A 144,179-nucleotide genomic window follows, 5' to 3' on the forward strand; every position below is an offset into this window, starting at 1 on the left:
TCACTTGATCGCACACAAATCTCTCTCTAATAATACTGACACAATACTGACACCCAAACTACATGAATAATTCACCTATATCTACAATTCATCAACCTTGATAACAAGGTCAATTAAACTGTCAACCCTCAATTACAAAAATTAAATCACACGATACAAAGATCGACCACTGAACCAATATAATGGTTTACATAGCATAGCAAGGTCCTAATTCAAATTCCCAAATGATCAACTCCACCAAAAATCATGCTAAGATCAGCTGCAGCACGCTACACCACCAGAAATACCGCATAGCACACAAATCAATACCAGTTGATGAAAACCACCAAGAACTCACACAACGATCAATGTGGATCACCAAAAAAAATAAGACATGACTAGGAAATACCAACAAGCATATTAGAATCATCTAAAATAGTTGCACCAACACCATTTTTCAAATCTTCATTGTTCAATGTGATGCATGAGCATCCCCGGTTCATAGCAATCTTGTATCAACCAAAAAAGCATTTTCTTTTCTGTTTGTAGTTTCAATTTTTCTTTTTGTGTCCTAGTTCTGGCACACTGGTTTCCTGTGGAGTTGGATTCTTCTTGAAGACTTGATCACCCTACTTGCTTTCTAACCACATCTCATTTGGATCACTTTCTGGCAAGATTTCGCTACCGATTTTCCTTGACAGTTTCTTGTTACTGGATTGTTCTGTTGTTTTTGGTTTCCTGAGACCTATTCTAGTGATCTACCAGAACCCATTTCGATGCTTGCGGAGCCTTGGACGTTGATCTCGATGTTTCTTGACATGTGGCTAACCTTCAACATTTCATCCTTTGCGATTTTCTGGAGGCCAACCTCGTTCATTTCTGCATGTTAGGGTTTTGATCCTTTTGGGCCGACCTGATCCTTTGGATCAATATAAATATTTGTAATCATGCTTTGCAATATAAGGAATCAACTCGGAGATAAGGAGTATCAGATAGATAGTACTTAGAAGATCAAGGTCCCTATGAGACCTATTCTACCAGGCCTGTGTGCTGGTATGTTATAACCCGGTTGTTGCCGGTTGGATGTATTTAACTTTCATGCAATAAAATAATTTGTTCTGCATTTGCCTCCATCATATCTATGTGTTTCTATTGTGTTAACTCTTGCTAACAGGTTTGGACTGATCTCTTCGAGGTCCCTCCTCGCTGGTGACTACTTCACAATGTCTATAAGCTCAAGAACACAACCAATCAACAACTGTCATGAAGAAAGATAACTTGTGGAGAATCAAATAATGAGCCATATTTAATAAAGATACACAAGACCAACCAAAACAATATCCCAAAGTCTCATCACTGGATCAAAAAATATTCCCAATCACACAAGAATAAATCTCAAGAATATGTTGACATCAATGACAACAACATATCCTAGCAGCAAAAATGATCAATCATATCCAACACTTGCATAGTTAGAGGCTCTTGTGAACGAACTTGAGTTTAGACCAAGTTGTCTTCCGATCTTGTTCTGCAGAGGCCAATATGTTTTACTGATTTTCAATCTTCAAAAGAAGATCCTTTGCCTCACTACATTTATTTAGAACCTTAATTACTTGATCCAACTTTTGAGAGTCTTCAAGAAGTCTCTCCATGTTGGTGAGCTACAAGTCTACAACATCTCTTAGATGATTGAAGTATTTACTAATTTTATCCTTTTGATAAGTCAAAAGATTTAGCTGGTTATACATTTTTTCAATATAAAGCCTTCTATTTTTATCTACATCCTTCTTTAAGTCTATAGTATTGGATAATTGTATAATTTTTTATTTTATAATATCTATCTTACCCTTAACATCCTTAGTAAATTTAAGTCACTGGTGACAAAACCTGTATGTTGCCACTACATCCTTTACACTCTTCTCAAAAAAATTTATGATTTCTTGTAGATTGATATGTACAATTGCAGATCTATCTACTAACTCTTCTAATCTATTCTCTTGTGCCTTCTTCTCTACATACTTCAAAACTTTGGCTTCCAATTTGGAATCGTGTTCCTTAAATCCATTAAGCAATAACTGTAGTTGCTCCTCACTTAACAAAGTCTCATCCAAAACTACTTTCCAAATTCCCTCATGAAGGACTTTCACTGCATCATCAATAACTTTTGTGCCTTTTATCTACGACTTAATGAACTTTTTGTGATCTAAATGGTGAATTACATCACTCAGATGAAGCATATGAAAGGAAGAAAACCAGTTAAGGTCCATCTTACCTTGAGACATAGGTACCTGAATTACCTCAAAGGTAATCAACAGTTCAAACTACATATGTAGATTTAACAAATCTAAAATAGATTCTTTGAAACGTCCAAAAGATTATCCACTAGGATCCACATTCTTCTCTACTTCATTCACCTTCTCCTTTTCTTGTTTCTTCTTCAAACTCTTCTCCTTCTTTCAAATCTTCCTTACCACTATCTCCACACCCTTGTTTGTGTCCATTTTATTGTCTAGACTATTTTTTGGATCATTATTACCATCTTTTTGCTCATCAATCTTCTTCTCTTAATTACCTTCAAAATTACCATCATTGGGAGCACCAACTTCAGCCACCACCGAACCAATACCAATATTTGTCTTCTCCACATGAGAATCGCAATATTCTTCAATTCTTCTGCCACATATATTGCTACCTCTTCTATCTATCTAACTAACCTTTGGTAGTCATTTGGATCCTCACCCATGATGAGGTTGACCCTCTCTTTTGTTAAAAGTCTAGATAATGTTTGCCTTGTCGTCCTAAGATTAGGAATTGCATACCATTTCTAGTGCATGTATCCTAATGTTAGACTCTTTCCTTATGACATCCTTTCTTCTATTGGTTAAGGCCTCCAAAAACTCCACTGGTAGTTTATCAACAATATCATTAACAGTCTTATTGAAAGCGATCAAGTACCGAACAATGACCTTCTCTATTATCACCTTATCTATTGGAGGGACATCCTTATACAATCATGCAAACACCTCTAAAGAATCATGCTAATAGATAACATTCACCAAATTGTTAAGATCAAGAGGTTGATAATCAGTATCAACCAAAAGAATATCTAACTTCTTCTTTCCCTTTTCCTTTTTTGTCTTCTTATCTTTTATATTTTCAACTACTATCTCCTTCTTCTTAGCAGAGGTCTTAGCTAGTGAGACCATTGTTCTCTTTCTCCGAATGAGAGGAACATAATCCTCCACATCCACATCATCCTTCCTTTCATCTATTGTCCTTTTGGACCTCTCTCTCTCTCTCTCTCTCTCTCTCTCTCTCTCTCTCTCTCTCTCTCTCTCTCTCTCTCTCTCTCTCTCTCTCTCTCTCTCTCTCTCTCTCTCTCTCTCTCTCTCTCTCTCTCTCTCTCTCTCTCTCTCTCTCTCTCTCTCTCTCTTTCTCTCTCTCTCACACACACACACAATGCTACTGTTACTGTCCAATTCCTCAAAAATAGTTTTTGGACCTAATTTATCCCTTGTGGCCTTTTGTTTGGGTCTTTGACCCTTCTTCTCACTTGTCATAGCTCTCGTAGGGGTTCTAGAAGAACCAATCTCCACCAAAGAAGAGGAAAATGTAGACCTAGTTCTCTTTTGAGATTTCTTACCAAAATCCTCAAATACCATGGGTAGGTCAATCTTCTTATAAAAAATTTCCATTCTTTTAGCATGATTTTTCTTAGACTTTTTTTGGATCATCTTGTTTAGAATCTTAGCAATTGTCCAAAACCTTTCTACCTGTAAATCTACCAGCAATTTCAATTATGTCTCAATATTCTTCTCAACATACTCCTTAGATATCCCATATGGTAGCTTTGATAGCCAAGCAGTCCTTGGTTGAATAGCTTCTATATCTGATCAATGGTCCTTGCTAACCAGAAAAGTGACTTTATTTTTATATTTTTGGACCAATCCACTAAGGATTGTTTATATTTCTTCCATCTTCTCCTAAAATTTCTTGAACCAACCCAAATATACGTTGTTGTATGCCTTTGTGTCCTTATTAAAAAATCCTAATGTGTTGTTTTATTTGTATTTATATAGGAGACAACTTGTTCCAGACTTTACTCTTAACTCCCGGAAGCTCATTCATGAACATAAATGCTAAACAATTTATCAGTGATCCATGTGTGAATAGATACTTGGTATTCTTCATCCTATCCAAATTATCTAAATGTTATTGTCTTAGAAGCTCACAGAGATGAAACTTCTCTCCTTCAACCACTATTTGATAGGCAGAGTGTATTGCAATGGTGGTGGTAGAAGCCTCGCAGTTCTAATAGTATATCTTGTATGCCAAACCCTTGATCACATAGTGAACACCTAGATCAATGATGTCCTTAACAATCATAGCCCTCATTTCAGACTTAACATTGGTTAATTGAGTCACCATATCATTCTTCACCATTTTTAGGACATGAAGAGTGTCAGAGGTACACAACCATGTCAAAGCCCTGATTGCATTCTTTGTGATTTTGTGCAAGTGATGTAAAAAACATAGTATCTCCATGGATTTAGCTCAGAATGATTTGAACAATGCATGCTCATAGTTGAAATCATGAAACTCCTTTCAAATGTTTAAACCCGTCTTCATTATATGCTTGTATTGTTGTTTGAAAGTCATCAGGTCATCCTCCATCAGCTTTATCCACAAATCATTGAACTTCACATAGCTAGCTTTAGTTAGTGTCGCATGAATATAAGCCAGAACATTCTTCATGTATAATACATCCAATGACACCTTTGAAAAATTTCATTCCTTATCTTTCTTTGTTTCCACAAATGGGTAAGGCTTGAACTGGAGTTGTGGCTTCAAGGACAAGTCGATGACAATTAGTGTAGCCATTGAATCAACAAGTAGAACTGATAACACGAGATTTATAAAATACCTTTGAACGTATTGTTGCTAGGGTTTGCACAAGAGATCTTCTTTCACACACTGTAGCTCTTGAATTCACAAGATCACAAGTGACCAAAATGAATTCAAAAACTCAATTTATATGTTACCTTCAACTACTTAGGGTTTTGCATTGAATGTACATGAACATTAGAACACCAAAAACTTGCTACTTTGTATTGATAGAGATCACATATACCACCACAAATCACCACAAAGATTTGGAAAGCTCAAACAAAACCCTCATAACATCTGCCATGCTGAAACCAATCCAACATCCAAACAATGAGAGGGTTCTTAAGTTTTCAATCAAATCTCCCTCATATAATGCATTTTATCTAACTTATGAAGGAATCATCTACACCACCAGTAGGTACAGACCCATCCACTGTCTTGCTAATTACATTCTCATTAGATTTCTTCACCCACATCTTTTGCATCTTCTCCTTTATATCATTAATATCAATCTTCTTTTTCAGAGTAGAGGTCTTCCCATTCTTTCCTCAGCAGAACCTTGCAATATGTCCTAATTTTTTGCAATTTTAACAAGTAGGACCTTGTTGAGGACCACTTCCATTCCTTCTAACATTAGATATGCACTCAACAACCTTGTGCCCATAATTTTTGCATGCATAACAATATCCATTGAAATATTACATGTTTCTAGCATAATTTGTATTCGCATATCCATTCCATAACATTCTACTTCTACAATCATTTGTCTTATGTCCAAACTTATTGCAAGTGCAACATTGACCATTAAATAATTGAGATATGATTTTACTTCTACATTCACTAGCTCTATGTCTAAACTCATTGCATGTAAAATATTTACCATTGAAAGATGGAGAATACCTAGTTCAAGCAGGAGGAGGCTTCTTAAAGTTCTTGTTTTGGACATGATTGGAACCTTTTTGATCTTTATTAGTCTTCCTGGATTCATCCTTGAACTTTTCCTTTCCCTTGTCATCTTTTTGGAGAGTTCTAGAATATTCTCCTTTTTCAAAACCAAGACTGCCTTTGTCCTTAGATGGTTTTTGAGCACTTAGCATCTCATTAAGTATATCACTACTACCTTTGAGCTTTAAGTTCTTATCAATTTGTTCTTTTGCCTCTTTGAATTATTTCCTCAACATGGAACTTCTATGGATTTGTTATGTAGCTTTGTTTTAAGATCATCAATGGTCTTCTTTCCTTCATCGATTTGTTGTTTGAGATAGACAACATGTTCTTCTTCTTTCTTGAACTTTTTCTGATAATCTTCCAAATTAGATAGAGCTAGTCTTAATTCTCCTTCAAGATCCACTACTATATCAATATTCCATTCATGTGATTCTATAGCATCCAAATCTTTGGATTCATTGTGTTCAAATCCTGGATCTACCTCAGTTGTTAGACTATTTCTTGAGGAACCTTGCTTTGATACCAATTGTTGAACACCTTTGGATGCTAAGAGCAAAGGTGAATAAGGATATTTTAAAACTTAACCATCCATTCATCATTCATTCCAATTATCATATGTGTAGAAGTAAACAATAGAAAATAAAAAGCAATCACAAAATGACACCAAGGTTTTACGTGGAAAATCCATAATGGGAAAGACCACAGTGAGAACTATCTTACTATATGAAAACCTATTACAAAGTTTTAAGCTCTAGGTCAAGAAAGCCTACTACTCTTGATTTGGGCTTGTAGGCTAAGGTGCACAACTTTAGAGAAAGATACAATGGACTTGGAAAAAACTAAAGATCACTTCTCTAGGCAAAGATACAATAGATTTGATTACAAAAAACTAATATTGTTGAACTAAGTAGAAGCACATCCTCTAAAATATTGATTACAATTCATTGTTCTAAACATATGAAACTGACTTCATCACTTCTTATTTGTAATTGAATGCCTTTGCACTTACACCACACACCATTCACTACTTCTCATACAACTCATACCATCTACCAAAATATTTTATCCTCTATATATCATCCTCACAAAGAAGATACATGAATTAAGATGGCCTAATTAGATGTAACATGTAGAGTATAAACAATCCAACACAAATAATTTCTCCAAAGAAATGTGGAAGGGAAAAAAGATGTGTGAAGCATCACACCATGTCAACAAACCTTCCAATCACTCTCAAATCATCATCTTAAACTCTGCACATTACCACATGAAGCAAAAATACTCAAGTTGGTTCTAGTAGATAGAACCAGTAATGCAAAATAGTCGGACATACTCAAAATACAATTTGTACCTCCACAACACTTGTAGATGCATAACATAGCATCACCTAACACTAAGAATACTATATCAAAGAGATGCAACACCAGAAACATCATAAGGTGAAGAAATGCAAAACATTCCTGCAAATAGGTATAATGTCGTTGTAGAACCAACACTTAGACTAACACCAAATTAGCTATGAATAAAATGAGAACATGAAACCTTAGATATAACATTATGTTGCATCCATCAACATCATACTACAACTACAAGAAAAGATGAATCAATGTAGCGCAATGAAGACTAGTACACTAAACCTTGTTTGACAGACTGTTCATCGTAACAATCACACTTAGTCGAGATCTGTTGTGGACATCTGGATACATATTTCATGCTCTGGAATAGACATGAGCCAACCATATATACCATCTAAATTTATCTCCACCAATATCAATATATCAATGTGAACATATGAGTAGACTCCAAATACAGCACCACTAATCAGATGCTTTCAAACAAACTTCTGGACCTTGGTTTACATTAATGACAACAAGTTTGACATTAATGACAACACAAGAACATATTTGCAACAAGTCCTTGATTATATTGAATTTCTCAAGTTATCTTATTATATTGTTTGTTACATTCCCTTTCAAGCTAGTTGGCCTGCTAGGATATTATTTCTTTGACATTGGATCAGCCTCCTATTAATTTCTATAGCCTAATTTTACAATTTTAGAGAGGTTGTGATTATTAAAGTTAGGATTTATTTTATAAAGGCTATGGTCCAATGTGTTTATAGAAAGGGTCATAATATATGTAATAATCATAATCTATACTACTGATATCATTAACAAATTATATCTATCTAACTGAATGAGAATAATCAACTAATCTTTTAAAGTAATGAACAACTTAGCCAATGTTAATTTAACAATCTAATTATAAAGACGATTACACTACCTCAAGTGGCCCTCTCTTGAGGCTTGCAACCTTTGATCACAAAGTAGTCTTAACTCAAGATATCATTAATCAACAGGGTTTACTTTAGTGGCGAATATTTGCCAATTGTGAATATTTCACGTTGGCGACCTGGAAAATGGCGAATATATTGTACTGATCTAGGGTGGCCATATCGCCCGAACTTTATAAATATTCATCAAATGCACGAACCAATCACCCATTTTTTTATGTAATTAATTGTGTATCAATATTTCACCAATAGAATCAACGTTTTCCGCATGATAAAATCAATATTTTTGCATACACTTTCTGAGGTTGTCTTAATAGATGGACATAATTCGCCAATAGCCATATAAAGATTTATTGGCATGGAGGACCCAATTCACCTAGCATTTTATGAAAGTGTGTCTCAATTCACCCCAATTTTTGCCAACTCTATTATAATTGCCAATTAATTGGATGGCCCATAATCGCCTCGAAAATTACATAAGACGTGTTATAGTTAAGCGTGATTCGCCAAATATTTGTATACCATATAAAATTCCTGCCGAAATTGCCAAATAAGGATTGGTGTAAATACATTCAAAGACCATATTTATCTCTACACAATTTGGTTGGTTATGAGCTCTCAATTCGGATCACTAGCAAAGTTTCAGATCAGGAACAACCATTGTTGCTGACTGCATTGGCGACTGCTAGTGAGCTAAAGGTCAGTGATCATATTTTTTAAGTGTTATAATATTATTCTGAATTCATCTCTATCTATTTGCATTGTTGAGTTCATTTTGTATCTCTCGGGAACTTACCCAAAAAATTGAATTTGAAACAAGTTTCTTGCACCCTCGAATCTGGATTCTAATTTTTGAATCTCCCCAATTAATTGGTTACTCCAAAGTCCAATCTCCCTTAATTTCAATAGCTTCCTCAAAGGGAAAAACCGTGGTTAAAATTCATTTCTTTTTCTTTCTTTATTTTATTAAAAACATTCATTTATTAAAGTCGTTCATTCCTGACAATGTTCACACATGTCTCTAAGTCTATTCCGAGGACTTTTGAAGAAACCTGTGTCCTTCACAACTTCGGCCCGAAATAGAGCTTATGTCATCGGTTAAAATTAATTAAGTATAGAATTAGAGTTAATTAAGTATACAATTTATAATAGTTAATTAATTATTAGACAATGCTCAGACATGTCTCTATTTCGATGGCTTTCTGTAGAAACCTTTGTCCTTCAAAACTTCAGGTCGAAATAGAACTTATGTCGTTGATCTGTGATCATCCAACGGTCATTAAGTTGATTGATTAATCTAATATTTAAATCTAAGTAATGAATAAATTTATAAACTAAAATATAATAAAAATTAATGACTCATTTTACCCCGTCGTGCACTTCCTTTGATAACAACGGTCCAAATCTATGCGCGACTATGCATTTAGATCAAGATGCTCGTTCACCTCAAGGAATTCTCGGGTTATGCATTCAAGCTTTCATAGATTCACTGTCAAAATAATGGTGAAGCAAAGCCTAACTTAATCCCGTTCTGTCAATTAATTTAGAAAAGAACCAAATTTTTCTGCATGATAGAAGGAAACTCTAGCATGCAAGGGTGGTTGGTACTTCTTGTATGACAAATAAACATATTCTTCAATAGTCTAATGTTGATCCTTGTGCTCCTCATGTGGTCTTATCTGATCCCTTTTCTAAATGTGTTTCAGTTCTCTACAAGGATGTAGATTTGCCACCAAACTCTACCTTCTTCCATCAAGAGATAACACCCAATCCACTAAACCTCATCCTTATGCCTTTGGCACTCCAAGAAAACAATGTTCATGACCTAGATAGGAATTAAAAGAGACGCTATAGGTTGTTTGAGCCTATTATTATCAAGTGATTTTGTAATAAGTTTGTCATTCATGGTATCTCCCTATAGTTTATACGGAGGATTCATGAACTATAATGCCTTGTTTGCAGGACCATGACAAAAACCAGGCTAATGTTTGTTTTTGAAATACTACATTTGCATACCACATTATCAAAGATAAAAGAGTAATTAATCTCATTTGTGAGGGAACCATAAGTAACAACTTTACATAAAGATACAATGCCATCATGATTATGTTAAGAGAGAAGTCCTCATCGTTGCATAAGCAAGGTGGTACTAGCAAAAGACTAATATTTTCCAGAGCAAGCTCAACCACAAGGGAGCATTAAGAAAGTGCATAAGAACACCCTTGAACTCTTGATGTCATCCCAAGAAAGATTCTTCATCAAGGAGATATGGATTAACAAATTTTAATTTCCTAGGTATTGTCTGTCTCAAAGAAATACATTTTTAGAGGCATTCGGAGTGGGATTTGGGGTCTAAACTTCCATTAGTCTCTTAGAATTATATAGGAAAGGTTCAAAGAGATTGATTCTAGAACTCTTCGATCTCTTTCCAACAAGGTATGGAAGTTCAATTTTTTATCATCGGGCTAGAAGATATTACCTTTCAAAGTTAGGGTAAAAATAAACACTAGACTCGATAACATAAGATTTCCTATCGAGGTACGAGGGTCGAGGATTTAGCATACCTAATACTGAACACAAACAAACACGATAATGTGGAGGTCCGACATTTGAAGTTTGACGAACATGGAACCTCCAACATTTGACATCCAAAAGGTCTTCATCAGGGATTGGAGGTTGAGGGTTCGACTTACCAAGTTCATCAATTGGTCGAAGTTGAATAGTAAAGGCCCGATGCTCGATATCCAAAAAATGTCAGGGTTGCAAGTCCAAAGGTTTCTTTTCAAGGGTCAAGGATTGGGGGTACACCTTCCACTTTCTACAAAAAACTTAAAGTGAAGGGCAAACATCTGATGTTTAATGCCTAACACCCTTACGAAATTTAGCATTAGGGAAGTAGATTTCGGAGTTCAGTGGCCAAGGTTATGCCTTCCTTTATCTAGACAAAAAGAACTTCGAAGGGGGAAGGTACGATCCTCAAAACCCAAAACACTTAAAAACTTTTAACAATGAAGACAAGACTTTCTGTAATAACCGACCATAATTAACTCAACAAAATTGACCATTCTTTTTTATTTGTGTTTAATTTAATCATTATGTTTGATTCAATTGCATACTCTGGGCATCCATCCATTTGGATTAGGCATTCATCCATTCGGGATTAGCATCTAACCATACGGGTTAGGCATTTGTCCATACGGGACATAAGATTTCATCTATCCAATATGGGATAGGCATCTACCCATACGGGGTAGGCATCTATCCAATTGAGATAGGAGGTGCTCTGGCCAAAGACTTAGACTCATCGGGACCATTCGGGTCCTGAGCCACTCACTAAGTACTACACTCTTCTAACAGAAGTGCACCGAGGTCATCATCCTTAAGAGTAATTAAATAACATAATACAAGCTTGAATTCCGCCTCGAAATTTGGCTTAAAGCCTCGGGAAGTCAAGCGAATCCATACGGGATTCCTTCAGAGTATGCATTGAATTACTTTTTCCAATTTAATTATATTTATCTTTCAAAATAGGATTCTTACTCAATCCTTCCTTTACCAAGCCTAGACCCCACCCACGAATGCCTAAGTACGAGGGACAACTCCGTCCCAAGATTGCCTACATACCCGCTTCGACACGGGATCAAGGCATAAAGTATGTAGTTCTATTTTCTACTCTATGGTTTGATGTAAACTGATTAGTGGGTACGCAACCCTTTCTAGGGTCAATGTCCCAGACAGTTTCTTTGCGATTGCTACCCACGGTGGTAGCACTTAAACAAAGGCTCAATATGGCCTATTGTTTGTGGCCTAACAACTACATCCTAACACCTATCATGAGCACCACCTTTGACCAAATTGTCAATCACCAAAATCTCTTTAAAAATCAATTTCATAAAACCATTTTACTTAACCAACCCTAAAGGGGGTTTACTATGGTTTATCTCAACGGATGTAAAATCATTTAAAAATTATCTTATTAGATTATTGATCCAAGAGGGATTACCCGCCCCTTGGATTTTAACTTCCAAGTGTCCCTTATTACTCCCCGATAATTTATAGGGACGATGCCACAGATGTCATTGATGTAGCTTTATTAGGCGTTAAGTGCAGTAGTTCAACATAACGGCATTACCCATAAGCGTGACCCAAAGGCACCGTATATACCGAACGCTACTATGTTTTGGTTTCCATCTTCCTTTATTTAGTTTTCTAACTACGAGCTATGAAAACATCATACTTGAAAACAACAACTAATTGAACACGCAAAATTTAATTAATTGAAATAACTACTTGAAATATAACTTGCATAACAATGACCCTCATGAAACTTGCATATATATAAGTAATTTGCATGTTATAAGAACAATGCATCTTGCATGAAAACATCAATAAATGTAATTAATCTATAAGTAATTTGCATGTTATAAGAATAGGGTACTTGCATGCATGATTAAGTAATGCATGATTCCTTATGGTCCTAGATTCCAAAAATAGAGATTAATTCAGTCATTAGATTCAAATCATGATAATGTGTCATAATTGCTTTTCCAAGAGTCCAAATACCAACTAAGTAACCCAACGAAATTTAAGTAGTTTTCCAAATATAAAATTTAATACAATTACAATTTGAAAATTGCAAAAAGAATTTAAATTATTATTATAAATTTTCCTAAAGCAATTATACAATTTAATTTGCAATTGGAAAAGGAAATCTAATATATATATATATATATATATATATATATATATATATATATATATATATATATATATATATTTATACTTTCTGAAAATTACCTAAAACCTTTTTTTTTTTATTAACAAAAAAATATAACAATAACCGCGTTTAAAAATAGTATTTTTTTTGTTTTGAAAAAAAAGTAAAGAGAGGGAAGTACGTGGGAATGGGACCCACAGGTCCCGTCACCACTGCGGGCCTACGGAAGCAAGCCCGCAGTGGTGAGGGGACCCCGTGGTCCCCTCCACTTCCCTGCGGCCACTGTCGTGACAATGACCGCAGGGGAAGTGGAGGGTACCACCCCCCCCCCCCCCCCCGGGCGATTACAATAACCGTCGGCACTACCCCGCACACTGCCCGATACCATAAAAAAAGATTTTCAAGAATATGGCCTTTGCAAAATTTAATACATTCATCATTTGAATTAAATTTAATGTATTTTATCGTTCGAAATAATTTTAATATATATATATATGGTTTATATCTCCAATTATTTAATGATATATATATATATCTATATATATATATATATATATATATATATATATATATATATATATATATATATATATATATATATATATATATATATATATATATATATATATATGTAAACAATAAAAGAGTATTTATTTATGAAAATAAGAGCATGAGTGAAATAGATAAATCAACAATTGTTTTAGATGGATTTTATAGTAAACAGGGGGTTATTATTTCCAGTATTCACAGGGGGATAGAGAGTTTATTTCCAGCACTCATAAGAAGATTGCTTATCTCCAGTATTCACAGAGAGATCTTATTCAACTCACAGGGAGGTTTATCTAATTAACAATCATAGAAAGATTTAAAATAATCACAGAGAGAGTTTTTAAAATAATCACAGAGAGAGATTTAAAATAATCATAGAGGAAATAATCACAAAGATTTAAAATAATCACAGAAAGAGATTTAAAATAATCATAGAAGAAATAATCACAGAGATTTAAAATAATCACAGAGGAAATAATCACAGAGATTTAAAATAATCATAGAGATCACAGAGAGAGAGATTTAAAACAAATAAGAGAATATGATTTTCTTTTTGCTAAAATCTTTGGAAAAGGAAAAAACAAAAAGTAAGATCTTGTGCATATTTTCTTGAGGGAAATAAAATAAATAAATAACTATCCTTTACGTGCACTATAGGAAAGCATCATCATTATCATTTATCCCCAAATAAAAGATTAACAATCAACTAAAAGAATTTCTTTATATGAAGGAAGATCTATAACTATTGATAATACAAATTTCTCATAAGCGAATGTGAAATAACAAGGAGAGAACCTAGTTTATCGAGCTTGATGTTGGATCCACTGGTTATCCTTTTGATCCTTCCTTGCCACTTGAGAGAAATCCTTCATCAACAACTTAGAATTCCTACAACGAAAAAAGAGACTACCAAAGAAAAGATCTATTTCTAAAACTTAGGAAATTTTCCTTCAAAACAAAATCAACTCCCTTCTTTGAAACTTGCATATAATTTTATAAGAAAATTCCCTCTACTCCACTATCTAGATAATTTAATTAAAAAGGAGATTCTTTCCCAATTTTGGACTTCATGCAAATTGATTAGACTTAGTGGAGGAGTTACATGCAAAGTGGTGGAGAATCCTCTAGAAGCTTCTTATTCTTCCTACAACATGTGCCATAATTGGAAGTGGAAATTAGATAAATAAAAATAATGAATATTTTCCATGTGTGTATGTGTGTGTGTGTATTATTATTTTCATTCTTTTATAATATTCATTCAATCATTTAAATAGCTTATCCAAAAATATAATAGAGTTGTATTTAAAATCAAAAAGTGATAAAGGAGGGTTGTGACATCCTCCCCCCCTTAGTTTGTGCATCGTCCCACTGCACTTATTGAATGCATCCAAAAGAGTCTATAGTTCATGATTAAAACAAAAAAGGAAACAACTGCTGCATTTCCTTAGTATCTTCCCACGTGGCATTCTTTTCATCATACTGGTCCCATTACACTTTGCACTGATCAACCTCTCTGTTGTGCAACTGGCACTGGCACCTCTCCAAGATTTTGAATGGCTCTATCATTATTCCTCCCATTTCCTAGACTTGTAAAGCATCCCAATTCAAAATGTGTTTCTCATCCGATACATACTTCTTAAGAAGAGATACATGGAAGACATCAGGGATTCGGCTCAACTGGGGAGGTAAGGCCAACCGATATGCAACTGGATTAATCCTTCTCAATATTTCAAAGGGTCCAACATAACGAGGTGCAAGCTTAGTCTTTTTCCCAAATCTTATGGAACTCTTGTGTGGCCTAACCCTTAGGAAGACTTTCTCTCCCACCTCAAACTCCCTTGGTGTCCTGTTTTTGTTTGCATAACTTTTTTGCCTATCTGAGGCTTCCTTCAATCTTTGCCTAATTTCCTTAGTTTTCCTTTCCATCTCCTTCAACATATCTGGTCCAACAATTACTCTTATCTTCAAGACTATCCCAACTCAAAGGTGTTCGACATGGTCTACCATACAATGCTTCGAAAGGTGTCATTCCCAAAGATGTTTGATATGTATTATTGTAAGAAAATTCTACTAGAGGTAGGTATTCTTCCCATTTCCTCTGTTGGTCCATGCAATACATGCGAAGTAGGTCTTCCATAATCTGATTTGTCCTTTCTGTCTGACCGTCGGTTTCAGGATGGTATGCGGTGCTAAAATTTAGTTGAGTTCTTAGAGCTGATTGAAGAGTGGTCCAAAACCTTGAAGTGAATCTAGCATCTCTATCCGATATGATTTTATCTGGTATTTCATGCAACCTAAATATTTCCTTAACAAAGCGCCTAGCCAAGGTAGGTGCATCATCCGTTAGGTTCCCTGGTATAAAGTGTGCCACCTTAGTGAGTTTGTCAACTACCACCATTATTGCATCATGCCTAGAAGGTGACATGGGTAACCCTTGTACAAAATCCATGCTAATAACTTGCCACTTGTGTTAAGGTACATCGTGCAGTTGTAACAATCCAGCTGGATATCTATGTTCTACCTTTACCCTTTGACACTCCAAACATTTAGCCACATACTTGACAATGTCATTCTTCATCCCTTGCCAAAAGTATAACTTCTTTAGATCTACATAAAGTTTGTTAACTCCTGGGTGCCCTGAATAAGGGGCATTGTGAGCCTCCGACAAGACTACTTCCCTTAAGTTCCCTGAATTAGGAATATAGATTCTATTATTGTATCTGAGCAACCCATCTTCATCTAATTTATACCCTCCAATCTTAGGATCAGTTGGATCATATTCTAAATTCAATTTGACTTGCTCATACCATGGGTCATGTCCTTATTCATCCATTACTTGCCTTTTGAAAGAAGTTTTGAATGTTGTTATAGTCATCAAGTGTCTCCTCCTACTTAAGGCATCTGCCACCCTATTTTCCTTCCCCTTAATATATTCAATTTCAAAATCATATTCACTTAGAAACTCTAACCACCTTCTTTGTCTTGCATTTAAGTGGGGTTGGATAAAGATGTACTTTAGTCCTTGGTTATCTGACTTTAACTCAAAGGGCTTCCCTAGTAAGAAGTGTCTCCATTTTTGTAGGGCATGCACAATCGCTGCCAACTCTAAGTCGTGGGGCGCATAATTGACTTCATGAGTCTTTAGCTTTCTGGATTCGTAAGCTACTACCCCTTCATCTTGGACAAGTACTCCTCCTAAACCTTCAATAGAAGCATTAGTTACAACTGTGAAGTGTTCATTCGGATCTGGTACCTTTAGAATGGGTGTTGAAGTTAGTTTCCCTTTCAAAATTTGGAATGCCTTATCACTTTGTTATGTCCACACAAACCTTTTACCCTTCCTTTGTAATGAGGTGATGGGGTTTGCTATCTTAGAAAATCCTTCCACAAACCTCCTATAGTAACCTGCTAACCCCATAAAGCTTCTTACCTCTGAAACGTTTTTAAGAATCGGCCATTCTACTATTGCCTTTATTTTATCTGGATCAACTGCTATTCCTTCCTTTGATATTATATGCCCAAGGTAGTGAATCTTTTCCTTGAAGAAGACACATTTTGACAATTTCCCATATAACTTATGTTCTCTCAACCTATGCAAAACAATTTGTAGGTGTACTAAATGTTCCTCCTCATTCCTAGAGTAAATCAATATGTCATCCAGAAATACCAAAACAAATTTATCAAAGTAGTCATGGAGTACACTATTCATTAGGTTCATAAATGTAGCTGGGGCGTTGGTTACACCAAAAGGAACTACTGTGAATTCATAATGCCCATATCTAGTCTGAAAGTTGTTTTCGGAATGTCTTCCTCCTTAATTATGAGTTGATGGTACCCTGACCGGAGGTCTATCTTTGAGAAAATTGTTGCTCCTTTCATTTGGTCAAAAAGATCCTCTATGCGAGGTAAGGGATACCTATTCTTTATGGTGACCTTGTTCAACATCCTATAGTCGATGCATAGTCTTAAGGTTCCATCCTTCTTCTTAACAAATAGGATTGGCGCTCCCCATGGTGATACACTTGGCCTTATTAATCCCTTAGCTAAGAGTTCCTCTAATTGCATTTTGAGCTCTTGTAATTCAGTTGTGTTCATTCGGTAAGGTGCCCTTGATACTGGTTCAGCTCCTGGTAGTACTTCGATAGAAAAGTCAAACTTCCTTTTAGGGGGTAAGCTGGGTAATTCTTCTGGAAAAACATCCTTGAATTCTTTTAAGAAGGGGTTATTTTCAAAGGTTGGTGTATTTTCCTCTTTTCCTTCATCAATTTCAACCATATAGATTAAGCCTCCTCTTCTCCTTTACTTCTTTAATTGCATGGCTGAGATGGTTTCTATATTAATGGGTTTAAACTTTCCTTGGATTTTGACCTTTTTACCCTCATCATCCAAACATTCAACAACTTTGTTATAGCAATCTACATTGGCTTGATGGTCTGTTAACCAGCTCATTCCAATAATTACATCATATAATCCCAGGGGTGCCACATAGAGATCTACCCTTGTTTCAAACTCAAGAAATTGTACCCTTGCCCTCGGCAAACACTTAGTTACTTCCCTAGTTGCCTTATCCCCATATTGAACCATCCATGATGACTCCATTTGATTAAATTTTAATGCATATTTGCTTACTAATTCAGGTGAGATGAAACATTCAGATGATCCAGTATCAATTAGAATTAAAATTGGTTGTTCAAATAGTGTACCTGTAGTTTCCACGAGGACATTCTGGTATCTTCCTCTTCGGTTCCTAACTGTTGCATGAATCCTTTGTTGGGGCCCTTGTTGGGGTTGGTTTGCCCTAATCTATCCTTGCATCCTAGGGCACTCTCTGGAAAAATGGTTTTCCCCACACATAAAGCATCCACCTAGAGGACCCCTCCTGCCTTGATTCCTAGAGGGATCATTCCTTGTTTCATTGGCCCTGGGTGGATAAGTTATCCTGTTTTTTTGGGCATTCTTGTTATAGTTGCCTTTTTTATTATTTCCCCTGTTATTATTATTATTATTTCCATTCCTCTGATATTGATTAGGAAGTGGCCTTCTTTCGAAAGAATTATTCCTTTGACCTTTGTTGAAATTAGTGTTCCCATTGAATTCCTGCTTCCTTTTAAATGAGTGGTTCCCATTATAGTTCTGCCCTGCTAGTGTTTGAATCTTTCTCTCTTGCCTTAGGGACTTTTCAAGTACTTCGTTCATGTTTTTGGGTCCATGCATGTCCACCTCTGCCCCTATGTTGGTATTTAGCCCCAAAATGAACTTCCTTGCTTGGCATTCTTCATCTTTCTGGTACATAGGTACATATTTAAGCAACTTGGCAAACGTATCCCAATATTGTTGAACGGATAGGGGCCCTTGACGTAGATTATGGAATTTTGTCACCTTCTCATCAAAGAACAATTGAGGGAGCCACCTATCTCAGAAGTGGTGAACGAATTGATCCCATGTGATCATATCCCTGCTATACCCATTTTGTTCCTTGGTGTTGGTCCACCAACTAGCTGCCTCCCCTGTGAGTTGATAGGAACCCCATAAAGCCTTGGTTGTTTCACTAAAATCTCTTAGTTCAAAATACTTTTCCATTTCATTTAACCAATTCTCAGCTTCTTCACCAATTTGCCTCCCATCGAACTTAGGAGGGATGATTTTCTTTAAGTCCTTGGAGAGTTCCAATATGTTAGCTTCCTTTCTATTACCCACCATATTCCCTTGATTGCTACTAGGGTTTCCATTTTCGGTACCACTTCTATTTTCAAAGTCATTCTGCCTTTCCCTAAGGTCCTGCATTGATTGTTCCAAGAAGTTGATTTTATCTCTTTGTTCGGTTAGAAGGTCGATTATAGCTTGGACCCCATCTTCGTTATTTCCTCGGTTGTGTCGATCCTCTTCATGGTCTTCCTCATGGTTTTCTTCATGGTTTTCCTCATGGTTTTCTTCCCTTTGACTCCTAGTACGTCTTCCTCTTCCTCTTCCTCTTCCTCTTCCTCTTCCTCTTCCTCTTCCTCTAGCCATTCTAAGTTTTTACCTGAAAGTTAAATTATGTAGTTAGTTTTTGGTTTAGGATTTTAAAATTTAATTTCTACCATTGCAAAACATTCCCTTAGTTGAATAAATTGAAGTGAGCACAAGGCCTAGATTTGAACCTTTGCTCTGATGCCACATGTAATAACCCACCATAATTAATTCAACAAAATTGACCATTCTTTTTTTTTTTTAGTTTAATTTAATCATTATGTTTGATTCAATTGCATACTCTGGGCATCCATCCATTTGGATTAGGCATTCATCCATCCGGGATGAGCATCTAACCATACGGGTTAGGCATTTGTCCATACGGGACATAAGATTTCATCTATCCAATACGGGATAGGCATCTACCCATACGAGGTAGGCATCTATCCAATCAGGATAGGAGGTGCTCTGGCTAGAGACTTAGACTCATCGGGACCATTCGGGTCCTGAGCCACTCACTAAGTACTACAATCTTCTAACAGAAGTGCATCGAGGTCGTCGTCCTTAGGAGTAATTAAATAACATACTACAAGCTTGAATTCCGCCTCGGAATTTGGCTTAAAGCCTCAGGAAGTCAAGCAAATCCATACGGGATTCCTTCAGAGTATGCATTGAATTACTTTTTCCAATTTAATTATTTTTATCCTTCAAAATAGGATTCTTACTCAATCCTTCCTTTACCAAGCCTAGACCCCACCCACGAACGCCTAAGTACGAGGGACAACTCCGTCCCAAGACTACCTACATACCCACTTCAACACGGGATCAAGGCGTAAAGTATGTAGTTCTATTTTCTACTCTATGGTTTGATGTAAACTAATTAGTGGGTACGCAACCCTTTCTAGGGTCAATGTCCCAGACAGTTTCTCTGTGGTTGCTACCCACAGTGGTAGCACTTAAACAAAGGCTCAAGATGGCCTATTGTTTGTGGCCTAACAACTACATCCTAACACCTATCATGAGCGTCACCTTTGACCAAATTGTCAATCACCAAAATCTCTTCAAAAATCAATTTCATAAAAGCATTTTACGTAACCAACCTTAAAGGGGGTTTACTATGGTTTATCTCAACGGATGTAAAATTATTTAAAAATTATCTTATTAGATTATCAATCCAAGAGGGATTACCCGCCCCTTGGATTTTAACTTCCAAGTGTCCCTTATTACTCCCTGACGATTTATAGGGACGATGCCACAGACGTCGTTGATGTAGCTTTATTAGGCATTAAGTGCAGTAGTTCAACATGACGGCATTACCCGTAAGCGTGACCCAAAGGCACCATATATATCGAACGCTACTATGTTTTGGTTTCCATCTTCCTTTATTTAGTTTTCTAAATACGAGCTATGAAAACGTCATACTTGAAAACAACTACTAATTGAACGCGCAAAATTTAATTAATTGAAATATAACTTGCATAACAATGACCCTCATGAAACTTGCATATCTATAAGTAATTTGCATGTTATAAGAATAATGCATCTTGCATGAAAACGTCAATAAATGTAATTAATCTAAAAGTAATTTGCATGTTATAAGAATAACGTACTTGCATGCGAGATTAAATAATGCATGATTCCTTATGGTCCTAGATTCCAAAAATAGCGATTAATTCAGTCATTAGATTCAAATCATGATAATGTGCCATAATTGCTTTTCCAAGAGTCCAAATACCAACTAAGTAACCCAACGAAATTTAAGTAGTTTTCCAATTATAAAATTTAATACAATTACAATTTGAAAATTGCAAAAAGAATTTAAATTATTATTATAAATTTTCTTAAAGCAATTATACAATGTATTTGCAATTGGAAAAGGAAATCTAATATATATATATATATATATATATATATATATATATATATATATATATATATATATATATATATATATATATATACTTTCCGAAAATTACCTAAAACCTTTTTTTTTATGAACAAAAAAATATAACAATAACTGCGTTTAAAAATAGTATTTTTTTTGTTTTGAAAAAAAAGTAAAGAGGGGGAAGTACGTGGGAGTGGGACCCACGGGTCCCATCACCATTGCGGGTCTACGGAAGCAGGCCCATAGTGGTGAGGGGACCCCGTGGTCCCCTCCACTTCCCTGCGGTGATAGTGGCCGCAGGGAAGTGGAGGGTACCACTCCCCCCCCCCAGCGGTTACAATAACCATCGGCACTACCCCGCACACCACCCGATACCATAAAAAAGATTTTCGAGAATATAGCCTTTGCAAAATTGAATACATTCATCATTCGAATTAAATTTAATGTATTTTATCATTCGAAATAATATATATGTGTGTGTGTGTGTGTGTGTCTGTGTGTGTGTGTGTGTGTGTACATATATACATATACATACATATACATATACATATGTATGTATATATGTATCTATATGTATGTATATGTATATATGGTTTATATCTCCAATTATTTAATGATATATATATGTAAACAATAAAAGAGTATAATTTTTGAAAATAAGAGCATGAGTGAAATAGATAAATCAACAATTGTTTTAGATGGATTTTATAGTAAATAGGGGGTTATTATTTTCATATTCATAGGGGGATAGAGAGTTTATTTCCAGCACTCACGGGAAGATTGCTTATCTCCAATATTCACAGAGAGATCTTATTCAACTCACAGGGAGGTTTATTTAATTAATAATCATAGAAAGATTTAAAATAATCACAGAGAGAGTTTTTAAAATAATCACAGAGGAAATAGTCACAAAGATTTAAAATAATCACAGAGAGAGATTTAAAATAATCATAGATTTAAAATAATCACAGAGAGAGATTTAAAATAATCACAGAGGAAATAATCACAAATATTTAAAATAATCACAGAGATCACAGAGAGAGATTTAAAACAAATAAGAGAATATGATTTTCTTTTTGCTAAAATCTTTGGAAAAAGGAAAAAAAACAAAAAGTAAGATCCTGTGCATATTTTCTTGAGGGAAATAAAATTAATAAATAACTATCCTTTACGTGCACTATAGGAAATCATCATCATTATCATTTATCCCCAAATAAAAGATTAACAATCAACTAAAAGAATTTCTTTATATGAAGGAAGATCTATAACTATTGATAATACAAATTTCTCATAAGCGAATGTGAAATAACAGGGAGAGAACCTAGTTTATTGAGTTTGATGTTGGATCCACTGGTTATCCTTTTGATCCTTCCTTGCCACTTGAGAGAAATCCTTCATCAACAACTTAGAATTCATGCAACGAAAAAAGAGACTACCAAAGAAAAGATCCATTTCTAAAACTTAGGAAATTTTCCTTCAAAACAAAGTCAACTCCCTTCTTTGAAACTTGCATATAATTTTATAAGAAAATTCCCTCTACTCCACTATCTAGATAATTTAATTAAAAAGGAGATTCTTTTCCAATTTTGGACTTCATGCAAATTTATTAGACTTAGTGGAGGAGTTACATGCAACGTGGTGGAGAATCCTCTAGAAGCTTCTTATTCTTCCTACAACATGTGCCATAATTGGAAGTGGAAATTAGATAAATAAAAATAATGAATATTTTCCATGTGTGTGTGTGTGTGTGTATTATTAGTTTCATTCTTTTATAATATTCATTCAATCATTTAAATAGCTTATCCAAAAATATAATAGAGTTGTATTTAAAATCAAAAAGTGATAAAGGAGGGTTGTGACACTTTCAAGGGTCGGAGGTTGAGGATGCACTATACCTTGTTCACACACTTAACGACTTCGTAAGGCATAAGCCCAATCATCAAAGCTAGAAACACTTAGACATTTTTTGTCTTTTAAATTGTGAAAACAATGTTTAAAAGGATATGGAGTTACAACTAGTAGATTCAATTTAAGTCCAAATAAAGGTTCTTGTATACATTTTAACTAGCTGCAATATAATGCACAAGATCTTAATGCTCGATACCAACGACACATAGCTGAAACTAATATAATATCATTTATCCAGATTACAAATGCCTCTTCAAGAGAGTTCCAATAAATATATTTACAAGTTACATTGCTTAGGATTCATATCTCCTGAAATTACATATTCTTAAGAATGGAATTACTATTTATGCAAAAGGGAAATGATAAGAGTTGGTGTCCAATGTTGCCTTTGATCAATATATTTTGGTCCCATATGGTGGTTACTGCGCCACTCAACTATGTGGAACACGTAGGTCCACTCCATCGTGTGACGAGATAGTCACATGGCCCAAACACTCACACACATAATAGACAAGGGGAGAAAGGTTTACACCCATATTAGACATGGAGCATACACAACATCCAATGAAATAAAGTAACATCAACATAGACATGTATGATACATATTTAAGGTACTACTCATGCTACACTGGGACTAGATGCTAAAGAGACAATTAGGAAGTGTCATCACAGAGCACAATACTAGCTACCATGTGGAACAAAATGTTAGGGTTTCAAGCAGATCTGAAGCAAATATGAACTAACAATTATATGCAGATTTAAATACAAAAGATAAAGAAATAAAACAGAACACAGATAACACAGAAATTTAACGTGGTTCACCCAGAATGGGTTACGTCCACCATACACAATCGTCCAATCTTTCTTATTATCCAGCAAAAATAGTACATCAACCTTACAATGCCTTAAGCATCTCAGTCGCTTATAACATACGTTTTTAGAGCAAAAACAAAGTCGGCCTTTTTAAGGTTTTATTACAATGTCGGTTGTCATCAAAAAATACCCAAAAAAAATTTTCCAGTACTTAGCTGATCAATCGCCACATTTCAACAATCTCCCACTTGGACACTGATCAGGCTCCACACCGAATAATCTCCCACTTGGAGACTGATCAGGCTCCACACCGAATAATCTCCCACTTGAAGACTAATACTACATGACACCACTGTACATGCAACATCCGCTGGATAAAACACTAGGACTCGACTGGTATAAGTTCTACAATTATCAATCAAAAAGACCAACAGAAACTGATGAAGAAATCAGCTTCTCCTGTGGAACTGCCTTCGTGAACATATCGGCAGGATTCTCACTTGTGTCAGTCTTCTCAAGCCGTAACTAACCCTCCTCCAAAACAGTCTGGATGAAGTGGTACCTAAGCTGAATGTGTTTTGTCCTTGAATGAAAAGCAGAGTTCTTCACAAGATGAATGGCACTCTGGTTATCAGTATACAATGGGCTATCCTCTTGTGTCTGACCCAATTCCTCCAGAAAATATTGCAACCAAATCATCTCCTTGTTGGCTTCTGTAGCAGCAACATACTTAGCTTCAGTGGTTGAAAGTGCAACAACCTTTTGCAACCTAGAAATCCAACTGACTGCAGTTCCCCCTATAGTAAAAACATACCCTGTAGTACTCCTCCGTGAATCAATATCACCTGCCAGATTAGAGTCAACAAATCCACTCAGAGCAGCATTAGATCCTTTGAAACATAATGCCTTCGTAGTAGTTCCTTTCAAATATTGAAGAATCCATTTCACAGCATTCCAATGTTCCATACCCGGATTACTCATAAACCTGCTCACAACTCCCACTGCATGTGCAATATCTGGCCTTGTGCATACCATTGCATACATCAGACTGCCAACAGCTGATGAATACGAGATGTTAGACATTTTATTAACCTCTTCCTGTGCCTTTGGGCACATCTCCTTAGTCAATTTGAAATGACTAGCCAAAGGTGTACTAACTACTTTTGCATCCTGCATGTTAAATCTTTTCAACACCTTCTTTATATACTCACTTTGGGACAAATTCAAGGTTCTATTTTTCCTGTCCTGTGTAATCCTCATACCAAGAATTTGTTTAGCTGCACCCAAATCCTTCATAGCAAATGACCTGGCTAATTTCTGTTTAAGATCATTTATATGTTGCATGTTAGACCCAGCAACAAGCATGTCATCAACATAAAGCAACAGGATAATATAACTACCATTATCAAATCTCTTAAAATATACACAATGATCAGAATGACATCTATGATAACCATGTTCAGCCATGAAACTATCAAATTTTAAATACCATTGTCGGGGTGCTTGCTTTAGGCCATACAGACTTTTCTTCAACCTGCACACCAAGTTCTCCTTACCTTTGACCTCATATCCCTGTGGTTGCAACATGTAAATTTCCTCCTCCAAATCTCCATGGAGAAAAGTTGTTTTGACATCTAATTGTTCAAGATGTAAATCATCTGCAGCCACAAGACTAAGTATAGTTCTAATTGAAGTCATTTTTACAACTAGAGAAAATATTTCATCATAATCTATACCCTTTTTCTGTGCAAAACCTTTTACCACAAGTCTGGCCTTGTACCTTTTCTGACCTCCTTCCTCCTCCTTCAACCTATAAACCCATTTGTTAGGCAACGCTCTTTTTTCTGTAGGTAAAGAGACTAAGTCCCAAGTCTTATTTTTCATCAAAGATTACATCTCCTCTTTCATGCCTAGCTCCCACTATTGTTTGGCATCTACCTGCATTGCTTCTTCATATTCTTCTGGTTCACCAGAATCCATTAATAAAATAGAGTACAAAGAAGGAGAAAATCTTTTAGGGGGTCTACTTGACCTCGTAGAACGTCTAACACTTGTAGGAGTTTGTGAGACAATCTGTTGTTGCTGAGCATCAGGTACCTGTGGCATTTCATTTTTCAGGAATCTCATCTAACACCACATATTCTTGTTTGTCCTGTTCATGCTTTTTTTTCTGCATCTGTTCTTTATACATAACCTTCTCATTGAATATAACATCTCTACTTCTAATTATTTTCTTATTTTCAAAATCTCATAACTGATAGCCATATTCATCTATCGCATATCCAATGAAGGTACATTTCTGAGATTTAGCATCAAGCTTGGTTCTGTTTTCTTTATCAACATGGACAAAAGTTTCACAACCAAAGGTTTTCAGAAAAGAATAATTTACCTTTTTACCAGTCCATGCCTCCTCTGGAATATCACCATCCAAAGGGGTTGAAGGTCCTCTATTTATCAAATAGACAGCAGTATGTACAGCGTCTGCCCAAAAATGCAAGGGCAATCCAGCATGCAATCTCATGCTCCTTGCGCGTTCCATGATAGTCCTATTCATTCTCTCTGACACACCATTTTCCTGTGGAGTTCCTGGAACTGTCTTCTGCTTTCAAATCCCATTTAAGGAGCAATAATCTTCAAATGCTTTGTTGCAATACTCATCTCCATTATCCGATCTGAGACACTTCAACTTTTTCCCTGTCTCATTCTCAACCAAAGCTTTCTATTTCTTAAAAGTTTCAAAAACATCTGATTTTTGTTTTAGGAAATATACCCATGTTTTTATGGTTGAGTCATCAATAAAAATAACATAATAACAAGAGCCACCAAGAGATGATACCTGAGCTGGTCCCCATACATCTGAATGTACAAGCTCTAACTTCTCACTCTTCTTCTCTTTCCCAACCTTGAGAAATCTAACTCTTTTTTGTTTACCATAAACACAGTTTTCACAGAACTCTAAATCAATCTTCTTTAGTCCTGGCAATAGATTTTTGGAGTGAAGGGTTTTCATCCCTTTCTCAGTCATGTGCCCAAGCCTATGGTGCCATATTATCGAATTTGTTCTTGCAACATCTATTGTTGTTGTCCCTACAGTAACTTTATCTATAGCAGCTAGGGTAGAATAAGTGTTACCTGTATACAGATATAATGTGCCTACCTTCGCACCTTTAGCTATTACTAATGATCCTTTACTGACCTTCCACATATTGTCTGAGAGGGTAACTATGCAACCTTCACTACCTAGTTGTCTAGCAAAATTAAATTTCTTCTTAAATTAGGAACATGTCTTACCTCCTGCAGAAATCAGTCATTTCCATTCTGCAACTTGATCTTTATCTTTCCTTTTCCAACAATTTGACAGGGCTCATCATCACCCAAATATACCTGTCCAAAATCACCTTGAACATAATCTAGAAAATATTTTCTATGGGGTATAGCATGAAATGAAGCCCCTGAATCTATTACCCAGGAATCATTAACATTATCCAAACATAAGATTAAAGCATCTTGTAAAGTATTACTTGCAATATTAGCTTCCTTACTGTCATTTTCATTTTTGTCTCCTTCTTTGTTTTTCTGAGACCAACAGTCTTTCTTTAGATGACCAGGCTTTCCGCAGTACCAGCAATCTTTCTTTCCTCTAGATTGAGAGCGTCCTTTCTTTGACTTCCCTCGCGACTTCTCATTCCCAAGGCCTTTTCCTCTTCCCTTTGATCTTCCTCTGTTCTTCACATTCAAAACACTACCCGATGATGTTGGAGTCTCACCTGTGCTTTTCCTTTGCATTTCCTCACTTAGGATAACACCAACAATATCATCAAATACTGAAGTATTTTTACCAGAGACAGAGTTACTTACAGCCATAACCAAGCTATTCCAGTTTTCTGGCAAAGAACATAAAATCAAAAGAGCCATAACCTCTTCTGCAAAGGTAATTTTTACCGAAGACAATTGACTGGTAATTGTATTAAATTCATTTAAGTGCTCTACTACAGATCCTCCCTCACTCATTTTCAAATTAAACAAATGCTTCATAAGAAATACCTTATTCGAAGTCGAAGGTTTCTCATACAACTTTGCCAATGTCGCCATCAAATCTACAATCGTTTTTGCTTCTGTTATATTGAATGCTATAGACGGTGCAAGGCACAATCGAATGGATCCCAGTGCCTTTCTATCTAAAATGTCCCACTCTTCATCTGACATTGTGGTCGCTTTCTTTGCCTTTCCTTCCAATGGCCGCCACAAATCCTTTTGATATAGGTAATCCTCCATCTGCATTTTCATAACTGATAGTTCTGGCCGTTAAACTTTTCGACCTTGAATTTGGAATCCTCCATTGCTCCCACTTAAATCTGAGAGTCCTGCCAATTTATAGAAAACCTCGCTCTGATACCAATTGTTAAGGTTTCAAGCAGATCCGAAGCAAATATGAACTAACAATTATATGCAGATTTAAATACAAAAGATAAAGAAATAAAACAGGACACAGATAACATAGAGATTTAACGTGGTTCACCCAGAATGGGTTACGTCCACCATACACAGTCGTCCAATCTTTCTTATTATCCAGCAAAAACAGTACATCAACCTTGCAATGCCTTAAGCATCCCAACCGCTTATAACATACGTTTTTAGGGCAAAAACAAAGTCGGCCTTTTTAGGGTTTTATTACAATATCGGTTTTCATCAAAAAATACCAAAAAAAAAATTTCTCAGAGGCTCCCGCCCCCGAACCCCCACTTTCTCGAGGGCTGCCGGCCCGACTCCGGACCCCAGCAAGGATACGTGCTAAGTGTACAGTACTTGGTTAATCAGTCACCACATTTCAACACAAAATACCCTCTCATATGGATGAGGATGTTTGATCATACAAGTACCACAACTCCTAGAGCAGGTTTGTCTTCCCAAGACATTGTTAGCCTTTATGAACACTCAAGGCATGCAAGGGGCAACCATTAACTTGGTTAATTATTACCCATGTTTTTCATTAGTTTTCACTTGTTAATCAAACACACATGATTACCTTGCTCAATCACTCTGGGTCGAGGTCACATTAGAAGCCACTCCCTCAACCCTCTATAATATCTAAGTCCAAGTTCATCATGCTCACCAACAAATGCAAAATAAGAACACAACCATTGTGGATTTTACTTTTCACATCAATGTGCACTTTTCTCAATTTTCAACCAAATTGTGTGGCATGATCCAAATGGATCCACTTCCACTTTTAATAAGCTATAACAATACCCCCACATAACAATTCAATACTCAACACATTTTTGTAGCTTTCACAATTTTAACAAAAAACAATGATTTCTAGCAATTCCATGGAAATAGCTCAAAATTCATCAATATTTGAAAATCACAAAATTGAAATTTGAAGAATACCCTTTTGATTCAAATGCACCCAACACCCCTCTTTTAACATAAAACATGCATATAACTCATTCTCTGGAAGATTGGGTAGCATGAGGAAGTTTTTGTGCAAAATACATAAAATTATTCAAACGAATTAATAAACTACGCAATGCAAGATTTAAAATGGAGATGACTTTCCCAACCCATCTAACATTCTTCAAACAAGAAAAAACAAGAATGGGACAAATTAAGAGAGAAACAAATGTTTTTACCTCAAGTTTTGTGGACTATTCAAATGGTAAGTTCTTCCCAAAACACAACGAATGCATGATCCTTACAACATTATAAACTCCTTCAAATTCTTATCTTAATATAACAAATGTCATGCAAATTCACCCACTCTATCTCCCACAATCATCAAATCAAATTTGCAATTGTAGAGTTTCTCCTCTCACCATTTTCTTCCCAATAATGTCAATGCAAAAATGAGCAACTTTTCCCTATTTACCCAAAACCCACTTTCACTTTTTGAAATTAAAATTATTAAATTAATTCTTTCAATTCCTAAATACATATATTCCACCCTTAATTCCCAAAACACATTATTGACAATACTCTTAAATGACATATTAATTTAAATTATCCAATTATGCCATAAAGTCACAAATTTCATTTTATTTTTAAAATTTTACAACAATTGCATCTAATTAGAAACATTATGACACTCTTTATGGGGATTAGGGTTTCCGACATATTACCAATCATGATATCTGGGGTATACTGATAGGAAATCATATTAGTCATAATCAATAGGTATGGTCAATGTGATATCTCCTCTTAACCATCATCGATGAATAATTCAAACCTGTGAAGCTAGGTGGAAAAATCTTCAATACTTGTAACCACTCAACACACATCAAGTGTGCCTATGCATACATATATAATAGCTGAAGCACGTACACTCTCCCTAAATAGGGTGCAACATCATAATCAAGAAAATAGTTAAATAAACATATGATGTGCACGATTAACTTAGACAACACATCATCATAAACATCATATGATAATATTATCAGTTTCTCGTAAAGTGCATTCAAAACTAATACCAATACAAAAAGAATGGTGATATGAGTTTACGTATAGCTATACAAATCATTTCTCAAAATATGTGTCAGAATGCAAAGGTGAGAGGCATTACATGAACAAATATGTTGAATGTAATGGGGTTAAGCTTAAGTGCAATTGCCATGAGGGAATTTTCTTGGCATGATGTTGGGTAGTTGCTCCTTGGTCTTATTTTCTGGTAGAGTTTTGATAAAATATTAACTAGTTTGCAGGGTACAGTTGTTCGAGAAGATTTTCCATCATAAAAACTAATGTGATCTTGATTTCTGACAATGCAAGAAACCCCTCATTGTGTTTTGTTCATAATGAATAATTATATATCTTCAAATTGCCTACCAATATTCGGTATTGTTTGTTTCCTCTCGTCTTAACTTTGTCGCAGGGTACAACAATAGAAGGCAAATTAGTATCTTGCATCACATAAATATCTCATATTACAAAACCAGCCAATCTGTCCTAAGCATCATATACCAAAAAAGATTTTCAAGACAACATAAAAAGAACAAGGAGAACAAATAGAAGCTACAGTTCTAGGGTGAATCCAATGGCTTTATGATCAATGATCTTTAATAGTGAGCAACAAAACAATAATGACATTGGGCAATGTCAAACATTTGAAACCACATTCATCAACTGGAAACTTGAAATATTCCTATGGGTTCAAAGAAGGAAACCTACAATTCAGCGTTTATAAAAAAACAGTATATTAACCTATTAAGAGTCCTAAGGGCCCAAATGCAACCTAGATACAACTGTGAATAACATAAAATTTCTAGTGTATCTAGTATGTGCTCTTCACATTGCATATGTTGGATATAGATACTACAAGGGTAACCTAGGGAATCTTTTAACTCAAATGAACAATCCTCAAAAATCATTATCATATACTAAGAAAGGAAGCCAGCATTTTATTTTTACTAGATTGTTAATTTCATTGATATTGCCCACATACATGTTGGCAAATATCACAAGATGAAAAGATGCATGGAGTACACCACATGTTTATTAATGAAATAACTAATATTCTGAAAGAGCAAACTGATAATGATGTAGCCAGAACACCAGAAGACAAAAGGAACATGCAATACTTCCATATGCTTATGGTTCCAATCAATTGAATTTTCCTTTTCAACCCAGAGAGCATTGTATTTCAATCTTCCTTCTCATCATCTCCTTCAGAATCTGCACGATAGTATGCATTAATCAAATGTTCACATCCATCTATTCATACAGTTCATTGTTGAGAGATTTTTTTAATTTTAAATTCCAAAAGACACAAACCTGATCTCACATCTTCACCAACCTTCCCTTGTGACTTTATCTGTTTGACTAACATTCGATACATCAAAAGCCACCAGTAAATATTGAGAATAAATAAACAGATAAGTAACGTATTGAACACATAGTAATATATAGGCTCATTCCTGTGTTTTCTTTTGTCCAAGATCAGAAGAACTTCGTAACTGCCAAACATCAAAATGAAAAGGGTCAATAAAACAGCATCCATATTTTCCATAAATACATGTTGAAAGCTCATGTGATTGATGTAGTACCCCTACTAGTTTGAACTCATTAGACTCATATTTTATTATTGTTTGTTTTTCAGTGGATACATTACCATGATATATTATTCATATTTTTATGACATTATGCTTTATTTGGAGATGAGATGTATAATTTATTTGCAGTATTCAGTACTTGTGATTTATGGCATTTTATGTATTATTGCTATGTACTGACATTTTACTTTATTTATGCAATGTGAAATTATATGTTATGTGTTTGCGAGTATATTGGATGCAAGGGGACGATTTTCCTTCACTCATTTTGGTGAGACAGGGAACGTCGTGATTCTCCTTCTTGGGTGTGTATGTCATGTTTTCTATATTGTATATATATGCATGTGTGGTTCGGTGATGCAGGATATTGTAGGTACAAATACCGGGTAGGTACGGGGTATCGTCTCCACCTGGCTTCACAGGTCTGAGCGTGCTTTATATTTTCCGATGGAAGTGGAGGAGATAGTAGTTGACCCTATTTTACTCAGTTACACTCGTATGAGTGTCGTCAGTTGGTCGTCTTGTCAGTTAGTTCGGTCTTCGTATTTTGTCATTTTATCTTTTATGGGTAATTGCTTGAGATTTGTTTAATTTGAGTGTTTTAGTGGATTTAATTAATTAATTAATTAAGTTTATGAAATTATCTCATTATTTTATTGTTTATGCATTGAGATTATAAATTTAGTTAATTAAAAAAATTATTAAATTAAGTTGCAAGCTACATGGTATTTGAAATATATTTTTATAAATTAGATTAATTATATTTATTGTTTCCTTGAATTTTAAATAAATAAATAATTAAATAAATGAATGAATAAATAAATGAATAAAAAGATTAATTAAAATTAAAATATTGTTTTAATTCCTTATTTAGAAAATTAATTAATGTGCATGAAAAAAGTAGAGAAAGAATAATGTTTTTTTAATTATTGCATGTGATAAATTTAGAAAATAAAATATAAATTACTATTATTCTAAATTTAAGTTTTTTGTGAAAAAGCTATTGAACCTAGAATTTTAGTTTAAATAGAGGTTATGTCTTTATTTTATTTTAGGGACACACAGGAATAGGTCAAGAATTTAGGTGAAGAAATTTTATTGGAAGTTATTGAAGGGATTGGGGCTCTTCTACAAATTTCTTCCACGAAAGCTATACCAGGTTGGATGATTTTTTTTTTTGTGTGTTTTATTAAAAATATTTCTATTTGTCTCTGCTTGATATGTGTGTAAAATAATTGTCAAATCCAAAACCCTATTCTGGTGAATTCGAGTTTTTGTTTTGAAATCCATGCCTGATGTGTATTTCTAATTTATGGGAAGTATGTAATTTTTGAGAAAATTAAGAGAAATTATTATAGAAAAATTTGTCGGATTTTAGGATGCATAGAAATTTGCAAGATTTGTGAGAAAGGGTATTTACCTGAGAAATGGTTTTAATTACCTTATTTGGGTTAATTAAATTTAAAAGAAAAATATATGAAGAAGAATTGAAATTTTGTGAAAATGGAATTATTGAAAAAAAAATATTGTTTTTGTTATTATTGTTGTTAAATTTTATTCAAATGAAATTTTTGAAAAAGTATTGTTTTTTTTATTGCTCTGTTTTAAATATATATAAAAATAAAAATAAATAAATAAATAAATAATAATAAAACACTACCTACGGTAGCAGCCGCTACTCGCGGTAGTACACGGTACTACCGACGGTAGCAGTGCTACCGGACGATAGTACTAGCTATTGACGGTAGCCTAGGCTACCGTGATAGGGGCTATTTGCAATTATAAAAGTGGTTTTAATTTTAATTAATTTCTAAACCTTGTGCACTATTTCAGGTTTCGTACCCAGGGGTTAGATAAATTAAATTTATTATGTATTTTATATATATATATATATATATATATATATATATATATATATATATATATATATATATATATATATATATATATATATATATGTTTCTTTTTGTAGTTATTATAATATTTTTTTAATGTTATTTTAAATATTATTTAATTACAGTTTGGAATGGTAATTTATATAAATATGTTGAAAATACATCAGGAGAATTATTTGTATTTTATCTTTTTGGACAAATGACAAAGTGGTTGTTTTTTATGTTAAAAAGTTGTAAATTCTTATTATCTGGAAATTCGTAAATTGCATGTTATTTATGCTTATTGGTTGTTTTAAGGAAAGATTACTTGTTATAAGGTCTTGCGTATATTATGTTCTCAGTCAAGCTTTATTTCATTGCAATTTTGGGTAAATTGTCATTGTGTCCTATGCTATTATTTCTCCTAGACCGGGTGTTGTTGTATAACCTATTTGATATGAGTCATTGTGCGTTTTTGTCCAAATGGTCAATCTTGGGTTGGTATTTGTTGATCCTTCACCTGTGCTTGTCAGGATTGTTTATGGTTGCCTATTTCGCCATAGAGTTCTCATAGAGAGAAACATTTCCTACTAGTGTCCTAGGAGAGAGAGTGGCTTTCGAGCGGGGGCCGTGCCTGAAGTGGATGACAGGATAACCCGTCGAAAGTTAGTTAAAAAGTGATAACCTAATAATTGATTAGGGGGTGGGTAGATTAAATATTAATTAAGATAAATGTACTTCGTGCATAGGTGAGTGCTTGTACAGGGCTCATAATGTTACGAGAAGACCTGGAATAGCAAACTTATCACCTTGTCTTCACAAAAGGATTGGTAGGGTCCGCATGAGACTTAGTTGGAACCGGAGGCTCGGGAGAGGTTACCAGGAGAAACCCAAGTATGGGGGCCGAGACCTATGGAGGTTGTACCATGGTAACCATCAAGCTATGCGATGACACTCTCTTCTTAGAGTCACTAGTGTTTTGTGAGTTGTGTTACATGGATGGTTGCAGAGTCTTGTAATCATTTTGTACTTGTCTTACTTTGCTTGCTTGAGGATTTTCTACTATCTCCTAGCACGATGGGGTGGTTCCATTTCGGGATCACATGGTCGGGTGGTAGTGCCACTTCCCATCGGATGTTCTGGATTGTATCTTCAGGCGAGGAAAGGCTTCGCTGGTGTTCCTTGGTTTGTGGTTTATGTATCAGCTCTTGTTCGAGATCATTGTTCAGTTGAGACCGTGTGGTCATTGTATCAGACTTTTATGTAACCTTGATATTGTATCTTTGTAACCAGTGGTATTATTGGAAGTCATGTATTTATGGATATTGTAATATTATTATGTCAGTGAAATGAATGTTATTGCTTTGATCTTATGTTTAAATGATTTATGGAAATTGGATACATTGGAATACTTTTATATCTTTGTTTTGGATGTATATGTAGTTTTGAACTTAAGTTTTCAATTTATCTAATTGAATGGATTAACTGTGATGTTAATATAATCTATGAAATTATCTTCGGTGGTTACCCTTAGGAAAACATATGATAGACTTCCGTTATGTTGATAAATGTGCAATGGTTTTAGTTAGTGCACTTAGTCTTTAAACAAAAAAAAATTATTTCACCCTTTAGTTGCCTAGTTGTGTTGTTTTCCTTTAGGGTTCCTGGCGGGGCATTACAATTGATTTATACCAGAGTTCCCAGACTCGCCGCAACTCAAGCAAATTCGCCGAGTTGGCGAGTCGAGCCAAGCTCGACGAGTTTTGTTGACTCGGGACTCGGAATAGGCAGGTTTTGACCATAACTCGTCCGACTCGCGATTCAGGCGAGTTATGGCAAAACTCGCCGAGTCTGAGCTCCAGGACTCGGTCGGCAACATGTGCAAATTTTGAATTTAAAAACAAAAAATAAATAAAAGCTTCTTTTTTTTTAATCTCTCTTTCATTGAACCCTAAAAGGTCTTCTAATTGCTAGTTGTGAGTGTTAATTCTTGTAACGTCGGTCATACGATTTCATAATTTTGATGCATGGATTAATTACATGTTAACATATATGTTAATAGATAAACTATTAGTATATACGTTAACAAAAATAAAAAAATAAAATCTAAATCAAATTATGGTGTTTGCCACCGATCACACCCTTTCATGTTAACAGGCTATGATTAAGCGATTCATAATCACGTTCCTCACGATCAACGATGATCTTAATGGTGTTAACGTGTTGGGTTATCATGAGTGGTACGTAGGGGAGAGATATGTCTTCCCACGTGACACCGATCACACCCTTTCATGTTAACAGGCTATGATTAAGCGATTCATAATCACGTTCCTCACGATCAACGATGATCTTAATGGTGTTAACGTGTTGGGTTATCATGAGTGGTACGTAGGGGAGAGATGTGTCTTCCCACGTGGGAAGACATATCTCTTCACTACGTACCCCCTCATTCACATATATATAACACGCATACAATGAGGAGGAACACAATACCAAAATCGATTAGTGTTGTGCATCCTTCCAGTTACACTACAGCAATTCAAGTTTGATTTCAAATTATATATTCATCCCTTCTATCCTTTTGATCACAGAATTTGAATAAACTTAACATGGTATCAGAGCTAAGTTAAGGAAGATCAAATTAAATTTTGTAACGATCATATAGACTTTCACCCGACTCTTAGTAGATCACATTCCTATAATCCTAATGGCAACTGGAGTTAGGTTTGAAGATCGACTAGATGGAGCATCAAATTTTGTATCTTGGAAATTCAGAATCATGCTTGTTTTTAAGGAAAATAAAATTGACTCCCATGTCAAAAGTGAAATTCCTGAACACTCAGATGATACGAAGAAAATTCAATGGAGCAAGGACAGTGAGAAGGCTTTTAAGATAATTGTGGATTCAGTGAGAGACCACATTGTGCCAGTTATTTCTAAATATGAGACGGTTTTTCAGATGTTCAAAGCCCTAGCTGACATTTATGAAATCAACAACACTAGCAGGGCTCTCACCTTGAAGAATCAACTACACCATATAAAGATGAATAAAGGAGAGACAGTTACATCCTATTTTTTGCGGATCACTGAGCTTAGGGATCAACTATCCACTATTGGACATCTAGTAGATAACAAAGAACTTGCTATGATGGCCCTAAATGGACTTCCTACCTCGTGGGAATCATTCATTCAAGCAATCAGTGCTCGTTCTAAATTTCCTAAGTTTGATAGATTGAAAACCAATTGCATTCAAGAGGAATCGCGGCTTGTCACAAGAGGAATAAAACAAAACAATGGTAATGAGGACATTCAAGTTATAAACTCTAATTCTCACAAGAAAAGAAAGAAGAAGAACTTTAAGAGAAAGAGGGACAACAACTCAAATGGAAACGGGTCTTCAAAGAAAAAGAGAGACATTTTTGAAGTACAATGTTTCAGATGTGACCAATATGGGCACTATGCAATGAAGTGTCCAGACAGGATCAAGCAACAAGCTTCAATGGTAGAAGTTAAGAAAGGGAGTGATTCTAAGAAACTAGTCTTCTACTCAACCCTCTCTAGTCAAGTCACCTCCAGTTCCAACACATGGGTGATTGACAGCGGAGCATCTCGACACATCACTAGATTTCGTGAGCACCTAGATACACTTGTGGAAAATTCAAATGAAGAAGTGACAATTGGTGATGACTCAAATTATCTAGTTATGGGAATAGGAACCTACAATATCAACCTAAAGTCAAGCATATCCCTATAGCTGACTGGAGTTCTATTTGTACCTGGTATAAAGAGAAACCTTGTCTCAGTTTCTGCACTTGAAGATAAGGGTTACAGATTAACCTTTATGGAAGGAAAGGTACTTGCTTGGCCAAAGAACTCCACAATCAAGAAAGCCAACACCATTGGAGTAAGACAAGGGAGCCTCTACAGACTTTGCAACACTCCACCTCAAGCCTTGATTCATGAGACTCCAGATTCGAATAAACTTTGGCATAGAAGATTAGGGCACCTTCATTTCCTTGCCCACCTAAGATAGAGAAGATGGTAATTGGCTTACCCAAACTAAGTCACAGTTCTGAAGGAGCCTACAAGGGGTGTGCCTTGGGAAAGAATACTAAAAGGTCTTTCAATTCTAGCAACAGTAAATCCAAAAATGTATTAGAATTAGTCCATTCTGATTTATGTGGACCCATGTTTGTACCCTCCATATGGGTATTTTTATATTATGTAATATTTGTAGATGATTATTCTAGGAAGACTTGGATATATTTTATGAGGTACAAAGAGTCTAAAGAAATCTTTTCTAAATTTAAGGAATTCAAAGCTCTTGCAGAAAACATGGCAGGTAAGAAAATCATAACCTTAAGAACAGACAATGGGGGGGAATACACTTCTGATATGTTTAAAGATTATTGTATAAATATTGGGATTAAGAGGGAGTTAACTGTACCTTGTAACCCACAACAAAATGGGGTAGCTGAAAGAAAGAATATGACTATAGTAGAAGCTGTTAGGGCTATGTTGTTTGACCAAAATATAAAAACCTCATTTTGGGTTGAAGCATCTAAGACAGTTGTGTACATTCAAAATAGATGTCCTCATTCTCTTCTTGATAATAAAACCCCTGAAGAAGCCTTTACTAGTAACAAACCTGACATAAGTCATCTTCGGATCTTTGGGTGTCCAGTCTATGTTCATGTTCCCAAAGAAAAGAGATCAAAGTTAGAACCTTTTGGAAAGAAAGGGGTATTTGTTGGGTACAGCGAAACCTCTAAGGCTTACAGAGTATACATACCTGGACAAAGGCAAATTGAACTAAGCAGAGATGTCATCTTTGAAGAAGACATAGCATTCAGGAGGTCCAAAAGCTCTAATGAATTAGAACACCAAGATCTCCCTACAAGCATGGATGGATATCCAACCCCTGAGATTCAGAGGGGACTCCTGAAAATGTTGAGCATGAAGTTCAAGACTTACCTTTAGAAGAACGTTATCCCGAAACTAGGAAGAGACCACTTTGGGCTAAAAAGATGCTTCAAGAAGCTGAAAATTATGCTGCTCCAAAGGGGAACTTCAGAGAAAGTAAGAGACCTAACCTATTTTCTAGTTATACTGCCTTGATGAGTGAGACCATTGATGCAGAACCTTCCTGTGTTGGAGATGCTCTCAAACATCAAGTTTGGAAAGATGCTATGTCAGAAGAGTATCAGTCAATTCTGAAAAATGATGTCTAGGATATTGTGCCTAGGCCTAAAGGCAAATCTATGGTATCTTCTAAATGGCTCTTCAAAATCAAACATGCAGCAGATGGCAGCATTGAGAAGCACAAAGCAAGGTTTGTTGCCAGAGGTTTCTCACAGAAAGAAGGTATTGACTATGAAGAGACATTTGCTCTTGTTGCCAGATACACTTCTGTCCAAGCAGTTTTGGCTATTGCAGCATCTAAAGGATGGAAAGTCCATCAAATGGATGTTAGGACTGTTTTTCTAAATGGTAAGATTGAAGAAGAAGTTTATTTGGAACAACCTGAAGGTTTTGTGATTCATAAGGCTGAATCACATGTCTGCGGATTAAAGAAAGCCCTATATGGACTGAAATAGGCCCCTAGAGCATGGTATGAAAGAATTGATCACTATCTCTTGGAATTAGGATTTTCAAAGAATGAAGCAGATCCAAATCTCTACTACAAGGTAATCAATGGTGAATTATTAATTCTTATTCTTTATGTTGATGATCTACTAATCATAGGAGAGGATAATCGTATTTCTTCATGTAAGAAATAATTAGCCTTTGAGTTTGATATGAAGGATTTAGGAATTCTTCACTACTTCCTTGGATTGGAAGTTTGGCAATAGGCAGATGGTATAATCCTTAATCAAGGAAAATACACCATTGATATACTCAAGAGATTTGGAATGATGGATTGTAGATCCATGACCACACCTATGGAGACAAATCAGCACAAGCTAAAGGAAGCACTTGTAGAATCAGAGTGTGCAGATCTTACCCTCTATAGACAGATTATTGGATCTCTGATGTATTTGGTAAACATAAGACCTGATATATGTTATGTTGTTAATACACTAAGTCAGTTTATGTGTGAACCTAGGGAAATACATCTTGTTGTTGCAAAGCATATTATGAGATATCTTCGAGGAACTATTGGTTTTGGTCTGAAATATAAACATGTAGACCTTTACCTACATGGATTCACTAATTCTGATTGGGTTGGAAGCGTAGTTGACAAGAAAAGCACATCGAGATGTCGCTTCAGTTTAGGATCGGGAATGATCTCATGGATATGTAGAAAACAGTCTTCAATTGCTCAGAGTTCTATAGAAACTTAATACATTGCAACCTCCATGGGCGCAAGAGAAGTAGTATGGCTCCGAAAATTGCTTGTAGGACTGTTTGGTCAGCCCTTAAATCCTATTGTCATCTATTGTGACAATCAGAGTTGCATCAAGCTCTCAATAAATCTGGTGTTTCATGACAGGTCTAAACACATTAAAATTCCTTATCACTATGTTCGAGATATGGTGGAAAGGAATGTGATCCAACTGAATTATATTAATACAGGTGATCAGATTGCAGACATTCTTACCAAGCCTCTCTCCAGGATCAAGATTGAACACTTTAGAGATAAACTTGGTATGGTTGAAAATGTTATTTAATTTTGAGATAGAGTCTCATTTATTCTGATATACTAATATATTTAAGATGTTTAATGTGTAAACTCTTTTGTCATGTGTGTGACTATGACTTCATGGGCCCCCTGTGAACATTATTGAAGGGTGACGACTTTTCACTAATGAAAACTTGTTTCAAATTGGTATTGTAAGGTGGCGATTTTACAATTATCAATTTATCTATCTTGATGAATATCATGTGACTTGATATTTGTGGACATGTCATGATAGTATGTATCTCTGAGACATTATGGTAGATATCAATTGGTTGGTATCATTAAATAAACCATTATTGTGATAGAGATCTTCATGGTGAATACTATGGACATAATATTCGTGGGCATACCATGAATCATTATCAGTATGGTAGGCATCATGTGACTTGATGCCAGTGCACATACCTTACTTGATAACTATGAGTTATGGTGAGTATCATGAGACTTGATATTCATTGTTGAGCCATATCTCTAAATATCACTATGGTGTGATATCTTTTCTCTTCACAATCAATGGATGAATTGTGACGTTTTCTCTAACATGAAATGTATCCTCCCTAGCTAAGAGGGAGTGTTAATTCTTGTAACGTCGATCATACAATTTCATAATTCCGATGTGTGGATTAATTACATGTTAACATATATGTTAATAGATAAACTATTAGTATATACGCTAACAATAAATAATAAATAAAATCTAAATCGAATCATGGTGTTTGCCACCGGTCACACCCTTTCATGTTAACAGGCTATGATTAAGCGATTCATAATCGTGTTCCTCACGATCAGCGATGATCTTAATGGTGTTAACGTGTTGGGTTATCATGAGTGGTACGTAGGGGAGAGATATGTCTTCCCACGTGGGAAGACATATCTTTTCACTACGTACCCCCTCATTCACATATATATAACACGCATACAATGAGGAGGAACACAATACCGAAATCAATAAGTGTTGCGCATCCTTCCAAACACACTGCAACAGTTCAAGTTTGATTTCAGATTATATATTCATCCCTTCTATCCTCTTGATCACAGAATTTGAATACAGTGAGATGAAGAGAGGAAAAGTGAGAGAGAGGAAGGAAAACAAGAGGCCATAGATTTGCAACCAGTAGGGAAGAAGAGCATCAAGGAGACCACAAATCACATTGGGGAGGCCATAGGTTTGCATTGAGAGCATCAAGGAGTCCATCGCAAGACTTCTCAACTCATTTGAAAGAGTAAGTGTTAAACTTTGTAGATTTTGTTGGTTTTTTTTAGGTATGTTAATGGATTTTTTTCATTTGTTTGTTAAATTTTTTTAGTTTAACGGTTAACTTTACAGATCTTGAATGTTTTAATTTTTTAGCTTAACTTCAATGAGAGAAGTAGAATAATAGCAAAGTGCAAACCCTACATTTTTTTAGAGAAAATTTGTCAACATGTATTTACAATTTTTTCTTAAAAAAAAGTAGGGTTTGCTGATTTTTTCTATTAGTTTATAACTTTATAAAATTTTCTTATTGCAGCAGCCTTCACCTTTTAAAAAACACATTTTTCACAATGACTAAAAAGGATGAGGCTTGGAAATATATTGAAGACTTTATTGGTAGACAAAAAAATCAAACAAAATGATTTTTTTGTAAAGAAATTATTTTTGGTGGCATCAATAGATTTAAATACCATATTGCCGATATACCTGGCCATGATATTAAGGTATGTAAAAAACAAACTACTGAAGCAAAATGTTTATGTTATGTCCAATTAGAAACACGTGAACAAGAAAAGTTAACTAAGAAGAGGCAACTGGAAGAGTTAAGTGCTATTGGCTCCCATGCACCCACATCCGCATCCGCATCCACATCCACAAGCTATGTTGGAGAGGGTTCTTCCATGCCTCCCTTTCATCCTAGTGCTTCTGCCAGTGCTAGTGCTTCTACTTTTACTCCTCCTAGTGGCACTATTACCTTTGGCCCTAGAGTTCGGAAATCCAAGTTGGATAGTTATTTTGTGCCACACAGTACTCCTAAGGCACAACCCTCGCTTGAGAGCATGGGTTGGAACAAGGAGGTTCATGATGCTGCAAGAAAATAAATTTGCAAGTTTTGGTACTTTTGCAACATTCCATTTATTGTAGCCAGGTAATTCTTTTTTATTTGATTGCTTTAAATTTAAAAGTAAATTTATAGTTTGAAGTTGAACTCTACTATGTCTAATCATAATCTATTTGTGACAGGTCTCCTTATTGGCAAGGCATGGTAGATGCCATAATCATTTGTGGTGTGGGGTTTAAAGCCCCTACTGATCTTGAGTTAAGTGGCCCCCTCTTGTTAGAAATGGTTGAGGATATGAAAGTTGAGCTAGAGGACCACCGACAGTCTTGGAGCCAAAAGGGTTGCACCATCATGATAGATGGTTGGACGGATAGGAGGAATAGAACACTCCTAAATTTTTCTTCTTTCCTGCAGAGGTGATTGATCATGATTCATTCTAATTTGTACTTCCCTAAATGCATTGAATAAATTAAATTTTGATTTGTTGAATCTCTATTTTCGGGATCCACCATGTTCTTGAAGTCTATTGATGCTTCCTCACATGTGAAAATGTCAGATACTTATGTGAGGCTATTGAGGAAGTCATACAAGAGGTGGGGGAAGAAAATGCGGTGCAGGTGGTGACAGATAATGCAGCAAGTTATGTTGTTGCAGGTAAACTTTGAACTTTTCAAATTTTGATGGAGAGGCATCTATGATTATTTAAAATTTTCCTAACACATCAAAATTTTTAATTAAAAATTTCTAATAAATTTAAAATTGTTGCAGGTAGACTTTGGATGGAGAGGCACTCGAAAATTATTTGGTCTCCATGTGTGGCCCATTGCCTTGACCTCATGTTGGAAGATATTGGTAAGCTTGAATGGGTGAAATCAATAGTTGAAAGGGCCAAAAATATCAGCAAGTTTATCTACAATCATACATTAGTCTTTAGCATTATGAGGCAATACACGGGGCAAAAGGAGTTGGCTCGTCCTAGTATCATGAGGTCTGCCTCAAACTTCCTCACATTGAAATCTTTGATGAAATCAAAGGCGGCTTTGAGGCGTATGTTTGTTGGTGAGAAGTGGACTTCCTCATCCTATGCTACGACCACTGCAGGGATAGATGTGGTAAATTGCATTTTTTATGAGCCAGGTTTTTGGACCCCCTGTGGAGAAATCGTGCAAGTAAATTTATTACGATTTAACATTTAGTATCTAGTATCTACTATTTAGTAATTTAATTTTAATTTATTAACAATTTAACTTTGCAATTTTGCTTTTTTTTAATTTAATTTGTGACTTAATTGTTTTTGTTTAACATTATGTGTAGGTCACTGAGCCCCTCGTAGTTCTCCTACGAGTTGTTGATGGGGAGAAGCCCTCTATGGGCTATATATATGAGGGTATGGATAGGACCAAGGAGGCCATTAGGTCCATATATGCAAGAGATGAAGATAAGTATGGCCCCATTTGGGAGATTATTGATAGGAGATGGTAGAACCAGCTTCACAGGCCCATCCATGCAACAACCTATTACCTCAATCCGACATTTCGATTTCGTGATGACTTCAAGGCGGATGAAGAGGTTCTTAGTGGCTTGTATACAATGGTACAAAAGTTGTGTACTGATGGCACAGCCTCAAGTACAACGCTTCAGCTAGATAAATATAATAATCAAGAAGGGGCAATCTTCGCAAGTAGCATGTGCATAGAGGCTCGGACACAATTGCAGCCAGGTAGAAATATATGTAAACTTAAGATTCTTAAGTTTATGGCTTATGCATTTTAATTTTTTATTTTATAATCTAGCCTTAAAGTTGGAAATGAGTTTGATTTTTTTTCTTTTCATTATTTCAGATAGATGGTAGCAAATGTTTGGGCCCTCAACCCCAAACCTTCAAAAAATTGTCATTTGTATTTTGAGTCGGCCATGCAACGCTTCTGGATGTGAACGCAATTGGTCCATGTTCGAGCACATCCACTCGAAGAGGTGTAATAGATTGTCTATAGAGAGGTTGAATGATCTTGTTTTTGTTCATTACAACCTTCGTCTTAGGACCAGACAGAGTTTGGACACTGACTCCTCTCCGATCACTTTAGCGGAGATCGATCCAAAGTTTGAGTGGATCACTGAGTGTACCGATCCCATCTTCACTAAGGAGGACCATGAGTGGGTTGACCAGGCAGACAAAGAGGCTGAGGTTGTGGCTATGGCAGAGGAGGAGGATAGAGCACGATCTGGCATAGGCCCAACTGATGTTGATCATTGTGGCACCTCACAGGCGGAGACTGTGGCTACTCAGCCATCCAGGACCTACCTTAGACACATTTGTAGGAGGCAAACAGACTACTCTTAGGCTGAGGATGAGCTAGAGCCTGAGCCATAGACTTGTTTTTGTTTACAGTTACATATATGTTTGGGAACATTTGATGTCATGGATTTTATATACATTTGACAACATTTATAACTCTATATATCTATGTATTCTATTTCCTTCAGCAACAATTTACATTTCTATGCATGTGATGGATGTATGTTTATGTATGTGATCAAATTAGCTTCTATTTGATGATGTTATAGTGTATTTAAGCTTTATTCAATAATGGGTGCATGAAACAAGTTTTAAATTGTTAAAAATCTCTAAATTTCAAGGGTTTTTGAGTCATAGCCGAGTCACAAGTCGAGTCGGCCTTGCCAAGTCCGAGCTTGGGAACTTTGATTTAGACATATATCATATGCCCTTGATACAAATTACAGAAATTTTGGGTGGCAATATACGCCATTAAGAATAAATGTTGGTCTTTCTTTAGCTGATATTGGAAATGGCATGAAAAGTCTATTACATATTACAGACATTCTGAAAGAGAACAAAAACATCAAAAGTCTATAAGGCGGACATTCTGAAAGAGAAAATAAAAACTTATCATACCAATTCTCATATGTAAAAGCAAATCGATTGCCATTCACAGAAGGGATTAATATCATATCTACACGATAATCTGAAAACTTTATAACAAAATCATTTGTTCTGAATACAAAACAGGTGCAAATTCATTGGAAGCCAATTTTACCATTACTGTATAAACATGCCAGAGGTGTATTTCTCTAAACCAACTATATGAGATAGGGAAAGCACGAAAAGAAAACAAACCTTGTTATCCTTTAAAAACATTATTTTATGTAAATGTTATTGCAATTTCCAATTTAATGAACAAGTTATATGCAAGATGGTGTATTTAAGATTTTGGTATTATGACTATGACAATAATATTGTTGTCTTCAATATTGTAACAAGAATAGTAATAATATTGAAGATCTTTCTTTTGCTGCAGATATGGAGGATGAACATGTATCGATTTCAATGTCATCCCCTTTCTTTTGAATGATGCATATATAGTAAGGTAGTCACGATCAAGTGGCACCTTGATCGGACATGTCTTGTAGACATGTCCAACCAAGATGTCACTTGGTCGTGACTCTTCCAAATGTCAACCGATCTATTCGGTGTCTATGATAACTAATCGGTGTCATTGTAAATGATAACAGATCGATATAAACACACCCGATAATGAATCGGTATCAAAGCAAACAAGCCCGATAACTAATTCGGGTCAATTCTAATATAACACGATTATATATTGGTAATGTTTTGGACATGTATTTAATTGCAATTCGATAATGAAGAGGTTCGATATATAAATCATTCATTTGAAATATATATCTGCATTACCATCTTTCGTCATTTGATGTAAATAGATAGGTATACGGTTTTATCTGATCGATGCTACTTGAATCAACATTTTACATATGGATTTCATGCATTTTTTAAATGAGATTGTAGTGTTTTAAGTTAATGTATTGATTTCATGCACTTCTGAAACGAGGTTAAAGTGAATCGTTGTTTAGATAAAAATTCAAACAATGGTCTTTCAGTTTCACCTTCTAATATTGAAAACTTAATATATTAATATGATGGTCTACAATGCTATCGCGTTCTTTTAAACAAGTTGAAGGTCCTTATGGAATAACCCAAACAGAATGAAGAAAAGGATAGAAAGGGAAGAAATATGGTGTCCCTAGAGGAGCTGTTGCTGAAAACTTCACATAATTACCCTTGAGGAGAAAAATCTGAAATTCACTAGAAGAATACTTCCTGAACTGTTTTTTTTGGACAATTGTTGCTAAGGGAATTTCTTTATGCTAATAGTATAATTGTTGAATATCAAAGTAATTAACCTGCCTCTACCTGAATATTGGAATGGCAAATAAATTCACTAAGTTGATTTTGCTTGTGTAAAGCCATAGTGTATAGGTAGGTGATGCCGACACAATGCTATTTCATTTAGGTGTATCATGTGATTAACAATACGTACCTATACAACACAGTTTTACAGATTCATAAACTTGGCATTTCGGATATATATTGTTTTGCATGTATAAATATATTATGGTGAACTATAATGATGAGGTGCTATTAATTACAATAACATATTTTATTTACACAATGACAAAGCCATGACAATTGTCGTATGAGTTAGGTTGGTAATTTGATTGCCTGGTGTTGTATGGGCGAATGCATGGGTAAATGGAAGATAAACTATAGGCATAGAAATTTCTTGTATTTTGTATATTTGTTAAGTGCATGCTAAAAATGGACTAAGGTATACATGCATTACATTTGTACAAGCATATAATTAGGGATAAGGCATCTAGAATGTACATTTCAGCCGTATAGTGTATGTTAGGATTATGAATAAGAATGTAAGTGTTCTTTTAGGCTAAGCAACCATGGACAGAATTATGTAAAATCGGTCCTAATATAGATTCAATTGGCACTAAGGATAAGTGCCTATATAAATGTCATGATGTAACCTCTTTTGGATATGATGGAATGAATTTCAAAGCTCTATGAATTTTATCATTCGTTTGTCTCTTATATATGACGTTTTTTAGTATAATTTGCATCTATGCATTTGTAACAGTCCTGTACGTCATTCAATGGTTGAAGAGTTCAAGCACGCTGCAGAAATTTTGACAGTATTTGCTGACAACCCTATTTGTATTCTTTATTGATCATTAGGCATTAAAGTATTTAGCGAAGAAGACATTTTTGAATGGTCACGTGACGTAGTCTAGGCAAGGGGGTCCAATGAATGACTACCCTAACTAGGAACCTTTAGTCTTACACACAATAACATGCACCTGTGGAAGCCAAAAACAAAACTATTTTATCAATTCAAAACAAATCTACTTTTATAGGCTACAATTGGATGAAAAGAAAGAGTCTGTCTCCTATATACACCCTCAATATGTTTACAAAAGGTTTACTGGTTTCATAGTACAACAATAAACTATAAGACCGATTTATCTTCTACCTTTCAACTTCATCTATTCCTTTGTTCCCTCTAAATCTCAAGAAACTCTCTCTATTTTGTCTATCTAAAGCCCTCTGTTCTTTTGCAACTAAATTTGGAACAGACCTGTTCCTGCTATAATGTAGTGCAAAAGGTGTTTGCAGACCAGACATAGCACTGCTCTATCATGTTGTACCCTCTAGGATGGCAGAATACACTGCTCTTATACCACTGTAATATGCAGCCGCCTTGTGTCGTTTTTGTTTTGTATTTTGGGTTTTTTGTTTCACTTGTTGATAGAATGAGAAAGAGAATAGAGAGTACAAAAATATATATGTTGCAAATGCAGATTTACAACAGCAGAGAATAAATGATAATAACTTGCAACTTTCAAAGCTCAAGTCAACTATAATCTGAAGATACAGAGTAGATATGAAACAGGAAATACCCAGATGCTCAAAATTGATTACAAACATTAAATGAACATTACCCATTTGCTGAAAATGAGAAATAATATACTGCAGCGGTAATAACCAGCAAATACAAAAACTGAGGAGAAGAGCAGGGATGTGGTTAGGGAAAGGCCTGTGTAAATCCAGCCAATGAATTGTCCCAAGAAAGTGTAGGGATCAGCAACCCTGAGCACCTTGCAGGCGGGGCCCAAGAAAGGCTTAAGGGCTTGGATCCGACAACTTGAGGGAAGCCATTGAGTTTGGTGTCAAAGCAACCTGTCTCCAACTTGTATCTTCTCTCAGACAGGGCAAATAATAAGACTGGCATGTTACTAATGATTTATTAATATTTACAATAATTAGCATCTTGTATTTACCTATCGAATTAAGTTAAAATATTACTTTACTTTCAAATGTCCAATTCATGTACAATGAACATAGTATAATGATGTCTAAATTGGTAAACTTACTTGGGGACATTACAACAGATGGAAAATTGATGTTGTTCTTCTTGATGATGTTTGTCAATTCATTAATTTTCTTAGCATGGCGACAATGCTCATCGTGGCCAACTTTCTTGTAGTATGCACAAGTTGGCCTCTCCTCCTTTTGTGAATTTCCCTTCTTGGAAGAGGATGAAGAATTGTCATGTTGAGGAGAAAATGATTTTGATCTATCCTTGCTTTGGCTTTGACTGCTTTTGTTTCTTGTTGGAACCTTTTCCTTGATTTTTGTAATGTCCCCTTCTTAACCAATGTCAGCCAATTAGGGTTAGTCTATCACCAAGTCCTCGTTGACTAACAGGATGGATAGAGGACCCATGTTGGGTTGATTCTCTCAGGATTCAAACAACAACATAATGAGTGGATCGGGAGGCATCAAAGTATTATTTTATGATATTGCAAAAACATTGTAAGGTGAACTTTATGATACAAGTCACCTAAAATCTTAGAGAGAGGGTATGGACACCTTAAGAGAGAGAAAGTGGATTTCACTACATTTTGAGGTTAGTTGTAATATTGCAAATGATATTAAAAGGCGAATCTAAAAGCTAGATTTCAAAAGTTATGAAAATGACTTTATAATAAAGTCACTTTCTTTGGACACCACTCCGAGTGCAGTTGGAAACAATAAAAATAAGTGATTTGACTTGGGCATCCTTTGAGGAGAGAGACAAAGATATTAACGAGACATTGGGAATTAAGTAAAACTCAAATTAAAATCATAAAGTGGGTGCTTGGGAAAGAAACCCTAAATAGGGCGTACGGTTTTGGAGTTTGATTAGAAAGCAACTTGGAAATCATCTTGGTTATGTTATGTTGGTTATTATTTCACTTTTGCTTCTTTAGAGGAGCTTAGCTGAATTTATGGGTTTGGAGAAGCTTGTGGGACGGAAACATTCACAAGTCATCAAACCTGTAGTTGTGGAAGATCTTCTTAGGGTGTGTGAGGAAACTCTACTTCTAGGGTTTCATTTGGGCACATAGAAAATCAGTTTTGAAGAAGTATTTGCTGGTTATTGCTGAAGAGAGGTGCCTCCTTGCCTGGCCGATCCCTCTTGGACAACATTGGAGCTCATAGAAGTCATTATAACTGTTGTTTAGCATTGGTATTGGCAAGTTGCATTATTTGCAGTGGGAAAGGGCAGATTTGATCATTGATTTCAAGGAATAGAGGGGGTTTGGTGGAGTATTTTCTGAGTAACCTGCCTACTTGTCTAGCCAACCCCTTTCTTGGCTATATTTTGGGCTAGAGTAGCTCTTTGATGTTGTCCAGTCTTTGGGTTACAAGGTTCTTCCATTAACAGCAGTTTGTACAAGTATTTCATGATACTTTAGAGGGTTTGAGTGATTACAACAGCAAAATCAGAATTAGATCAGACCAAACCAGTTCTTGCAAAGTGAAGTGTTTCTTAGGTCAAAAGCCTAGTTTCTTGAAGAGACACTTCAACACTTTGGGGGCCTAAAACAAACTTTACATTTAGGAATAGTTTTGGAATGGAAAGAACGGATTTGTACTTGTTGCAACTCATTTTCTAGAACTGACTTGTAAAATCATACTGCAGAACTAGGGTCCATTTCATACAGCAGACTTGTATTTTCAGAATTATAAATAAATTTGGAAACTTCCTTTCTTAAGTTACAAAATATATTGTTGATTTTCAGAACTGATATTTGAAGGCAATATTTATCTTAAATTCAAATATATATATCATCTCAAACATTGCAAAACACAAACAAAAATGTTGTTTATAACTAGGTAAGAGGGTTCGGATTGCCTTAAAGCAACATCCGAACCCATATAGGACTGGGTCCTATCCTAAAAGGGTAACGTGCCCCCAAGACAGGACCAGCCCCATATCTCCACGCCACACTAAATATGTAGCACGCCACAATAAATCAAATTGGCGCCAAAATGCATAAGGCCGACTTGAAGTTATATGGGTTAAAAGCTCATATAAATAAAGATCAAATGCAAACTCAAATCATTTATTAAATTCCTCATGCAATCAGCGAAATAGCTCTGCAACTAAAGGTGCGAAACATAGAAGAGGACTGTGCGAATTAGTTCAAGAAGATAGAAGGCATTTGGTATTCCTTGTTGCAGACTTGGTGTAATCAGAAGGGCAGATCTGATAAATTAAAAGGGGAGCAGATCTGAAGAGTCAAGCTAAGTATTGTATTGATGCAATTAAGAAAATACATAATCTGACCTGTGGGTCTTTAGTACTAGGTTTTTCTTCCGTGGAGGTTTTCCCAGGGTATTTGTGTTGGTCTCTTGCTCTCTTGTTTTCATTCTTGCATTTACTTGATTATGGTTTACTTAATGTTAGCAAATAATTAAATGCTACAAATCTGATTACTGAACTAGGTCACAAATTCAACATGGTATCAGAGCTAAGGTGTTACTAACTTCAAATTTTAGTAAATTATTTGTTGCATATAGTTGCTGTTTGTTTTCAGATTAAAATATCAGGTTTGAGGGCTGAAGATAGACTTGATGAAGCCCTTAATTTTGCTGCTTGGAAAGTCCATATTCTATTGATCCTTGAAGGTCAAAGAAGAAAGGCTGTCCCCTCCTGAAGATGCTGAAGAACTGAAGCAGTTCAAGAAAGACTCCCTCAAGGCTAGGAAGATCATAATTGAATCTGTCAAGAATCATCTTGTCACTGTCATATCAAAATTTGCGTCTCTCAGGGAAATGATCAAACACTTGGAAGGGATGTATGAAGTCAACAACCTCAGCAGGGCTCTTGCTCCAAGGCAGCAGCTTCTTCACATGAAAATGAAAGAAGAAGACTCAATCATGGCCTACTTCATGAAGATCAATGAACTAAAGGACAAGCTAAGTACTCTTGATTGTCAAATTTCGGATAAAGATCTTGTTATGATTGCATTAAATGGTCTACCTGATGAATGGGAACCATTCATTCGTAGCATTGGTGGAAGAGTTGATCGTCCCAACTTTGAGCGTCTTCAATCTGATTGCATTGAAGAGGAATCTCGAATTGAGGTAAGAGGAAAATTCAAGAACTCTCACAAAGATGATAATCATGTTCTCTTAGCTAAATCTAGGAAAGGTGGACATTGGAAGAAAGAAAAGAGAAGCAAAGATTTTAGATCCTCCTCCTATGATCCAAGGAAGAAGTCAAAAGATCCCTCCCACATTCGTTGCTTCAGATGTGATAAGTATGGTCACTATGCCAGAGATTGTCAGAATGATCCCAAGGAAAGGGAAGTCAATTTAAATGAAGTTGCTGAACAAAATGAGGACTATCTTCTTATCTCTGCTCTATCAAGCAATGTTCCTATGGACAGTGATACTTGGATAATTGACAGTGGTGCCTTCAGACACATCTCAGGTTTTCGTGAGCATCTTTCAGATCTGATAGAAAAGGATGCCAACCTTCACGTGATAATCGGTGATGATGCTCGATAATCAGTAAAAGGTTCTGGTACTACCTCTTTAAAACTAGATTATGGTATTTACTTACAACTCTGTGATATCCTTTTTGTACCTGGTATTAAAAGAAATCTTATTTCCATTTCTGCCTTAGAAGATAAGTGTTTGCAAATAGCATTTTCTAAAGGGAAAGTACTTGCTTGGTCTAAGAAATCTAATTTCAAAACTGCTCGTGTTATTGGAAATAGATGTGATAGTTTATATAAGCTTGCAGCTAATCAAATTCAAGCTCTCATCCATGAGGCTCCTGAATCATGCGAGCTATGGCATAGAAGACTTGGACATCTACACTTTCAAGCCCTTCCCACTCTCGGTAAAATGGTTAAAGGTATGCCTAGTCTTAGTTTATCTCATGATGATGCTTGTAAAGATTGTGCAATGGGTAAGAATGTAAAGAACCCTTTTCATAAAAGTGATAGTAGGGCTAAAGAAAAGTTAGAGCTCATTCATTCAGATTTATGTGGTCCCATGTCTGTAGCATCTCCTAGCGGCTTCCTTTATTATGTTATCTTCATAGATGATTTCTCTAGGAAAACATGGATTTACTTTCTTAAATCTAAAGAGTTTGTAGAAGTCCTAAACAGATTTAAAGAATTCAAAGCCTTGGTTGAAAACACTACTGGAAATCGAATTAAATGTTTAAGGTCTGACAATGGAGGTGAGTACACCTCAAGTAGTTTTTATGATTTCTGTATTAAGGCAGGAATTAAGAGGGAGTTCTATGTTCCCTACAATCCTCAGCAAAATGGAGTTGCTGAAAGAAAGAACAGGACCATTGTTGAAGCTGCAAGAGCCATGATTCATGATCAAGACCTACAACCCTTTCTATAGGCGGAGGCATCCAAAGTAGCAGTTTACATTCAGAATAGATGTCCTCATCATGCTCTAAAGAATGTAACCCCTGAAGAAGTCTTTACAGGAATCTGTTGAAATTAGCCTTTCAGATTAATATAAGAACCCAGAAATCAGAATTAGCTCCTAATTAGATTGTTTGCTGATAAGTAGAGATAAGCAAAATGAACACAAAGACACAAGTACCTTGGGAAAACCTCCCTCTAGGAGGAAAAACCCAGCAACAACAGATCCTCAGATCTGATTAGGCAATAACCAATTGGGTTTACAATGAGCTTCACACTTGAAGCTAAACTAATCACAGTAATAATTCTAACCTAGGGCACACTGTAATAGAGAGCTTATCTACTGATGTTACAGTCACAAGGATGAAGTTCGATGTCCCTTGAATGGAATTTGCAGACCTCCAAAGGTGATCGCTGAGCTCCTGAGCAAGTTTGCTATGCTACCACTGCAATACCAATAGGGTTTGGTGTGTATTGATGATGTTCGATGTCTTCTAGATATGTTCGTTGCTCACTGGATATGTTTGTTGTCTTCTAGATGAAATTCGCTAATCACTGAAGGTAGTTCGCTGCTTGATAACAGAGATAATATTCGCTAAATGTGTATATGTCTTTAACCTTGCAAGTAGCTGAAATATATATGAGGTTCATCTTTTTACTTATCTCTAGGTCGGCCCATTTATCCTTGGGCGCTAAAACCATTTTTCATATAACAATGATGTGGATAGGTCCACACGTTTGGAGTGTAGGCTTAACTTAGTATATTTCAATATAGGGTCGGCCCTATAATGAAGCATGAATTTCTTTTATGTTTGGCGTGGAGGATATAAGGGGGCCAGCCCTATTTGTTTTACGCATAAATACAATAGATAGGGCCCTGCCCTATAAGGATTCGGATGATGCCTTAAGGCAATCCGAATCCTATTTATTTTCTAACCTAGTTACAAAATCAACACTCCCTCTTAACTAGGGAGGAAAATAAATACATAACCAAATTCACATGGACAAATTCATGGCATTAACATTTACAAGTTTTAGGATTAGGGCCCAGCCCTAATAGTTCAATCAATATACAATTCGTGATTTGATCACGCAATTACATTACAATGATCCTTTACATGATCTTCTCTAGCAATGCTTGTAGAGGAAGAAGCCAACGCTTCATAACTTCACACTTTCCTGGAACCTGCATATAACACCATTATCTTTCATCATGCACATCCACAGAGGATGAAAGAGATTTTTCCATATGCACACCTACAATAATTAATACTGAAAGATATACATAACCATATAACATAAATCATGCACAACCGCAGAGGATACATAAACTTCTCCCAGAGAAGGACAATTTGTCACCTTGCACACCGCAGAGGGTGAACTCACCTTGCACTCTGCAGAGGGTGAGAAATAACCGCCACCTTGCACTCCGCAGAGGGTGGGAAATAACCTCCACCTTGCACTCTGCAGAGGGTGGAAAGAACTGCCACCTTGCACTCCGCAGAGTGTGGACTCACCTTGCACTCCGCAGAGGGTGAGAGAGAACCGCCACCTTGCACTCCACAAAGGGTGGATGATACACCCAATGTATCATAGTTAGTATCATCATAAAATAAACATTTTGCAATAATCAAGTAATTTTAGACATATCAATTTCATTATCTGAAACACAATGATTAGAACTCAACAAAATCAAGAAAACATGAGGCTCCCTCTAAAAGCCTGTCTAGCTAATAAATCCACAACAAATTTCAATCCTAAATCTAAATAGAGTTCATCAAATTTGTGTCCTTAATAATGAGAAAGTTAGAGTAGACTTTCAAATCTAGATCCGAAGGCAATGGCTGAAGTGGGCCTTCATGGATCATGCTTGTAAACCAATAATTTTCAATAGATCAACTGTAAGGATTAGTTTCCTAATACATTATTACTGAAATAAAAACAACAAGATCAGAATTTTAACTTACGGATAGATCAACGAACCAATAGATCAAAGGAGGAAATCTTCACGATTTGATACTTCATTTATGTTTGCATCTTCTTGCTCGATCTGAGTTTGACAGTCCCTTGCAAAGTGGCCAAGCTTGTTGCATTGGAAGCATCGGATGTGAGATAAGTCTCTTGGTCTTTTCCTTGAATGAGGGGTAGCAGATCTGAAATCTCTATTTCTCTTGAGATCATTCTTCTTCCAATGGTTGCCTTCCTTCTTAGCCAAGAGGACATGTTGCTCATCATAGGGGTTCTTAATCTTTCCTTTTGCAGCCAGGCGAGACTCTTCTTGAATGCAATCTCCCATTAACTGATCAAACTTAGGAAGCTCAACTCTGGCACTGATTCCTTGAACAAACGGTTCCCAAGAGGGAGGAAAACCATTTAGGGCAGTCATAGATAAGTCACTGTCTTCAACGCTCTTCCCAACTGTAGCAAGCTGATCTCTTAGCTCAGAGATTCTCATGAAGTAAGCAGCAACAGGCTCTTCTTTCTCTAATTTGATGTAAGAGAGCTGATTCCTTAAAGCAAGTATGTAGCTGGTATTGTTGACTTCGTACATCTTTTCCAATGTGGTGAACATCTCCTTAGCGGTATTCTTCAAGGAGATGGATGGCACCAAGTGATTTTTGATGGAGTCTATTATCATCCTTTGAGCTTGGAAGTCCTTCTTCTTCCAAGCTTCTTTCTCACTTTCATTCTCAGGTTCCTTAGCATTCTTGCTAACATATTCAGCAAGATCATTCAATGCCATCATTATCCTGACCTTCCAAGAAGAGTAGTTTGTGTGACCTTCCAACCTATCTTCAGCCCTAATATAAGAAGCCATGAGGACTAAACTTTTGAACAGCAGGTTAGATAGGAGCACAAATCTGATCACAACCTCTATACGAACCTAGAGCTCTGATACCATGTTGAAATTAGCCTTTCAGATTAATATAAGAACCCAGAAATCAGAATTAGCTCCTAATTAGATTGTTTGCTGATAAATAGAGATAAGCAAAAGGAACACAAAGACACAAGTACCTTGGGAAAACCTCCCTCTAGGAGGAAAAACCCAGCAACAATAGATCCTCAGATCTGATTAGGCAATAACCAATTGGGTTTACAATGAGCTTCACACTTGAAGCTAAACTAATCACAGTAATAATTCTAACCTAGGGCACACTGTAATAGAGAGCTTATCTGCCGATGTTACAGTCACAAGGATGAAGTTCGATGTCCCTTGAATGGAATTTGTAGACCTCCAAAGGTGATCGCTGAGCTCCTGAGCAAGTTCGCTATGCTACCACTGCAATACCAATAGGGTTTGGTGTGTATTGATGATGTTTGCTGTCTTCTAGATATGTTCGCTGCTCACTGGATATGTTTGTTGTCTTCTAGATGAAATTCACTGATCACTGAAGGTAGTTTGTTGCTTGATAATAGAGATAATATTCGCTGAATGTGTATATGTCTTTAACCTTGCAAGTAGCTGAAATATATATGAGGTTCATCTTTTTACTTATCTCTAGGTCGGCCCATTTATCCTTGGGCGCTAAAACCATTTTTCATATAACAATGATGTGGATAGGTCCACACGTTTGGAGTGTATGCTTAACTTAGTATATTTCAATATAGGGTCGGCCCTATAATGAAGCATGAGTTTCTTTTATGTTTGGCGTGGAGGATATAAGGGGGCCAGCCCTATTTGTTTTACACATAAATACAATAGATAGGGCCCTGCCCTATAAGGATTCGGATGATGCCTTAAGGCAATCCGAATCCTATTTATTTTCTAACCTAGTTACAAAATCAACAGAATCAAACCTGACATCAGCCACCTAAGGATATTCGGGAGCCCTATGTATGTTCATGTGCCTAAGGAAAAACAAACCAAGTTGGATCCCTTTGGAAAGAAAGGCATCTTAGTGGGATACAGTGAATCTTCCAAAGCCTTCAGGATCTACATTTCAGGTCAAAGGTATGTTGAGGTAAGTAGAGATGTAACTTTTGAAGAAGATATTGCTTTCAAAAGATCTAAAAATTCATTATCTGATAATAATGATACGGTGATTGAAAATCAAGATTCAAAAGTTGATGTTAACCCTGAGATACAGAAGGAGTCCACTGACCTCCCGAATCAGGAAGTTCAGGATGACCCAGCAGAACCCATGGACTCTATAGATATACCTAAGGATATTGTGGTATGCAAGAAGAGACCACTTTGGGTTAGAAACACTATTCAAGATGCTGAAGGAACCTATAGAGATAGCAAGAGACTCCAAAATCACGCCAGCTACATTTCTATGATGTGTAATATCATTGAGTCTGAACCTCACAATGTCGAAGAAGCTATGTCCCATCATGCTTGGAAATCAGCCATGGATGAAGAGTATGGGTCTATCATCAAGAATGATGTCTGGGACATTGTACCCAGACCCAAAGGTAAGTCTGTTGTTTCTTCTAAATGGTTGTTTAAAATTAAGCATAACACTGATGGTAGTATTGAAAAATATAAAGCTAGATTTGTAGCCCGTGGTTTTTCTCAAAAGGAAGGAATAGATTATGAGGAAACTTTTGCTCCTGTTGCTAGATATACTTCTATTAGATCTATAATAGCTATTGTTGCAGCCAAAGGTTGGGAGCTGCATCAAATGGACGTTAAGACAGCCTTCCTCGATGGTGTCATTGAGGAAGAAGTCTATATTGAGCAACCAGAAGGTTATGTAATCCATAAAAGAGATTCTCATGTTTGCAGGTTGAAGAAAGCCTTATATGGGCTCAAACAGGCCCCTCGTGCTTGGTATGAAAGAATTGATAAGTACTTACTAAGCTTAGGATTTCGTAAGAATGATGCTGATGCTAATATTTACTTGAAGATATATAATGATAATATGCTCATTCTGGTTTTGTATGTGGATGATTTATTTCTCACTGGTGAAAATAAATTAATTATAAGATGTAAGAAAGAATTAGCCTCAGAATTGGAAATGAAGGATTTAGGTCTAATGCATTACTTCCTAGGGTTAGAAGTATGGCAAAAGCCAAATGAAATTTTTCTAAGTCAAGGAAAGTACACTGTTGATATTCTGAAAAGATTTAGAATGATGGACTGTAAACCCATGTCTACTCCTATGGAATCTAACTTAAAGAAGTTAAGTGTTTCTGCAACTAACCCTAATTTTGCAAATCCATCTAAGTACAGGCAGTTGATTGGAGCCTTGATGTATCTAGTCAATACTAGACCAGATATCTGTTATGCTGTGAATGCCCTCAGTCAGTTCATGTGCTTGCCTAAACTTGTTCACCTGGTTGCTGCCAAACACATTCTAAGATACCTGCGTGGCACTATTGGTTATGGGCTGAAGTATTCACTTAATACCTCAATCTTCTTGGAAGGCTATTCAGATTCAGATTGGGCAAGAAGTGTCAAGGACCGGAAAAGTACTTCGGGTATATGTTTCAATTTGGGCTTTGCAGTAATCTCTTGGGCATGTAGGAAGCAATCTTCGGTACCATTAAGCACTGCAGAAGCTTAGTACATTGCAGCATCTATTGCATCTACAGAAGCAATGTGGCTTCGCAAACTTCTAGTTGGATTATTTGGTCAATCTACTGGTCCTACCACCATTCATTGTGATAATCAAAGTTGTATAAAGATGTCAGTAAATCCCGTGCTCCATGACCGGTCCAAACATGTGGAAATGCACTATTACTTCATTCGGGATATGGTGCAAAGAGGCACCATTCAGCTAAAGTATATTAGCACAGATGAACAGGTTGCAGATATTCTTACCAAACCCTTATCCAGAGTGAAGTTTGAATACTTTAGAGACAGACTTGGTATTGTGGAAAATGAAACCCTGGTTGAGAGGGAGTTTCAATCTCAGTGACTCTATCTGCAGCGTTTTGATCATTCTTTGCTTGTGTGCAAGAATGAAAGGTATCCAATCTATGCTTGTGTGCTAGATGGAAAATTGTAATTATGTAAAGACCCACTTGTGTATTACACTTTCTATGCTTGTGTGCTAGAACCATCCTATGCTCGTTTGCTAGGTGGAAGATGTAATTCTATGCTTGTGTGCTAGATCCATTCTATGCTTGTGTGCTAGATGGAACTCTAAAGGTTCAGATTATGTATTATCTTCTTCCCTAGTTAAGAGGGAGTGTTGTTTATAACTAGGTAAGAGGGTTCGAATTGCCTTAAGGCAACATCCGAACCCATATAGGACTGGGTCCTATCCTAAAAGGGTAACGTGCCCCCAAGACAGAACCAGCCCCATATCTCCACGCCACACTAAATATGTAGCACGCCACAATAAATCAAATTGGCGCCAAAATGCATAAGGCCAACTTGAAGTTATATGGGTTAAAAGCTCATATAAATAAAGATCAAATGCAAACTCAAATCACTTATTCAATTCCTCATGCAATCAGCGAAATAGCTCTGCAACTAAAGGTGCAAAACATAGAAGAGGACTGTGCGAAATATAGAAGAGGACTGGCGAATTAGTTCAAGAAGATAGAAGGCATTTGGTATTCCTTGTTGCAGACTTGGTGTAATTAGAAGGGCAGATCTGATAAATTAAAAGGGGAGCGGATCTGAAGAGTCAAGCTAAGTATTGTATTGATGCAATTAAGAAAATACATAATCTAACCTGTGGGTCTTTAGTACTGGGTTTTTCTTCCTTGGAGGTTTTCCCAGGGTATTTGTGTTGGTCTCTTGCTCTCTTGTTTTCATTCTTGCATTTACTTGATTATGGTTTACTTTTTGTTAGCAAATAATTAAATGCTACAAATCTGATTACTGAACTAGGTCACAAATTTAACAAAAAATACCTTCTGCAACTTCTGTCTAGCTTTGAAAGATCACAAAAAAAAAAAGAAACATAATATTTTTAATTAAAAGAACAAGAAAGGTTGCTACAGTTATAATTGTCTGTGTTCCACAACAAGGTGGGACATTACAATTTCCTCGGTTCCCTTGATTAGCCACCAAATCTTTTGACTTGGATGTCTTGAGACTTCTCATGGCAATCAACTTTGGTTGCTCAAGCATCAACATTTATGTGAATGAATCAAATGATAGTATAGTGTAGGCACTACCCATAGTCAACCAATGGGTTTGGAAACAAAGAAACAAAAGCTGCATATTCCGAAGGAAGCTTCCCCAACAAATTGAAGACCAACTGTGCATCATTCTTCTCAATGCCAAAATCCTTAAGTTGTGCTCTTAGCTCATTTGCCTTAGTAACATAGCCTTGGATTGTATCAAGATTCTTGGGATCCAAATTTGTGAGATCATTATCAAGTGTGTATCCTCTAATCTCATCAACTTGACATACAATTGAGCAAGTTTGCCCCAAGCCTCCTTGATTGTCTTACACTTTTCAATATGAAAGATAAGATCAGGTGATACATATTTTCTTAATGTTCCAAAAGCCATAGAAGATTTAATGAGCCATTCCATTTTCAAATTAGGATCATCTTTAGGATCTGATGGTTCTGAAATAGTTCCATCAGCATAATGATATAATCCTTTTTCCATTGGTTTACTCCATGCATTACTTTACATGTTGACACCTTAATTACAGCAACGTTGAGGAACAAAAAGATGTCTTAATTTTCATTTGTTTGTATTGCATAATTCAAAGTATTTGTCATGTCCCCTCCTTGATCATTATATATATATCCTAAATAAAACAATAATTATCAACAAATAATTATTTGAAATTTATTTATTAAATATCATTATTTAATTTAAAAATTTTAATATTTATTACTAATAATATTCTTGAAATATTCAAATAAAATAAATTAATATTATACTATAAACATAATTTATGTATTATAAACTATAAACATCATTTACAAGATCAAGCTTAAAGAACAGATTTATAAATTAAAGACGTCAGCATACAACTCAGAAATGTTGCAATCAGAATAATCAGATATGGTCAACAATTAAAGAAAAATGACCGGAAACGTTGCACCAAGAATTATGAATAATTAATAAGCATGACAAATGTCATGTCCAATAGACATCGTTGTCTTTCAAGAAGAGTGATCAGATAAATCAGCGCTCATAACTCTGAGGACAGTATCATAGTCACTGAGTTCAAAACTAAGATTAGTCATAGACACAATTTATGAACAAGGCTACAATTAATGGTATGGAAAGGCAAACAATATACATCGATTTATTAATTGTTTGCAGTGGGGTGAGAGTTAATAAAATATCCAGCAATTAGACATAATAAACGCTAAGTGAAAATGTGCGATGTCACTTAGGGAACACTAAGACACTATCAAGATTAACAAGAGATCATCCTATTCAGCGATTTATTAGCAATCATAGTAATTAACAAAAAAAGCGATCTGTATGTATCGAAGCCTTCATGATTATCAAGCAGGAGGTAACATGTCAAACAATGTCAATTAATCACCAATTAGTTATCCACCAAGAGGTGTGATTGCCATAGAGAATTCAAGTGGTATGATGAAGAGATGCAACTATTTGAGTTGCAAATTATATAAGGAGGGTTGATCCCATCCCATAGGGGGGAGAAGTATAGGAATATCATGCCGATTAGGGGTCAATAAGACATAGCAGGGACACAAGATTAACTAACAGAAAAGATGATCAGAAAATGACAGTCATCTCTCCTATATGTTTATTCACACAATCGCAGAGATTACATTTTGAAACAGCAGCTATGTATATATAACCCAGTCACTTTTCATGCACAAATTACATTACCAGTCTACTCCATTATAGTTGAACTAAAAGAGGATAGGTTCACAGCAATACGTGGTCGATTTATATCCTACCATCAGAATTTATATCAGATTTCTTAATTGTCGAGTTCCTAATAATCTTATAAGGTTAGAAGGGTTAGAGGCAGTACTCATAAACTTTCTAATTGATAGTCAAAGAAAGAACATAAAATATATATTTTATATATCAATTACTTCTTATTCTTTTACATCCTTATTGAATTTTGGGGAAGAGAATGGAGGAGGGAAACCTGCAGCTTCGATATTCATCTAGTAAGTATGGAATGAAAGGTAATGCAAAAAGAAAAGGCTGAGTGAAGGGAACATGACTGCCAGATCAGATCAGAATTGTTTTTGGAGTTACACGTAGTAAACATTCTTGTTGTTGGCGGTATGCATGGGGATGGCTTAATACATATGCTTAATATATGATATTTAATAATGTTCCTTTATGCAGAATTTAATAGTAATATTAATATAGACTGCTCGATTTCATAAAAAGTGGCAGACCAGATCTGTCTGGTAATTAATAAAGATATAAATGATTAATGCTATAATTTATAATTCATTTATTGGTTTATTTACATTTTCAAATCAGAATAAGGATTATATATATATATATAAGGAGAGAGAGAGAGAGAGAGAGAGAGAGAGAGAGAGAGAGACATTTACATATATAGTTATATATGTATACATAATGTCTAGATCATACAAATAAAAATATTAAATTTGGCTTAGGTTAAGATGGAATTGCTTCCTAATCAATCTAGTTTAAGTTATAAGTATATGGAAATTGATTAATTCTGGTTGAAATAGACAAGATCCTAGTAGGGGCCATTACAGTATTTAGTTTTTGTGAAAGGGAGCTTGCCCTAATAGTTCAAAGTCTTCAAAGAACAAATTACTATACACAGTGTTCTATTTTGTGTCTTGCGAAAGGTGTGAAATAAAATGCAAAGACACAAGTTGGCAAAGCTCATAGAAGTGAGCAAGGACACCCTTCCAACATCATGTTATGGACAAATGTGATTAAGTATCAACGGTTGTTACCAAGAAGATAGGGACTATCAACTTGATACTGCACATCCTATCAAACATGACCCTTAATATGCATATAAATAGCCTATCACCTTATTCGTTCATACTTTCCTATCTATTATCATATTCTTATTCTATACTCAATAAGTAGATATCACAAACCTATTCTGTATCTATGTAGTAGGTATATGACATCTAAAATAGTATTTTAATTTGGAAATAATATATCATTGTGACAAGCTACAACTGTTTTACTTGCACAAAGATTGGTTTTTTCATTGCAGCATTGATTTTAGCTGCATTATTTTTATAAGCTAATGGAAACTTGAAAACTATATGAAGTTTGAGGTTATTTCAATTTTCAATATGAAAGGCAATGAAAAGTTGGGCTTGGGAAGTAAATTTTATGTCTGCACAAAGATATAAAATCCTTAAGGGGCTTGTTTTAGCAATATGGTAGTTCATGATTATAAGTGTTGCAGTATTAACATATTCCTTCTCAAATTGACAAATCCTCTTGGCTCAATGAGAGCAAGGGGAAGGACGATTTCCTTTGTATTTAGTTGAAAGTTATATCCGATAGGACCACTTGTTGTTTTCACTCAGCTTTTCAACAGAGTTCCTAAGTGATTTGGCATCCCATATAGGGAAATTTTTAGTGCCCAACACTCACCGAATGATTATTTTTCTCTGATTTCACCTAAAATATTCTGCAATTTTCAATTGAGATTTACCTAAATTTCTAGAAAACAAATTTATTTTATTTGAGAATTTTCCAACCTATTATATATGAATTTGAAAACATAAAGTAAATTGGGAAGAACCTTTATTTTCTCACTAGAAGAAATATTAAAAATTTGATATTGAAAAAAAATTGCCAGGATTTTTAAACTGAAAAATAGGGGTTCTCATTAAAAATTTCCCTGGATCTCTCTTCTGCTTTTCTTGCATTTAATTTATTTTTTTTAACTTTAGCATATAAATTGTAGACATGTGGAAAAATTGGAGAACATGAATTGGAATGTAAATGATGAATAATGTGTTAAAGATGAAATGAAGTTTACAATGAGAATGATAAATTGTAGTTTTAGTTTCAATTATCCATTATTTTAATTACAATTTACATCCTGAATGGCCTGTGTATATTTTATAGAGGATGTCACAAGTTCAAAGGAGAAGGCAATGTAAGCACACTCATTGAACAATACATGAAGTAAATGAAAAAATAATTCCCTTGTGGGCTTCTTAGGGGGGGTCTCACATACCAGACTGGTGTTTCAGTTGGCAGTGCCATGAAAACTAACTTTATCTTTACCTTTATTCTTGATTTCACTTGTATGTTATTAAATTTTGAAATGAGCTAATGGGTTCACTTCAAAACGAGATCGATACTGTCCCCTTCTCACTAGTTCGCAGACATTCCTGGAGTTGGCCTATTACTTGACCCTCATAGGCCAAGGAGTTGATGAGAGGGTCACATGGGCAGTGCTTGCGACTTTACATTTTATTTTTTATATGATTTTTGGTGAGATAACGTATTCTCACGTATGATGTCACGTATGAGGTCAATTGCACTTATGCTATAATGATATTTTAATATTATCCAAAGTGCAATTAAATATTATTTAATTACAAAGGAATCTTCTAGAAGGGAACCGATCCATTGGAGAAAAAGAATAAATAAAGGGGGCTGGTTCATTGTTGGACATCGAATAATTGGCATCTTGTGTTAATGAGCTTTGTGGAGCCATGGGTTTCTACAGGTTGTCTATTTGATCTTTGGGAACGGAAACTCCCATAGATTTGCATAACTGAGGTGGTGAGAGACCCACTGAAGGGTTGCAGATTGGAGAGAATATCTCAGTCCTTTCATTGGAGCTTAACTTGTGGCCAAGGGCCAATTTTGCTAGAATTCAATTTGGAGATCCTTGGAGACATTTTGGTGTTAGAAGTCTTCATCAATCTTGCCATAGAGAAGCCGATTGCATCTCCCATGTTCTGAGACTAAATCACAGACATCTTCAGACTTCACCACAGCTAGGGGAAGACCACGATTTTATTGATGGCCTATGGATGCACCGATTTCATCTCCCAGCTGGAGCGCTCTTTTTGTGAGGGTATAGTGATGGGTTTTGATGCTTGAGAGGGCTCTTGGAAACTGCAAATAATTTATTATCGACTAAGTATATGAGAACAAGGGTAGCTAGGAGGAGGCTACGATTTGGGCCAAAGAGGGACTCTTCCTAATGGTTATTGCTTGCTTCTTAAAACCACGGCATTGGACTCTTCAATAATCAGGTTCCTCTTAGTTATTTACATTGCTTACTTAGCTTCTTGGCATTACTGCTGTAAGTGAGCATTCACAGTCTGTTACACATATCTTGGAAACCAAGAAGCTTGGTAATTTTTGTATTTGGAAATGCATTCAATAAAGGGGTTCAGATTTGGTGCCATATATTTGATGTAATATACCTTTATTCCCAGCATATGAGATGCCTGTCAACTGTTTGTCAAAATGTCATACAGCTGTAGATGTTGATTTGCATTTGCATTAGCTATGTATTTTCTTCATGTAGCTTAGTCAATCTACTTTGAATTCAAGACTTTCCATCTATATGTTCAAAATTCATAAACAGTCAAATTGAAGACATCATTTGGCGTCAAGCAAACACAAACAAAGCAATCGGATCTTATTAACAGCAGGTTTAAGGAATGAAGGATAACTGTTTGACAATATTCCTTGAGTCAAAATTAAACACTTTCAGTCTCACATCAGCAAGGGATATTTCAAGATTATGAGTTAGAATGTGGGTTTTAAAATTTAATTTCAATCAAAATCTGAGATTGCTTCAACTGAACCCACTCATCTTGTGTGACTGTTTAAACTTGATCGTATACCTTCTTGAATATGTTTGAAGTCACCCTTAAGACCATTATTTTGCACTGAAAAGGATCCATAATTCCCATTGAATTATGAGGTAAATAATTGAGACTGTATTAGCTCAAAATATCTCAAATAAGGCTCAAGTCTCACTGTTGAAACTAGAAAGTTCAAAGCTGCAGTGGTCTTTTCTTCTCTTCTACATAAGTGAAATGTTGTTGGATGTTTTCATGCATCTGGAAGTCATTGTGATGCTCATTTTTTAGGAGTTTAGCTTCCATTTAGTAGCCATTTCATACTTACTTGGAATCCTGGTTTCCAAGTTATACATGAATTGGAAAGCAAGAGGGAATTGGAATTGGGCTATATCTAGTTAAATTTCAATACCTGAATTATTTTTCATCTTCCAATTCCTGTTGAATGACCTTAACTTAATTGATTTGGAGTGACCTGCACAGCTTCAATTCTCACTTTAATTGATTGACTTTCAATATGCATGGGCGTTTTCACACTACTGTTCTGCAAATCTAGGTGTACCCATGGTTGTGCACATCACCAGGAATTTGAAAATAAAAAGAAAACTGCGGATAACCGGCATGGCATTTGATGTTCTGGATTTTGCAACATATTTCCTTTTTGAAATTGAACTTGTAACATATCCTAAGTGTGCAGATGAGCACCTAATTTCAAGTTTAGATTTTATGTTTGAACAGACTTTCAAGGGTTGCCTTTTCCAATATAATAATATCATTCAGTATTTACTAATTTCATGTTATTTAAAGGTATCCACAATTATGTATGTGCCAATGGTCAGTTGTTAGGTTACTTAAATCTATCTTTTGCCATAACATCATATGTGAGAAATTATAAAATAACTGGAAAAATAAAAGCTTACCTTGTGCTCCAAATGACCCAGATAGAAAAATAAATGATGCGTAAGACAAGCCAGGAAATGACAAAAATTATGAAAGTAATGCTTGGGAGCAAATCATAGCCAATGTATTTGAGGCTCTTGCTGAGCTCCATGACCACATCGCTAGCATCATGTATGGCTAGAACCACACAACCAACTCGTGCAAACCTGTGTTGTGATCAACATCTACATTAACAACTATAGAAAAGCTTAAATCATCTGCAATCAAGACAGACACAAGAAGTTCCAATCAACAAGATGTGAGCATTCCATACTAAATTACTAAGGTGAAGTCTCTATAAACATCACAACCCTAAAATGATCCTATAATTCCAAAGATAATGAGCAAGGATATATGTGAATATGTGTGCACATGTGCACATGTGTGTCCATGTGTTACTATGTGTGTGTGTGCACACATATACCTATATATACATAAGGATTTACATATATGCATATTATGTATGTACATGTGCGTATATAACACCCTTAAAAGGAATTTAGAACCTTATGGTTTTCCCAGGGATTCATTGGGAAATATCTATGAAAGCATTACACAATTTGATGAGTGTTACATAATAATGTGGATCTAGAGGCAAAGAAGGTCATCATTCTTGACTTGTCTAAACAGCAACAAAAACTATACTTTGGTTATACTTTAGTTGGAACAAAATACTATCCATAAATTGATTTTACCAAAAAACACATCATAAAATAAGAAGACTACATGTCTACTTTAGGTGTATTCAAGCATTCTCCTTCCTCACTCACTCAAGTAAATTTCTGATCACCATCAACCATACATGAGAGGTGTCTTGATAATTTAAGTTTTGAAAAATGTTCTAGCAATATTCTAAATAATTTAATCCAAGACCTCTCTTATGCCTATAGTTACACACACATTAAATACAAATATAGCTCTAGTGTTTCAAATGGCCATGCATTACCACAAAATTTGAGAGACCATCAAGGTATCAATATAGAAGAAAAGCAACAAGACCTCGGTCCATATTAATTAAAAAATGCATATCCCATGCACCATAGGTACAATGAAGGGTAAACTACAAAAATGCTTCTAGTTAGAGGCATGTTCAAGAAATCTTATAAGTGATTATTTAAGTGGGATTCCATTACATATATGTTTACATACCTATGAATCGTATGCAACCACATGCAAAAGATCTTTCATAAGGAAAAAATCATTGTTTTGTTTCATAAAAATTTAAAAAGGAGAGTTCTAGCCATCCACTATGCAAACATACCATGGATGTAGGATGGACACATTACATAATGTTTAGTTGAGAACAAGATCAACTCAAGGATCAAATTTTCCAATATAATAGAACATTTAATCACATCCATATATATCAAGGCAAGCCTTATTGTAGGATAGACATATTCCTTTCCTACAAAAACTCCTAATGAATAAATTACCATGGATACAAAAAATGGATATAAGTGAGAAATGAGCTGTAAACACCCTCTCATTACAAGGAGTGCCTCACATCATGGTCTTCAAGGCTTCTATGACAAATTGGTAACCTCATACCTCATGTCACAAATTTAGTCTTCCAAAACATGTATTGTTTACACAATGTTTATTGGCGGTGTTAAATTCTGCAAATAAGTGAGAAACTATTAAAGACCTAGTGTAGGAATAGATACAATAGGACTATTTAACAAACAATCCTAGAATCAAAATAGAAAAATAGAGCTAGTTACCAACAATACAAGAGATATGCAAACAATATAAAGGAATCCCACTCTCCATCATCAAGAATAAGAGATGGATGAACTCTATATAGATAACAGTGAGACAAATACAACCAACAGGAAGAATAACTCTAACAATCAAAAATAGGTTGGAGTTCCACCTATCAGGAAGATGCCAAATAAATGGTTACACCTACTTGGAAGAAGATATATAAATGGTAAATAGAGGTGGCATATATATCAAAGTGAACAAGTAACTCTAATTACCAAGAATAGGTGGAAGTTATGCACATCTCTTATCAAAGATGTCATCTACTCTCATATATACTATTTATAATAACCTAAGTAGGTTTAAATATGTGTAGATAAAATAAACAATCACAAATATAAAAGAAAAAACAAACCTACACTAAAACCCTCCTTAAGTGCAACTTAGATGGGTGAAAGTATGGATCCTAGTAAATGAACTCTATTGAAGTACCCATGTACTTAAAAATACCTTCCAAAGAAAAGAAACCCCTTAAAAGAAGAGAGCATATCCCTCCCCCTACCCCAAATAGAGAGAGGGAAGGAACTTGTTTTTTGTGAAGGGCTTGGTGAAGATGTCAACTATCCACTTGTTAGTTCAGCAATAGCAAAGATTGATGACATGTCCACGAATGAGCTTCCAAATGTAGTGCATATGGATCTCAATATGTTTAGTCTCTGTTGATGATAGACAAGGTTCTACGAGATTGAGATAACACCCTAGTTGTCACAAAATATGATAGATGACCTATAAAATTGGATACCAAACTCAATGAGAATATGCTAAAGTCTAAGGGCCTCAATGGTGTCATTCATAAAACCCCGATAGTCAACCTCTATGGAAGAAGAGCAATAACAAATTGCTTCTTGCTTGACCAATATATGGGATTAAAACCAAGTAAGAAGTTGTAAACTATAATGTCCCAAACTAATTTTTATCTAATTTTTCACTTTCACAATGAATAAACATGATATAATCATCAAGATTTCGATGAGGGAAAGGTGATAGCATACAATGAAAGGGATAGAATGATATCATATAAAAGTGATTTTGGAGGCAAGCAGCACAACTCAACATTTCAAACTATTCAAAATTGTGGAAGTAAGATATGCATAATCTAGCAACAAGCTTTCTATATGCAATACAAGCTGGAAGTGAAAAATGAATAAAACCAATTTTGGCTGCAAGCCTTCCAAAACAATTGCAAAATCTAAATCTGATGGAGAAACACACAAATTAACATTAGAAATAATAATGTTGGAAATTAAGAATGATCCACCATTTTGGAGGCATAGCCTTCTAGACTCACAATATTGAAAGCAATTACAAACTTAAAATTATTTCTGGCACTAAACTGCACAAAAACCTACATGAAGCAATACCAAATTATTATGTTGGAGAAAGTACAAATAAATCCCTCAAGATTCAGCTTATTATCTAGAGAAATGTAATCCCAAAAACTTGTTATCACCAGATATCTAATGATGAGAAATAATTGAAATATTATGATAAAATATGATGTAAATTTCAAATCAATAAATTGACAACGTACCGAGGTGTATGACTACATCTGCAAGTGCATGGAAAGCTGAAAATTGCTAAACAACAGCTTCAAAGGCTGTGATTTACCTTGAAGCATGGTATGGCAGCAAGTTCAAACATTAATATTTATATAAATATTGCTTAACAAGTTACTCAACCAGCCTTGGTCAAATGCTACTCCATGATATGAACCACACCACTTCAGTAGTAAGACAGCTATTTATCATGTAAATAAGTGTTGGAAATATTGTCATTGATGTCAAAGGCACTTAGTCGAGATTGTTGAAATATAGTCATTGATGTCAAAGGTATGAAGACAAAGTTGTCATTGATATTAACAGAATGAGTTCTAAGTGCATGCATCTTTACTTAATATTTCAGTAAGAGAAATTATAAATTTATAATGTAATGATGTTGAATCATTATGGATATTCATGTAAATGCAACTTTGTGCAATGATATGGCCTGTAATCTGCTCAACCATTGAGAGGAAATTGACCATGCACACTGGACAATGTTGCACAGGGCTCTCACAAGAATATGTTATCGCTGATTGAAACGTGATCACAGTATTGGTAATCAGAAATGAAAAGAGTTGACAAGATTCAGAGATGAAAATAGCTATTCCTGAAATCAAAGTCATAGTTACAGCTTTAGCCAACATTATTGTAAAACAGAGACATTATTGTTATCAACAAAGACATTTATAACTGATCATGCTTATACAAAGATGTTACATGCTATCCAATCATGTTAAAGATTATTAAAAGGAGCAGAGATCATCTTTTTAAGAAGAGACCAGACTACTTAAAGGAGCAGAAATTATTTCATTAAGAAGAGAATCTCACTATCATTGAGAGCAGCAACTTATTAGAAGTCTCATTAAATATCAGAGAGCAGCGATAAACTAATGAACATCAGCAATAACATATTTAAGGCAGCAATAAACATGAAGACAGCGATTATATTTGTAAAGAGATAGTCAACCATATAATACAAAAGAGTAGATAAGACAAAATTAAGAAAAGGACAAAGTTCCATATGAGACGAAAATGAATAAGACAAAAATACAAGTAATTGGAATCAAGTCTTCAAGGCAGCGATTACACTTTATAAGTTTGCAATTAACCAAAGACTAAAAGGTTTTACAAAAGGAAGCAATTAATCTTAGATCATTTCAGCGATTGGCTTTTGAACAAAAGCCATGTCCCTTTGAAGGGAGATCTCTATTCCATAAGTTGTGTCACTTCACTTAGATATGGGAATATAAAAAGAAAAAGAAAGATGTGTGAGGGAAAAAATAGAATAGTCATATGGTTTAATATCAAACTTATATGCAGAGATAAAAGAAGAGTATATGCAAACTTCTATGAAGGAGTTGTGATAAAAGGAAAAAGGGTATTATCATCCAAACATAGCAGATTTCAAGGAGGTGATATAAGTTCTTGAAGGCAATATCATACAGATTGGAGCAGACTTAGAGCAGAGGCAAAACAGAAGTATATTAGAAAGATGCACTGAATAAAATTCAGCCTTAAAAAGGATCCATGAACAGACTTACTGGAGACTTATGAGCAGACAAATGAGAGCCTATAAGCAGATCTATTAAAAGAATTTGAAGAAGATCTGAAGTATATCAAGGGCAGAAATAAAGGCTTATTACAGCAGATATGTGTTAAGTATCTGAGCAGATTTATGAGGTTAATTTAATCTCATCTGGCGGGCGAAGTTTGTTAATTTTGTGGATCAGAATTAAAATTTATCTTGTTCTATGTATTATCTATCACTGAATTGTTGTATAAATCTGATTGTCTTCTTTTATGTTGCAGGAGAGGAGGAGCATTTTTTATTTCAATGTCCATTCTCACACATTTCATTTGGTATATGTAGTGGGCTGGGTACGGTCAAGCGATGCCTTGACCGGCCATGTCTTTTGGACATGGCCGATCAAGACATCACTTGATCGTGCCCCCTCACGATAATAAATGTTTGAATGAGAGACTTCATTTATCTCTCATTCAATCATTTATCTTACCGAGGCTATCATGCATTAACACTCCCCTTTAGCTAGATAAGATAAATGTAAAAGGTATTGGGAGCAATATTTATAAATCGTATGATGCTTATCTTGGGACCATAGTTTCAAGATGTGAATTGCCTCTGTCGGTGATTCTATTCACAAATTCGAGTGGATTGCTTTTGTCGGCAATTCTATCCATAAGCTCTTGTGTGGATTGCCTCAGTCGGCGATTCTATCCACAAGCTCTTGTGTGGATTGCCTCAGTCGGCGATTCTATCCATGAGCTCTCACATGGATTGCCTCAGTCGGCGATTCTATCCATGAGCTCTTACGTGGATTGCCTCAGTCGGTGATTCTATCCATGAGCTTTTGTGTGGATTGCCTCAGTTGGTGATTCTATCCACAAGCTCTTACGTGAATTGCCTCAGTCGACGATTCTATCCATGAGCTCTTGTGTGGATTGCCTCTGTCAGCGATTCTATCCACAAGCTTTTACGTGGATTGCCTCAGTCAGCGATTCTATCCACAATCTTGAGTTATTGTAAGATCGTCACCTTCCAATAACCTCAAAAATACAAGTGGAAATCATTTGGAAGTCGTCACTTCCTTATGATTTACACAGGGCCCATAAAATAATTATTAGTATTAATAATAATAATCAATATTTACAATTTTTACCTCAGAAGTGCTCAATCTTGATTAGTAAGCTCCCTCTCAATCACAAGGTATCTTGAGTTTCTTCTAGAGAACATATTTTTCTGAACATACGTCTGAATTTCTAACTTCAGCAAGGGACGCTTGTAGTTTAAGTTTGAGAGGACAAGTTCTTGCAAGGTGGCCATATTCGAGACTTTCAAGGAGATATCAATCTGATCTTAATCGGATCTTCCTTCAGGCAGTTAGGCTTTATAGAAGGAAACCTGGCTCTGATACCATGTTAATTTTGTGGATCAGAATTAAAATTTATCTTGTTCTATGTATTATCTATCACTGAATTGTTGTATAAATCTGATTGTCTTCTTTTATGTTGCAGGAGAGGAGGAGCATTTTTTATTTCAATGTCCATTCTCACACATTTCATTTGGTATATGTAGTGGGCTGGGTACGGTCAAGCGATGCCTTGACCGGCCATGTCTTTTGGACATGGCCGATCAAGACATCACTTGATCATGCCCCCTCACGATAATAAATGTTTGAATGAGATACTTCATTTATCTCTCATTCAATCATTTATCTTACCGAGGCTATCATGCATTAACAAAGTTATGCAAGTTATTTGAGAGTTGTTTGTGAAGAAGATTTTGAGCAGATTTGTCAAGAATTATTTGATCAAGAAGCTTGCCCTCATTCATATTTGAGTTGAAGGTTGGAGCCTTCTATTGTAAAGTGATCAAAGGTTGGAGCCTTATTCCAAAAGAGATTGGAGTCTCTTACTGAATTGGAGTCCGGTGATAAGGAGATTGGTGTCTCCTGTGGGTTTGTGCCTATGAAGCACCATGGTTTTCTCCCGTTAAGGTATCCACATAAATTGCGTGTGCATCTCGTGTTCACTATTGTTAGATCTTACTTGTGTGGATGCTTTTGATTAATGCTTTCTGATTGCTAAAGTTTAAATAAATTACACTTGTCATGTACTATAAAAAATGACTAAATCAACAAAAGTTAAAGCTTTTTATCCACTTAGTGTCATGAAAGGAGTCATTCCTATATACATGTGACACGTGTTATTGTAGCAATGCTCTCTTAGATAGAGCCATTTGATCCATGCCTTCTATTGTCTTGCTGCACAATGTCTCAAGTAATCCTCAATCCATTTGTTCACGATTTAGATTTGCCCATTGGTTTGAGGGTGATAAATGGTGCTACGAGTAAGCTTAGTTCCTATCAATTTGAAGAGCTTTTGCTAGAAAAAACTAACGAACCTACTATCTCTATCACTTATTATCATTTGAGGCAAACTATGGAGTCTGAAAACTTCTTTGAAGAAAGATTCACTTATTTGAGCTGTCTTTATATGTAGAAAAGATAGTGAAGACACGAGCATACTTGGTAAGTTTGTCTACCACAACAAAAATATAATCTTTACCCTACACTTTTGGAAGTCCCAAGGCAAAATTCATTGAGATGCTTTCCCATTTTTTATTTGGAATTGGTAGAGGCTGCAATAGAATTGCTGGAAAAGATTGCTCAGTCTTATTTTGCTAACAAGTCATGAATTCTCTGATGTGCTTAACATCTTTGATTCCTTTCCAAGAAAACATTTACCTAATCTATTTGTAGGTCTTGAAATACCTTGGGTGGCCTCCAAAGGGGGTATCATGAATCACCCTCAAAATTTTATCCTTCATTGTTGAACCACGGACAAGTAAACTCTATCCTTGTACATTATATGTTCATTTGCTACCCGGTATCTATCATCTTGCAGCTTGCCTTCCATCATGTCAGTAGCAAAGGTGTTCTTAAAATATACCACTAAAATATGAGCTTTCCAATTGACTAAAATATTAGTCATAGAGCATAGAGTGGGTTTTGATGACAAGGCATCTACTACTATGTTATGTCCTTTGACATATGTCAAAGTTATGGACCCAAATTTTACTCATCCACTTTATGTGGTCTTTCATCTAGGTCCTTCTAGCTGAAAAAGTACTGCAAACTATTATTATCTATTTTAACCACGAAATTTCCACCCACTAATGTTTATTCTATAAGAAAATTGCTCCAACCCTTCTCAAAAAGCATCACATTCCAACACAAAGGGAAGGGGGAAATTGGGAATAGCTAACATAGGGCATGAGCTTATCACATCCTTAAGCTTATCAAAAGTTTTTTGTGCTACAATAGTCCATGTGAAGGCTCATTTCTTTGTCAAATCAGTCAAGGGTGATACCAATTGTGAAAACCATTAACAGATCTCCTATAGTAACTATAGAAGCCAAAGAATCTTCTCAATTGTAAAGTCGTAGGAGGAGACCACTCCAAGATAGCTCAAGTATTCTCCTGATTAATTTGAACTCCTTTGGCACTAATGACATATCCCAAATACAAAAAACATGCCATTCCAAACTCGCATTTAGGTTCCTTAGAAATTAATGCTTGTACTTCAAGGATTCCCAACACTTCATTTAGGTGCCTCAAATGATCTTCCATTGTTTATTTTTGTATGAAGATGTCATCAAAGAAGACCAAAACAAATTTCTTATTTGCTTGTTAAACACTTGGTTCATGCAAGACTGGAAAGTGGCGGGCGCATTGGTCAACCAAAATGGCATGAAAAAAGTCAAGTGTCCAAAGTGACACTTGAAAGTCGTTTTATGAACATCTTCTTCTCAAACCTTGATTTGATTGTATCTCGATCCTAAGGACTATTTTTGAGAAATAGGCTACACTATGAAGTTTATCAACCAATAGATATTTGTTCTTGATGGTCCTTCTAATTAGAGATTTGTAGTCTATGCATATCCTCATGGTTCCATCCTTCTTCTTTACCAAAACCATAGAGGAAGCAAACAAGCTTGAACTAGGTCTGATGTGCCCCATGTCTAAAAGCTCTTTAAGGGCCTTCTCAATTTTTGCCTTATATCTTTTGGGATGATGATAAGGAGTATTATCATAGGTTTGACTCCTTACTCATTAACATTCTCAAATCCTCTATTAGGTGGCCCTCCTAGGGGTATGTCATTAAAAACTTTGTTATGCTTATCCAATAGAGATTGGATTTTAACATGATATAACTTCTTATCATTTATAGAAGTGGTGGGAATTATCAAACACTGGGCTACCCAAGAAACCTAACCATGGCAAAAATTTCTCTCCATTCTTTTTGAGGAAACAATTATAAGAACTCCATTTGACATTCTTCAAAGCACTTCCATCTTCCCATCAACATGGAACTTTAGTGCCATGGTTTGAAAATTCTACGTGAATTTCCCAAGGGAAAGTAGCCACTCAATTCCCAATAGTATATCAGTGTCTTTTGTGCCACTACATAGAAGTCATCTATCACTTTGTTATTTCCCAAGGAGAGGCTCTATTTGGAAAGTTTCTTCATGCATGACATGGTGAATCCATCAACCACCATCACATTAAATCCCTCAAAGTCTCCTATCTCAAGACCTCTTTTAACTACCAAGCCTTCATCAATGGAATTGTGGGTTGCCATGCTATCAACTAACACTATAACTCTCTACCCATGAAGAACTATCAAACTTTAAAGGGGTTATATTTAGGAGTACTTGAGAATGTGGCAAAGGTACTTGACAATGTTCATGTACATCTTTTCACTTTTTGTCTTAGGTTCTACTCGACCAAATTATTCATCCAAAACAAATTTCAATATAGTGGATTGGCCCTTGAAGAAGACATTTATGTCTTGGTTCCCAAGGTTCATTTGTAGGAAAAAAAAATAGCTTCTTTCAAAGCTCATTCTTGGTTTCTTTTTCTTTGTTTTTTTTCTTCAACCACTCCTAAATTGGCTTCTTATGTTGTTTTTCTTGTGGTGCCTTGGAACGGGTCTTTCCTTTTGGAATGGAGTGTTCCATGTTTCTGGCTCTTTTCACATCTTGTAATGAGGGAGGATCAAAGGCTTACACCCAACTTTTGAGGGGCTCCGTCAAACTTTCTATGACCAAAACAATAAGCCTTCTTCCAAAGACATTAGGAACCATAATAGATAGCCTCTTGAACTTTGTCACATAATTGTCGAACAATTCATATTGCTTCAACCGGACCAATTTCAATGAATACTTGCAGGACTCATGAGTCCAAGAGCTCACCAAGTCGACTCACCAAGGACTCGTGAGTTGAGTCCCGGAGAGTTCTGCCAAGTACTCACTCGAGTCTTGACCAAGGACTTGCCGAGTCCTAGGCTTAGATTCCAAAGTTCTAGGCTTGGACTTTCGGGTCTGTTTGGGCACATTAAAACAACAAAAAAGTGAGCTTCTCAAACTCATGCCTTTTAGGTCTGAACAATGAAATAGCAAGGGAAGGAGCGGAGAAGACAAGCATTTGGGCAGGAATAAAAGGGCGTCGGGCCAAAAAAGGTGGAAAAAAGTACTTTTTTGAATTTATGTTTCATCTTTTCAAGCAGCCCCTCTATTGTTGGGTTTTTCTAACATCTAACACCTTGTGCAGCTTATCATTGCTGCCCCTCAAACCCATTAGGGTCTCCACTCCCAAAAACCCACTAGTTAATGGGATCTCGTCATATAAAAAATTTGATTACAATGAGGGGGTCTGGCAGTGGAATTACGCAAATGAGGTTAAAATTGTCAACTAATTTCTTTTTTTGTGTGTAATTCTACATTTTTTTGTCGAGTCCTTGTCGAGTTTTTTGTCAAGATTTTGTCGATTCCTGAATCTGAGTCCGAGATTTAAAACTTTGGTTGAATCTATCATGGATCCTATGACTAAACTCAACATCAATATCAATCAAACCATGTCCTTGGGTGATCAACCCAAGGCACCACTATTAATGTGCAACTCCTTCCAAATGGAGTGTAGTATATTTGATTGCTTCTCCTTCAAACATAGGGCTAAGACAGAAATATGTGTGCAAATTTTGAATCCATGCGTGAGCTGTACACTTGTTTGAACCATCAAAGGTGGGTATTGACATCTTACCCAACCAATGCTACAAATATTCTCTATTAAAGTTTATGTTTTTCTCTTTCATAGGTTGATTTTTCATTTTTAAATTGCAAAAATATGGGAAAGACATGGCTGCATGAAAATCCTTTGCCAAAGATTCGTATTCATGCACTTCATCTGTAAAATTGTCTCCACAGTTTTGATTTTGTATCTCTTCTTCTCCCTTAGGTCCTCTTGTCAAAAACTTGGGCTAAACAAGTTCCTTCACCATTATGGTTTTGGTTTAGTATAAAGGCACCCAAATTTTGATTCAACTCCTCAAAGGTCCATGCTATCTCTAACATAGACTTTCATAAAATTTGGAACTCCTGAGTTAATTCCTTCTAATTTTGACTAATATTTTCTTGCAAATTCATTTCTTCTCTCGTCTCAATCACCCATGACTTCTTCTATCTCATGTTCTAAAAGGGAAATTTGTCTCTCCTAATTTTTTGGAGACTAAACTTTCTTTTATTTAAAAAAAAATCCTAATTGATTTTTTTAATCAAACTTTTGCATTATTTACCACTATCCAGTTTGCACGTATTTCCAGGTAGAGTTTCCCGCTTGTCTCTCCTAATTTTTTGGAGACTAAACTTTCTTTTATTTTAAAAAAATTCCTAATTGAATTTTTTAATCAAACTTTTGCATTATTTGCCACTATCCAGTTTGCATGCATTTCCAAGTAGAGTTTCCCGCTTGTCTTTTTGGTTTATTGTAAGTTTGTAGAGTGTTCAATTCAGTTTACCATTCATTCATGAAGTAGATGTAAATGTTGTTCAATTCTCAATTCAATATGCAAGATATATTCTAGTTATATTTTATTGATCTATGTATTGTCTACTTATATGATAAATCTGATTGTCTAGTTTTGTATGGCAGGTGAGAGGAGCATTTTATAATTTCTATGTCCTTTTCCTTAAATGCCATATGATATATATATATGAGAGGGGAGGATCAAGCAGTGCCTTGACCGGTCATGTCTTATGGACATGACCGATCAAGACACTACTTGATCGCACCCTTTGGTATATAATATCAACCGGTGTTAAACATATTTGTCAGCCCGATATTAATCGGTGATCACATAACACATAACATATTTGCCAACCCGATATTGATCGAGACTTATGTAACATGTTTAACCGATATGCCAAGCGGTATTAATTATGGCGTTTGGTATTGCAAGGTAACCGAAGTGAATCGGTGTCTATGTTAACGGACACCGATCACTTAACTAATGGTTATATTCATTAATCATTGATCGGTGCATATTATATTCGAAGTTATACTGATTGGTATATGGTTATATTAATGCTTTGAATGTTTTCCTTAACACCCGATATCAATCAGTGTGAGTTTATTACATCTCCCCAATAACAATCGGTTCGAGCATAATCATTAAATACTAATTGATGTTCAGTTTACCGATAATCATCAAATAGGTTTTGCGATGGTTATCCTGATTTGCTAATCGGTGAATGCAACTAATATAATAGATTATCACATCGGAATTCTATGATAATAAACAATTATGTATAAATAAAGAATGCTTATCAATTGAGGGCATGATGATATTCATTTGAATAATCAATAGGATAAATGATTGAATGAGAGACTTCATTTATCTCTTATTCAATCAGCTATCTATGCATTAACATACATAAGAGCAAGTTTGTTTTTAATACATAACAGTGTATATGCTAATCATCAGTAACTCCACTATGTGATATTTCCATTTACATTTTCAACTCAGACATATAGAGACTGAAATTCAACACATACATTTGATATTAATTGAGAAGATAGTTACAATAGAAATGCAAGAATCCCTGACCTTGTCAACATAAAGCCTTTGCAAATACAAACAAAATAGAGGTTGTGCTAGTGAATTGAAGCTTCCATGCAGGGTTTAGTGCTTGTAATTTGCTCAGAAGTTATACCTTCAGCTAACATCACTCATATTTTCTGCTCATGCAAACTCTAGCATGTGGAATGAGGCCATTCGAGCCTGGAAATGACTGATTTGTTACTTGTAAAGTCTCCCAGCCATCTCCAAAAAGTCCCATGACCCCTCACAAGAGAAAAACACCTCTTTCTTAGTTTATTTCACACCGCATAGAGGTATATTACTACCTTTATCACCCATGACCCATCTTCAAGAGTTCACGCCCAGCAAAAAGAAGTCATATGACTGAGTAGAGTGAATATAAGCGGCTAAATGTGCAGCATTTCTCCCTTGAAAACCATCAACCATGTTTTATATCTCAAGCCACATATCATATAGTGCAGTGTGACAAACGGTAGCATTGAATCGACAACCTTAAGTCTTTGCACACCTCTATCAATCTTACATTCCTTTGCAACAAGTCATGCCTTTCTCTTCATTCATGTTCAACATGTATGGGTATTCTATAATGCAAGGCGTTCCCATTAGAAAAAGTGATTTTATAAACCTTTAAGTGTGCAGCCCAAAAAGTGAATAATGACATTCAAATTTTCAATATCTCTTGCCTGAACCTTCCCAAGAACAACTATGAAATTTGTCTTCGTAAAAAGACTTCACAAATTTGAACCGCAATCACTTAAGTGCAAATGCAAAACCTGAATGATTTTGCATGTAACTAGCTAGGGTGGATAGTTTCACCATCGAAACTTATTGCCTAAGGGTTTTTGTCCTATGGTTTGGCTCCTCAAGAAGCTCTCAAAATCCAAATAGAAGAAATAATCCAAGTACACCAAATAGGCTCCAAAAACATTATTTTATAATAACCCCAAGAAGCCTCTAGAAGAACTTTTCAAATTCCTGTTCTTTTAAAATTTCATTTGAATATCAAAAATAAAATGACTTTATTAATATCCTTTAAATATTTCACTTAAGTCAATTTACAATACTTTATTAGATTAATTAAATAAAATTACCCATAAAATGTACTTTGCCAGATAATATTAAATAATTAAATTAAATTATTTCCTTTAACCCAACTTCAACCTATGGGAATTCAATAGGCTAATTAGTTGCTCCAAACTACTCCTCGAAAGGGGACATTACATATTCCTTTTGATAGTATCTATATTCTCTATCATTATTATGCATAACATTTGTTCTGCATCGAATGGTTAGCTTTTTGAGATCAAATGGTGAAAGGGTTAGAATGATATTCTATATATATATATATATATATATATATATATATATATATATATATATATATATATATATATATATATATATATATATATGTTTTTTGGCAGCAAGCTACACAACTCAATATTTCAAACCATAGATGGACTACTCGCCAAAAACTCGGCGAGTAGCAAAAAATCCGCCTAGTTTTTGGGCCAAGCGAGTAGTTACGACTTCTACTCACCGAGTTTTTGGCAAAAACTCGGCCGCGCCAGCACATAACAAGAAAACATCAAAAGTTCATTGCATTTCATTTTTTGAGTTGGGTTTTTTGGTGAGAAGGGGGAAGAGTGACCAACAAGGAGATTTCAAACTATTCTTGCTCATTTCAAGTGGATTTGAAGGGGATTTGAGGTGATTTTTCAAGGAAAATCAAATTCTCGGGTTAGTTTTTTTTGTTTTTTTTTTTATGTTTTTTTAAAATAATTTGTTTATTTTTTGTTGCATCTAGATGAATTAGAAATGATTCCTAGGTAGTCTAAATTCTTTTTTTTTTTTTTTTTTTAAGGTAAGTGCTATCATTAATGGGGATAGCTCCCTATATTGCAAAATTAAGAAAAATTACATACTGTTTCATACATTAGACAAGACTAGCCTTGCCTGCCATACACTACCATAGACGCATCTATAGACACCCATGCCTGACTACCAAATAGCCAGTAACATTACCAAAAACAACCCCATAACCCACAGTTCTGTTACATTTGTCCACCAATAGCTTGGTATGTCACAGCTGCAAATTCACCTATATTGATAGCATTGCGGGTGGAGTTCTCAGGGAGCCACCAGTCATCTGATTCAGTCTGTCTACGGAAAGGCGCCATGTTCCCATTAAACACCGCACATCTGAACACTTCCCATGCATTCTCCCCAAATGCCTTTATGCGCTCACGTTCCTCCTTCCATACCTCCCTTCTAGCCATCTCGCGTATGGCGTCACTGTCTACAGAGCCACCACTGCCCCCATCTTCTGTATCCTCAGATTCCTCCTTCAACTCTGAGGGTAAGTAATTTTCAAACTGGAAGTACACTTTCAATTTGCTCACTTTGACACCCTCATCCAAACTTAATATGACATTAGCAACAATGTCCGCAATGAGTGGCTTCACAAAACCATCAAAGAGTTCGATCGCCCGTTCCCCAGAGTCAATGACATCGACTAGGGGCATCACGACTGCCTCCAGCACGGCTGCATAACACCAATGTCTCTCAAAATTGAGAGTGATGCCCATAAGCCCACAAATAGCATCATAAACATGATCTTCAATGATGAACAGGTTCCTTAATTGTGTTCCCAGCGTAATCCTGCCTCAAGTGCACGGATTCTGCAGAACACAAAGGCGTAATCCTGCCTCAAGTGCATGGATCTCAACTTCATTGTTTGTGGCAACTCCAATGCCACCAAACAAACCATATAAAATATTTCTCTACTGTCTTGAATTATGGCTCCAATACCGGGTTCCCCTTACTGGCACTGTCGAAATTGAGTTTTGTCCAGTCCTTTGGAGGGGCCTTCCATCTAACTAAGTTTCTATCAACATACTTCAAAGGGGGGGCATAAAAACCTGGATCTTTAAGAGCCCACCGTTTTTCCATTAAGGCATCCCAGTTATTGTATATTTTAGGACCACCTTTCAATATATTCCCGTTTATCACTTACTCGATTGCAATTTTTATTTTGTCCACCAGCATAATGTTTGACAGTGTTGTTTCTTTGAAAATTCTTCTATTCCTTTCCTTCCAAATGTGCCATACAATTATGGATGGTCCAATCATCCATAGATCACTCCATTTTGACTTTTGTCTAATTGGCCAAGAAAGAAGAAAGTCAAAAAGTCTTTCGTTTTTAACCGTAGCCCAATTGACCTATTCAAAGAACCAGTTCCAACAAAATTCTGCCACAAGACAATTGAATAGTAGATGGTTGGCGGTTTCTTCATCTGCACAACACACAACACAGCAATTGGGACCCAAGATGCCAATAGTTTTAAGTCTATCACTAGTGAGGATTCTACTATGTAAAGCAATCCACAAAAAAGCCCCTGCTTTTGGAAGTATTTTATGATTCCAACATAATTTGTGCGGCCAGGTATTATAGGAGCCCCTTTGTCTTTGAACTTCATACCCAGATTTGGAACTGTACATCCCAGATTTCAATGCACACCAAAAGATGTTGTCCCTTTCACAAGAGGCCGGTATTTTCCTATCTTTTATTGCTTTCCAAAGTTTTTCACATAATGAAGGATTGCCAATATTGATTTTCTTCCATATTCTCAGACCATTCGTGTCCACGTGGTTTTCCATGTAATTGCATACATGTTGCCCTATGCAGTTTTCAACCATATCTATCCACCCCTTATCTTCAAAAGATTTCGAGAGAGATGGAAACTCGTCCCATGAGTCTCTCCAAAACAACGTTGTTCTACCATTACCAATCTGCCATGAAATATGCTCTGTGATAATGTGTCTGCAATCCCATAAGAAATTCCACGTAGCCGAACCCCTTTCAGTATTGGCCACTGTGAGAATTCGATTAGGGTCCTCTGAGTCTAGATATTTCTTTTGGAATAGCCTGCACCACATTTTTTGAGTCTCTTTGCACATCTTCCAGGAGAGCTTAGCACCAAGGGCAGAGTTTTGTAGCTCCATTTTCCTTAAGCCAGCTCCCCCATTTTCCTTGATTAGGCATAATGTGTCCCAATTGATAAGCGGAATTTTCCTGTTATCTTTAGCTCCATCCCATACAAATTTCTTGAGTAAATTGTTCAGACTTTTTCCAGCAGTGAACGGCATTTTGAAACAGGACATGTTGTATATAGGGATGGCCGATAAAACTCATTTGATCATGGTAAGTCTACCTGCTTGGATCAGCCATCTATTTTTCCAATTTTCTGATTTAGATTGGCATGATTTGATAGCATCTTCCCAGATTTGAGATTGTCTGCATCCTTTGTTAATACGAACCCCTAAGTATTTGATCGGAAGCTCTACAACTTTTATATCCATGTGTTGTGCAATTCTGCCTTGGGCCTTCCTATTGGTGTTAAAGAACAACAGCTGAGATTTTTCTTTATTCATAACTTGACCCGAAGCCCTTGTGTACTCCTTAAGTGTGCCCTTAATGCCTAAAGCTTCCCGGGTAGAAGCTTCACCAAATATGATGGTATCATCTGCAAATTGGGAATGTGTAATTGCCTCGAATTGCTCATGAACTTTGATTCCTTTCCAAATGCCTTCATTATGCCTCTTCTTTATTAGCCTCCCCAAGACTTCCACCATGAGAACAAATAATGAAGGAGATAAAGGATCTCCTTGTCGCAGACCATTTGTGGCTCCAAAAAACCCACTCAAATTACCATTGACAAGAATTGAGAATTTAACTGTGCTAATGCAAAATTTTATGCATTCAATCCATTTCACCAAAAACCCAAATCTGGCCAAGACATGCAAAAGAAAATTCCAAATCACCTTATCATAGGCTTTGGCAACATCAAGTTTAATAATCATACCTTTTAATTTTTCTTTATGGAGTGAGTGTATGACTTCCAATACCAGGATGATGCTATCCGCAATTTCCCTACCCAAAGTAAATCCATTCTGATTTTCCGAAACTAGCTTTGGTAGTAGCAACTTCAATCTTTCAGCTATTGCCTTGGATAATATTTTGTAGATGGTGTTGCATAATGATATTGGGGGATAATCAGACATTGAGTCACAATCCCGTTTCTTAGGAATAAGGCATATAATGGTATGGTTGATCTCTTTCACAAACTTATGCTTTTTCTGAAATTCTTCAACCACACTCCAAATATCCTTGCCCATGAAATCCCAACATTTCTGAAAGAGCTCAGCTGTAATGCCATCAGGTCCAGGCGCCTTATGAGGATGAAGTGAGAATGTGGCCTTTTTTATTTCCTCCAACGAATAAGGAGCAAGTAGCATATCGCAATCAGAGCAAGTAATCAGGGGGTTGATGACTTCCTCAACAATTGATATTGCGCCTGAGTTTTCTACCTCAGTGTTGCCCAATATTTCCACAAAGTAATTGAGAGCAATTCGCTCCATATCCGTAGCCGAAGTATTCAAAATCCCATTCTCATCCTTAATTGAACATATCTTATTATTGATCCTTCTAGCTTTAGAAGAAGCATGAAAGAATTTGGTATTGAGGTCCCCCTCGGCTATCCAAAGTTCCCTAGATTTATCTTTCCAATATAGTTCCTCCCTCTTCAAAATTTCCAAATACTGGGCTTTAAGTGTTTTCTCTAATTCGAACTCCACATTGGTCATGCCAAATCGCATTACTCGATTACCAACCTCTTCAAGTTTTTCCTCGATTCTACATTTCTCAGCAAAAACATTTTTGAATGAGATCTTGTTCCAATCCTTAATTTTGTTTTTCAGGAACTAAATTCTTTTGAAAAATTTAACGCTTGGGGAACCAGAGTATATGTTGCCTTCCTACCACCAGTTTTTCAGATTGTCAAGGAATTTCTCATCCCTCCACCACATGCTTAAGAATTTGAAGTAGTTCTTATGACTGCTAGTTTCTTGAGCAATGGATAAAGAAAGTGGTAGGGGATCCCAACCAATTTGAGGCACAATTTCAGTTTCTAGAGAGTAACTACCATTTATCCACCATTCCCCCACCAGGAAACAGTCCAGTCTTTCTGATATATTGGCAAAGTTTAGTCATCTATTAGTCCAAGTGAATCTTCCATTCTTCGATATGATATCGACCAATTTGCAGTTAGATACAAATTCTCTAAAATCATCCATCACTTTTGAAGGTTTCCGGAGACCTCCCACCTTCTCATCAATGTCCAAAAGAGCATTGAAGTCACCAGCAGCAATGACCTTACCACTATCCAACTGACTAGCTTGATTGGAGACCTCATTCCAAACTCTTAGTTTTTCCTCAGTCTTAATGGGTCCATATATGTTAAATGACGGATAGGAGATATTGGACTGCTTGCAGACAATGATACACGCCATCCAGTGATCAAATGAGGCAATGGGATGCACATCAATTTTGGAGGGGTTCCACATGATTCCCAAGCCCCCAGCCAAGCCTCTGGCATCTTGAAAAATTTCTTCCCACTTATAACAATATTTGATGAACTCCACTGCCTTTTCCTTACTTAGCTTTGTTTCATGTAGAATATAAACTTCTGAATCAAGCTTGGCCAAAGTTCTTTTGACCAGGCGTTTTTTGTTAGGGGCCGAAAGGCCCCTGACATTCCATGAAGTGAGCCTCATCTTCCCCCAAGGGAGGGCTTACTTCCCTTAACAGGATTCAAGAATTTCAACATACTTACAATGCCCTTCTCATTTGCTCTCTACTCCCTAACCGTTTTGTGACTTTTCCTCCCTCTTGTGCCTTTTGCTCTTCCAAGGATGATGTTAACAGACTAGCTGATGTATCTAGGATCCACTGTGTTCAGTCCATCACCATCACTAACCGACTCAGATGTATTCGAATTCGACTCCTACAAAACCTCCTCTATTGTGTGGTATTCAATTGGATACACCATTGTGTCATTACTTGGGATGATGTTACAATCCAATGGGATGTCTTGTGTGGGAATCTTCGTCCATTCATCTTGGTTTTTATCGCTTTTGATGGATTTAGGGCCTTCTAAAAGCAGGGTTTCAGGTTCCCGATTTTTCTCCTTTGCCTTCCAAACCTGTTTCGGTTTTTTGTGTGGGCGCTTAAAGGCCTTTCTTACAAACAATCTGCATTTGTCAGTACTGTGAAATTTACTTCCACCTCAAGAGCACACGCCAGTTTCTTTTTCGATTTCTATGTGTTGTTTCCAACCACCATCCACAGTGAGTAACATAACCGAAGAGGGGATTGTCTTTAGGGTTGCTAATTTGAGTCTAGCATATGTGTATAAATCTCCCTCAACGATCTCTTCATCAATTTCCAATAAAGTACCAAGGGATCTCCCGATTGTTTCCAAACACGCCTTGCTCCAATATTCTATCGGAAGGTTGTATAATCGGACCCATACTGATTTATCATATAACCGCCAACAATGTAGGGTCAAAGTTCGGAGCCCAGGGCTGAATATATAGTGGGTGATCGTCCAGGAACCAGTTTTGAAGGCTAATGATGTGGTCTCTATCTTCTTCTTTGGGAAAAACAACAACAAAGAAGCCCTTGGGTAGGAATTTTATCATTATGTGCTTCCCTCAATGATTCACTACCCAGGCGTGAATATCTTTTCTTGATAATTTTGGCCCTATAATTTTTGCAATAATCGCATGTTGATCGAAGATCAGTTTTTCCCTTTCAATGTTTTCTATTAGGTCAATTTCAATGTCGCTTGATGAGGCATCCTTCCCTGTATACTGGCGATGATTCAGGTTTCCACCGGTGATATCAACGCTTTCTTCAGACTCTACCTGCTTATCGCCATGCTCATCCTAATCGACTTCCAGAATTTTTCATTTAACTAGCTTTCTCAAACTCGCATCCTTTGCATCTCCATTCTGCTTTTCGCAAGCAGCCTTCTACATTTCGCTCTCCATTTTTAATGGTGCATTGGCATTCTTGGTATTTAAATCCTTTCTAAGTTATTTGCACAAGATTTAACACTAGATTTGACAAGTTTTGTTTAAATTTTCACAACTTCTTTAAAGAATCTCTAGTTTTCAAAAAAAAATTCAAACCTTAATATTTTTTTTTTTAAAACTTTGAATGATGTCTAAATTTATTTAAACTAATGTAGATAGTTTGCTAAATTGTTTAACTAAAATGTTAACTTTTTTTGTCACTTTGTATGTGTAGGTTAAGTAAGCATTATTCATGGCAAGGGAGGAATGGCCACTAGATCCATGCCCATCTGGGTATATAGGCACCCGTCCTAAAGGTGCTAGAAATGGGGCATGGAGGTATGCCTATGAGGGACCCGATCCTGGGTCAATTATATGCATAAAGTGTGAGAAAATACTTCATGGAGGCATCAACCGCCTCAAATACCACCTTGCAGGAATAGACAGGCATGATGCTAGAGCATGCCCTGGGACCAATGAAGAAATAAATAGACAAATGAATGCTCTACTTGCAGCTGGGGAAGAGAAGAAATTGCAAAGGGAGAGGGCAAAGCTAGCCCTGAGAACAGCCATAGCCGAATCTCAAGGTGTTTATGTTGACATTGAAGAGGAACAAGAAGCACTTGAGGGCATAGTGGGCTTTCAGCGTGGCCCACTTAAACGCAAACCCACCACCACCTCGCCCATCGCTTCTGCTTCCTCTAGTAGAGTACCTGGCATTGTTCCATCATCACAATCAGGGTCCATAGGTGATTATTTTGTGCCCAAGAACACACCTGGAGCACAACCATCATTAGAGGCCACTGGATGGAATAGGGAGGTACATGAGAAAACCGACATTGCAGTAGCTGATTTTTGGTACTTCAACAACATTCCATTCAATGTGGCGGACGATCCTTATTGGTTGAATTTGGTGATTGCTATGACAATTTCAAGAAAGAGGTACAAGGCCCCTTCTCGCAAGGATTTGAGTGGGAGGTTGGTAAATTACTACATAGTCCACTTGATTTCATTTTTAATTATTTTTTAGATTTCTTGTTTATTAAATCAAAATTGTGTACTAAGACCTAATTTCACTTTGCTCTTATAGGTTGCTCACAGATGCAGTTGCTAGGGCAAGAGAAGTGATGGAGGAGCAAAAAATTGAATGGGCAAATTATGGCTGCACCATTCTTTCTAATGGGTGGACAAATGGCAAGAACCGCACCATCATCAATTTTTTGGTTGCTTGCAAGGACAATGTAGTGTTCTTGAAATCTGTTGATGCCTCCAGTAAGGTGAAAAATGCAGAAACATTGGTTGGAATGTTGGAGCATGTCGTCATGGAGGTAGGGGTAGAGAATGTGGTGCAAATCATCACAGATAATGCAGCAGCATATGTGTCAACATGTAGAATCCTTTTGAATTATCACCTTTAGGCATTAGCAATATTTTCATTTGTCATGGCTTTGTTTTACTTGGTTGCATCTTTCTTAAGAATAAGTTCTTCTTTTGCAGGAGGAATCCACCAAGAGAGGCACCCCACTCTTTTTTGGACACCTTGTGTAGCACATGTCCTTGACCTTCTTTTGGAGGACATAAGAAAACTTGAGTGGGTGACTCCAGTTGTGGAAGATGCAAGGAGGATCACCAAATATATTTACAATCACCCTTGGGTCCTAAATTTGATGAGACAGCACACCCAAGGGAAAGATTTGGTGAGAGTTGGTGTCACAAGGTTTGCAACGATTTTCTTGACGTTGCAAAGCCTTCTTGTTGCATTGACTTCTTTGAAACAAATGTTTGTGAGTGGAGAATGGCTTAACTCACCTTATTCAAAGAAGCCTGAAGGAGAGGTTGTCACATGCATAGTCTTCGACAGCCAATTTGCACAAAGCGCTGCATAGATTGTGAAGGTAACTTCAAAACTTTAATTTTAAAATTTTAATTATTCTTGATTCAAGTCTCTCATTACTAATTTGTAACTTCATTATTTAATCTTTTTGTAATTTGTATTTTTCAATTGTAGGTGTCAGAGCCCTTGGTTCGAGTTTTTCGCTTGGTGGATGGGGATAAAACCCCAATGGGATATCTTTATGAGGCCATGGATAGGGCCAAGGAGTCTATCAAAAATTACTACAAGGGGGATAGACTCAAATTTGATCCCATTTGGGAAATTGTTGATAGGAGGTGGAACAATCAGCTCCACCAACCCATTCATGCAGCAGGGTACTTCCTCAACCCTCATTTTAGGTTCGGGGGTTCTTACTCAAATCTGAATGGAGAGGTCATGGAGGGACATGCATTGAGAGGACGGTACCCGATGTTGGAGAGAGACCTCATTGTGAGTGAGCTCCAAAATTATGAGGGAGTAAGGGGTAAGCTATTCTCTTCAGAGTTGGCTAGGAGAGGAAGAACCACTCAAACCCCAGCCATAACATTTGCCATTTGGATTTTGGGAACTAAAATGATTGATAAATTATGTTTTCTCTTTTCTCTTTGCTTTCTAACTTTTCCATTTTATTTATTTTGCAAATGCTTGGTGGCAAAATTGGTGTGGAAACACCCCACATCTCAAAAAATTTGCCCTCAGAGTCTTATGTCAGCCTTGCAGTTCATTCAATTGTGAGCGCAATTGGAGCTTGTTTGAAGCAATCCACACGAAGAAGACGAGCAAGTTAGCGCAGAAACACCTCAATGACCTTGTCTTCATGCAATATAATCTTCGATTATGCGTAAGGAAGGTAGAGGAAGTAGAAGATGGTCCAATTGACTTGGATGATATAGATCCTTGCAATGATTGGACATCACAGGAGCAGCCTCCATTGTTTTCCGACACTGACATCACTGATTTGGAGAGGCATGCTATGAAGGAGGAGGGGGTGGATTTGGGTTGGATGACATTGATGAGGAAGTGTAAGAGGATGAGGATTCATTGCTAGTGCCAGAAGCAGGTGGATACATAGCTTCGTCCAGGATGGAGGATGAGCCAGCCATATCGAGCAAGGAGGCACAGTCACGCCCACTGCAGACTTCTAGGACTAGACCCTCTAGTTCTACCTCTCCCCAAGTTTTTGCTAGAGTTGGGAAGAGGAAGTTGTAATTGTAATTTGTAATGACGTATTTACTTTTGGTTTTACAAAAACTATTTACTATATTGCTTTTAGGCTTCCAGCCATCAGCATTCCTCATGAGAATGCGATTTTGTAGACACTTTGCATTTAAACATATCTAGAATCAGCTTGTTTCTTTTGTGTTATCATTTATTGACTCATTGGATGCATCTTCTCATTAAATTTTGCAAAAAAAAATGCATTTTTTATTAAATTTAAGCATGTTTTTAAGTTGCCGAGTTTTTCCCAAGTTTTTTTCCCAGGGGCTTGGCGAGTCGAGCCAAGTCACGAGTAGTCCAACTATGTTTCAAACTAATACAACTTTTGAAAGTAAGATGTGTAATCTAGTAGCAAGACTTTCGGATGGATTACAAATGGAAACTACAAATGAATGAAATCAATTTTGGTGGCAAACTTTCCAGTTAAATCATTAGATTATTTCCCTTGTACCACCCCTTCAGCCTATAGGAAATTAAATAATAGGTTAAGGGTCTCCTTATGAAATATACTTGGAAAGGAGACATGGCATAAACCAAAATTGACTTGTGATCCTGAATCACCTTCTGAACAAAAGTAGATTTGTGATCTTGAGTATCACCCGCCCAATCAAATTAGTGTACTCAATCAAGCTGATATCAATGCTTGTTGCATAGTGGATTCCATAACTATGATTGCTCTAAACATAGTGGAGGATCCACTTAGCTTCCTTCTAGTGTAGTTCATGAGATTCCTACATAAGCCTAGAGACCATGTCAATGGTGTATGAAATGTTGGGCCTAGTGTGAGTTAGATAAATGAAGCTGCCAGCAAGTTGGTGATAGAAAGTTGCATCAACTAATGATGAAGAACGCTTTGCTTCAAGTTTGACTCCAAAGAGAAATGGACTTAGCACAAGTGTGTAGTTGGCCATATCAAACGGTGAGGGAAAGACAAGTGCGTACTTGGATTGTGTAATGCTAATCTCTAAAGCAAACTACTAGAATCAATATCAAAAAAACAATGTAGTAAACACAAGTTGGTCATCAAAAACTTATTATGCAAGACACGTTTTACTAGTAATGGAGGATGAAGAAGTTCCTCTAATTAGAAAATCATCAACATACAAAACCAAGAACATAAGAGACCTGTTCTATTGCAAGACGTAGACATTTGGAGCAAAATGGTACCAAAGAATCCAACAAAGAGAAGGAAATAATCCATCTTGGCATATGAAGCTTGGAAGGCCTGATTGAGTCTATAGATAGATTTTGAGTCTACAAACTAATGAAGGGTCCAATTGAAAACCTTGTGGTCACTTCATGTATATCTCCTCTTCAGGATCCCCATGTCTTAAGAAAGGAACTTTTCATATCCATTTGATGAACCTCAACATAAGTATAGTTTTTGGCACTGCAACATATTGAAGTATCTTTCTTCTCAAGGATGAGCTTTACTCCTAGATCAAATATGGATCAATGGATGGCTAGCACAGTGAGTTGATTTTCTTTATATATGGTGTTGTAAAATAGCTGACTAGTTTGTCAACTAAAGTAGAAGCTCCTTGAGACTTATTTATCTTACATAGAGATAATCTTAGAAGCTTACTTAAGGAGATAGATTGATCCCTTATACATAAGAGTTTTAGTTGTGGGTTCTTCACAATGTTCAATGTGCGTGAGGAGTATTCGTAGTTGTTGTTGCACTAGTGTGCTTAGCATATAGGTTGAATCATGAAATTAAGGAAAAATTTGTAGTTCAGTTTTGATGAAATTTGTTTTAGCAGTTTTGGCTAGTAGCATAAAGTGGCGCACTAAAACAGACTTCTCAACAAAGTGTTTGAACCAACATTAGTGCTAGAGCTAGCATCAATGCCCAATAGTGGCACCAACTCCTCGTGTGACAACAAATGAGCTATTTTTTTTTCTTCCATTAGATGTTCCTTTTTTCCTTGCCAGGAACTTATATATAAATGTGAGATTTGAGTCCTGAAGGGTTTGAGCCTCTATTCTGAGTTGCATCCTACATTTATTTCTAAAATTCTACATCTATAATTGTAGATATCTGTAGTATTGTTGTGACGTATTTACACATCACCCCCTTGCAAATGGGGACCCCTACCTTTTTTGCTTTCTAGGGTTTGTTTTCTTGGTCTTTTAGGTTCTTGTCTATTAACCTTTGCATTTGGAGAGTTGTCAAAGGGATCATTAGGTAACAGGCTCTGCTTGAGTTGAGGTGGGTCAGTAGGTGGTCCAGGTTAGGGTCTCTTTCAAAGCCTTCCCCAGGTCAGGTTTTACTCTTGTTGCTAGGTTATGTCATGTTTGAGTTTGAGGAGGTCAATAAAGCTTTGTGAGTAAGTATCACCTTTGAGGGTTTGAGATTGGTCCAATTGATAAAAGATGAAGTCCTGGGCATTGATTGATGTGAAGCTAACCTATTTATCCTTTGGGGACGCCTTGGACACGTCTGGACTTGGAGATCTGATGAAAAGGTCAAACTTTGAGCCTCAAGGATGAATTTCGCTCCTGACCCTTCCAAAGGGTCCAAAGCGAAATTCTAGGAGAGGTCTTGTCCTTCCAGGGGTACTTGGGCGAAATGGCTAAGATGTCTTTGTAATTCAATTCTTTTGAGCAAAAAACCCCTCAAGGTGCTTTGTTAGAGGTATGACCAATGTGATTGAGGGAAAACTTTGAATGTTTGAGTAATGTCTAAGGCAAATTCACCAAATTCACTCCTGACCCTTCCAAAGGGTCCAGAGCGAATTTCTCTTTCCTGGTCCTAATTGGCATAAGAAACCTTGTCCTTATGGCGTAGTGAAGAGAAAATTGTTGTGTAAGACAAAGTCAAGTGATAGATGGTAAGGAATTTGAGCATAAATGTGAATTTTGCTCCTGACCCTTCCAAAGGGTCCAAAGCGAAATTTCCCAAGGAACTAAGATTTCACCTAAGTCATTGAATGGTTGAGCAAATTTGCAAGGATAGGGAAGGAAATGGATCTAGGATCAAATCTAAGGTGAAGTCAAGTCAAATTTGAAGGTCAATTAAGCCTAGAAGTATGAATTTTGCCCCTGACCCTTCCAAAGGGTCTAGAGCGAATTCCTCCATAAGACATTCTACCTTGCCCAAAACTAAGAGCTAACTCATTCCCAGGCATTATTGAAGGCAAAGCACTTGTTTGGATAAGGAAATGTGGGCAGTGAAGTCAAGATTTGAGCCTAAGTGTGAATTTTGCTCCTGACCCTTCCAAAGGGTCCAGAGCGAAATTCTTGAAGGACCTTATTTCCTCACAAAACCTTGAAGAAAACACTACTTTGAGAGCAAATTGACTTGATGATGATAGAAGGAGGCTTGAGAAGTTATATCCAAGGCAAAGAAAGGAGAAAGGAGGTGTGAAATGACCTCAAAGATGAATTTCGCTCCTGACCCTTCCAAAGGGTCCGGAGCGAAATTCCCATAACCTCTATTTTGCTCCTTGTTATGACCAAGTTTTTTGACTTTGAAGGCATGGTTGGGAAGATTTTGATGTGTACTTGCCTTTGAAAGGTAGTTTGAGGCAATGAAGTGGTGAAAATAAAACCAAAGGATGAATTTCACTCCTGACCCTTCCAAAGGGTCCAGAGCAAAATCCTCAACTTGACTCTCTTTTTGCCTAATGCATTAAAAAAGACCTTGATTTGAGTTAGATGGATGGCAAATCGACTTGATTATGGTGAGAAGAGATTGGTTAGATCAAATTTGAAGGTGAGTTGAGAGGAAGAAGTGTAAAATCAACCTAAAATGTGAATTTCGCTCTGGACCCTTTCTAGAGTGAAATTCCTAAAAGGCACCCTTTTCTTCCTTGATTAGACCAAAATATTAGTTCCTTGGACATAGTTGGAAGTGGATTGATATGCTCTTGCCTTAGGAAGTGATTGAAAGTGAAGGAGATGAAGGATTTTTTCCAAAAGCATGAATTTCGCTCCTAACCCTTCCAAAGGGTCCAGAGCGAAATTCCTCAGAGCACCTATTTTCTCCTTGGGTGAGGTCAAAACCTTGGTTCCTATGGCGTAGATGGAAGTGGAGTGATGTATATTTGCCTTGCAAGATGGATTGAAGTTAAGGAAGTGATAGGATCAAGCCAAAACTTGAATTTCGCTCCTGACCCTTCCAAAGGGTCCAGATCGAAATTCTCAAAACCTCCTTTTTCTCCCAATTTTGTGTTGGCCAAACGTTGATGGGGGTGAATTGAACTTGAAGATACCCCTAGGCATGCCTTTGAATGAGTTGTGATCACAAAAAGTGAAGATTTTAAGCTAAAATGTGAATTTCGCTCCTGACCCTTCCAAAGGGTCCAGAGCGAATTTCTTCATGAGGCTTTATACCTTGCTCCAATCTACAAGCTAGCTCATTCCCAAGTAATTTCAGAGGCCAAAGACTTGTTTTTAATGACTTAAATGCATGAAGGACAGAGCTAAGTGAGGGAAAACAAGCAAAGTATGAATTTCGCTCCTGACCCTTCTAAAGGGTCCAGAGCGAAATTCTCAAAACACCTAATTTACTCATGTATGAGTTCAAGATATGGATTCCTAGGCCTTGGTGGAGAGAAGACTAATATATTTTTGCCTTTAGATGCAATTTGGAGCAAGGAAGTGGTGGATTGAGTCTTAATCATAAAAATCGCTCCTGAACCTCCCTAAGGGTCTAGAGCGAAATTCCTAGGAGGTCTGATGTTTTGACTAGGTCCTTGAGCAAAACCTATTCCTAGGCAATTTTGGAGGCGAATGACTTGATCTTGGTGAGGTAATGTTGAAAATGAGGTCTAATTGAGCAACTGTGTCAAATTTTGCTCCTGACCCTTCCAAAGGGTCCTGAGCAAATTTTAAATAGGGCTTGTCCCTGGAGAGGGTCCTGAGCGAATTTTATTATAGGGTTTGTCCCTGGAGAGGGTCCAAAGCAAGTTGATCTTAATGCCTTCTTGTTGATGATTTAAGGTGAGAAATATCATGTTAGAACGGATATATCATGTATACTCAATCATCCTTTGTTTGTTTTGCAGATCAACAAAATCAAGATGGAGGAGGTTCAGGCCAGGACAAGGAGGACCTATTCAAGTTTCACCATCACTAAGGACGCCTTGGATGCATGAGAAGGTACTCAAGGTGCTACTAAATTGAAGGACTTCGAATGATCAACAATTGCAAGCAATGTGTTAGAACTATCCTCAAAGAGATCGCAAGATGACAGAAAAGAAGGATCTTGTAAACATTTCAAGGCAAGATGAGCTACTAGAGAAGGAGTGACTTGACTGGAAGGAGGCCTCATCAAACACAGGAGGGTCAAGGAAAGGTGCGCCACTCATCAAGTGCATCAAGGACAAAGGAGGATCGACCAAGGTCATCACAGAGCAAGTACCAGACAAGGTGGCATCCCAGTCATTGTTCCCCCAGTCAGATAGCTCCACCTCAGCATGTCCAAATTCAACATACCTGACTCACCAGTGATGGCACAAACTTCAAGGCACGTACCCCTGCTTCCTATTAGTTCTCAAGTTTTGAATGTAATTTTCTCATTGGCTAAGGGAGTTTGTTGTAACAAACCCTAATTAGGGTTTTCATCTTGTAATCCTTGCCATTCATTCTAAATCAATAGTCAATAGTTAGAAAATAGTCAATAGTTAGTTAATAGTTAGAAAATAGTCAATAGTGAATAGTCAGCAAATAGAATAGCAATTAGAGTAGATTAGGAAGAGAAGGCAAGAAATTGTTGCCTTGACTATAAATGAACTCCATTTTCATTGAAGTTATGGTGAAATGTGTTGTTTCTTTGTAATATGCATGGTCTCTTGTTGAATCTTCATTTTTTTATGATGGTTAATTAGATTGAATGAAGGAAGTTAATGAATGCACTCGCGTGGAATCCGCCTGGTCCAAACCACTAGCCTCTTGTTGACTGTAAGTGCGCCCTGCGTGGTCAAATAGCATAGAATGAGCTTAATTTTGAGTCGTTACATGTCTATTGTTCATGCATTATCTTGAATGGTGATCAGTGTCTAATGGTGTATGATTTGAATCTATTTGAAGCATCCCTTAGAAGATCGCACTAAGTTGGTGTCAGATTGTTCAATCTGATGGTGAGACCCAGCCCAGTAGGACTCCACCTAGTCGTTCATCCATCTTCTTGCATTCTAGGTCTTAGAGTAGACTTTCTGGACCTTTCATCTTTTGATATTTCTTTATCTTCCTGCTAGTAGATAGGAATTGAGTTCCAGCAAATCAGGTGCTCAGGTATTCGAATGTAAGTCCCCTTGTGATTCCAGCATAATCACATCAAACCAAATAGAGCTTATCCACAAATAGAGAACCTACATATTAGAACTTTGAAGTTGCTCCGATTGATCCTTAGGCGATATCTTCAGCATTCGGAGAAGCTTTGTTCAAGAGAGGATAAGATACCTTGGTATTTTATTCTGCATTCGCATGTGCATGAAAAACACATCAACAAGTAAGTATGTAAGTATAATATTTTCAGTTAATGCAATCCTGAGTGACAAATCTTTATCTAGTGTTTTTGTGCATCATCGGTATCATGTCCTGTTTCTGTTTGCATTTCAGATGTCTGTTCTCTGACTATACACCCTAATTTGTTGACATGTAGCTGTCAACTGCTTCTATGATCTATCTATAACAGATAAGATTTCTGCAAATATAACATGTAGTCCCCCAGATTGCTCTGGGGATCTGGATCGGAAACTTTTTTTTCTCTTTTTCTGCAAATTGAATATCTACTTGTCCTGCATATTAATATTGAGAATCAAAGCAATCACCCTAATATTGTATAGAGATATCAAAGGAATGTAACACAGTATTCTTCAAACATCAAAGTTGAGTGGACGTATGCATACAACATTTCTCTGGATATAATATTCTGGTATTGCTTTTCTATACACAACAGCGCAGAAGATAGCAAGTAGCAACTTAGCAAGAATCTTGAACAAGCCTACAACCTGGAAGAAAATAACTGTAGAATGTCAAAATCTAAATCAGTGCAGTACTCAACACTTTACAAAGTCAAGTGATATGGCTATTGCCTTTCCTATATTAAAGGCTAATCTAGATCATTTTACATGAAATTGCTATTTGTTATCCAACAAACTGTAGAGGGATTCCATTCTTTGTAAGTACACAAATTTACAGCTACGATTTTTTTTTTGGAATAAAACACAGACTGCAAGGAAGGAAACCATAAAAGATATAAAATATGTTACAGGAAAAGAAGCCTCAGTCACAAACCTTAGTACATAAGATAATATAATGAGAACTACGGTTGCAACATGATGCTGTATAGTTAGCACAAAGTCTGATCTCCTTGTCTCCCAAAAGATTGCTGCAAAAAAACTGTAGATATAGAAACCTGCTGCATACACATATAACGCCTTTAACTTTGTCCTGCCATGTATTTCATTGTACAATATCAATCAGATCAAATCTAAGGCAACTGTGACTGGAGTCATACTCTCAATACTGTCATCTTTTGAAACCTTGTTTTTAAGTGTTTTCATTTAGAATAGTACAACTTACTTCACTTTTTGATCAGGCCACACCTGATCACCAGGACCAACCCAAAAATTTCTTGTGTTTGTGAACCATGACTCTTTGTAAAGAACAGCCAATTCAAACAGCGCTGCTGATAAGAAATATAGGAACTTCCAAACAGACTCTTTAAACTTTTCATGTCGTTTCTTCCTCTCTTTTTGTTCATGCTTACTTAAACCTTTAGAAGAACCCAGCAGAAGCAGTTTACCTATTCTCTGTAACAATATCCACAGACTTGAATGTCAGATATGCATAAAAACTCAAGACCATGCAAATCATTTCCTCAATAAGGACTTTGTTGAAAATAGTCCAATATTCCAAGGGTAAGTCGATTTTTCTTGGAAAAACAGCTTAAGATCCTAATTTGCATTTTCATTTTTCATTCTTTCTTCAAGATGAAAAAACCTAGTTCAGATTCCATGGATAAGCAAATACCCTACCAACAACACAAAAAATAAATTTATCAATAATTATAATGAAGAGTGACACAACATTGCTTTTATCATGGTGGCTGTATAATAATACAAATTATCCATAAGCTTCTGTACTTCTGAAATTGTGCATATTCAGTTCTTTCCAGAAGATAGATTTGGCATTCACGAATAATTTTTGAACAGTTAATTCAAGAAAAATGACAGAGATTTTAACCTCTACTAAGTACCAATTTGAAAGCATACAATACCATCAATTAAGAAAGGTCTATTTATATTAAACATTTTGTCACCGTTTCCTTGCTGTGGTTGAAAATCGACTGATGTCACAACTGCTTCTGGAAGCTCAGTCAAATTTATTCAATACTCGCTAGGCGACGAATCATTCTTCATGTTCTATCTTTAATTTACAGGTGGTTCACTCTTCTTGTATAGCTGAACCTCTATGTCTAATCATTTCCAGCTTTATGGGTCAATAAAACATCAACATTAAAACCTCCGAAAAATAGTTGGAATGCCAATAATCTGGGATTGACATCAATCTAAAATACTTCTGACATAATTTAGCTTTTGTTGGTAAGCAAAACATAATTTTGTTGATCTTAATCTTCATGCCTGTTTTGCAAGAGCTATCAACAAGTGCTGATAAATTATGGCCATCAGCTGCCTCTTGTGCTTCAAGGTGGGGGAATTATCTCCACAATGAGTAGGATTAAAAAGGTGGGATTGTCCCCATGCTAATGCAGCTTGGTGTAGAATGGGCAGCTTTGACTTCTCATGATTCAGTGACCCAATGGAGATGTGAAAGTGTGACAAATTCTCAGAAAAGGACTACTGTATTTGATGTTTAGGTAAAGAGGCCCACTCACCAATAATTAACAGGCCTGCATCTGATCAAAATAAAAACTCAGGGCAGAGATCTGTCATAAACATACATGATGAAAATGCAACCCAAAAGAATTTAGGCTGCAGAAAAAATGGGAACAACTATTCAGGGATACAATTCACTATGCAAATAGAAACAGACTATCCAGGTGCTCAAAACAAATTTTCCAACTCGTGATAAACAATGAAAAATATGCATATAGAAATCAACATTAAACCTCAATGTCATAACCCATATTAAGCAAAAATGCTGTTCATATATAAATATAAACCTAACCCTGTCTATTTAACTGTGATCGAGCTGGCAATTCAGAGCACTTCCTCTTGAGATAGACAATTCCCTTAAGATGGTTAACTTTCCTAGGTTATTTTTTATTGGCGTGCAAATTCAAAACCATAAGATGCATAAGAAAGATTAGTATTTTAGTCCAGCCAGCGTGACCTGGATTCATTTCCCCTTGGAAACCACTAGACAAGATCCTGTTGCATTGATGCAGCAAGAAGTGTACTCTATGCAAGTGTAATGTCCCTACTAGTTAGAGATCATTATCCTGCAAACAGATTGTTAGAACACAACAAAAATATATACATAACTAATCGAATTTGCAATTAAAGTTCAATTACTCCATTAACACTAATTTCAATTCTTAAAAAGGATACGAGTGCAGCACTGGGACATGTCCTTAGGTGGCTGTGGGGCTCGCCTTCTTGGAACCCATCTTGGTTCCAAGCCATATCAAGAAATTGAAGGTTAATTCGATTCCTGTCTTGGATGTAATTTCTTACACCCAAGCCCTCCAGGAAATCGAAGGTTAATTCGATTCCTATCTTAGATGTAATTTCTTACACCCAAGCCATTCAGGAAATCGAAAGTTAATTCGATTCCTGTCACCCAAGCCATCCAAGAAATCGAAGGTTAATTTGATTCCTGTCACCCAAGCCATCCAGGAAATCGAAGGTTAATTCGATTCCTGTCACCCAAGCCATCCAGGAAATCGAAGGTTAATTCGATTCCTGTCTTGGGTGTAATTTCTTACACCCAAGCCATCCAAGGAAGACCCTATGTCAATTCCTTGCCTCGGATGATGCACCTCATCATCCAAGTCCTTAGAGGGGACCGGCCAGATCCGTCTCTTCTTGGATGAACTTAGTCAACCAAGCCATATATATGCATATAGATATTCAGTATATACTGCCTACCAGGGATTATCATAATCCCTGAATTAGACTACCGAGATTTCCTCCCAATAGCCTCCATCATATAATCACGTTATTGTCATTCAGTGATATCCAACATTTCATAACCATTCATATTATCAATATCATCTAATTTATAATTCATATTATCATTATTATTTAAATTATAATCTTGTGACATACACATTGAGATATAATTCTGTAACATACACATTGTAATAATGACGACATAATTCCGTAACATACACATTATAATAATCATGACATAATTCTGAAACCTACACATTATAATAATCATGACATAACTATCAAAATTACAAGTATATTTATATGTGTGTGTGTGGCACACACATCCACATACATATACGTACCTTCGATGTCTCTGCTATCTTCCCCCTTTCTCTTGCCTCTGCCTACGCAACTATCCTTTCTAATCAATGGTGATCTCACTAGATGTTTTTGATTCCTTACCTTTATATCTCTCAATATGAGGGAGAGGTCACACCTCTTCATCATGTATGCCCTTTGGCAAGAGACATACCCCTTCACCATTAGCACCCTTTGAGAGAGTGCAACTCTTCATTATTTCTACCCTTTGAAAGGAACACAACCTTTCGTAATCAGATCTGCACTTATTATTTAAATCAGATCTGCACTTCTCATTTCCAATTTTTCCCCTCCCTCAAATGAGGTTCTCTTCTCTTTTTTATATCTCATTGTTGAGGGAGTCACAACTTTTCCTTTCATGACTTTTGACTTTTCATTAACTTAATTAATTTTTAATTAGTCATATTTAATTATATTATTTTATATTTTAATTTAATTTTTAATGTTTTAATTTTATTATTATCATTTATTATTAAATTCTATTTCGAAGTGGGGACATTACAGCAAGATCATGGCAACCCATTTCAGTCCCATGGGCTGAGGAGCTGATAAACTCGCAAAATAGAAAGCTGAGGACTTCACCTAATTCGCCGGTTAGGGATATTAGGATTTCCATAAATGCTCCAAAGGGCTCAAAGAATGTGAATATATAATTATGACTGTATGTATTTGTGCGTTTCCTGTCACAAAAGATCCCCACGTCTTCTGGTGGAATTTGATAATCATTTGGATTTACTGATTCCAGGGTCAATCACTTCAACTTCTATTTTAAGACTTTCCATTTCCTGGATTAAAAAACTATAAAAGATTCAAAGGATTGTCATCCAAAGTTATAAAATAAGTATTGTAGTTTCACATGTCTTGATAAAGATTGCTTCCTCCTTGTAAATTACTCTTATTTTCAAGAAAGCTTTATCTACTTCACAGTACTGTATATGTTTGCTCCTTTATTTGATTGATTGCTTCTAAAACACATTAAGTTTTTGCCATATAGTGTACTGTCAGCGTAATTATCAATTAAATCCGGATGAGGACGTTTTCTTGCAACAAGATGAGGCGTTTACTGCAATAATGATCTTAGTTCATTACTTGTTAGATCATGCCTCAACATTGAGTTCTTTCTGTATAATGCTACTTGGTGGATACGCAAAAGGAGTGCAAACAAGCAAACCTGTCAGTAAAAGAGAGACCTCTTCACATGTATAATTTAATTATACAATGTTATATGTCTTTTGACTTCGTTGTACTTTATATAATTGAAGTTTATCTTGTTGTACAATGCAATTTTATGAATATTGTCAAGTGAGAGGCGTATGTCAAGGAATTGACTTCTCAGACTAAGAGGAACAGTGTAATGCAATTCATGGACCCATCAAAAAACAATCAGTGGCCGCCCTACAATAGTATTTCTCGGGGAACAAAATTAAAACAGCAATTACCCACAAACATGGTAGGAAACTGTTCAAGTTTTTAATAGCATGCCAATTCAGAATCAATCCACAGGTAGCTGAAAACAAACAAGAAAAAATGAGACTACTAAGAAACAAAACTATGTTGCTAATTTTCGGAAATAACTAACTCCGTAGGAAGCATTAAACTCAAATTATCCAACACTGGATTGATCGTTGTATTTTCAGCTTACAATTAATTAGTTATAGAATGCCTATATTATGAAAACTGTGCGAGTAATTGATTTAAGTTTACCTCTAATAGTAATCTGTCAAGTAAAAAGCGGACAATTAAGAACATGACAGCAATGAAGGGCACCAGGGCAAGGTCACTCATGTCGGGATAAGCCTCCAATTCCCAATTGATCATCCTTACTGTTTAAAATCTCCAATGGGACAGTTGCAGTCTGAAGTGTTTTGGTAAACTTAACTATAGGGCTTGTAGCACATCCCGAGAACATGGTCCAAGGATGTAATGAACAACTTCAAGGCAAAATTACAGACCTGGTCTTCCCTAGCCGCCTCAATTAGTCAAACTTTTCTAGATATTATAAATTTCTCTGTCAAAGCAATATATTATTATTTCATTTCGTTTCGTTCATATATTCGTTGCTTTTTCGTTTGCCACGATAGAGAAGAGGGCCTGATGGTGGTACACCCTAATTACGCCGAAGGTGTCTCTTATTTGAGATGAACAACCTCAATTTTCCCATCTACAGGTTGTATCATCTCTTATGCAATGCAAGGCCCTGCGTTTTCATTCAGCTGCTAAAGAATAAAGAAAAAATAAATAAATAAAGAATGATTGACTGAATACAAATGGTCACATCGGAAGTTATGATATTTATTATTTTAGAATTTCAAAATCAACGATCCAGATTTCGTTAAAATCAATGCAAGACGATTGCAGCTATTTACTCTGTCGATTTTTCCTCATTAGTTTTGTTGTCTTCGAGACGAATGAACCATTTTTTCCTCCGTAACGGGCAGGCGTTCAACTTTCCCTCACCCCAACAGTACCATTCACGGCGGACTTTATTTTTACCTGGCATTTCACCTCGTCGTTTCCACCTGTCATAGGAAAGAGATCAACCCATCAGAGCACATCCACGGATATCTTGCAATTTGTATACAACAAGACGACCAAAAACATCGTAGCTTTAAGATTTTTGTTGTTACTTTTTACTTTGCTGATTTTTGCTTTTATTTTTTTCGTTCACTATCATTTTTGTCGTTCCATGTGTAATACAGAAACAATAGTAGCTTTTTTTAGTACAAGTGGAATCACATGCATTTATGTCTAGAAATGGGAGGGTTCTTTATTTTTCCTTTTTCATTTTGTGCTCGTGAGATTTTATTCATAGATGGGCACGATCAAATTAGTGCTCACCAATCAAATCCTTGCACATGACAAATGCCATTTCCTATGGAGGATACAAAACAACCCCAAAATATCTTATTTACATTGGGTTTGTTTGGACTTGAAAACAAACACACCAGACGTGAAGTCCCTTACAAAATGGAATACAAAGGAAACTTGGATCTGCTAGACGTAGAAATTGAATGCCTTTGGATGTAAGCAATTGACTAAAATCTTCCCTATAATGATCTTGAGTCCATGGACATGGAAACATGGTTGCCTTTGGATGTAATGCAAACATTAAAGGAGAAGAGGGAAGCAGTGATTAAAAACAACCTTGAGAAGGCAAGACTAGTTCTAACTAGGTCTGCGTCTAATAAAGAAATCCCTCCTGGTGATTATGTACTACATAGAAAATCCAAGTACGTTGTGTTAGTGCCAACAACAGGGGAGCCTTCTACTTCGAGAGGGAAGAGGAAAATACAAGATGTCATTGACATTCAGAATTCCCCAAAAAGGCAAAGGGTGGGAAAGGAAGTGCAAACTAATGAGCCCCTGTATTCCCCATCTCAATCCCCCATTCATAGGAGATGAGCAGGTAGTAGTTGAGCAATTGTTGTAGTTCGGGAGTCTCGGAGAGATCGCCTATACATATGATGAAGTAGAAGATGAAATGCCTAAGGATCCAGAAGATGCTAAGATGAACATAACCACCAATGAGTTCAAAGGTCAGGAATTGGATCCTGCCATTAAATAGGCCAATGAAGAATTCTTAGCTGATAGCAACTTTGTTACCTCAAGAGCTTTCATGCAATTTGTGTGGAAGCAGAATATTGATAAGTTCAATGCTAGATGTGAGAAGAGGAAGATCGAGCAGCCCCACAAGGATGCAGCTGTGGTGGAGGAAGAAATAAAATAAGAAATGGTCACTGAATTTAAGACCATCACTCCTGAGCAAGGAAGGGAAATGGTGGCAAAGGCTAGTGTCCTCATCCTCCCTGAATAGGATATAGCAAATGCCTTGGTTTTAGAGGCAGTCAAAAAAGAGACCAAGCCTATTGAAGGAGTAACCTTCATCAAGGATAATGTTGCCCTGATCATGTGGTCTCTGAAAAGAGATGAAAATAAAAAGAGAAAGGATACCCCAGAGTCCAGCTACCTTGGAGGTATGAATATAAAGAGAGTACAAAATACTGGAGTGGTGGAGGCTGCTAGCATAGTCTTGGAAACTGCAAAATTCAGTGTTGCAATGGCAGAGAAAGAAGCAAAGGAAAGGGCAGATCTCCAAGCTAAGTTAGAGACAGTCTTAAAAGCTTACAATGATGCCAAAGGAGAGGTAATGAGCCGAGATAGCATTATTGCTAAATTGAAAGGCCAATTGGCAGGACAATACCATCAAGGTGAGTCCTCAACCTTAATGATTGCTTCTTCTCCTGCACAGCCTCCATCTACTAGCCCAATCATTGAATTCCCACCTTCTCCTGCACCTTTTGGTTCCCAATCAGCTGAGCTCACTCCTCAGGAGCTGGAAAAGCTAAAACAAGCTCAAATCTTGTTTGCAAATAAGTATGAAGAGAGAGTGAGGGCCACAATTTTGAGTTTTGTTGACACTATAGGATCCTCGTTAGTGTATAACAACACGAGTAAAGTTTTGGATATTTGGAATGAGCTCAATGGAGACAAGGCTATTCTAATGCCCATTTTGGATAAGTGGATGCCTAGGGAGGAGGACTTAGGACTTATATGTGTATCTTATGATGAGGCAGGGGCTGGCCCCATTATCAAATCCACTTGTGACATGACAAAAGATCTGGTAAAACTAGCAGAAGGAATGATAAAATGTAGAGAGGAAGATCAATTTGTATAAGAAAGAGTACACTGAGCAGGTATTTGAATTATTTCCCGGGGGTTTTGCCAGTCCAACTCAATTGAAGGACAAACAAGTATGGCTTAATGAATTAGGAGCCAACCTATCATTAAGGGTAAAGGGAATCATTAATACAGATGATACTTCCCTATTTGTCAGAACAATTGAGGAGATAAAGAAAATAAAATCACACTATGGCTTTCTAAATTCAGATGTCAATAAAATGAGAAACTCTTGGAAGAGATTGGCCAAGATAAGAGGGAAAGTTATTAACTTCTCATGGCATGTTGATGATGTGTACCAAGAGTGGACAAGAAAGTATGTGATGCTAGATGCAGAGGTTCAAGAAGAAGCTGCAGAATGACAACCAACGGAAGGGGCCGTTAGAAAATGGAAAAGATTTGCAACTTCTTGTTGAAACAAGAAGATTGTTGTAACAAACCTTTTGAAAAGGTCTGAAGATTGTATGCATCCATACCATTATAAATGGATACCAGGACTAGTTAGAAAATGATCACAAGAATTTGTAAAGAAACTATGCAGAAATATATCTGGGTTTTTCTAGTTTTTTACAGAGAATATTTTGAGTTTTGTAAGACTTTTCAAAATAAATATCAATATACAGACCATGAACTTTCGAGCCTAGAATTTTTGTTGTCTTCTAGTGTGCTTTCAATAATTTACTGGTTTCATTTGGGTAATCTAGGGTTATTCAATTGAACATGGATTGTAATGCAATTTTTATAGATATGTTTCTTAGCTTTCCTCTTTAGGAGGGGAATTAAATACGCATGAAATATCTCTGTCAGTAGGTTATTTTGTTGGAGACTTTGAATTTGATGAGCATTGTCTAGTCTAATAAGGAAAAACTCTTATATATGTCAGGCATGTATGGGGTTAATAGAAGCTAAAGTGATGAGATGTATGGAGATGTTTAATTGTGAAATCCTTGTTTAATTTAGATGACTTTGTAGCTTGGATAAGGCACTGATATCAGTTGTAGTTCTCTTTCTACATCTCTTGAAGATCAATACTGAAAATGAGCATAAGCTTTCTTTTATTATTTCAGTTTATGTTGAGGCGATAAGATTCACTGGTTTTTGGACTGGTTTACTGTGGATCTAGTTTTAAAAGTGTGAAATTATTCACAGGAGATATACCCGCCTGAACTTTGGATAAGTTCAAAGTGTAGAAGGTTCTTGAAACCTTGTCATGTGTTGCTCTAATGTTCTTTTTCCTTTATCTCTTTATTTGCAGACAGAGTTATTATTTTCTTGCAGGGGATAAGAGGGGAATCAGAAATTGAGAACAACACACAGTTCTATCTATCTTGTACCAGAAAATTATGTTCTTTATGCGTTTTTTCCACCTACGGCCATGGCACAGAAACCATGGGAATGCTATGTTGCAATGTCATGACATTTTTTCTTCTTGGTAATAGCACGGGTTCAATTGCTCAAAGAGAGACGATGCACCTCTTTACAAACAAAAAAACATATTTTCTGTCAATTCTGGAAGATAGAAGGGCCTGTTATGTCTGCCATTTTCTTGTAATTGCCATTACGGCCTGGCCTATTATTTCCACTTTCCTAAAAACAATGCTAATATAAACAACTAAGATTTCTAGTTTGTCATTAATGTTCAGAGTTTTATTTTGTTTAGAGTTCTTTTGTTTACCATACGCAAAAAGAATATACACCATAATATTTCAATGGTGGCAATTAAAATTATGACCGAGATTTAATCTTCACGCAAATAAAAATTATGACGAATGGTTGTGGTTGTAGTTCTTATGCTTCTCAGTGTAATAAATGGGACTTAGTTTTTTCCCATATTTAATAGTGTATAACAAATTATTTTATCTAGGTTTACTTATTTATTTTTATATATGAATATAATGTTTAGTGATAGATTTGATCTCTTTGATTTGAAAGGTTATTGTGGATGTTTATTGTTGTCATGGTTGATCAATATATATGGATTTTGCAAGGAAAGTGAGATTGTGTTTGAACTTCATTAAGGCAATGATTCAATTGAGTTTTAGTCTATGGTGCCTATTTGTTTGTCGTTTGTTGTTGCATTATGTTATGTGTTTAATTGTTTAAACTTAATGCATGTGTGACAAAAAGATATTGTGTTTGTTGGAGAGCACATCTCAAATTTTATAGTATATTGAAAAAAAATTGGAGAGTAGTTTTTTTTATAGGAGAACTAACAACCATTTTTGTTATCAACCTTGCTAACATTCAAATTAAACTTAATGTGTGTACTTCAAGTTGACAAACAATTGAAGAATTTAAGGTTTCTTTGTAGGAGAATTTACAACCATACTTGTTATCAACCTTGCTAACATCCTAATTAAATTTGATGTATGTAAAAGTATGGTTATAAGTTCTCCTACAAATAAACTTTAAACTCCACAATCATTTGTCAATATATTGTAAAATTTTAGATATTTGAAAAAATGGCTCAACGATGGTGAAGGAGTTTTGATGGATTGGAGTTGGGCCTACACTTAGGAAATTCACTACTATAGTTCCTACTACCATGTAGTGTACTTTGGGCCACCTTTTCCCCACACAAACTCTAGAGTTATTTCTTTTTACTGTTTTATTTGAATTTGGCAATGGTGTGACTGATACAAATAGTAGTTGACAAGGGTCAGTTATGGCCAAGCATTGTTGTTTTTTATGGTTGTTGCTTGTGAGTTTAAAACATTCATGGTTATGGTTGTTTCCAAAGGGTAGGGGTGGTGCTAGGTTAATGGAGTATCTAGTAAATCCCATACCAAAATAATCCCTTGTCAAATAATGACAACCAAGTCACCTACCTAAAATTTCACCCTCTTTAATTCTACACGCTTTTTGTATTATATGGTACTTGATTTAGTTGTTGGTGCATGTGTTCATGTAATTAAAAAATCTTGTTTGTGTGTGCATAGATACACATATTATGTATGTATGCATGTGTGTGTGCATAGATACTAGTGCAATCGCAAGTTAGGAGGGACCTCAAAGAGATCAATTTGAACCGGTTAGCAAGAGTAAACACAATAGAAACACAAGGATATGATGGAGGCAATTCGGAACATAATGAATTATATCATAAAAATTGATTACAATCAATCCGTAAATCTGGGTTATAGAAACCGGCTCACAGGCCTACTAAAATATGCTCAATCACATAACAAGTCACAACCTGGACCTCAAAACTAAAGATCTATCTTCTATGTTTTGTCTAATACCTTCAGATGCATTCTAATGCTCATTTACAATGATTTATATGATCCAAGGGGATCCGATCAGCCCAAAAAGGGATCAAATGCCAAAGAACAAGACCTAACGTGTAAAACCAACAAGGTCGGTCTCCGCCAAAGAGATTCCTCTAGAAAATTCAAAGGATGAAGTGTGGATCAAAGGGAAGGTCTGCCACATGCAAAGAAACATCGAAATCAACACTCAAGGCTCTGCAAGCTATGGAAAGGATCTGGTAGATCACCATTGCAAATAGGTCCAACCAGTGCCGATGCTAGAGAACTGCCTCGAAAACCGGTAGCGATAACTTACCGAAAAATGATCCAAATTCTCTGTGGTTTGGGAATAAGGTAGATGATCAAGTCCTCAAGAAAAATCCAACTCCACAGGATCCGATGAGCCAATGCAAGAAAATGTAAAATTAAATGTTGAAACTGCAAAACAGAAAGCAAAACAAAAAAGAAATATTTTTAGTTGATACAAGATTACCAAGAACTGGGGATGCTCCTGCATCAGATACACATATTGTGTGTGTGTGTGTGTGTCCATATCTATGTGCATGTGTGTAACTATGTGCACATGCATGTGTTAGCACATATTTTTACAAAATATTTTATGCTATATGGAGGCCTTTTTCTTTTATCATATGAGCATTTATTGTTGGTTTGTATGTGCAGGGACTTAATTAGCATAGGTAAAGTTCTATAAAAAAGATCAGTTGTTTCAAGAGTATCAAGGTATAACTTGGGCACACTAAGGGCATGCACTAAGTATAGACTGCACAAGGAATCCATTAGGGAAAATTTTGTTAGCAGAGAAGTCATTATGGTATGATCTAGGATTGTCTTCCAATATATATCAGATTCTGTGGGAAAAGTGGGGATCACTAATATTCAACAGTGATGGTCCATCTATGCTAAATTACAAAATTTCAATCATCGGCATAAGTAGTCCCGATGAAACAGCATTAGCGAGCAAGAGAAGGAGTATGGGCATAACTTATACCGATGAAACAACATGCAGATGCTTTGGAGCGTTTAAAAAATACTCAGCATGGTGTGCGCTCTTGAGAAAGTCATGTCATCGGGATAGCTTGTTCGGATGAAACAGAAGGCGGTTGTTTTCTTATCGACAAAACATAGAAATTGTTATACCGATAGCCTATGAAGTCATCGGTGTGACTTGTGACGATAAGAAAATGTGGATCATGGACTTATAGTATCAGGAGATTGGAAGTAATGAGAAAAGTCTATCCCGACACCTGACAACTAAAGGAAACCGAAGGCGGGCCCATCGGAGAAAAGGACCATATCAGGATAAGGCAAAAATAGTTAGACCGACCCTCGATAAAATGGAGGATCGGAAGGCGGAACCATTAGCATTACTTATACTGATAAAACAGACTGGGAAGCATAAAGCATTAAGGTTCATCAGAGACTCATCGGGACTTTGGGAGGAATAGAAAAAGGCTATTCCGACCCCTGATGAAGAGAGAAGCACCTACAGGGATATCGGTGTAGACTATACCGATAAACTGAGCATTAAGCGAGGACTCATCAGGATATCAGAAGAAGAAATTTTATGCTATGCCGAGTCCCGATAGGACTGTTAAGGCGGATGGTGAGTTGCTAGGAGTTCTTCGGGGAACCTATGATGCAAGGTATGTATGTGCATTCAAAAGGTGAGTTTTCAGGTATGCCCTTCTGAAGCAGAATTCTTTTCATCTGAGCATAATTATGTCAAGTTTAAGAATCATTTGATGTCATTTGCTTTTCCTCTAAAAATAAATCCCAATGAAATACACTATGCAAATTTTTAAATTTTTTTTATCAAAATGGCTTTAGCAGAATACTATCAAACTCATTTTGCAGGAGTGCCACACGAACGAATTAGGTCTTGAAGCCCTATGATTGTATTTTACATGAAGGACGTTTTATTTATATTTTATAATTATTTTACCTAAGTATAATATTAATTGGAAATATTTAATTTTGAATATTATAATTGTCCTCCAATTAATACTATAGTTTTTTAATTATTTGTGTTATAAGGTCCCAAAAAGATATTTTAACTAACACAAATTTTTGAGTTTGTATTTTGTGCAAGATTATTACAAAAAAGAAATAAAAGATTTTGCGTTTGATCAAATGAAATGATCAAATACTTTATAGTTGGTTAAGGGAGGTAAAAAGATTTTGATCTTATAAGGTAAAGTAATTATGATTTTTTCTCCAAAGGCATTATTATAGGGACTTCTTGTTCTTGAAATTTTATTTATTTTAGTTCATTTTCATTTTATAGATCATTCTTGAAAATCTCCTAAATATTAGGAGAATTTTGTGAGGGTTTTATTGCAATAAAAATAGCTTTTCCCTAAAGGTTGAGTTTTGGTAAAATACATTTCTTAGGGTAAATTATTTTTATTAATGGTTTTAATTTCATTTTGCAATTAAGGATGTTATACATGTGAAAATTAATACGTCCTAGGCACATATAAGGGAGTGTTTCTCAACCAAGATTTTTATGTTGATATTCTATTTTGAGATAAAATACTTTGAGTTATTAAAGCATTTTAAAGGTGAAATTGTTTTGATAACATCTATTCTTCTTTACCTTTTGAGGAGTCATAAATGTATTTAAATATTGCTTGAAAATCGTTTTACAATAATACACATCATCTTTTTATTATAATATATTTACCCTTTAAAATTCATTGAATCATTTATATTAGGGTAAATATTTTTTATTTTTCAAAAAACATAATGTGAATATTATTGATTACAAAAGGATACATTTTTACCAAAAGGGGAATATCATTATTTCATTTTTCTATATTGTATTTGTGATGCTAAAATTGTGGTATAAGATAGGCATACACATATAATGAGACAATAAGATGTAATTGAAAAGCTTAATTGAAAACTAAATCATAAATGCAAACCATAAGCCTTCCTTGAAATGTCCCATTTTCCTCTATTCTTGAGGACCTTGAAAGTGTTGGATTGATGGGCTCTCAGCAGAGCAATGACCTCCAAAGTGACAACTCAAGAGTTGATTAGTTATTTGATCATGATTAACTATGGAGATGATATGAAATGCATGATTCAAGAAACTAGATTAACATGCTATGATTAATCCAAAAGCTAATTACTAGATAATTGAAATGCAAATTGCCTATAGTAACAATGCCTAAATTGATATGAGATGGGATCCATATTGCTCCAAAATGAGGGGTATGTATAGGAATTCCAAGGCCAAAGCTGAGGTGGTAGGAATCGACGGTCCAGATTTGATCTGAAGATATCAAGGGCCAAGATTGAGGATGTTGGAGAAGAGGTTGGAGGAAGGGACACTTGTCATCTCTGTGGTGACAAGTGTCAAGGAGCCTTGCTCATGAGAGGGCAAGTGTCCAAGGGAGGAGACATGTGGCAAAAGTGTCATGTGTGTCAAGGAGAGAATATCCACACCATGGGAGGTTAGGATAAGGAGGTTAGGATGTGCAAGATAGGATAGGGTTAGTTAAACCTAGGATTAGGTGGAATGGGTTAGGTTAGGGGATGGTTAGGTTGGGTGGTTAAAGTTAGGAGCCATGTGCTCATTTGAATTTAGAAATTCAAATAATTGAAAAATGGTAATTAATCTCAACAAACTTGAGTTTGTTAATCTTAATTAGGGATTAGAAGAATTGATTAGTATGGGGAGACAATAAATAATTGAGAATTAATTAATCAAAGGGGGATGTGAGATGAACTATATAAATAAATCATTTAGATTTATTTACTAGTAGATGAATAGAGAAATCAATTAAATTGCTTGTGAATTCAATTAATTAGGAAGGGGAATTAATCAAATATCTGTGTATTTAATTAACTATCTTCAAACCATTTTTAGGTGTATACATTTTGCCCCTCTTTGAAGCGATGTGTAACGATGCTTTGGTTCAAAGAAAGCCCGATTGATGATGTTGTTGATTCGATAGAATGTAGATTTGATCTTGATTTGATGCAGATTTGGTTTCGATGCGATATTGATTTGATTTGGAGATGATAAATCTTGATATGATGTGGATTCGATGTTGGAGATGATAAATCTCGATATGATGTGGATTCAATGTTTGAGATGATATAATGTCGTTATGATTTGGATTTGATGTTTGAGATGATATGATGCCGATATGATATGGATTTGATGTTTGAGATGATATGATGTCGATATGATGTGGATTTGATGTTTGAGATGATAAACCTCGATATGATGCCCCAGATGCTGATTGATAGATATTGATGCGAGGATGCCCCCTCAGGAGATCAATTGAGATAATTGACCTTTGGAATTTTTTTGGATCTTTGCAAAATTGATTTCCCAATAGACTATTGGATGATTCCTACAACTGTGGTTGATGAAAGTGTGAGTTCTTCGATCACTTTGATGTGGTTCTTGATGTGATGATTGATAGAGTTTGATTGAATTGATAGGATTGATGAGATCGAGATCAAGTCTGGTTTCAGGAATGGCACCTCCTATATAAGACAAAGATGATCAAAGCATCTGGTTTCAGGAACGATATATCCTGTATAAGACTTGATCAAAACGTCTGGTTCCAGGAAGGATTCATCCTGTATAAGACATGATAGAAAGGATCAGATGAGATGGATTGATAGAATTGACAAGATTGATTGGATAAAGAACTGACAGTTTGTTGAGATCATGTTGCAGGAAGATACATATATGCTAATGTGGGTTCATTTGAGGGGGTAGCATAAGATTCGCAGTTGTTTTTTTCAGATTTTAAAAAAAAATTCCATACGCCTCCCAAAAAATTTATTAACGTTTTTGCCAGATGAGTTGGGGAGAAAATGGCATTTTTAAGATGGGTTTTTTGATTAGTGAAATGGGTTGTTTGGATTTTTTGAAAAAAATTCACTTTGAACCTCAAAAAAAAAAATTATTCTTTCATGCATTTTATTTTTATTTTTTAAATACATTAAAAAAAATGTTTTTTGAAAATTTTTGGGCGGGAAGGGAAGAGGCGGGGCGGTGGAGGCCCAACGGCGACCGCCACCAGCACCACCATCGGCGCAGTGGCTTTTCGATTTTTTGATGATTTTTAGATTTTGATGATTTTGACGATTTTTAGATTTTTGACATGATTTTTGGAAATTTTTGATGATTTTTAGATTTTGATGATTTTGACAATTTTTAGATTTTTGACTTGATTTTTGGAAATTTTTTACGATTTTTCGATTTTTGATGATTACTGATGATTTGATTATTCTGATTTTTTGATGATTTGATTATTCTTATTTTTCGCTCTGCGTCTTAGTGGTCACACTTATATGAGACAGTGATGTATTCATGTACACACCGTTTTGTGATGAGATATTGATGATTTTCGTGATGTATATTTGTGATGTATCTCATATATTTTGTGATACAATTGTACCTTGGACATTGATTTTGTTTTGATGATATGATATGCAGTCGATCCTATTCATTCTACATGACCTATGAGATGATGGATGCATTCTATTTGGTATATGATTATGATGTGCAGTTACTTTCATGATGTATGATTTAATTTCTATATGTTTATGAATTCTATATGATAAATATATGATGATGCAGTATTTACATGATATATGCAAATGCAAATATGTATGGTGATGCTTATAATTTCTATGTGATGTATGTGCGATTGCAATGCTTTCTATGTTTATGATTTTTTTTATGATTTTCTCATGCATGTTAATATGAGATGGATACAATGCAATGCAATGGTGTTATTTTATATGATTTGAGATTTGATGAATGTCATGCAATGATCCTATTAAATGAATTAATGATTTGATGCTTTATATGAATAATGCCTTGGTATGCAATGGTTACTTGAGATGAACTAACTTATCATGCAGGATGAATGAATTGATTATTTTTGTTATTGTCCAATGTACTCAATCACGTAATAAGAGAGATAACACCATGTTATCTTTGGCCTTGGAAAAGATGAGAATTGTGATCCCATGCAGAATGAAATGCAAATCTATCTTAAAATGCAATGCAGTGATCAGACTGGTCATGGAGTCATTGCTTTGTTTCATCATTGAGCCTTTAAAATGTGGGAAGTGAGTGCAAACATCAATGGTATAATTGAACCATGATGACCTAAGCACTACTTTCTTGGGTTTTGATATTGTAAGTTAGCACAAGCATCGAGGTATAATTGAACCAAGATGACCAGAGTGTTGCTTGCGTAAAACAGGCAGTATTAACCATTTCTATATGCAAGTCCGAAATGTCTTCCATGATATTCTGATGATCATTTCCTTAGACAACTTTGCACATATTAACGATTAATTTACAGACAGTAGACAAGAAAAATATCATGTTCCTTCCTCATTCCTCTAGTCAAAGACATCCTGGAGTTACTCAAAAATCATGATAGCGAAAATCCAAATAAAATAGTTGAACCATTATTGCCAAAGTGTTAAGATCACGAGTCAAGATATATCATCCATTGATATGTGTTTTGACATGTTTAGATTGATATGTGATAGTTAATGGTTGATAATGTGATCTTATGTTCAATGTTGGATGTGTCTTAGTTTTTCGCTTGACCAGCGTTGTCTGACTATTGTTCTACATGCTTTGATTAAGCTTAAAATGATCAAAAACTTTTTGCCCCAAGCTAGGTTCAAGATTTTGCCCCTAGCATAGAAACAAGCCTTATTATGATATATTCAATGATCCAAACCATGACGAGAAATCATCTGGGATGCCTATGTATGTACAAAGGCTTTATGATGAATGTGAATAGCACTGATGGAAATGAATGCAAGCGGAAGAAAGCATGAACCAATAGATGGCAGAGCTAGCTGACAGATAACGCCTGTTTGCCAAGTTTTCACCATCTGTTTTTATTGCACTTTTTCCCATTTTTTATTTTTATTTTTATTTTTTCTGCTTTTTTCAATGTTTTTGGATTTTTCAGACATAAAACTTCTTCAGATGCATGCTATTGATGAGTTCCTTGAGCTGATCTTTGTCTTATGTTGATAGCTGATATGCCCCTGACCCAAATACTGTTGTGACCACAAATGGACCTAACCAGTTTGGTTCAAATTTTCCCTTCTTTTCTCGATCTGACTGATTTCGTGGATTTTCCTTTAGTACTAGATCAAGTCCCCATTGGCAAAAAGGCCAAGATGTTGCTAAAGCATGAAGTTCTTGTGTTGGTGCATGGACCAAGTTCCCATGGATCTGGCATTGTTTGCACGTTCTAGCTATCTGAAAAGAATCTCGTTCCCTAGTAGGCCAATAATAGCCCAAGCGTATGAGTTTTTTCAAAAGGGTAAGACCACTTAAATGAGTGCCACAAATGTCATTATGGACTTCCTTTAAGGCCTTCTCAGATTCTTCTTGTTCGAGACATCTTAAGAGAGTACCGTTTAGACCTCGTTTAAATAGGGTATCCACGATGAGAATATAAAGGGAGGATTGGCAAATAAAGTTTCTCTTTTGGTTCTTTGATAGGTCAAGAGGTAAGGTGTTATCTTTTAGGTATGTGTAAGTTTGGCCATAGCGAGAGGAATCCTGTCCAATAAGTTGACCGATGGTTTGGGAATCAGGACAATTATGGGAAGGGTAAACTCTTCAACCAGGAATTCATAACGCTCTTGATTTTCCTGTGTTTGTAATAAAGAAGCAAGTGTTGCCATGGCATCTGCTGCTTTGTTATCATTTCTTGGAATTTGTTCAAAAGTGATTTCAATAAAATATTTCTTGAAGTCATCCACCATCTTTTTGTAAGGCATGAGTTTGTCATCTTTTGTTTGATAGTGATGATTGATTTGATTAATGACAAGCTGAGAGTCTCCAAAGACTTGAAGTTGTTTAATGTTCCATTTTGTAGCCATTTTGATAAATAGAATGCCTGCTCCTGATTTATGTCGTTCTCCTCTATTGATGTCTACTCTTGATCCATGTTGTGTTCCATTATTGATGTTTGCTCCTGGACTGATATTTGGGTGATGTATTATAAGATCTGGATCGAACCCTGGAATGTGTACGTATGACCAGGTAAAATTGATTTGCCATCTTTTGAAGGATTTCAAATATCTTTTCCTTGTTGGTTCTAATAAAGAGATTGTTGTTGGATGTAGATCGATTGTGTCTATGATAATTGCTGGTTCTATTAGGATAGATGACTTCTCTTGATAGTACACATGTAAGGTGTCAAATATCCCATCTTTCAGCGCCTCGAGCAGGTTTTCACTGATAGATGCATCCTTTATTTTAACTTTTTCATGGTCTAATGTTGCCAATAAATGGTTTTCAGCATTATACCTAATATTGTTTTCTTTATTTTCATTTTTGCGACTAGGAGATTTGGCACCTATTTGACTTTAAAATACGTTAGCGGAATCCCTGGTGAAAGTTGTTGTAGGTTTGATTTCATTAAGATATAAGGATATGGCATGGTCATTAGGTAAGGTATCAATGTCAGTATGTCTTTCATTTTCCCAGTCCATAGGTTTAGGATAGCTTAAGGATAAAGGATCTTCAGGTTGATATGTTTCAGAGATATTGGAAGTCATGATAGAGGTGTCAGAGCTTTCAGTAGGTATTTCCATGTCTAGGACGATAGTCTCATCAAAATGACCTCATACAAGAAAATCTTGATCGTCCTCGGTTAAGTCCATGTCAGCTATATGTGATTATGATTCAAGTAGGCTAGTTCCTAACGTTTGTTTTGCATACGTGTGAACTACATCAACACCTCCATTTGCTTCTTCCCTTTCAATTTCAAGTTGCTCTTGTTTGTTGTTCCATGATAATGAATATTCTTTGTTCCCTTGATCTTTTAGCTTCATTTGTTCTTCCATGTTTGACAAAATTGATGCAAATGATTGTTCCTTGGATTGTGTGTTTGAATATGCTTCCTCTCTGTTATGTGAAACAATGATCTCTTGAGCTAATTTCAGTTTATTACCACACTGCACTGGATTTAAGTCGGCTGATGTTGTGATTTCCTGTCCATTGCATGGAAATTTTAAGCACTGATGACATGTTGATGGAATAGCCTGTATGTCCTGAATCCATGGTCTCCCCAAGAGTATGTTGTATGGTAGTTCCAAATCTAGGACTTGGCATGCTGTGTTTTTCTGCAAAGGTCCCACTCTGATGGGTAATACCACAACTACATCTTCTGAATAACCTAGAGCACGGACAAGACTCAACGAGAAAATATTTAAGCTAGCTCCCCATCTATTAGGACACATTTAACGAGCGTTTTATGAATGAGGACTTCAATTTGCAAGGAATCGCTATGGGGATGTTGCAAGGAATCAATGCTTGGATATGAAGTAGATGGGTTTTGAATAGGATCCTCTGACATAGGTTTGATGGACATTATGGATATCCCTTGGGGAACATCATCGTTGGGTGTATTGTCTGGTGAGGATGTTATGGAAGGTTTTTCCACTTTTTTAAGAAGTGTAAGAATAGATGCCTTTGGAGAGTTAATTTGCTTATGGGGGGATGAACCATTGCTAGATATAGGTGCGTGATTGTGATCTTTCTCATCCAAATCTTTTAGGGATCTCTTTAAGAGGTGCATAAAAGAGCCACCTTCCTTTGGATATGCATTTGAATCTTTGTTGTGTTTTGACATGGTTGTATTTTGATTCTGGACTTGTTTGATTTCTCCAATATGTTGGCTTGTTATGTGTTCTTGTCTTTTGCTTTAGTATGCCATATTTCTATGATCTTCAGGTATTTCCAATGTTTCTGCGATCTTATGTCTTTGAGTTGTAATTAAAACAGGCATTGTGTTTTGAATGTTTTTGTGATTAAATCTTGCTTAATGTGTCGCAATCAGTGAGCAATTGTTGGGGAAATGATCTTTTCAAGTATTTGCTTGTTTGCAAGTTTTTCGATCTTAGTTTTGGAGTGAAAATTTTATGATTTTTGATATGACCAAGTTCAAATAAGAATGATATATCCTATGATAAATAACAAGGTTATTCTGATCAAGCGTTGTAGTTTTGTGATAAAGGATGATTGATCCTGATGAGAAACTATGTTTGAGTGATCAGTTTATCAAAGAGGGTGATAATGCACTTTAAGGTGTTTGATCTTTAACTTGTTTGAGGTGAATACTTGAAACCTTTGTGTGTCTTGCTTTTGAATATGTTTTTGACAGAAAAAAAACTTGATTAAATGACCCAACAAGATGACCTACTCTCTATGTTTGACTGTTTGAGAAATGGGTTGTTTTTGTTTTCTGATTTTGATGTATTTTATCATAAACGCTGACAAAATGACCAGGAACTCTATTGTTTAGACCAGAAACGCTGCGGTTTAGACTAGGAACTCTATTGTTTAGACCAGGAACTCTGTTGTTTAGACCAGAAACGCTGTTGTTTGGACCAGAAACTCTGACAAACTTACCAAAAACGCTACTATGCTGACCAAAAACGTTGACATACAGACCAGAAATGCTAACTGACAGACCAAGAACTTTGTTCTGCTATACAGTGACTCTAAAGTTCAAATAATGATATGTAGGTTTAGCAAATTGAGTGTTTGAACTTAGGAGATGACAATTTTGACCCAACTCTGTAATATGCTCAAACTTTGAGAGTTAATGTTGAAATATGAGAAATTTGACATTAACACCAAGAGAGTTGACCTTTGGATTGAAAATGCGACTGTTTGGACCGAAGGTGCGATCGTTTGGACTGAAAGAGCTAATGTTTGAACTGTAAACGCTAATTTTTGGATTGAAAGAGCAACTGTTTGGACTGAAAACGCTAATGTTTGGATTGTAAATGCGACTGTTTGAACCGTATGTGAGACCGTTTTGACTGTAAATGCGACTGTTTGGACTGTAGGTGCGATTGTTTGGATTGAAAGAGCTAATCTACTGCAAAACTTGTGAATTCGACAGTTTGAAGTTTGAGTTTTCAATGTTTGTTGTATTTTAATGGATGATATCTTGACTTGACTTACAAACACAGAAATCAGATTATATTTTTTTGTTTCAAAGGTTTTTAACAATTAAAACACATCAATCAGTCTATCCTAAGGAGATTGGCTGAGAATGAAAACCTTTGCTTGCTAACTCAGGTACACACCCAATAGCTAATCAGAATACGACCGCTGAGTCTCACGCAATGGATTCTCAACGTCGTATTATCCGACTCCAAACGCTAATGGGGGCACGATATGGCAAGTGTCTTGGGAGAGTTACTATCTCTCTTGCACAAAGATTATAACCCTTTCGGAGGTGAATCAGGTAGCTTCTATTTTTATAGTTCTTAGTTAGGAATTCCGTTTGAAATTACACCTTGAAGTCACGCAAGCATGATTGAGGCCTATAGCCCGACAAGGTACCGAAACAAGCTGTAGTCACGTAAACATGAGTGAGACCGTGAGGCCCTACAAAATACCCGATATGAGAGATCTCAAAGAGAAAACTCAAATAATCCCATTCTTTGAGACTTTAATCATCAGAGACCTATTTATTATAGTAAGTTGGAATGCTCAGGTCCAGCAGTACTCACTTGGGTCGTTCTCACAGGGTGATTACTTTTTCCCACTGTGACAGGCCCTCTAAAGATATGCACTTTTGAAAGCAAAGGATGAGTCTAGCTTTCTGATCACCTAAGAAAGGTGAGAGCATACTCGCCTATCATCAAGACATGTAAGAGATGTTTGTTCATTTCCATTGTAATTAGTCTATGTGCCTAATTTAACAAATATAAGTGCAAAATCCCACAGTTGCAAACAAAGTTAGTAGTTTATATTGCATTCTTTGGCGGCGAAATAGTTTATAACTCCGGTCTTTCACAGCAAAATAAGTACTTGCAAAACCAACAATCTGCAAATTAGGTTTGGGAAAATGACGTTCTAGAAGCAGAAATGAGGAATGCAACATACAATATTTGCAAAATTAATTAAAAAAACTGAAAATGCCATCAAATTGACCAAGAATGCTATCATATGTGCCAAGAACGCTGCTCTGCACACCAGAAACATTGCTCTGCACACCAGAAACGTTGTTCTGCAAACCAGAAATGCTGTTAAATAGACTGAAAATGCTGACAAATTTGCCAAAAATGCCACCATACATACCAAAAATGCTAAAGTATAGACTGAAAGCGCTAAAGTACAGAAAAACTTAAAAATAGAGTTGAGGAATCTCCCATAAATGTCATTTGAGGTGTCGGAATGCCACAAAAGAGGCTAAGAACGTGATTCGGGAGCCCAAGAGAGTTAATCTGCACTCCGAAAGAGCTAATCAACCTGTCAATGAAATTTCCTGCAAGCAAACTTGTTAAAGATCAAAGGGGCTAGGCCCCACGATGGGTGCCAATTAATGTGATGCTAAAAATGTGGTATAAGATAGGCATACACATATAATGAGACAATAAGATGTAATTGAAAAGCTTAATTGAAAACTAAATCATAAATGCAAACCATAAGCCTTCCTTGAAATGTCCCATTTTCCTCTATTCTTGAGGACCTTGAAAGTGTTGGATTGATGGGCTCTCAGTGGAGCAATGACCTCCAAAGTGACAACTCAAGAGTTGATTAGCTATTTGATCATGATTAACTATGGAGATGATATGAAATGCATGATTCAAGAAACTAGATTAACATGTTATGATTAATCCAAAAGCTAATTACTAGATAATTGAAATGCAAATTGCCTATAGTAACAATGCCTAAATTGATATGAGATGGGATCCATATTGCTCCAAAATGGGGGGTATTTATAGGAATTCCAAGGCCAAAGCTGAGGTGGCAAGAATCGACAGTCCAGATTTGATCTGAAGAAATCAAGGGCCAAGATTGAGGAAGTTGGAGAAGAGGTTGGAGGAAGGGACACTTGTCATCTCTGTGGTGACAAGTGTCAAGGAGCCTTGCTCATGAGAGGGCAAGTGTCCAAGGGAGGAGACATGTGGCAAAAGTGTCATGTGTGTCAAGGAGAGAATATCCACACCATGGGAGGTTAGGATAAGGAGGTTAGGATGTGCAAGATAGGATAGGGTTAGTTAAACCTAGGATTAGGTGGAATGGGTTAGGTTAGGGGATGGTTAGGTTGGGTGGTTAAAGTTAGGAGCCATGTGCTCATTTGAATTTAGAAATTCAAATAATTGGAAAATGGCAATTAATCTCAACAAACTTGAGTTTGTTAATCTTAATTAGGGATTAGAAGAATTGATTAGCATAGGGAGACATTAATTAATTGATAATTAATTAATCAAAGGGGGATGTGAGATGAACTATACAAATAAATCATTTAGTAAATGAATAGAGAAATTAATTAAATTGCTGGTGAATTCAATTAATTAGGAAGGGGAATTAATCAAATATTTGCGTATTTAATTAACTATCTTCAGACTATTTTTAGGTGTATACAGTATTGTTTTTGATAAGGCAATATCTTGGTCAAAGGAAGTAATTATAGATTATTTATAAATGCTTTTTGACATATAGTAAAAGTAATGAATTATAGATAATTATTGAATAAATGATTTTTTCTTCTGTAAATATGTTTACCCTAATTATTGAATTGAACACTTTTTACATTAGGGTAAACAATTATAATATTTTTAAGCAAGAAAGTATAATTATTGTTGTTTTGAGAAAATGTACTGTTACCACAAAGAAAGTGATGAAATTGCATTTATTAAAGATGAAGACTAATGTTATAATGCAATCCTTTCATTGCATATTTTTGCTTTACGTGTATAAATTGAATATTTTTATTAGGGTATATTATTCATATCATGTACTTAATGGTTTGATTTGTATTTGCAAGGGTATGTCCATGTGAAAAAACATTTCCAACCTATTTTAGATTGCCCTAAAAGGTTAGAAGGTATAGACGTTTTTCCACGAATATCATTTTTACACAAGGAAGTATATGCTTTTATTTGCTATATAAAATCTTTTATTTTATGTTATTTAATGAGAACTATTATTAGGGCAAATTATTTTTAATATTTACAAGTGTTAAATATTTTGATTTAAGTGAATTATCCTAAAACAAGTATTTTACATAAAGGATTATTACCTAATCAAAGGTAAGATATAGTTAATGGTCAAATCAAAGGGATTTGATTGGTTCACCTTATTGTGTAGGAGATATTGAGGAGATGATGAATATTTGCCGAGAAATATTATCAAAGTGGAGGATAAAGGATATATTATTAAAACATTATTTAGTATGGTGTTTTAGGGTTTTCTTTTTAAATTATATCTGTAAACCAAAGGGTGTGTCCTTTTGAAAACAACTGTATGTAGCTTCCTTCTATAAATGAAAGGGTGTGTCCTTTCATTCGTGTCTATTGGCTCACATATTTATATGGAGTCATTTTTTGTATGAGGGGTTACAATCTATCATTGCCTGTAAGGGCTATAGGCTATATGTATTAAAGATGTTTGTAGGAAGAAGAAGTATCATTTTGTGCAAGCAAATTGTAATGAAGTATCTACAAGTGTAGCTTTTGTGTGTTGTCATTTCTTAGAGATTAATATACAAGGTTCGTTGTTTCTACTTCAAATATAGTATATACTTCTGTGTTGATGAAATATTCTTTGTCCTCTTAATAAATCTATTTAAGGATTTGCTATAATGTGAATCACATGTTGTTACATTAAATGTGAGATTGGGTTCTTATTGTTTATGTGACACATACTAAACCTTTATAGTGATGATTGGCATTGTCCCCTAAGTTGATAAAGTTATTTGTCCACAAAGTATCATATATATTCTTGGATAGAGGCACTGGTTTGTTATTCATTCTCTGAGATTCTAATTTGATACGCATAAGGTCCTTGAGAGAGAAACATTCTTCTAAAGCCTTTTGAACTAATCTATTGCATATTTCTTGTATGTCCTGGAAGCATTTTTTTTCCAAAATATAACAATCTTTATACACAATTATCTTTACATTTAGTTTTCAATTTCAAAAGCATTCAAATAAAAGCACTCAGCAATAATAGAAAATTATTGCCATTCTTGCAAAGAGTTGTCTTAGCAAAGTTTAAATTCACTTTAAATAACTCTTGTTGTGCTTGAGAGGGGGAGGTATACCCACCTAGGTTCAGTGGAGCCTAAAGTACATAGGGATTTAGTCTTTGACTATCCCTGTTCATTGGCAAGGCTAATTGGACTGCTTGAGGATTTGGCAAATCTTTAGGTTTTCCAATCTGTGGTTTTGGGCACTAACAGATTGGCGACTCTGTTGGGGAGTTGTCATACATAGTTTGAAATTCACCTAGAAGCTCTGGTGTTTTTTAATTGAAGATTTGATAAGTTTTGTTTTCCCCATCCGAGTCACACAACAGATTGGCGACTTTGCAGGGGAGTTTTTCAGAAGAAGTTTTCAGAATCTTTGGTAGTTTGTTTCAGACTCTACTAGAGGGAGGATTCCAGAAGATTAGTTAAGTTGGTAATATTTTCCTCTTAGGAGGTGGCGACTCTATATTAACAGTTTTTTCAGTTGGTGACTCCACTAGGGGAAGAGACCCAAAGGGAGATGAAAATTCCTCTCTTTGATGCTAATAGGAAATCTATTACAAGATGTTTCAGAATTGGTAAAATTGTTTTTTCTAGGGGACAATGGGCTAGTAAACCTTAGAATATTTTCATGTAATTTTGATGATTTGTTTTTACATCTTACACAAGTTGTACCAAGGTTCTTTGATGAGCATAATGAATCAGTAAGATGGCATTTGGAAGCATTATATTCATTTATAGAATACCATGACATTGATGATGAAGGGAAAGTAATGATATTATTTTCCCTAATATTGGAAGATAGGGCAAGGGAAGAATATGACATACTACCTGCACATAGTATTTCATCCTGGAGAGAATTTGAGAAATGGTTCTCACATGAGTTTTATATTGTAGATGTTGAAGGAGATGACAATTGTTATGAGTAGGGTGAGGAACATATATTCAATGAAAAAAAAGAATCATATGTTTCCCCTTTGGAGGCATTATTTGATTTAGAAAGGTATAAGGATGAATCTATAACACAATTGCTCATAAGGATGTTCAACATTTATAAAGAAATATTTTCAGATATCAGGCCTTCATTTTCAAGAAAAATGTGTGAGTTAGGGATCATGATCCTCAGGTAAAACTTTTGCTCAAAATTTTAGAAGAAGAACTTGATGTTGTTCTGATATCACATGAGGAGGACGATATGGATTTAATAAAAGAAGAATCCATTTGTGTGAATGAATGCAAAGGGGAGGAAGAACCATTTCTTAGTACAGAAAAAAATTATTATCTGTTAGAAAAGGAATATGAAAGGTATGTTCAGAAAAATGGTCCAAATTTTTTTCAAATTAAGCAAACTAATGGATTAGGGCACATTCAGGGTATGTTTGATGAAGTAAGTAATGATTCCCAGGAAAATATGTCAAAGGAATTCATACACAGTGATGAGTATAATAGGGGATGTGTGCCTGGAAATAGTTTTTCAAATCTTCAGTACAACAAATCTCTAGAGGAAATTGAAGAAAGGTTTCCAACATATGAATTCTTTTCTAATCCATTTTGTGAAATAGATATACATACATTTTATGCATAGGAGGATGTCTTTGTAGAGGACATTTCTGAAGACATTATTCAAAAAGATAAAGCACCTAATACCTGTCATGAAAGTACGTATCATAATAATTCTTTAAATAATGAATTATATGAAGGCTCACATCAAGGCATGCCTATATTTTTTCATTTGTTGTTGTATATGGTGAAAATGGATAATATTAATAGCAATATTGAAAGGCTAAATGAATTCAACCACCAAACCCTAGCCTAACAATCAACAAAGATCCACCATAACATATGAAGATTACCTAAGACAATGTAAATAAAACAAAATCACAAAGATTATACCATCACATGTCCAATAGGGTTTTGATCTCCATTCTTCCTATCTCCATTGATCTTGCTTGATATATTTGCTCTCAAATTTTATGTGCACAAGAGCTCAACAAAGAACAGAATGTGGTTGCAAGTAGGATCGTAATATAATCGAATGATCAAGTTGTTAGGGGGTTTGATAATGAAGGAAGCATATCCTTAAATAGAAGACACTATAAGAAATGGAGGGATAAGATTGAGAGGTGTAAAAAGGAGGTCGGCTAGGATTAGAGGGTAGGTAGAAGAAATAATAAAATAATGAAAGGGGTAGGTAGTGTAGGAATTAAGAGATGAATGACATGTGTCATGTGTAGAAAAAGCTAATGAATTAATTAAATAAATAAAGATTTATTTAATTAATAGAAGAAATGAGATAATTAAATAAATAAGATATTTATTTAATTTAGGAAAATGATAATTTAAATAAATAAATGTATTTATTTAAATGAGAAATAAGGCTAGAAGAAGATAAATGAATTAATTAAATAAATAAAGATTTATTTAGTTAGACTGGAAGATTTTGAGTGTCTACATTTTGCCCCTCTTTGAGACAATGTGGCTTGTCGCGTTGTTTCAAAGAAGATAAGATGAACTGATACAGAGTTGCCCCAAGATAGGAATGATATGCCCCCTCAAGAGATTGGATGAAAATGTCTGAAAAGAGTGCAGACAATCTCTCGATAAGAAAGGTGGGATAGAATGGACCGACTGAATAAAGTGACAAAGTCACGGGATAATGAAGACTGACTCGAAAAACGAGGGCGAGGGCTATGGCAGGCTATAAGATAGACCACGGGGAAATACATCCTCATTGTCATCTACACCTTCACGAGATCAAAGTGCAGAGCGAAAAAAAAAAAGCAGGAGGAGTCAGCAGCGATGGCTTTCATTCACAGATTCGACTGCGTTCGCCGATTTCAGAGGCCAGCAGAGGCAGGAGAGCCGGTAAGTACCACCAAACCTCCTTGTACTTTGACGCATTTAATTTTTGTCATTAATGCATGTCGAATAGGGCAATAAATGCGCTTAGACTAGGGTCAAAAAAGTGTCAAAAAACGTCCATGTGTGTCTGCGTTGGTGCCAGGCGCGTCTATGTCGGCTAGGCGCGTCTGTGTTTGTGCCAAGCGCGTCTATGTCTGGACCCGCGTCTGTGTCAAATGCGGTCGCGTCTGTGCTATTCAGGTGCGTTTGTGCCAAGAAGGAACGTCTGTGCCAACTAGGCGCGTCTATGCAGAGCATAGGCACGTCTGTGTCCGGAAGGCGCGTCTGTGCAGTCTTTAAAAGCGTTTGTGTCATGTAAGCGCGTTTGTGCTTGAAAAGTATGAATTTGCATCTTCTAGGTCAAATCGGCAGTCCTGTGATGAACATATGTTGTCGATTGGATAAGCTGCTGAGAGGATACACTCAAGCAGGTCCTCTAGGAAGACTAAGATAGATCAAAGCACTTTGTGATGAACAGTGAGTACCAAGATAGAGTACTTTGTGATGAACAGGGAGTACTGAAATATGAGCAGCACTTTGTGATGAACAGGGAGTGCAAATGTGAGTAACACTTTGTGATGAACAGGGAGTGCAACACACGTAGTACTTTGTGATGAACAGGGAGTACCACTAGGATAAATAGCAACATTTTGTGATGAACAATGAGTGTCACTAGAGTAGATAGCCATATGCATTTAGATAGCATTTTGTGATGAACAGTGAAAGCCACCATGACTGACATGATTGATTTGCTTGACTGCAGGAGTATTTGCCGATGCTAGAGTCACGGGAGAGATTCCCGTCGACGCAGAGGTTGCGACTTGAGCTGTCAGTTGGAGACAGAGCTGCCATCAAGGAGATGGGTCTGAGACATGTATTGTATGTGCCTGAGTTTCGGGCAAACATGGGTTTGCTGACTGCGCTTGCTGAGAGATGGCACTCTGAGACATGCACATTCCATTTACCGATGGGTGAGATGACAGTCACCCTGGAGGATGTCTACAGGATTCTGCGGATACCGATTGATGGAGACAGGGAGGCATTGAGACAGGTGTTTCAGGACCCCGGATTAGAGATGAGGGCAGGAATGTGGCATGGGACACCATGACAGCCACAGGGTTAGCATTGTCGACCGTGATCGGAGGAGCGATCAGTGGATTCCTATGTCCAGACAGGGCGACACGGGGATTGGCTGTGGGTTGGGGGGAGCACTGGAGACACTGGTGACACAGCACACCAGATATGCCTGGGGACCATGTGTGCTAGCCCATTTATATTACGAGCTTCACCAGTTTGTTTATCACAGGTCAGTGGGATTGGGCTGCGGGGTGACACTGCTGCAGGTTTGGGCTTACGAGCATCTGCCAGTGATGAGGCCGATACACTTCAGAGGCAGGGGCCATGGATGCAGTTTTGTACACTTATATGATATGATCACATCATAGCCGCGGATTGGCAGGTTGGAGCATTGGCGACGGGTGATCGATGACATTGATGTGGTCATATAGAGACCATATCTAGGCTGCGAGGAGTGGGAGGATGACGCAGTGGAGCTGCCCTACACCTTCCGAAGCAGGTACCTGATTGGGCGGACGCCCTATGTGTTAGAGAGACAGCTGGTAGACAGGGTGTGCAGGCAGTATGGCAAGATCCAGAGGATGTCACGGGGCTCGGACATATATGCCCGCACAGTTAGGGATCAGGCACAGTTTGGGCCCTTGCTGTCATATGATCAGGCGCTTACACAGCTGGTAGAGATGGTGCCCCTACCCTGGGATATGTGGCCAGAGATCGAGGACGTCGGGATGGATGCTGAGTATACAGCATATTGGGCAGAGCATCCATTCCCCCGATCGACAGATCTAGGAGAGCTACTGGAGGGAGATGGAGTTGGGGATGATGATGATGATGGTGGAGGTGATGGGGGCAGAGGCCGACAGAGGCAGAGGGGAGTAGTTGGGGAGAGGAGGGTTGCACCTCAGAGAGAGGGTGGGGAGGAGAGACAGGCTCAGGTGGTGAGGGGTCGCGGTTGATTGCCCCTACAGGTACCAGCAGCACAGGGTCCTAGAGCACAGGTACAGAGACAGGTGCAGGGACAGAGACAGGTACAGGCACAAAGGCATGTACAGAGATAGGTACCCGTACAGGCACCAGTACAGGTACAGGTACAGGGGCAGGCACCCGCAGAGGGAGAGCCAGAGGCAGAGGTAGAGGGGGGGACCCAGAGGAGGATGAGCTGATTGAGCTCAGGGAGATCTGCCAGGGACAGGCAGATAAGATACAGGATTTGGAAAGGGAGAGGGATCGGCTCAGGACGAGGCTCAAGGATACTGAGCAGGAGAGAGATCAGGCGATTCAGCGCTACACAGAGGCTGAGATAGCGCTGAGGGCAGGGAGATAGGCGGCGGAGGACACAGGGGCAGGCTATGCATATGTCCTGCGGGTAGGAGAGGAGATTGCCTACTGGCGGGACCTCTATTATGGTGCAGTGCCAGCAAATCAGTGGGTGAGGAGCTTCCATAGACCATCGTGGACAGCGACAGCTACGGGAGGGAGCCAGAGGAGACAGGCATCGAGTGGTGGGGTTATGGGTCCTCCACCACCACCAGATAGAGGGGACAGGAGGGATGATCCTGGGGCAGGTCCTTCGGGGGCTCAGATTCCGTCGAGGCCAGGCGGCTCCGAGGGAGGGAGTTCACCATAGCCTTAGAGGGCTCCTTATGTATCAGTATTGTACCATTTTTGTATGATGATGTAGACACCTACGGGTGATTTTGTAGCCATATGATTTTTTTGACATCATTGTATCATGACACTTTTGATTATATATTTGAGATGATTCATTTTTGCGGCAACTATATGCATGTGTACCTATGTGATGAGATGTTTTTATGTGATGCTTATGATATGGATGCAAATATGTATATGATGCAATGTAATATTTTGTTGTTCTTTTATGTTTTATATGTGTATGCATGATGCAAATGTGAATGTATGTAATGCAGATGAATATGATAATGCAAATGTAAATTGTGCTAACAGGTGTTGTGTGCAGGATGTGATGCAGTTGTGATATCTATATGTATGTGTGAAATGCTTATATGTGGTAATGCAGGTGCAAACTAGATGAAATGCAAATGTTTTTGGGGTGTCATTATACTCAGTCATGTGATAGCCGGCTACACGGATTCAAGAAGGATGATGGAAGTCAACCAAGAAAGGGGGATGAAAGACAGAAGATATGAACGTGAAAGAGTTTCTTGTGCGTTATCATCATTGAGCTTTATTATGGCAAGTAGGTTATGACAATCGAGGCATATGTTTGACCCAGAAAGTCATTGTACCTATTTGCATGGAGATAAGACAGTCACAAACAAGGAATGCCCCAGTTCATACTAGACTCATAGTGTCCTCATATCCTTGGACTAGTCATAGCATTACTAAGAGACAATCCACAGATAGCAAACAAAAATAGGTAACGATACCCCATCCTCGCCTTTCTAGTCAAAGACATCCTAGAGATAGAATCTCTAGTCAGAGACATCCTGGAAAAGCTAAAAGACATGTCACCAAAAAAATGAAATCAAAAGAAAACCAAGACTCGACACCAACATCCACTGTAGTCCTCAAGTTTAGTGTCTCTTGTCACTTGTATAAGTCTTATTTGATTGTGGTCACAATGTTTACTTTCACAAAAAGGAATAGATAGCACTGAACCATATGTTGTCTGAGTCTGTTGAAAGATTTGATTTGTTGAAGCTCATTGTTGCTGCTGTGTCTCATCTAAAACTGACTGAATCCATGAAGCTGATACTTTATTGCGGATCTGTGATGCAAATGCTGCTTTATTGCGGATTGTGTGCGGACAGACTGAAGGAAGCTGGAAGAAACTGTACTCCTCGAAACATGTGATGTTCTTAGTTCCACACCCATCACTAGACATAGGATTTGCCGTAGCCACAGATAGGATTTGATTTATCATGGATGAAAAGGGAGGTTTATTATGAATGGCTAACCAATCTTGGGTAGATCAATAACAAGCCATGATGGGAATGGGTAAGTTTATTATGGATGAATTGGTCGTGAGTGTGTGCAAAGTGAAAGGATGAAAGTGAATCCTGAAGGAGGGAGGAGCAATGTCTCTACGCATGGCACTAGTGACCCAGTTTTCACCATGGTACTTGCCCAGGGCGCCACCGAAGTGGTTTCCACCGTTGGACGAAATTATTTCTCTTTACTTTTTTCGATTTTTCGATTTTTTTATTTTTTTTTGTGTTATAAGGTGCCTGTTTGCCAAGTTTTCACCAAGTAACGATTTTTTTTGTGTTTATAATTTTTTATTTTTTTTTTAATTTTTTTTTTTGATTTTTTTTGTATTTTTGAATTAGGATATTCCGAAGGGCTATGTGTAGAACCTAAGAAGGTGCATGTTATTGATAGGATCCTCCAAAGGTTCACCTTCTGTAGTTGAGAGCTAATATGCCCCAGATCCATATGCTGCTGTAACGATGTAAGGACCAAGCCAATTTGGTTCGAGCTTGCCCTTCTTCTCTTTGTCTTGCTGATTCTTGGGGTTTTCTCTGAGAACCAAGTCACCTACCTCAAATGTACGAGGCTTGACTTTGTGATTGTAGCTGCGACTCATTCGTTGTTGGTAAGCCTTGAGATGATTAAAAGCAGTTTGTCTTCGTTCATCCAGCAGTTCTAGTTCTTGTAAGCGAGAGACCCTGTAATCTTCATCAGTGATGATGTTTTGCAAAGAGACCGGTAAAGAGGGTAACTCGACCTCAATAGGCAAGATGGCTTCAGCGCCATAAACAAGTGAATAGGGTGTAGCTCCTGTAGGTGTGCGGACACTTGTGCGATAGGCCCAAAGTGTAGGATTGAGTTGGATATGCCAATTACGGCCAGCGTCGTCGACTATCTTCTTGAGGATTTTAAGGATTGTTTTATTAGGCGCCTCAGCTTGGCCATTACCTTGGGGGTAATATGGTGTGGAGAAATAATGGAAAATATGGAAGCGATCACAGAGTTCATGAACATCCTGATTTTTGAAGGGACGCCCATTATCAGTAATAATGGAAACGGGAATACCATATCGGCAAATGATATAGTTAAGGATGAAGGTAGCAATCTGTTTTCCAGTGACTTGTGTGAGAGGCACGGCTTCAATCTATTTTGTGAAATATTCTGTGGCAGTGATAATGAATTTATGACCATTAGAGGAAGGAGGGTGAATCTTGCCTATGAAATTGAGTCCCCACTGACAAAAGGGCCAAGGAGACGCAAGTGGTTGTAGTTCTTGTGCTGGCGCATGTATGAGGTCTCCATGAATTTAACATTGCTTACATTTCTTGACAAACTGATATGAGTCTTTTTCCATATTGGACCAGTAATATCCAGTCCTAATGAGTTTCTTGGCCAAGGTAGGACCACTAGCATGTGGACCACATATCCCTTCATGCACTTCACATAACACAATCTGAGCTTCATCACTTTCTAAACATCTAAGAAGAGTGCCATCTAGACCTCGCCGGTATAGGATATCAGCTAAAATGACATATCGAGAGGATTGGCGAATGAAGGTGCGACGTTGGTTATTTGATAGATCAAGAGGTAGGGTATTGTCGCGAAGGTATGTGAAGATGGAACCATATAACTGGGATTCGGGACCAACAACACATATCATTTCAGTAGGAGTGATCTCATATGAAGGAACCAATAGGTTGTCCACCAAGAACTCATAGCAGGTCTCATTTTGAGGTAGATCAATCAGTGAAGCAATTGTAGCCATGGCATCTGCAGCACGATTCTGCTCTCTTGGTATCTGCTCAAAATCTATCTTTGTGAAATGTTGTTTCAAATCATCCACCATTTGCTTGTAAGGCATTAATTTTTCATCTTTTTTTTGGTAATCATCAGTTGCTTGACGGATGACAAGTTGGGAATCCCCAAAAACACGAAGTTCCTGGATCTTCCACTGAACTGCAATTCGTAATCCAGTTGTTAGTGCCTCATATTTCGCTATATTGTTAGTGCAAAGAAATGATAAACAATATGATTTTGGTATAGAATCTCCTTGAGGAGTTATAAAGAGAATACCAGCTCCTGCCCCATGCTGTGTGTATGAGCCGTCAAAGTATAGTTGCCATGGCTTTGCATGTGATATTGTTAAAATGGATTCGTCTGGAAATTCTGAATTTAGAGGAACATCATCAATCATGGGGGCATCTACTAATTGATCTGCGATGGCTTGTCCTTTTATTGCTTTTCTGTCCACATACTCCATGTCGAATTCACTAAGGATCATTACCCATTTGGCCAGTCGCCCAGTAAGTGTTGGTTTATTGAGGAGGTATTTCAATGGATCTATTCTTGCAACCAACTTAGTCTTATGAGTGAGCATATAATGTCGTAATTTCTGCGAAGCAAAGACCACGGTGAGACATGCACGCTCGATTGGTGTGTAGTTTAGCTCATATCCCACCAATGTGCGACTGATATAGTATACTGCCTTTTCCTTGCCCTCAGCAATTTGTTGTGCTAGGAGTGCCCCCAGCGTTGTTGGAGTAGCTGATATGTATAGTAGCAAAAGGCTGATCTAGAACTGGTGGCATGAAAACTAGAGGATTCAAAAGATAATCTTTGAGTGTCTGAAAATCCTGTTGACAGTTATCATCCCATTTGAATTTGATGTTTTTATGTAGCAGGTGCTGGAAAGGATTACACTTATCTACAAGTTGCGCTATGAATCTTCGTATAGACTGGAGTCTCCCTTGTAAGGATCGAACTTGACTGATATTTCTGGGTGGCAGCATGTCTAAGATAGCCTTGACTTTTGTTGGATCGGCTTCGATTCCTCTTTTGGACACAATGAATCCTAGGAGCTTCCCGGAGGTTACTCCAAAGACACATTTCTTGGGGTTTAATCTTACTTTGTATTTTTCCAACCGATCAAAGACGACTGAAAGTATGTCCAAATGTGTATCTCTGTCTACTGATCTACCCAAGAGATCATCAACATAATCTTCCACAATTATGTGCATGAGATCATGAAAGATAGTGGTCATTGCTCTTTGATATGTAGCACCTGCATTTTTTAGCCCAAAGGGCATGACATTCCAACAGAAAGTTCCCCAAGGACAAGTGAATGATGTTTTGTGTTGATCTTCGGGTGCGATCCTTATTTGATTATAACCAGAAAATCCATCCATTAATGATAACATTTCATGGCCTGCTGTGAGATCAACGATCAAGTCAATATTTGGTGATGGGAAGTCATCTTTTGGACAAGCTTTGTTGATGTCCCTGAAATCTGTACATATTCTGATACTGCGATCTAGTTTACTGACAGGTACTAAATTGGAGATCCATTCATGATAATCAATTGGGCATATGAATCCGACATCCAATAACTTCTCCAGCTCTGCTTTGACTAGTAATGCCACTTGTGGATGCTTTGCCCCCAGTTTGACTGTCAAATGATGCATTACATCAGCGTATGACCATGCAAAGTTGATTTGTCGTTCTTTGAAGAAACTTATGAACTATGACCTTTCGGACTCTGTCAATGATTTAGCCAGGAATATGTTGTGTGGAACCTCTTCCATACCAATGTTTGTTTTGATAGTCTCCTCTACCAGCATGGATGACTTTTCCTCATACGAGGCTAGGAGAATGTTGAGCCTTCCATCTTCGGGTGCCTCGGAGAGGTTTTCGCCCTCAGATATGTCCTTTCTTTTTACTTTTTTGGGATCAGATAGCGCCACAATGTGGTTTTCGCCATAAAACCCTTGATTTGTTCTTATTTTCACATTTTTGCGACTGGAAGGTCCGACACCCTCACCAAAATATGCCATGTTGTTGAGTTCTATAGTGTATCCTACTTTGTGGTCCCCAGGAGGAAGATCATCTCGTATGCCAAGATAGTCCATAATAGCTTCGTCATTTTGGAATGTGTCAAACTGTGCTGGTCCTTCATAATCCCAGTCAATGAGTTGGTGGTGAACAAGGGGAAGGCCTTTAATGTTTTCGGAGTTTACGGGGCTAAGAGTGAAGATGTGGTTATATTCGGGTATATCAAGGCAATCGTCGAGGTCATCGATGGCACTCTCCTCATCAATTTCGATCATGAGTGAATCCAAATTGTCGTTACTAGTAGCACATTCTGGGACATGTGTTATCATCCTATGTGATTTCAACCTAGAACTGCAAGACAAAGACTGTGTGCAATCCTTATGGGTTGTTTCTTGACCAATTCTGAACTTTTTATAAAATTCCTCTTCTTCTGAGGGTTCATCTGGCTCTCTGAATGTCTCGGTGAGCTCATAGTCACTGGAGGATTTGTCTGAACCCCATTCCCATTTGTTGGAGTCTGTGGAATAGCGATCCTCTTGTTGAACTTTGGCAATTTTGATTCGTGATGCCTCTTCTATCCTTTTAGCGTGGATCTTGGAAGTCAGAAAACCAAGTCCCTTCGAGCATTCCCTTTTTACAGTCAATTCAGGTTGTAAGGGCTCCATAACGCCTTCTTTTCGTAACCTAAGAGGGCTTTTTCCATCATACCCAAATTTTTGTAGAATCTTGAAGCCTTTGCCATATTTCTCACAGGGTATATTGATCTGATCTTGTGTGTCATCTTCACTGTCTTTGTAGAGAATTTTGTATAAACCTTCCTCTTCCAGTTCGCCCCATCTTTGAAAGGTAGTAGGATCCCATTTGAATACTATGATGGACATTTGCTTGTTAGGATGTGGCCTTCCATATTCTTTTGGAGAGCTCATGACTTGTCGTAAATACATGGTCTGATTTAAGGTGTATTCTCCCATGCCTTTGTCTTGAAATTTGCCTTTAAGTTCACCTTGTTTTGATGTCGAAGGTTTCAACAACTCAGGGTCAATGTATGTTGAAGAAGGAACAGCTTCACGATTACTGGGAATGATGGTCTCAGTATGTTATCTCAAGTTATTGCAATATATGAACGGATTAGGATCACCGTTAACTATTACCTCGACTCCATTGTGAGGAAACTTAATGCATTGGTGATATGTTGATGGGACTGCCCTCATTTCATGAATCCAAGGACGTCCTAGCAATATATTATAAGTGAGATCCAAATCTAGGACCTGACAAACCACATCCTTTGTTACTGGCCCAACTCTTAGAGGTAAGGTGACTGTGCCTTTAGATGAGCGCTCTTCATCATCATATGCCTTGATGGTGATTTGATTTTTTGAATTCATAGCTTTATCGGAATATCCCAATTGTTTAATGGTGCTCAATGTACAAATGTTTAGACCAGCTCCTCCATCTATCACGACTCGCTTTATTCGATGTTTGTGTATGAAGGCTTCAACATGTAGTGGTGCATTATGTGGCTGACTTACGGAGGTGTCATCGGCTTCTGTGAATGTAAGGGAATGTGGAATGGAAAGGTAACCCACCATGGCTTGAAACTGGTCCACGTTCAGATCAGTAGGAACGGCGGTGTCTCTCAAGATTTTGTCAAGAATAGCTTTATGAGCGGGGGATATGCGTAAGAGCTCAAGGATGGAGATGAGCGCAGGTGTCTTCCCTAACTGTTCTACAAGGTCATACTCAGGTTTAGTTGATGAAGAAGCGGTATTTTTAGTGGAGGCACCTGGCAACGTAATTTTACCTCGACGAGTTGTAACATGACATTCAGAGGTAGGTTCGGAAGAAGATCCAACACCTCTTAGGACAATCTTGGGTCTCTGAGGAGGATTCTCAGGATTTTTGTTCTTGATGGTAATAGTAGAGATATGATTGTCCATCGAGATATGATTGATAGTTGAATCATAGTTGTAAGGTGCTCTAGTATAGTTGGCTTGATCATCTGTTACTTTAGCTTTTCCCTTGTCGTGCTTTGGGAATGGTTCCTTAAACATCTCATGTTCTTGATTGGATGAGTGTCCCTCAATCTCAATGTCACCTCTATCAATGAGATCTTGTACGATGTTCTTCAATCGATGACAATTTCCTGTTTTATGACCCTTGCCCTTATGAAATTCACAATACTCATCATCATTCCACCAATTTGGTTTGACCTTTGGTTCATATGGAGGAAAATCTGGAACTGTGATCACTTTGTTTGCCACAAGCTTTTTGAAGACTGATTCAAGTGGTTCTCCCAATGGGGTGTACTTCCTTCATGATCTAGAAGTTGTTTGAGTATTCACTTGATTGTTTGTAGAACTTGATCTCGAAAAGATGAATTTGGGTCGCACTGTATTGGCATCAACAACACCATCATTGACTGTGTTTTTGTTTTTATTCCAAAATCTTGGCTTGTCTTTTCCTTTAAAGTCATCTTTGTTCTCCTTAAATATCTTAATGACTCCTTGCTCAATTAGGACCTTTTCTGTTGCTAAGCCTTTTTCAATGACATCCTTGAAGGTGGACAAACAAGCTTTTCTTAGACCATAGCCAATGTCTTTGTTAACATTTTGTGTGAACATTTCTACCATTTGTTTCTGTGGAATTTCACAAGAGCATCTGCTGGCTAGATTTCTCCATCTTTGTAAGAATGATGCAAAAGACTCTCCCTCTTTTTGCTTGGTGTTGCATAAAGTAGTGACCGATATGTCTGTCTCTATGTTGTAGGAGAAATGTTGAATAAATGCCTCTACTAAGTCACCCCATGACTTAATACCAGGTGGGAGTTGGGAGAACCATTCCATAGCTTGATCACGTAAGCTTTGTGGGAATAATCTCATTAAATATGTCTCTTCTGAAGCTACTTCAATGCAAGCTGTGAAAAACTGTCTTATGTGTGCCTTAGGATCCCCTTTTCCTCTATACTTATCAAATTTAGGCGTCACAAAGTGTGTAGGAAATGGAGGCATTGGAATGCTCTTGTCGAATGGATAAGGACATATGTCTCTCATTGTGTATGTTGGCTTCGGTGTATTTATGTCCTCCATTTTCTTTTGTAAGTCCCTGATTTGTTGCTCCAAATTGCTCTTAGGTGGAGATCGACTTCTTAAACCATACCCCATGTTTGGGGCACCAATTTGAGGAGGAGCATGCTGCATATATGGATGATATTGATCATACACATGTTCATATGGAGGAGGTCTATATTAATGCGGCATATATGGAGCACTTGGTATAGATTCATGTTGAGGAACACCATATTTATTTTGTGCATGTATGCCATACTCTACAGGTATGTCATGTTCTATTGTGTTGCCCCCAAATTTGACACGGGGTTTCCTTGTGTCCAAATTTTGAGCATGCCTTTGAATATCCAATTGTTTTGGTTGATCCATAGCTTGAGCATATCTATCTGCATAAGACTTCCATGTTGGTCTACGAAGGTGAGTATCATATACTTGACCATGTGTATGTGGGACCTATGGTTTTTGAAGCAAAGCTGATGGTGATTCAGGTACCATATGTGGTCCTCTATTTCCTCCACTATTAGGTCTCCTTTGATCCATGTTGGAGTGAGTTTGTTGCAAAGGTCAATTTTCCATAATTTGAGACATGTCAAAATCATGAGGTATCTTGGCTCCACTTTGTGCCATTATGTGTAAGAAATATTGTCTATCCCTCCTCATTATTTCCTCAACCAATCGATTGAAATAGGGATTCATAATGGATTCTTCCACATTTGCTGAATGTATTGAAAAGTTGTCCACATTGTCATTGTGTGTAGCATTGTTGTTTGTAGTGTCCATGTTCTCAACATTTGGAATGTTTCTATAGACATCCATGTCAAGCAATGTAGTGTGCGCAGGATTGAAAAATATATCATTGTCATACTCATAAGAACTCATGTTTGCAGACTCTTGAGCCTCTTTAGTTTCTCTCCTAGATTTTTGAAAATGGGTTTCAACCATGAACTAGGTATTGACCAAGATGTGTGAGACTAGATGAAAATGGAAAAAGAGTATGGAAGACCAAGAGTTGAATGGAATGTAAATGAGTCTGAAGTGTACTTGCAATGTCCAAAGTGTAAGACCAAGTATGTATGTAGTAGAGTAGGTGTGACTTCCAAAGAGAGGATAGTTTCTCTTGATGAGGTAAGCTGACCTTGACTTTAAGTAAGACCAAATGAGACCCAAAGGTAAGAAACCTTGATGAGGGACCACTTAGCAAAGTGTTGTTGTATGTAGTGTGTTGAAAAAGTATGATGAGGACAAGCAAGTGACCTTTTGACCCAAGTTTAGACAAGTGTGAATGTAATGTAAGGTGTAAAGCAATGATGGATTTTGTGAGACCCAAAGACAGGTTGAATGCTAAATGAAACCTGGAGAAACAACCTAGGAAGCTCAAGTATTCCGAAACTGATTTCTTTTGTTTGGTGGACTGTGAAATTTTCTTGCAATTTTGAACACAGACGCGCCTGTATACTGCACAGATGCGGTTATCCAACTTAGACGTGTTTCTATTCAACACAGACGCTATTATAAACACAGACGCTATTCTGCCCTTCACAGACGTGTTTAGATGACTCAGACGCAGTTAAAACAGACACAGACGCATTTCTGTAAACTTTGTGCAATTTTTTCCAATCTGTGAAGTCGTTTTGTTGTGACCAAATCTGACTGTTTGACTGTTTTTTCGTGATAAGAGGACACAATGTTGATGAGGACTCAATATTTGCAAGTGTTTAGACTCCAAAATGACTCCAAGAAAAGTGTGTTGTTTGATGTAAAATTGTTTTGCATACACTTGAAGACACAAAAGACACAATGTTTTGCTGTTTGGTTTTTGAATGTTTGAATGTTTAAAAGAAGTGAAGCACAATTCTTATGGCTAGCCAAGACAATAGTTGTTGATCCCACATAGGGTTTTACCCCCGAGGCTACGCTATTCAGAGCGGATACTTAGATGCTTGACCTCACTGGCTCCACCCTCGGCACTCACTTCTCGGGTTAGCCAAGCATCAGTCCCCATGAAAAATCCCCATGGCGAACTTTGTATCTCTACTAAGAACCGTATGTGTGTGGGCCGCTACCAGAGGTCCGACCTCCTGCCCCAACAACTAGAAGGATTTGGGCTTTTAAAACAAAAAGGTGCTAGTAAGGGCATCCACTCGTGTGGCCATACATGCGACACTTTCAGCTCTGTAAATACAGAAGGCTCCTAGCCGGTAGGGTTATGCCCTACAAATGATCAAATAAATTTGATCAAACGGGTTTATGGGGAGACATAGTGTCGATATGAACTAATCAGCACACGTTATCCATAGTTTTCACCATGAATACATTTGTTTATAGTGGTTCGGAGGAGGTGGGTTTTCCTCGCTACCACTTGGGTCGTTCTCTTCTCACTAGCAGTCCTAATGACCACACGGGAAGACAGGCCCTCTAAAGATTAAACAAAAAGAGCCTATTGCTAAGACACAAAAGACAATGATTCAATTTTAGTGCACCAATGGAAGTGTTTGCTAGTCTATGAAAACAAGGCACACAATAAAAATCAAAAACTCTTGCCAAGGACCTGCAACAAAGAGTTGTTAGGAGTTTGGGTTGTTTGAAATAATCACCCCTTCCTGCAAACACACAAGTTAGGTAAATTTTAAAACCCAAAAGACTTTGTGAAAATAGGGGCCTTCAACCAAATGATTTAGCTTCCAAGGCAAGCTGCACCAATTGTGTTAGCTAGATCTGAAAATGTTAGTCCAAAAATAAACCAGATCTGAAACCCTAAATGCAAAATCCGAAAACCAAATCAATAAAATTTCCAAAATTTTGAAACAGGCAATACACAGACGTGATTACCGCCTATGCAGACGCGACTCAGCAACAGAAACGCAGTTCTGTGAGACACAGACGCGATTAAAAACCACAGACGCGCTTTTTGTACACAGACGCGGTTGAAAACGACACAGACGCGCTTCAGTAACACAGACGCGCCTCCCTGGAACCTGCAAAATGAAATATGACCAAAACACAGATGCGGATCCAGCTGTCTCAGACGCGCCAGAAAATAAAAAACGTGATCCGAAAGTGCACAGACGCGAAAATACCAAAAATGCTGCCGAAAATGTCCGACCTGCAACCTCAAAAACGCAAAATCTGCAACAAGGAGGTTAAATGCAAAGGGACAAGGGTCCCACCGGGCGTGCCAAAATGTATATGGTGAAAATAGATAATAATAATAGCAATATTGAAAGGCTAAATGAATTCAACCACCAAACCCTAGCCTAACAATCAACAAAGATCCACGATAACATATGAAGATTACCTAAGACAATGTAAATAAAACAAAATCACAAAGATTATACCATCACATGTCCAATAGGGTTTTGATCTCCATTCTTCCTATCTCCATTGATCTTGCTTGATATATTTGCTCTCAAATTCTATGTGCACAAGAGCTCAACAAAGAACGGAATGTGGTTGCAAGTAGGATCGTAATATAATCGAATGATCAAGTTGTTAGGGGGTTTGATAATGAAGGAAGCATCTCCTTAAATAGAAGACACTATAAGAAATGGAGAGATAAGATTGAGAGGTGTAAAAAGGAGGTCGGCTAGGATTAGAAGGTAGGTAGAAGAAATAATAAAATAATGAAAGGGGTAGGTAGTGTAGGAATTAAGAGATGAATGACATGTGTCATGTGTAGAAAAAGCTAATGAATTAATTAAATAAATAAAGATTTATTTAATTAATAGAAGAAATGAGATAATTAAATAAATAAGATATTTATTTAATTTAGGAAAAGGATAATTTAAATAAATAAATGTATTTATTTAAATGAGAAATAAGGCTAGAAGAAGATAAATGAATTAATTAAATAAATAAAGATTTATTTAATTAATAGAAGAATTAGGCTTAGATAATTAAATAAATAAAATATTTATTTAATTAGACTGGATGATTTTGAGTGTCTATAGTTGCAGTTAGAGGGAAGCAAGTTTGATCATAGTTTTTCAGAAATGGAAACCATAGAGGAAAATATGGTAATAATAAATGGTGATATGACCAAAAGGAATAGTATATTTTCACATAATGCTTTCAAAAATAATGTTTGTCTGAAAGCATTATATGAGAAAGGGGAAGGAGAAAATGCATTTGGGGATGACCAAAAATTTCAAATACTATATGATGAAAGTAAAATAATAATATATGATGACTTATCTCACAAAAATATTTTTGAAAATCACTTTCATGTTAAATTGTTATGTGAAAGAAATAGGGTGTTTTGGGACATAATGTCAATAAAGAAGATACAACATGATACAAAGGATAATTATGAAAATTTGGGGTATCCAAATTCATATATTATGGATATAAATATTTCAAAATGTTATAAGAATTATTTACCAAATATTTTTTACCGAAGGAGTATTGCACAGTTGAAAAATGCATTGCACCATGAGAAAAATATTCAAATTTATGATATGGAAGTTTTATGGGAAAATTACACTCAGGTGAGATTCACATATAGTAAATTTGATTTATTTTTTTCCAAAGATGAGGCATACGATGAAAAATTAGGGTTTTCAAATAAACATTGGATAAATATTTCTCAAATTGCAAATCCAGAAGCCATATATAATCAATGATACAGTGATCAAGTAATATTGGTGGAGTGTATTTGTGCCTATTACAGTAGAGTGGAGAAAAGGAATACAATGAAATATATAGATATTGGGGCAGGTGAAAATTATAGTGTTTTCAGAAGGTTCATATTGTTGCATAATCAGAATCAGGTATTTGACAGAGGGAAGAGAAAATTTTAATTTGTGGGGGCCTAGGGATACCCGAGATTCAGATAATGATCTACAGAAGGGGTTCTATTTGATGGTCTACTTCTCCAAAGATAGTTGGGATCTTGCTATGTCCTTAAAGAGAACATACATCCCCAGAAAGAGCCATTGTTAGCACATATTTTTACAAAATATTTTATGCTATATGGAGACCTTTTTCTTTTATCATATGAGCATTTATTGCTGGTTTGTATGTGCAGGAACTTTATTAGCACATGTAAAGTTCTCTAAAAGATCAGTTGTTTCAGGAGTATCAAGGTATCACTTGGGCACACTAAGGGCATGCACTAAGTATAGATTGCACAAGGAATCCATTATGGAAACGTTTGTTAGCAGAGAAGTCATTATGGTACGATCTAGGATTGTCTTCTAGTATGTATCAGATCCTGTGGGAAAAGTGGGGATCACTAATATTCAACAATGATGGTCCATCTGTGCTAAATTACAAAATTTCAATCATCGACATAAGTAGTCCTGATGAAACAACATTGGCAAGCAAGAGAAGGAGTATCGGCATAACTTATACTAATGAAACAACATGCGAATGCTTTGGAGCATTTAAAAAATACTCAGCATGGTGCGCGTTCTTGAGAAAGTCATGTCATCGGGATAGATTGTTCTGATGAAACATAAGGCGGTTGTTTTCCTATCGACATACATCGGCTTATTGGCAAAATGTAGAAATTGTTATACCGATGGCCTATGAAGTCATTAGTGTGACTTGTGACGATAAGAAAATGTGGATCATGGACTTATAGTATTAGGAGATCGGAAGTAATGAGAAAAATCTATCTCGATACCCGATGACTAAAGGAAATCGAAGGTGGGCCCATTAGAGAAAAGGACCATATCGAGATAAGGCAAAAATAGTTAGACCGACTCCTGATGACATGGAGGATCGGAAGGCGGAACCATTGGCATTACCTATGCTGATAAAATAAACTTGGAAGCATAAAGCATAAAGGTTCATTGGAGACTCATCGGGACTTTGGGAGGAATAGAAAAAGGCTATTCTGACCCCCAACGAAGATAGAACCGCCTGCGAGGATATCGGTGTAGACTATATCGATAAAAGTAAGCATTAAGTGAGGACTCATCGGGACATCGAAAGAAGAAATTTTATGCTATGCCGAGTCTCGATAGGACTGTTAAGGCGGATGGTGAGTTGCTAGGAGTTCTTTGGGGAACCTATGATGCGAGGTATGTATGTGCTTCATAAATTTGGATCTCTCTAGGTGCGCCCTCTAAAACCCTAATTCTTTTGTTCGAAAGTAAGATACCTTTGCATTTCTGTTTACATGCAAGTATTATTATGTCAAATTTTAGTATTATATTATTACCTTGTAAAATAAATCCAAATGCAATTTACTATGTGCAATGTTAAATTTTTCTCAAAATCATGTTATCTAGACATTGAGCAGTTTTCTCCTACAAGGACATTACATTGATTTAATTCCATCACAGTATTTTTATTTTTTTTACAATCAATCTTAATTATATTAATTGGAAGTATTTAAGTTTAAAAATATTAATTTTATCCTCCAATTAATATTATCGCATTTAAATTATTTGTGTTATGAAACTATATGATGTTTT

The 144,179-nt window shown here is 36.5% G+C and overlaps 1 protein-coding gene across 1 annotated transcript; it reads right to left on the reverse strand.

Moving 5' to 3' along the window:
* Nucleotides 1-31,302: 31,302 nt before the first annotated feature.
* Nucleotides 31,303-103,234, reverse strand: LOC131044218 (ASC1-like protein 1). The gene is made up of 6 exons (XM_059207229.1): nt 102,682-103,234; nt 98,063-98,292; nt 97,775-97,930; nt 66,742-66,927; nt 31,699-31,880; nt 31,303-31,599 (listed from the first exon to the last, which is right to left on the reverse strand). The coding sequence occupies exons 1-6, from the start codon at nt 102,793-102,795 to the stop codon at nt 31,568-31,570; spliced, it is 900 nt and encodes a 299-aa protein (XP_059063212.1). The 5' UTR covers nt 102,796-103,234; the 3' UTR covers nt 31,303-31,567.
* Nucleotides 103,235-144,179: the final 40,945 nt, after the last annotated feature.

This window comes from Cryptomeria japonica, chromosome 6 (genome assembly GCF_030272615.1).
Source record: "Cryptomeria japonica chromosome 6, Sugi_1.0, whole genome shotgun sequence".
Taxonomy (NCBI): Eukaryota; Viridiplantae; Streptophyta; class Pinopsida; order Cupressales; family Cupressaceae; genus Cryptomeria; species Cryptomeria japonica.

What these genes read in the sequence shown, in the direction of transcription:
- LOC131044218 (XM_059207229.1), bottom strand. Translation starts at nt 102,795, where the DNA reads ATGATCAATTGGGAATTGGAGGCTTATCCCGACATGAGTGACCTTGCC. An exon ending in TGGCCTGATCAAAAAGTGAA is followed by an intron (nt 97,931 to 98,062) that starts GTAAGTTGTACT and finishes AATACATGGCAG; the next exon opens with GACAAAGTTAAAGGCGTTAT. An exon ending in TGGGTCATTTGGAGCACAAG is followed by an intron (nt 31,881 to 66,741) that starts GTAAGCTTTTAT and finishes GATGTTTGGCAG; the next exon opens with TTACGAAGTTCTTCTGATCT.